This window comes from Lactuca saligna, chromosome 8, assembly GCF_052625555.1.
Source record: "Lactuca saligna cultivar CGN05327 chromosome 8, ASM5262555v1, whole genome shotgun sequence".
NCBI lineage: Eukaryota > Viridiplantae > Streptophyta > Magnoliopsida > Asterales > Asteraceae > Lactuca > Lactuca saligna.
The window spans coordinates 251,185,851-251,330,029 of record NC_136424.1 but is presented as its reverse complement, the minus strand read 5'-3'; the positions used below and the strand labels follow the sequence as shown (position 1 = coordinate 251,330,029).

General features: G+C 34.9%; 2 protein-coding genes, 1 long non-coding RNA gene, 1 other non-coding gene and 1 pseudogene across 6 annotated transcripts; 3 read left to right on the top strand and 2 right to left on the bottom strand.

Annotated features, from left to right (window-relative positions):
- The first annotated feature begins 22,859 nt into the window (after nt 1–22,859).
- Nucleotides 22,860–25,153, top strand: LOC145012346 (uncharacterized). 2 transcript variants are annotated; one of them, XR_013664452.1, is made up of 3 exons: nt 22,878–22,991; nt 24,172–24,228; nt 24,822–25,153. It is a non-coding gene; the product is annotated as an uncharacterized LOC145012346 (long non-coding RNA). The 2 variants fall into 2 exon arrangements; XR_013664453.1 differs by lacking the exon at nt 24,172–24,228 and having other exon boundaries at nt 22,860–22,991.
- LOC145013693 (small nucleolar RNA snoR137) lies at nt 23,246–23,389 on the top strand. The gene has a single exon (XR_013665240.1). It is a non-coding gene; the product is annotated as a small nucleolar RNA snoR137 (small nucleolar RNA).
- Nucleotides 25,154–81,654: 56,501 nt separating the features above from the next.
- Nucleotides 81,655–122,999, top strand: LOC145010862 (serine carboxypeptidase-like 13). Of its 2 annotated transcripts, XM_078969421.1 has the most exons (14): nt 81,655–81,902; nt 82,723–82,868; nt 98,014–98,090; nt 98,405–98,527; nt 110,710–110,812; nt 118,183–118,220; nt 118,396–118,497; nt 118,627–118,713; nt 118,800–118,955; nt 121,818–121,898; nt 121,975–122,126; nt 122,321–122,434; nt 122,538–122,592; nt 122,774–122,999. In XM_078969421.1, exons 1-14 carry the CDS (start codon nt 81,727–81,729, stop codon nt 122,855–122,857), a joined length of 1,494 nt encoding a protein of 497 aa, XP_078825547.1. In that variant the 5' UTR covers nt 81,655–81,726; the 3' UTR covers nt 122,858–122,999. The 2 variants fall into 2 exon arrangements, with proteins under 2 accessions (XP_078825547.1, XP_078825548.1); XM_078969422.1 differs by lacking the exons at nt 81,655–81,902; nt 82,723–82,868 and adding an exon at nt 98,175–98,273 and having other exon boundaries at nt 98,032–98,090.
- Nucleotides 123,000–132,038: 9,039 nt separating this feature from the next.
- LOC145010599 (cytochrome P450 704C1 pseudogene) lies at nt 132,039–132,896 on the bottom strand (annotated as a pseudogene).
- A 4,662-nt stretch (nt 132,897–137,558) lies between these two features.
- LOC145010598 (uncharacterized) lies at nt 137,559–138,194 on the bottom strand. The gene has a single exon (XM_078969121.1). The coding sequence runs from the start codon at nt 138,192–138,194 to the stop codon at nt 137,559–137,561; it is 636 nt and encodes a 211-aa protein (XP_078825247.1).
- Between the last annotated feature and the right edge of the window lie 5,985 nt (nt 138,195–144,179).

Genomic DNA, 144,179 nt, shown 5'->3' with positions numbered 1-144,179 from the left:
TTTCCAATCATTCTCATTTCACAACTCCAAATCCTTTTTCATAAGTGAAAGAATATCAAATTCTTGCTACTTATAGAATATGCTAGATTCTAACATCCTATGCAATGATTCCTTCGTAATGTCACTGCACCAAAGTCACAAAGACTTTTGCCAATGATACTACAAAGTCCTTTATCGGAGATTGTTACAAGACAATTCCTTAGATATGATGTATCTCACTTAAAGTACATTCATTGAACATCCTTTTGCATAAAAGTTTCTAATCTAGTCATAGATTTTCAATATTCAATTCCTAATATGGACACGCTTCCATATTTTTTTTATGACAACTCATTCTTAATAGAATCTTATCTATTCATAATAATGTCAATATGGTCCATCCAATACCATGCTTCCAACTACTCACAAGCAATCAATCCTCGTCAAACTTTGGATTGTCCTTTGATAGTTGTTTAATTATTCTGGTCAAAACCAATTCTAGTCCCTTTTCCCTCTAAATGTCCTAGACATTTGGAAAATTTTAGAATGGTCAAACATTAAAGCATTTGCAATCAATCCTATACCCGAAGCGTATGGGACACTATGCACAATGTTTTATTTGCTATGTTCTCAAAATTCGAATTGTGAAAAGGAATTCCGTAATCATAATCGAAATTTTAAGAACACACTATGCACCTTTGACTAAATTTATTAACATTTCTCAACCTAAGCCTTTAGATTTGAAATGAAGCATAATATTCTCTCCCTTAATTATAGCAAAACAACTATACTAACCCTTACAATTTTGCAAGGTATAACTCTTGTTTTCTATAATTAATATTGCCAACTTGCAAAACTTTCCATAATAATCATACAATCATAACTTTTATGCTCCCACTATCATGATGATTACTATAGAACATAACACTTATGCTCCCACTAGCTTCGACATGTATTCATAAACATCTTAACTTTCAGAAAGACAATACCTATTGAATTTCTTAAGTCCATGTTTCTAATACTTAGTGCTTTGATAATCTTTTATCAAGGCTTCTTGAACTTATACACCTTTGCCTTAGATAGTTCATCTGTGTGTCTTAACAATTAAGACTAATTGCCAAACCTTACAATTCAAATTATGGAAAGGGATATCGTAACCATGATCAAATTCGAGAATGCAATTTTACAATCAATATCTTTTTAAAATCTTTCTTAGTGAAAGCATTTCCTCACAATCATTTTCATGAAGGAGGAAATCTTATGAAACTTAGATTTAAATGGTGTATTTGTTCCTATCCATGTGAATTTGTTAAAACCAAAGTTTACAACAAATTCAAACTCATATGGACTGAACTTTCTTAATCTTGATTTCTTGCCTTATGGTAGCACAGCTGCCCACCACGTCTTCCAAGTAGTTAAGCATCTCACCTTTTTCCTATCAATGGACCTTTCATTGATCAAGGTGTTTTACCTTTTATGCGTTCAAAATGAGAACTCATAGAACTCACATACATAATTAACTCAATTTGAATGGCATAGAAACAAAATAACGTCAACACGATAGGTTGTAAACCTCAACTCGTGTGCTAGTGATGATCGATAAGGTTTATTTGATTTGTTCTTGAAACTTTTTGAGACCATTAAGACTCCCACTGACTCCTTTACATATAAGATTCTTTTGTCAATAAACATTTCTTGACAAACAAATTTTCAAGAGTTAGTGTAGCTTGTATCAAAACATTTCATAAATTGGTCCTAGTTGGTCTTTGTCTTATCCAAGTCATCACAACTTTCCACATTTGATGAATGTTATAAACCTTTAATACTTTTCACTCATTGTCACAATCTTAACTTTTAAGACTTGTTATTGGAACGAAGTATGATAGACTTCTTGATTTAACCATTTCTTCAATCCTTGATTCCTCTTGTTAAACATACAATTGTACTAAGACTTACTTAGAGGATCAATTGAGATATAGTTCTTAATCATTAAGATCTATCATAAAGCATAAAAGCTACTCTCCCTTCTTCTTAGAATGGAGAAACTTTAATCTTTCTGCCTACTTGATTCTTCTTATTCGTTCTACTATTGATCTAAACCCTTTAATCAATTCAGAATTACACTTAATCTTGTAAGTGTAATCATATTTACTAAGCCTTTAGTAAATCATGACGAATATCTTTGTTACTCTTATGGTGAACTTGATCAACACACAACTTTGTGTACTCGATCTCCTAGTCCTTCGTTGACACTTTGTCAACGAATTTGTCTAATTTCCAAATATGAAATTTCTCATTCATCATGCAACCAAGTTGCGTGATTCCAAATTTCAGTCCAATTGAAATTTGGGCGATGAGAAACTCTCCCTATTTGGTAAATTCTTGACATTTCCATAAATAACATAACTAAGAATCATATCCATTCATTGTAGAAATATGCAAACATCAATTTTCATTATGATTTCATTTCAAGGAGGTAAACAAATAAATAAATAAGTCAAACAAAATTTATTTTATTTATAAAAGCAGCGGAAAAACATTTGTCCTTACAATGCAAAATCTATTGAAAACTATGTAAAAGGAAAATTTCTAACAACTCTATCATAACTATCTAAGCACAAAATCCAATCTTCAAGTCCATGCGATCGAGATCCATATCTTGTGATTAGATTCATCTTGCTCTCTTATCAAGCTTCCTTTCTTCTCACTGATCCTACAAAACATTCAAATGCAATCTTATCACATCATGTATTAAGAATCAATGAATAGGAACTTAACGGAGTTAGATAGTGGATTTTACCTGAAGCGTAGTCATACTTTTGACTCTCCCAATCTCTTAGATCTCTTAGGTAAATAGGACAACTTCGTCTCCAATGCCCCTTCTCTTGGCAATAAAAGCAAATTGACTCTTTTGGAACAACACATGGAACTACTTCAGACATCGACTTTCTCTTATGATCAAACTTTTCGATCATTGCATGTCTTTCATTGCCATTGTCTATATCCATAGAGGTCTTGAAGGCAGATTGACCAATCAACTTTGCTTTTCTATTGCGCCAAACCACTACAGATTCAGCAGCAATAAGCATATAGGTGAGATCCATAAGGGTCACATCGTGGTTCATCATATAGTACTCTCTTACGAACTCACTATACGAGTTAGGAAGTGACTAAAGAACCCAATCAACATCCATCTCTTCACCAACAACGGATCCCATCATTCTTAACCTATCAATGTGTGACTTCATCCCTAAGACGTGTGCACACACCGACTTTCCTTCTTTATGTTTACTTGCCAAAAGGGCTTGAGTGATATTGAACCTTTCAATTTTACAATCTTGTGGGTTAGGGAGAATAATTGGAGGAGGAGGAGGAAGTGAAGCATGATTTCTTCTTCCTCGATCGAATCGTGGAATATCATCTTCATGTGGAATGCTTGTTCCACGGGATTTGGGAAGATCATAGTTGTCGAACTTTGACATCTACAAAACGGGAGAAAACAAATTCAAGTTAGTTGATCGATTGAGTCCTTAGTAAATCACCCAAATGAGATACCAAGGCTACAACCCAACACAATACGCTACAACCTAGAAGAGGGATGCCATAATCTAGTTGCAAAATATTTGAAGGTAAGTGAATGATGAATCACTAATTTCCACCATGAAAAATGAAAAAGAAATTTAAGTTTTAAATCTATGAAAACTCCTAGATCCTTTGAGATTCATTGAACATTTCAATGGCATGTTTAAATCTCGATATGCCCCTCTTGTTTGTGACTGGTATGTCGAGGATCACAAAGCGGGTGTGAATAACCATGCAAACTTACATGGTGCCCTCACATGTTACAATCATCTATTCGATGTGCCGGTAAACCACACACGCTCCACCGAACTATGACAAACATTGAGTCACCCTTTGCTACCTTTGCTTAGAACCATTTAGTGTGCCGGTAAACCACACACGCTCCACTAACATCTTTGCAAGGGCACAAAGTGTAATTTCATGGAATTGCATCAATTCACTTTGCCTAAGTAACTAATATTGGGAATTTGTAAAACATTTAGATACTTTGTATTTCATTATACTTATAATGGAAGGTTTCGTCCTATCCTACCCGTTCGGCTAACGACCCTCCACTAGTCAAGAGTGCGGTGGGTAAGAGTGGATACCCATTCAATCGCCATATTATAGACAATTTCCTTAAACACCCCTTATAGACAAGCTTCGTGAATGAGGCCTACTAACGGTAAGACTGACTTTTACTCATACATATATATATGTTAGACCTTTAATGTTATATATATAGTATAGGGTGTATTTTACACTTTTAAAATACTAGGTGGTCTAATTCAACAATTATACTTTTAATTCAATTAAATTGTAAACCTAAACTTTTATGGATTTATTAAACCTCCTTTAATTATACACCCTAATTAATTAATAAAACCATAAGGGTGTAAATTGAACTTTTCAAAACATTACTAGGGTTTTAGAATTTAACATTCCTAATTAAACTCTTAATCAACTTTTAAATTCCAAAACTTGAGAGCAAGTTTTGAACATTTCAAAACATTAGGGTTAGAATTTAAATATACATCAAAATTAAACTTTTTAATCAAAATTTAAATTCCAAAACTTGAGGGCAAGTTTTGAAACCTTTTTCAGAACATTAGGGTTTTAACTATTTAAATTTTAAAACAACAAAACTTTTGGGTTCAAATTTAAACTATAAAACCTAAAGGGGAAAAATTAAAACTTTTTCACAAGATAATTCAAATCTAAATTACAAATAATCAAACTTTATCTAATAAAACAAGTGATTATCTAAATTTTAACAATTATCTTCTATTTAGGTAAGGATAATCACCTAATATTGAAAAAATTCGGATTTTATCACAAAAACATATTTATGGTAATTATCCAAAGCCAAAACAGGAAGAAAATCGTGAATCTGAGCTGTCAGACCCTTTGACTCGTCGAGTCTGGACCTAGACTCGTCGAGTACAGCTGACTCGGCGAGTCAAACACTCAGAAGCACAAAAAATCGATTTTTAGTGCTTATTTCGATCAAATATGCATCAATACAATAGAAACCAATCAAGGCTCTGATACCACTGATGGGTTTTGGTCATAAGACATCCTATGTGCTCATACAAACCCTAAAGCTTGGATCTAGGTTTCTCTATTGTACATGCTTTGAATCCAAGACTATAAACCCTAATTCTAGCATATGAAAATTGATATTAACATATAATTAGGTTTAAGATATTACCTTGATTGTTATGTAGCAATAACAATCCTAATTCCTCCTTGAATTGACTTTGGAATGCTTAGAGTCACAAGTGTCACTCCTCTAATGGCTTACAAACACCAAGAGCAAGAGGATGAAGAGGAGAGAGGTTGGAGGCTACCAAAAACGTGTAGAAACCCTAACAAGAAGCTTAGCCACGTTTTTTAGCCTTAAGGGGTCTTTATATAGTTGGGCTATTAGGGTTATCTAATAAGGAAACCCTAATTTGGATGCTTAAGCCCTAAGCAACCCATAGACTCCTTTTAATCAAGCCCTTGGACGATTTCCTTATGGGCTTCCCCATAGAATTCATCCAACCCTTGATACAAGGCAATCCATGGCCCAAATTGCAATTATCTTATAATTACAATTCCAGTCCCTTAAGTTTAATTTATCTATTTTAGTCACAAAACTAATTACCAATTAATTATTGACTAATATTAATTAAACAATATGATTTCTCCTTTAATATATTATTCCCATAATATATTAATAAATCATATTTAGTCCTTTCTCTCCATAATTCATCCTATCAAGTTGCTTTGGTGAAGGCAACCCAAAAGGACCATGCACCATCAGGTCAAGTACATACCAAAATAGTTATGGACTTAGACACTAATCCAACAAATCACCTAATCAAACATCTCCTACTGGTGGGTTGGCATTGTGGCCTTAGACCCACCACTATTGGAAGGTAACTCACCTCGTAGCTGCTGATCTGTGTGGGAATAGTCTGACTGCTGCTGCTGCTGCTCCGGAAATCCTCCGACTGTAATTCCCACCAAACACTTAGTCAAAAACTGCTAACCGCTCTTTAGGGAAAATGACCACTTTACCCCTGATCATGCCCTAAGTCAAAGTTAGAGTCAACTTCCAGTTGACCCGACTCGCCGAGTTGGACCGCCAACTCGTCGAGTCCCTGACCCAACGACTGTCCTGAATTCTATTTCTACTCGTCGAGTTAGGCGTCGACTCGACAAGTTCTCCTTCCAAACTGATGTTTAAGTCCTCCATCCTACTCACTGAGTTGTATGAACAACTCGCCGAGTTCATCTTCATCTGATGAACAAGTTATATTGTGACTCGCCGAGTTGTATGAACAACTCGCCGAGTCTGATCTTAATCTAAGGAGATTGCCTTGAACTCGCCGAGTTCCACTATGGGTGAGTTTTGGCTTCCAACTCACCGACTCCATCCTGGACTCACCACACAACTCGACAAAGCTAAAAGGGGACAGACTCGGAGACTCGCGACTAGACTCGCCGAGTCCGCTCCATGCAAGAGCCACAAATGCGATTTTGCTTGAATCCAGTCCATGCCGATCTGGGCTCCTAGAGCATGAATAACATGTAAAGTTTCCAACTTTACGTGTAAATATCCATCTATGGGGTTTTTAGGGTTCAAAATGCACCAAAAGAGAAGATTTAAGGTTTATATGCAATATAGGTTCATAAAGGTAGTAGATCTGAGCTCCTGGAGCTCAACCATGCTTAGATCTAGAGTCCAATCAACTCATTTCGAAATATGATGCACATACAAGCTTGGAAATGAGTCATGAAGGACTTTAATGGGGCTATAAGCATGGAGACAAGGGGGAAAATGAGCCAAACCTTGGATATCACTCTGAAATTGCTCACAAGTGCTTGACCTCCTCTTCTTTTTCTTGATCTCCTTCCCTACTCACTCCAATCTTCAAGAGGACACACCAAATGGCTTCAAATCCACAAAACAAGGATTAGAACAAGGTATATGGCTCTTAGGGTGAATGGGGGATGGCTTGGGGCGGAAAGGGGGATTAAATAGGGTGCAAACCCCTTAAACTTAGGGTTTCATCCAACAGCGGTGACTCGCCGAGTCGCCAACTTAAACGTGTCCCGGGTCCCGTCCCTACTCGGCGAGTCAGACCTATGACTCGCCGAGTCCAAGACTTAAAAAGCAAAATACTCAATTAAGATTTACATACCAGGAACCAGGTGCTACAGAAGCCTTACAGAGACCAGATCTTAATTTTCCCAATCCAACGGGTGGTTAGTATTTTTTTTTTTGGAACATAAGTTTTATGTTATTACTACTTGTTTGAAACGAATAATAAATGTTTGTTTTATTTACAGATAAATATTACGTTGTTGATACTAGATATCCAAATACGAGAGGGTATCTTGCTCCATACAAAGGGACAAATATTCGTTATCATTTACCAGATTTTTGACGTGGACACACGGCTGCTATTTGTGAACATCATGGACCGAAATCTACTCATCATTGCAAAATATCATTGAACGAACTTTTGGAGTGTGGAAAGCCAAGTGGGTGTTATTAAGAGACATGCATGTTAATTACAAGTACAAGAACCAAGTGAGAACTGTGATAGCATCCATGGCGATCCATAACTACATTAGAAAGGTTGGTAGGTCAGATGAAACATTTAATAAGGCACAACAAGAATCCTATAATCTCGTACGAGGTGATACCGGTAGTGATGTTTACGAAGAAAGTCTAAGTACACATCGCACGAGCAATGATGATTTATATATGGCAGCGGTACGAGATATTATTGCACAAGATATAATCTCACTGCGAAGATGAATGTAATATTATCTATGATATTTTTTATGAATTATTTACAATTTGTATAAACGTAATTTTAATAATGTCATGGTCTAATCCAAAAAATTAGAAGTATTTTAATTTGTATGAATGTAATTTATATTTTATATTTGTATGTACGTAATTTTAACATTGTCATGGTCTAATACAAAAAGTCCTCGTATGAATTATTTATAATTTATATAAACGTAGTAATTTTAATATTGTCATGGTCTAATCCAAAAACTTAAAAATATTTTAAAAGAAATTTATATTCTATATATTCTAATAAAATGTTTACAAAATTATAATATGTGTTTAAAAGAAATAAGTATAAAATAATACATGTAAAGTAGTAAATCAAAGTAAATATGTAAACATGTCCTTTTTAGTCATTTTGCATGTAAAAGTTAAACCAAACACTTTAATTTTTGACTTTTTCCTTTTAAAAATTAATCCAAACACATTTTAAAAAAACAACTTTTGTAAAAAGTCCTTTTACAAAAAGCACTTTTGCCCCACAAAAGCTAAACCAAACACCCTCTAAAACTTTTGTAAAAACTAGTTGGGGTGCCTCGCTCCGCGGGGCTCGGTTTTGATCGGAGTTTTGTTTTTTTTTTTTTGTTTTTCAGTGTGTATTATGGCTGTTTTTGCTTTTGTTGGGGACTATATGAAAGCCATAAAAAGTTAGATATAGGGGAAAAAAATCATCTTCTTGTGTCCACTGGTAGCAAATCCTCTTTTATCAAATATCAAAAACAAACAAAAGGAAAGTCAAAATAAAAACTTAAATAAAAAAATATGCTCTAAAATGATTCCTAATACAGTTAAAACTTGCAGCAATTGCCACAAACTCTTCTATAAGCTTTTCTAAATGTCGCAGAGGCTATTTACAACACCAAATCAACAAACATTATTAAATCAACAAAGCAAAAGTATATTTTAATGTCATGAAATTTACCCATTGTGTTGGAGCATCAACCGGAGCATTAAGTAGATAATTATGCACCCGATTTTACAAATATGCCTTAGAAACCCGTAAACGATATGTAACAGCCCGAAATCCAGGTATTCTTCTATTTTGGATTAAATTGTTAGTTTAGGGCTTTCATGGTAGGTGAGTACGCTGGGCGTACAAGGTGTACGCTGCGCGTACTCGCGCGCCTCATTTGGATGCGTTCACCCTCAGGTACGCGGGGCGTACCCAAGGTTATGCCCGACGTAACTTATTCAGATCCAAACCCTAATTTCCTTTGGAGGGGCTATAAAAGGAATGTGTGGCTAGACTTCTCAGCCACCATCCCTCATAGTGAAACCCTAAAAAGAGTGTGCCTTCGTTCTTTAGCTATTGTGGGTGTATTCTAAGCTTGGTGGTGCCATTCCAAGGTTGCAAAGGAGAAGAAGAGCTTGTTGGAGAGGCTAGAAGTGGTGCTCAAGTGTAGATCTGAGCTTTGCAAGGGTTAAAGCTTCTTTTTCAAGTAAAAAGTTCGGATCTTGTCACTTGGTTCATGTTATATGCTTAAGGTGTCATTTTCTAGGGTTTAAGTCCCAAAGGTGGAGACTTTTTGTGCAAATGGCCTCCATAAGCTTAGATACTTCATGTTCCTGATCTATTGGAGTTATAGACTCATAAAAACGTCATCTTGGACGTGGGTATTGTTGGTTTATGAGCTTTCTAACACTCCTAAGTGTACATGCAACCCTAAATACCTTGGATCTATGTTTTCTCTATTATACATGCAAATATGAACATCCAAGGTATTATCCTAATCTAGCATACAAAACTATCAATATAACAAGATAGAATACATACCTCTTTGATAGTGTTTGCCTTCATGAAGCTTGAGTGCCTAGTGCCCCAAGTGTGACACCTCAAATGGTTCACACAACACCATAAGCACTTGGAATAACTTAGAGAGAATTCTACACTTCATGAAATCGGCTAGCCCTTTCTTACTCTTTCTAGTGGCCGATTTTTCCCAAGAATGTGATCTTTATATAGTGTTACAATTAGGGTAAACCCTTATTTGTCATGGCTTTCCATTTCCTTGGATCCATGGGTTCAAATACACCATGGACCATCCATGGACCATCCTATGGGTTTTAGCCCAACTTGATTATCCATGGAGCATTAGCCCACTATACAAGTATGGATGATTTACACAATCAACCCATATATTCAATTAGTCTTCTTTTGATCACTTAATTAATCCTAGATTAATTCTTGATCAATACTAATTAAATAATCTCATTATTCTTATTATTAATATACTAGAACTTATAATATATTAATAACCATAAGTGTCTTATTTCTCTCATTTAGTCTATCCAAGTGCATGATGCCATGCAACCCAAATGGACCATGTCGGGTCGGGTCAAGTCTTACCAATTATAGTTATGGACTTAGACATTAATTCAACAGTCTCCCACTTGGATAAGTCTAAAACTATTATTGTGTATGACTTCAGGAACCAACTGGCAATCGTAGCTCTCAAAAGCTTCTTTCGAACTCTGACCTTGTCGATAAACTCTTACCTTTGTCAATGACTTGTCCATTAGATAAGGGATCATATATTCTTCCATTCTAGATATCATATGGACTGAGACCTGGATTATAATCATTCTCTCTGTCCATTTTTGTTTCCTGATTTCCGATTTATGACGACTGACTAATTGAACAAATCAAATCAGTCCTGGCCTGGCCGAGCACTTCCATTTGTCATCATCAAATCATCGAGGGGCCCACGGATATCGCTTTTATCCCGAAGGTAAAAGGAATGGATAAACTTCGACTAATATGGCTTGTTCTACTACTTGTTGAATCATACACAAAGACACGTTTTATAACATTGAGTTACCAATTCGTTTTCGTGCAATCAATGTACTATCAACTCATAGTAACAACTCATATCTCTAGGTTTGAAGAATATAAGATATTATCGTCTCATGATCACTCGTGATAAAATCCATGAAGTGATTCCAATGAGCGCGGGTTGAATCCAATACTCAGAACTTATGAGCACTCATGAGTGTTGTAGCCCTTTGTCCAACACCTTAGACCTCTACAAGCCAACCCATGACAGTCTTAATTCATATCTACTTCCAACATATGACCGACTGTGGATGGTTTGAATAACTTAGTCATTCCGGAAGAATAACCTAGTTTATTTGGGAAGTCAAAACATGCAAAGTGAAACACAATAATAATTTAATCCAATATGGTATCAAAACCTATGAACATAAATAAAACACCTTTTATTTATCACCATATGATTACACATTATTCATTGTATACTGTTTCAGCTATCAACTTTATTCTTGAATTTAAAACAATAGTTGTCCCATACTCCAAGCATGTACACTATGTTTTCTAAACACTAGTCATGCCATACACCAAGTATGCATACTATGTTTGTCTATGATCTTTACTTTGTGAACTAGATCAATTGAACATAACTTCAATGATTCTCTTTTTACACTCCCAAATCCTTACTGTAAATACAAGAATTCCAAATTCATGTCATTTACTGAAATATGTTAGATTCTAAACTTATATGCATTGATCCTCTTGTAATGGTTATGCACAAAGTCATAAAGTCTTGACAACAACCATTACAGAGCATTCCAAAGGAGATCAGCTCCTTGGAAACATCCTTCTTGCATTAAGTTTCCTTAATCTTACACAGATTGAAAATTCTAACTTTGAAACATTTCCAGATTCCATTTTGACTATCACTTCTGAACAAGAGTTGCCTCCTTACAGATTATGTCAATATGGTCCTTCCAGAATTATCACTATACTTCCAACTGTCCTTGAGCAACCAATCTTTGGTAACCCTTAGATTTTCCTCGACAATTGTTTAATCCTTTTAGTCATATCCAGTTCTAAACCTTTTCCCTTCTTAATGCCCCAAGCATTTGGAAACTTTTAGAACGGATAACTATAGCACATGTAATTGATCCTATATCCGAAGCATATGGGACACGATTCATGATGTCTCACATAAAGACTAAACCAGTCTTTTGCTATAACATTTCCATTTCTATTTGCCAAGTTCTCATAATTCAGATTATGAAAAGGAATGCCGTAATCATAATCGAATTTTAGAACGCAAATATTGGAACCATATACAGAATTTCCTTATGTTGAGCCATTCCAACATGAAATTCATATATATCCTTGACTAAATGATTAAAACCTCACGATCTAAGCTTATAGATTTGAGAGGAAGTATAATTTCCTCTCCCTTAATTATAGCAAAACAACTTTTTCCCAATTGAAACCTTTTGTTTTCTATAATTAACATTGCTAACTTGCAATCTTTATCATAATTATCATGCTCCCACTAACATGATGATTATTAGCATAACACTTATGCTCCCACTAGCTTTGACATATACTCAGATATCAGCTGGACTTCTAGAAATCAATACTTTATTGACTTTCTTACCAAAGTTCATATTTCTGATACTGGATTGTTTTGATAAAACTTTATCAAAAACATACACCTTCCCTTAGATAGCACACTTGTGTGTCTAAACAATTATGAAGAGGGATGCCGTAATCATAATGGTTAGACCTTTTTGCCACTTCTCACAAGTCCAGGTTAGTGTGCCAGTAAACCACACTACTCCACTAACGACTTTGAGAATGCAAATATCACAATTGCTATCTAGCTAAAATCTACTTAGTGAAAGTGTTTCCTCACCATCATTTTCATGAATCGGAGAGAAACCTTATGACACTTAGATTTAATGGTGTATGTGTTCTTATCCATGTGAATTGTCAAAACCATAGTCACACGACTAGGATAATGACAAATCCAAACTCATATGGACTGAACTCAATCTTAACTTCTTGCCACCTGGCAGCTCAAGGGCCTGCCATTGCTTCCAAGTTGTTGTGCAACACATTGAGAACTCTAAGAACTCATATGCAAAGCCAACTTTAACTGGAATGGGCACAGAATATGTCAACACGATAGGCTATAACCCTTAAGTCGTGTGCTAGTAAAGAACTTCAGGTTTCATTCTTGATTAGTTCTTGAGACTTTCAAGACCTTTAAGACTCCCACTGTCCTCTTGACCTATAAGACTCCCTTGTCAAACATCCAAGAGATAGTGTGGATTCTAATCAAGACAAACACTTCACACAATTGGCCTTAGTTGGTCTTTGTTTTATCCAAAACATCACAACTTACCAATTTCAAATGTACAAGAGTAGAAAACTTTTACTCTTACATTTGACAAGTGTTTTAAACCTTCTTAAAGACATGCCACTCAAATTATAATCTTGGAGTATGACTCTAAGACTTGTATTGGAACGAAGTATGACTCATCTTCTTGATTTAACCATTTCAACAATTCAAGATCCCTTCTTTTTAGTCATAAGAATGCACTAAGACTTCCTTAGAGAACTAATTTTGATATGGTTTCTTAATCATTAAGATGATCACAAAACTGATACTAAAGTACTCTCCCATCTTTTCAGATTTGAGAAACTTTTATCCTTCTGCCTAATTTGATTCTTCTTATTCGCTCTGCCTTACATTGGAACATTTTCCAATATCTCAGAATTACACTTAAGCTTGTAAGTATAACCATATTTTACTGAACTTTAGTAAACTATGAAGAATAGCCTTATCAATCTTTTGTGGTGGACTTAATCAGTGCACATGACTGTGTACTCGATCCCTTAGTCCATTACTTGACTCACACATCCATGTGAACAAGTAATTAGTCTTAATTTTTCCAATACTTGAAAGTTCTCATTCATCATGCTATACAACTTGCATGATTCCAAGTTTCGGTCCAATTGAGACTTGGTGATGAGAATCTTTCCATATTTGGTAAATTTAGACATTACCACAAATGAAGGAATCAATTTCATATTTCCACTCTTGCTATTAATGGAATCATATAAGCAACAATTTTTCCTCAAATGCCATTGTAAGGATATTTTTTAAAATAAATAAAATCAAAATTTTCTTTTATTTTAAAACTATGCGGAAAAACTTATCCTTACAATCCATGTGAAAACTTGTTGTTATCTATTCCTTAGCAATATCTCATAACTCCTAAGAAGTAGCTCAAGAATCCGATTTTCAAACTACGCGATAGAAATCCATCTATGCGATCAGATTCAGCATATTCTTTCTTGAGTTCCTTTACTTTTCTTTGATTCTTAAAACATTACCATGTGACCTAGTCACATCATGCATCAAGAATCTCAGAATAGAAACTTAACAGAGTTAGATAGTGGACTTTACCTGAAGTAGAGTCAAACTTATTGACTTTAACATCCTTAGGTAAATTTGGCAGCTTCGCAACTAATAACCCTTCCTTTGGCAATATAAACATATGGACCCTTTGATAATGGTACACGGGACTATTACAGACTTAGCCTTTTCTCTTTACCATTTGGTCAACCTAGTTGACTATGGTCAATCCCTTTTCTTGGGACGAGAATGCTTTCTCTGTATTTGCTGTGTCACTATTGTCAATGTCCATCAAGTTTTGAGGAAGTTGATCTTGACAAATAAATAAGATCATTAAGGGTCTTGTCATAGTCTGTTTCATAGGTGTTCCAAAAGAACTCACTATGTGACTTAGAAAGTGATTGAACCACCAACTTTCTCAAGACTTTGACACCCAACTCTCCCGGCTTGTCAATATGTGACTACATCTCCATGATGTGACCACACCAAGACCTTTACTTGCCAATAGGGCTCGAGTGACCTTAAACTTTTCAAGAACTTGTGGGGTAGGGAGAATAATTGGAGGAGGAGAAAGAAGTATGATATCCATGGGACATCATCTTCATTTAGGAAAGCTTGTTTCAAGAGATTTGGGAAGATCATAAATGTCTAAACCAGACATGTTTTGGGAGATATTCAAGATAGTTGATCTTAAAGTCCTTAATATGACACCCAATATGAAATATTAAGGCTAGGACCCAACAAACTATTTTATAACTTAGAAGAGGTATGCTGTAATCCAAGCTATAAAACAATTTGAAGGTAGGTGAATGACGATTCACCAATTTCCACCAAGATAAACGAAATGTATTATTAGGTTTTAATTGGTTTTGAAACTCCTAGATCTTTTGAGATTCATTGAACTGTTCAATGGCATGTTTCAATCTCGAGTGTGCCCTTCAGGTTTTGTGATTGGGATGCCGAGGATCACAAAACAAGGTGTGAAGTAACCATGCAAATTACTTGGTACCCTTAATAAATTACCCCTCAATCGATGTGCCGGTTAACCACACACGCTCCATCGATACTATGATAAATATTAAGTCACCCTTTACCTACCTTGTTAAGTCCAAGTTAGTGTGTCGGTTAACCACACACGCTCCACTAACGACTTAAACAAAGTGTAAAGTGTAATTTCATGGATTAGGACCTCATTCACATTTTCCTAAGTAACTAAGATTGGGTATTATTAAGAGTTTAGTTACTTAGTATTTATCATTAATACTTTTAATGAAGGGAGAATTATAGTCCTGTCAAACCCGTTCGGCTAACGACCCTCCACCAGTCAAGCAAGCGGTAGGTGAGAGTGGACACCCATTAAGTTGCCATTTTATAGGCAACAACCTTATACCCACCTTATAGACCGGCTTCGTGAATGAGGCGTACTAGCGGTGAGACCGAATTTACTCTTATACATATATATATATATATATATATATATATATATATATATATATATATATATATATATATATATATATATATATATATTATTAACTTATAATATTATAAAGTATAAGGGTTGAATTTTAACTTTTAAAATTCTAAGGGCTAACTTGGAATTAAAGTATTCATAAGAGAAAACTTTACAAATTCCAAAACTTGAGGGCAAGTTTTGAAACTATTCAAAACTAATTAATTCCATAACTTATGTGTTTAAAGTAGTTTTAATCCAAAAACTCTTCAAGTTCCATAACTCGAGGACAAGTTATGGAAGACTTTAAACTAATAAAAGAATTAACTTTTTCTTTATTTTATAACTTATGGAATTAATTAAGGTTACATTATTTTTTTATTTTTTTTTATTTAATGAAGAGACTCTTGGTCCTCCATAACTTGAGGACAAATTTTGGAGTCATAACTCCAATTAATTAGAACTAGACTCTTCATTTTTGTAACCTTTGCCAACTTTTATGAGTTTTATGAAACTTAAATGTGACTTTTCATATAACTTGAGGACAAGTTACAAAAACACATTTTAGGATCAACTCTTAGATTAATTTGGATTGAAAACAACTTTTTTCTCTCAACTTTTCTATTAATCTAAGCAACTCATAAGAACAAGATAATTCAAATCAAACTTTTTTATGTAATTAGTCTAACCTTTAAACTAATACAAAACATGAATCTATTGACAATTATCTTTGAAATTGGATTAGCATGAACATTACCACATCAAAAACAAGTTTATAAGTTCAAAAACCTCTTAGGGTAATGTTCCTAGTCCAATTCCAGCCAAAAGGATCGAATTTATGCTGTCTGGGGGTCCAACTCGTCGAGTGCACTAACCAACTCGGCGAGTTGGATGCTTTTTGCCTTGGACTCGTCGAGTCCCTTCATGGACTCGGCGAGTCTGCTGGGTAGACAGCAACAAAACTCGATTTTTCAGCTTCTATTGCAAGTATAACAAGAAAACAAGCCTAGGCTCTGATACCACTGTTGGGTTATGAGCATTCTAACACTCCTAAGTGTACATGCAGCCCTAAATACCTTGGATCTATGTTTTCTCTATTATACATGCAAATATGAACATCCAAGGTATTATCCTAATCTAGCATACAAAACTATCAATATAACAAGATAGAATACATACCTCTTTGATAGTGCTTGCCTTCATGAAGCTTGACTGCCTAGTGCCCCAAGTGTGACACCTCAAATGGTTCACACAGCACCATAAGCACTTGGAATAACTTAGAGAGAATTCTACACTTCATGAAATCGGCTAGCCCTTCCTTACTCTTTCTAGTGGTCGATTTTTCCCAAGAATGTGATCTTTATATAGTGTTACAATTAGGGTAAACCCTTAATCGTCATGGCTTTCCATTTCCTTGGATCCATGGGTTCAAATACACCATGGAGCATCCATGGACCATCCTATGGGTTTTAGCCCAACTTGATTATCCATGGAGCGTCAGCGCACTATACAAGTATGGATGATTTACACAACCAACCCATATATTCAATTAGTCTTCTTTTGATCACTTAATTAATCCTAGATTAATTCTTGATCAATACTAATTAAATAATCTCATTATTCTTATTATTAATATACTAGAACTTATAATATATTAATAACCATAAGTGTCTTATTTCTCTCATTTAGTCTATCCAAGTGCATGATGCCATGCAACCCAAATGGACCATGCCGAGTCGGGTCAAGTCTTACCAATTATAGTTATGGACTTAGACATTAATCCAACAGGTATTGCACCATGCATGAGATCTAGGTCCTTGAGTTTGAATAGAATGTTGTTGTTGGAGCCTTTACAGCCATGCCAAGGCTTAAAGGTCTTGACTTTATGGGTTTAGACACACTAAATGAGTCGGATCTAGAAGTTGGAGTAATGGCTTAACCGATTAAGACCAGAAATGAAGAGTGGTTGATTCTGATGGTTACGTTGGGCGTAACTTCCAGTACGCGCAGCATACTGGGTGGAGACCCCGATCCAGGGGATTGGCGATGTACGCCCCGCGTACATCTAGTAGTACGCCCCGCGTACTCTCAAGGTTGACTTTTGTTGACTTTAGGGTTTTGGTCAACATGAGGACTTTAGGTCAAGGAAGGGTAAAATGGTCTTTTACCCTCTGAGAAATGATGATAAGAGGTAAAGTTTTAGTGGTGGAAGTCTTTGTGTATTACATGATATTTTTATGTTTAGGCGAGGTAGAGTCGTCGTTTGGATTCGGTGATAGCGAGGACGTGAGATCTTAGACTTTCCACGAGGTGAGTTTTCTCATTATATTGTACCCGGAAGGGTTTGACTGTGTGACCGGAAGGTCGGATATGCTATGAGATATATGTGTTATGTGTGATAAGTTATTCGTTATATGTGCTATGTATGATATGCTTGATATGGGCCGGAAGGCATTATAATATGGGCCGGAAGGCGAATATGTTATGGGTCGGAAGGCGTTGTGATGTGGACCGTAAGGTTGACGTGGGTAGGACCGGAAGGTTTACCTAGTCGGGATGGAAGTCCCCTGAGACACATGGACCGGAAGGTCAGGGCCTGGAAAGGCATATGTGCGTAGGTTGTTTTTTGGGGAACTCACTAAGCATTTATGCTTACAGTTGTTATGTGATGTGTTTCAGGTACTAGCGAGGACTGTGGGAAGGCACCGGCGTGATCGTACACATTGTCGGGGGAAAACTATTTTATGATCTTTGGGATGTATTTCGTTGTGACAATATTGTTTACGTTTGAATTTGAAATGTTAATCGATGTCTTGATGTTTACAAAAATGAAAAATTGGTTTTAAAATTTTACGTCGTTACACTGTAGATCATGAATGCTATTTAAAAACTATATAGTCTTATTTCATACCTCCATAAAAAGCCCATCTACTCCCACCGCGACAGCTGTCCTTGCAACACAAGGTATCGGTTCTAGGAGACCTCCACTACCAACACCAGCACCTTCCAACTTTTTCCCAAGAGGTTTCTACAATGCATGTGTCACATCTGCTACCTAAAAAGATATCAAAATAGCATCCTACTTTGGTACAAGTATTTATAGTATCAAATTTTATCTTTTTATTAATGTTATTGCCATAGACTTATACTTACAACAGGACAATTAGCTTCTCGAAGCCTCTCAAAGTTGCGTGGATCAACGATTAAATCATCTACAAATGATTGTCAAATTGCCAGGTAACAAAATTTAAAATGAAAAAGAAAAAAGATAAGAAGTAGGCTGAGATTTACTATAACCAAACATGGTTCCTCTCTCACAAACCATAACATTTTGATTTCCAGCCAATCTGACCTTTTCTGCTTAGTTGATCATCACCTAAAAAGTCAACGGATTAGAAACTTATCATTGACCAATGGTCAATGAAGGTGAAATGACCATTTTACCCTTCACTTTAGAATTGCACAACATCAAATCATGTTCTTAGAATTGTTACCTGCCATGTTCTTTCCCAGTCAAGGGGCATAGGCCATGCCCCAAACCAAGCTCCAATTACTGCACCATGTGCAGGTAAACAGATCATATAAACAATAATTCCAATTAGCCTGTAAATTTTTTAAAAATATGGAAATTGAACAACTTATATTATTATTAATCAATAATCACTTACTTTGTATGGATAAATGTTTATTGCCAATCAACCCATGAAGAACCATACACACAACCTGCAGGAACAAACTGCAAATAAAAATATATATGCAACTATGAATTATGAACATTTTCATATTGTTTTTAAAATCAGAAAATAATTTTTTTTATTGATTCACACTCACTGTAAATGCAGAAATTAGAAGAGACTAGTTGAGGGTTCTTTGAAAGTACCTGCATTTAGAAAGAAAATATAGGTGAAAAATTAGGCTTTTAAAATTTATAAAATTTTAAGGATTAAATCGCATACTAAGTCCCAATAGGTGCTCCTAAAGCAATAGCTCCAATTTGTTGAAAACCGTTAAAATAAAAAAAAAAATAAAAAAAAACGGTATGCAAAGGCTGTTTCATCCAAAATTGTTAAATTCAAATTATTTTAAGTATAAAAACATTATGCAGGGGCATTTTCATCCAAAACTGTTAAAATAAAATTTGTTTTAACTATAAAATTAGTATGCAGGGGCAGTTTGGTCCAAAGCTGTTAAAATATTTTTTTTTAAGTTTAAAAACAGTGTGCAGGGAGCACTTTGGTCTAAAAATCTTAAAATCAAAGTTTTTAACTATAGAAACAGTATGTAGGGGCAGTTTGGTCCAAAAATATTAGAATAAAAAATTTGTAACCATAAAAATAGTATGTAAGGACAATTTACAAATATATTTTGGTAAACAGTTCTGTAACTACAAAAACAATATGTAACATATAAAATGTATATGTTAAAGATAATTAGAACAAAAGTAAAATGCTATAGTGCTCCCTAACTCATGTATCTGACCATTTTTGGAGTCAAGCCCTCGATTCCATTCCATCATTTTCAGAAAAAAAAAAAAACAAATTTATTTTATATTATTACTTATATCGACTCTATTGTCTTTCAACCCCAGTAACAATAATAGTGGAAGACGTCTTCATTTCTTATTTTTCACTTTGGATGGAATTGGAATGATCTCTTCCTTAAATCTTTCAGCAGGAGTTGCAGTAGCAGCCTTTCTATTGGACTCGACCTATTCATTATCAAATAAATAAAAAAATATTTTATTAAAATAAAATTTTATTTAAAAGAAAAAAAACATAATAAATTAACTTAAGTCACTGCAGCGTGATCTTGTTCCCGTCTTGTTACTTTGAAGCGTTGGGCGACACTTTCTGATGTGATTCTCATTGGAAGAAGACAATCTTGGACTTGTACCATGCTTTTCACCTCATGCAAATAAAGCATGAGAGATATTGAACAATCTTTATCATTATTACTAACAAAGAGGGAGAAAAATATTATACTTTTGGGTTATCCCAAGCCATAGGACTAGTAATCATAGATTCAAGCCCAACACTAATACCTATTTATATATAAAATTCATTCATAAACAAACCATAAATTTGTCGTAATAAAAATTAAATGAAAAAAATATATTCACCGATCTCATAGAATCCGACTTTAATAGTTGCAGCTACATCACCTACTGAGTCAAGACCTGAGGAACACTGACTGTTGACGGTCCTAATTTGCACAGTTTCTCAAAATAAAAAACAGGTAAGTCATTATATTTATTGGACAATCATGTAAAAGGAATTATTAGATTATGAGGGTATTTTGGTTTTTTAATAAAGATAAATGGAATTGGATTCCTTTTATTATGAAACATGGAGTTAAAAAGAACATGACAAAATTGAATTCTCTCTGTTTGGAAACTAAACATGGAATGGGATCCTAAATTCCATTCATACCAAGAAAGTCGGCATAGAAAGAAGTTATCCTGTATTCAGTTGCTCTCTGGGAGTCTGGTCATAATACTGATCCAACAACAGTGTCTCCAACTTCAGGGGGATTAATATTTGTTTTTTCTATCAATGCCTGAGAAATTACAACAAAACAATGTAAAAGTTGTACAAGATTTTTCAAACGAACTATAAAACACAAGTTAAAAGCATTTACCTTCAAAACTAGGCCAAGTATATCATCAGGATAAGTATCCTTGAGGCCACCGATCTTTGTTTTGCAAAGGGGAGATCGGTAGGCATTGTATATATGATAAAAATAAGGAAAAAGGAAAAGAATATTATCTAAAGATGCATCTTGAAATTAGCTACAACTGTGGTGAAACTCTAAGCTAACTGTAAGCCCAAACCTTTGAAATAAACATTAAACCCTAATGTGTAAATAAAGGCAAAATCTTTAACAAATCTATGAAAAAACTCAACCAATCCTTATAAAAGCATTTTGGGCATAATGTGAGTCCCATTTATGCACCTGAACTTGAAATGTATAAACTGAAAGACCAACATATGCAGATGGTATGGAAAATCTCTAAATCACATAAAAACACATACACAAATAGAAACATCTATATATAAAGATACACACATATATACACTATGACACAAATACATATATAGAAACACATAGAGATACATAGACCTACATACTGTCATACGGACGGTTACACATAAGACATAAATACTCATGCCAAACACGTACATAGAAAAATACACACCTAAACTTACTTATGTATGATATTTTTTTCTGCCTTGACCTCGAGCTTTATGAAGCTTCCAATTTGAAGGTTCATCCACGATTAGATGATGTTTAGACCTAATCAAAAGAATAAAAGAAACGATTAATATGAAGTTATGTAGGTAAGAAGTCGTAACAATCTGAAAATGACAAAATGCATCTTAATCACACATTACGAAGAACTCCAAGGGGAGACATCGAGCAGCAGATCAAATCCATGAGGCAGCAAAAATATGAAAGAAAAGGAATCAGATGGAAATTGGAGGTTAGAAAGGAAGAATGTAGTCTAATCGATGTACCTATAAAGTGGAACAAATAGAAGAGAAAACGAGACAGTGGAAATGGCGTGGGCAAGCTGACAACGAAACTACCTCTGTCGCACACCCGGAACACCATAACAGGCAGCGAATTGATTCTCGGTATCACACTGGCCATCGATGGTAGCAGTAAACCACCCTTCACCAAGGATGCACCTGAATGAATTTGCCCTACAAATCCATCGGGAGCCAGGCATCAAGCCTAAGCGAATAGATAAGTGGTCGATTTGGTACCAAGATGACGATGGGGATTTCATTATGAAGCGGCTACGTCAGGTTTCCGACTCAGTCATATCGTCGTCGATCGAATGTTTTGTGTTTAGAAGTGTCTTTTCATAAATGGAGGGATTTAGAAAAAAATTTGTAGGAAGCACAGGAACCGAGGCAGAACCGGTGGGGGGAGACGTGAGAATGACACGTATCAGCAGCCATCATTATCCTTACACAAATGTTAATAATTTAAGGGACTAAATTGCCAATATTACAAAGTTTAGTGCCAAAAAATTCAAACTACTAAAAATATAAAAACTTATGGATCAATTTTGCCAATCCTTTGACAATTACCGTTCATCTTTTAACACAACTTTAATATATATATATATATATATATATATATATATATATATATATATATATATATATATATATATATATATATATATATATATATATATATATATATATATATATATAAATTAAAATTGGATTATGCATCGGCCCAAATATGTTGTTTTTTATTTGTTAGCCTTGAAATTTAACCCAAAAGATAACATCGTGATCGTGAGGTTACATGTAAAGGCCCAAATAGCAACTGTTTCTCTTTCTTTTAGGTCATTTATCGTGTGCGCGTCTATAAAACCCTAGACCTGGACTAATCCCTTCCATCGCTCTCCAACGGTTTACAGGCCGCCTTCCGCCTCCACAGTTCTCTGGTAATTTAAAATCTCTGTTTATTTCCTTTGTATTCCGATGTGCGTTTGTCGTTGCTTTTGATAGGCGTTACGTTTGCCGGCTCCCGGCGGACGTGTCAACGAAAGCATAAATTAAACCTCCAACACCCACCGGATTTATCCGTTTTTTATAAAGTCTACAATGCTTAACCTGTAGTCTGATCATTTGTGGTTTTGGAACATCTGTATTCTTTATATCGACATCACATTCGTTTACTTGATTTAGTTTTTGTTTTGTTGCTTCATTATGGTGAACTCTCTCACATTTAAATGAGAGAAATTCAAGTTTCCGGAGCATAAATTAAGTATTTTTATCGCCAGTATTTAACAGCTCGATGTGTCTACCATTGCATCGATGTTACCTGTCTCCTGGTATATTTGATTTTACTGAAATTACATCCCTATAACCCCTTGAAATCGACCTTTTTATTTGATTTTAAATAACGAGTCTCTTAAACGACAATATAAATGCAATTACATTTATGTGAAACTGTTAATAGAGTATGTGTATTATGTTCATCTTCACAAATAATTATCACAAATAATTAATCCATAAGTAATACCCTTACATTGTATTTTTATTCGGTAAAAATTACCTCATCATCAGATTATTTATCACTCAAAGATCACCTTTTGTTTCACTTTTGAAAATTAACCACCAAAGGCACCAAAATTGCTAAATGTGATCCTGAATTTACAGACTCCTATATTTTTCTAACGCCAAACCAATGAAATTTATTAATATTCTTGAGCAGTTATTTATTTTACAAACGAGTATTAGCAACATTAACTGAGGGATGACTTCTAGCTATGTGACTCCTGTTTTTTAAATGAAAACTTCAAACCTTAAACCAATAAACAAAATTTGAATCATTTACGTCTAAATTACATTACTTATTAATAACAGTACTGTTGAGCTTGAATTTGAGGGTAGCTGGTCATTTAATTAATTTCCACCGAGTTTGTGTAGTCGAAAGAGTAATATTGCGTACATATAAGAACCTCAGTCTTAGTTTTTCAAAAATCCATATGTATATGAGGATTTTTATATGTAATAAATACATATTTTATACCTGTTAAATACAAATAAATATTTTTTTAATATATCAATCAATGTTATTAAGTTCGGAATTTTACCTAAGATTGATTTATGTTTTGCAAGATTGTTATTGGATTTGGAAAGACATTATTTTCAGCATGCCAGTATGAGAATCTATAGGTAATAGTTACTTCATTCTATATTCTAACAGTCAAATGTTTTTTATAATTTAGCGAAATTATAATGTACTTAAATTTCAATCTATAACTTGATTTACTTTTAAGATTTTCGAAATTTTACTATTATTTTCTTTTTACATTTCATTTTTTATTGAACACCTAATAGCCTATATATATTATAGTTGAAAATGAAAATTATGTAAAAGGAATATAAATGTGAGATTTATAAAAATCATGGAAATAAATTAAGTTAGAAGTTGAAAGCTGGACAAATGGATCAATCAATCATGTTGCTTAGGAGTGAGTATTTGGATCGGTGGACCGGACCACACTGGACCAGTTTTTTGAGGCCGGTTCTCGATTCTAAGATTTCATCAAAACTGGTTTGTTTTTTTTACCTGATTCGATCTAATTTTTACTGGGTTTAAAACCGGTTGGACTTGCTTTAAAAAATCAATTTATTAGGCTTTGCGAATTTGCTTTGAGTCTTCGACGGCTTACAATTTTATTCCCTACCCTTAACTACAACCACGTATTCGTAATTGTAAGATGTTAATACTGAAAGACATATCTTTGAATCTTCAATAATCCAAGTGTGGAGTAGTACTCGGATGTACCCCTTCTCCAAGTCTCAACAATCAACAGCGCTACTGGCAAGTCTCAACAAACGTTCCGTCCGTCTCTCAAGTGAAAATCGAATTCTTTGAATCTCAAACTACTCAAGTCTCGATTTTGAAGTAATGGAATCAAAAATTCGGAATGCTAATTGGGTTAGAGATGATGTTGATGAACCTCAAGGGTTATGATTTTTGTTTTTTTTTGTTAAATTTTGCTGAATTAACAAAGAATGTTGTTATATTTAGTTGAATCCTTGTAAAAAAAAATTATTGTTATTATATGTATACTAGGTTATGATTTTTTGCTGATTTTTGTTAAATTTTGGTGAATGTCATAAACCATGTTGTTATATTTTGGTCGTGAAAAAGTTGTTGGTGTGACTATATTTAAACTAGGGTTATGATTTTTTTGTTGATTTTGTTTATTTTTGTTGAATTTCATGAAGTTTGTTGTTATATTTAAGCTAATTTGTTGGCAAAAAGTTTTTTTTTTCTGCTTGTATGTAAACCAGCGTTATGATTTTTGGTTGAAAATTATAAAGTATGTTGAAAGTTAATTTTTGTTGAAAGTTATAAAGTATATTGCTATATTTTTTTGATTAATTGTGAAAAAGTTGTGACAATATGTAAACTAGGGTTACGATTTTTTGTTGATTTTTGTTAATTTTTGTTGAATATCATGAAGTATGTTGTCATATTTAAGTTATTTGTTGTCAAAAAGTTATTATTATTATTATTTTTTATATTTTATGATTGTATGTAAACTAGGGTTATGATTTTTGTTAATTTTTGTTGAAAGTTATAAAGTATGTTATCATATTTAGGTTTTTTGTTGAAAGTTATAAAGTATATTGTTATATTTTTTTGATTAATTGTGAAAAAGTTGTTGTGATAATATGTAAACTAGGGTTACGATTTTTTGTTGATTTTTGTTAATTTTTGTTGAATGCCATGAAGTATGTTGTCATATTTAGGTTATTTGTTGTCAAAAAGTTATTATTATTATCATTATAATAACTATTATTTTTTATATTTTATGATTGTATGTAAACTAGGGTTATGATTTTTGGTTGAATTTTGTTAATTTTTGTTGAAAGTTACAAAGTTTGTTGTTATATTTTGTTGATTAATTGTGAAAATATTTTTATTGTAACTATATGTAAACTAGGTTACGAATGTTGATGAAGAGGAATTTATTAAGAATACACCACAAATTAATTTAGTTGACGATTCGACAAAAGATGATCAGTCAAATTTGAACAAACGAAAATGAAAACAAATGGGAAAACGAAAACAAGTCACACACACAAAAAAAAAAAAAAAAAAAAAAAAAAAAAAAAAGTGGCAAAGAAACATCCTCTTGTTGGGACACATTTGATAAAGTTATGATAGAAGAGGATGATGGTATCAAAAAAAGATATGAAAAATGCCATTGATGTGAAAAACTACTAAAGGCGGATGTGGAAAGAAACGAGACTTCTAGTTTACTCAAACACGTGGGTAGGTGTCAAAAAAACCCAGATAAGCTGCAAGATCAAACACAAACCAAATTGAATCTAAAGGAGTCAAATGGGGAGACTAGTGTTAAAACATGGAAACACGACGACGCTAGGATCAAAAATGCATTACTAAACCTTTTTGTGGTAGGTGAACTACCTTTTAAGTTCGTTGAAATGAGGCTTTTATGGAATACACCAACACACTTAATGCTAATGTCGTGTTGTCATCTAGACATACAATATCCCAGAATGTTTCCAAGTTTTACATAGAAGAAAGAACCAAAATGCTTCAATTTTTAAGTAACCCAAACATCGCTATACATTTGACAATGAACACTTGGACATCTTCTTGTCAAAGGACTACTTACATGGTGGTTACGATTCACTTCATAGATGAGAATTGGATAATGTACAAGAGAATTATAAACTTTAAGGAGATAGATAGCAATAAGGGAGAGGATATGGGCCGAGAATTACTCGATTGTATTCGCGGATGGGGAATGAAAAATGGCATGACCATTACCTTGGATAACGCCGCTACAAACGACAAGGCAATTGATTTTTTGGTAAAAAGGTTGCCCCATCTTTACGATGGTGGAAAGCATTTCCGAGTTAGGTGTATGACCAACATTTTAAACCTTATCGTAAATGATGGACTAAAATACCAAAACTATCATGTTGAGTGTATCCAAAAGGCGGTACAGTATATTAGATTGTCACCACAAAGAATAAACAAGTTCAAGAAGGCAATGAAAGATTGTGGGTTACAAACGAAGAAGTTTCTATGTGGTGACACCCCTACCCGATGGAACTCGACTTTCGAGTTATTGAAGTCCGCATTACCAATTACGAGAGGCATTTATAGAATATGGCGTAAGAGGTAATATTTATTTTTTAGTTATATTTCAGCTTTTCAGCAACATTTTAAAAATTTTGTAATTTGTGAGATTTTTTAAACAACTATAACTCATTCGTTTTAACTCGGATTGACTTGCGGTTTTTTCCAACATTTAGTTTACAGTTTGTAGATGAATTTAGACTATAATTTTGTTGATCTGGTATTATACTCAATGAGTTACAGTCTTTCAAAGTTGAGCTATCAAAGCTGGAAAATTTCAACTTTTCAACAACATTTTTAAAATGTTGTAATCTGTGAAAAATTTTAAACAACCATAACTCATTCATTTTAAGTCGGATTGACCTGCGGTTTTTTTTTTTCCAAAATTTAGTTTACAGTTTGTAGATCAATTTAGACTATAATTTTGTTGATTTTGGTGTAACATTCCGAATTTCAGAAGTATGATTTAAGGGTTTAAAGTGTAATTTCGAAGAAGGGACTCGACAAGTAGGTACGCTTACTCGCCGAGTCGGAGCGGGTTTGGGTCACGGATTAAGTGACCAACTCACCGAGTCGGAAGCTGGACTTGACGAGTTGGTGCTGGAATGAGAAAACCCCAATCTTAGGGTTTGCACCCTATTTAAAGGACTTTATGTCTTTCTCCCAGCCTCTTATTCCCCTAGAGAGTTCAAGAAAACCCTAATTTCGTGTGAGGCTTTATTGTTGAGGAGATTAGAGCTTGGAAGAGGAATTTGGTGGAAGGAGCTTGAGAAATTAGAAGCTAGCATCAAGGGGATTGTATAGATATGGGATCTACATCAGTTTGGGTACATCTCAGAGGTAAGGAGCCATTGTCTTAAGCTATTTCCTTTTTGGTTCATCCTTGGTGGTTGTTTTGGGAGTTACTTAGCTTGTTTGAGATCTATTTCGGGTTTGTAGTTTAGATCTGAGGTTGCTACTCCAGATCTAGGCTTGTGATGGTCCATAATGCTTTAAAGTTTCTGTTTAAGAGTTGTTGGTGAAGCCCCTTAGTCCTTAAACCTAGCCATAGTGTGTTTTGAGCCTATATCTCCTTGGTCTCATGTAAAGTTTGCAACTTTATGTGATGATTGGGTTGTAGAAGAGTGGATCTATGGTTTGGAGCCCCTGCATGGCTCAAAAAGCCTATGAATAGATTGAGAACTGGAGAGACTCAGCGAGTCACATGAGTGTACTCGACGAGTTGTATGAACATGTGCATGGACTCGGCAAGTTGGAAGAACAACTCAACGAGTCTATTGAGGGTTGCCTTGGACTCGGCGAGTCTGTTCTTGGACTCGGCGAGTCAGGTCGCATAACCCCAACCTTTTTTGGTTAAAGCTATGGATTAGTGAGTCGATTGGCGACTCAATGAGTTGGACAGGAGGGAATTCCGAGATCGTTGAACTCGACGAGTCTTGGGGCGACTCGACGAGGTGAGTCGTGCTATGGGAGTTTCTGAGTATAAGAACTTGACGAGTCGACATGTGTACTCGGTGAGTAGAAGTCAACCAGGAAGGTTGACTTTGACTGAGGACTTTGAATTTGACCAAGAGTTTACTAGTTTTGACTTCCAAGGATATTTTGGTAATTTTGGTATTTATGGAATTGGTTCTTTGGTAGTGTTCTGTGGTGAAGATCGTGTCGGTGGTCGGAGCAACTTGGTCTTATCTTTTAAGTTCGACAGTTGCAAGGTGAGTTATCCTCACTATATCGACAGGGTCTAGGACACCAAGGCCGGCCCTTTATCGGATGGAAATCTGGGTATTGTTTGTTATGTTATTGCTTTGTTAGATCTGCATCTTGGTATTTAGAATGGGTTTATGTTAGTGACCTGGTTAAGGTCGGTACCCGGTATTTAGGGTAATGTTATGTTACTGACCTGGTTAAGGTCGGTACTCGGGATATAGGGTAATGTTATGTTAGTGACCGGTTAGGTCAGAATCATGGTTAGGATGTTGAGATGCTATGTGATCTGTTAGAATCATGGGTCCAAGACTTCTAATGCCTAATTAGGTTATATAACAACATTGAAACAGATCTAGAACCATACCTTTGAATTCCTTGTTGATCTTGTTGTCTTGGAGCTTCTAAAGTCACAAATGTCACTCCTCTAATGGCTAACAAACACCAATAGCAAGGAAGATGATTTAGGAGAGAGGAGAGGGGAGGAAATTGGCCAGAGTTCTCTTACTTTAGGTGAGATGCCGATTTCCCTTACCCATGGGGTCTATTTATACTTGTAGACTCCTTAAGGGTTACAGTCTAAACCCTAATTGGATAATCTTCTCTTAAGGCTATCCAAATCCATTCCTAGATAACATCATGGACGATTTTGAGCTATCCTTTAGCTCCTAGAATTCGTCCAATCCATATCTATATGGATTTACAGTCTCAAGTTTAACTATCAAACAATTGACAGTTTATACCCTCTTATTTAATTAATCTCTTTAAGTCACCAAATTAATTCCAATTAATTCTCTGACTTATATTAATCAAATAACTATATATTATTCTTTATAATATTTACTCTCTCTTAATAAATCATCCCATCAAGTTGCTATGGTGAAGGCAACCCAAAAGGACCATGCACAACCGGGTCAAATACTTGCCTAATATAGTTGCAGCCTTAGACACTATTCCAACAGTCTCCCACTTGGATAAGTCTAGTAACTATACAAATACAATCCGGTTTGCAATCGTAGCTCTCAAAGACGCTGTCAAACTCTGATCTAATCAATCTTGTCCTTTAGATAAGGGATCGTACAGTCCTCTGTTAGATATCATGCTGACAATCCTATGGAATGGTTAGTCAAACATTTAGGTTTCTCGATCTCCGATTTATTCGACATAGAACTTAATCGAACACATCAATTCAGTTCTGACCGGGCCCGGCACATAAGTCAAATCAAATCATCGAGCGGCCGAGATATCGCTTTTACCTTCTTTGATAAAAGTTACAGATAAACTTCGACTTATATGCATTTACTTATTCATTAACCGACTATACACAACAATGCGTTTTATAACATCGAGTTATTGATGCGTTTTCGCATTATCAATGTACAATCAATTAACAAATAATAAACCATATATCTAGGTTTTAAGACTATATGATATTATCGTCTTGCGATCACCTTTTATATCATACTCCATAAAGTGATTCCAGCAAGTGCGGGTTTGTTCCAATGCTCAAAACTAGTTCATAAGCACTCATGAACGTTGCAGCAACCCTTTGCTATGTCTAACACCATTTAGACAATCTACACACCAATTCATGACAATCTTCATTCATATCTACTTCCAACATATGAACGATTGTGGACAATTTGAACAATTCGATTATTCCTAATAAACTCAATTATTCTGGAAGTCAAAACATGCAAAGTGAAACAATAGTTAAACGATCAACATAAGACAATAACATTACTCATAAATAAAACTCCTTTATTTAATCGCCAAATGTTAATTACATTTATCTATTACACATTTCTAATACTATCTAATCTATGTTAATATCATCCTTCAGCCCAATACTCCTAGCATGCTGCAAGTGTTTAACCCTACTCAGTCCCTTCGTAAGCGGATCTGCTGGGTTATCTTCTGATGATATCCTCTTAACTATGAGTTGCCCTTCTTCTACACGATGTCTAATGAAGTGATATTTTCTGTCGATATGTCTTGATCTACCATGATCCCTCAGTTCCTTGGTCAAGGCAACCGCACCTTCGTTATCACAGAAAATCTCCATGGGCTCCTTTATGGCAGGTACAGCTCCAAGATCTCCAATGAAGTTCTTTAGCCATATTGCCTCCTTCGACGCTTCGCTCGCTGCGATGTACTCTGATTCGCACATTGAATCAACTACGGTTTCCTGCTTGGAACTCTTCCAAGTTACTGCTCCTCCATTCAGGGTAAAGACCCAACCCAACTGCGAACGGTAGTTGTCCCTGTCGGTCTGAAAACTGGCGTCACTATACCCTCGCACCTTCAAGTCATCACTCCCTCCAAGGACTAAGAACCATTCCTTTGTCCTCCGAAGGTACTTAAGGATTTTTTCACCGCAATCCAATGTGCTTTGCCAGGGTTCCCTTGATATCTGCTAACCATGCTCAAAGCGAAGGCTACATCAGGGCGAGTACAAGTCATAGCATACATGATTGAGCCAACTGCAGAAGCGTATGGTACTCGGCTCATTTCTGCTATTTCGGCTTCAGTACTCGGACTTTGAGTCTTACTCAACTTGGCATTACCTTGTATCGGTAGTTCTCCCTTCTTTGAGTTTTCCATACTAAAAAGTTTTAGTACCTTCTCTAAGTAAGTATTCTGACTAAGTCCAATTAGTCTCTTACTTCTTTCTCTTACTATCCTTATTCCTAAAATGTAAGAAGCCTCTCCGAGGTCCTTCATAGCGAAACACTTCCCGAGCCAGGACTTGAATTCCTGCAGAGTCATGATGTCATTTCCTATGAGTAATATGTCATCGACATATAGAACGAGGAAGCTTACTACACTCCCACTGGCTTTGACATATACACAAGATTCGTCTTCGCTTCGTACAAATCCAAACTCTTTGACTTTCTCATCGAAGCAAAGATTCCATCTGCGAGACGCTTGCTTAAGTCCATAAATGGACTTCTCAAGCTTACACACTCTATTTGGATGCTTCGGATCCACAAACCCATCTGGTTGAGCCATGTAAACATTCTCAGCCAACTTTCCGTTAAGGAAGGCGGTCTTGACATCCATTTGCCAAATTTCATAATCATGAAATGCGGCAATTGCTAGCATCACTCTAATAGATTTAATCTTCGCAACTAGTGAGAAGGTCTCATCATAGTCAACTCCTGGAGTTTGAGTAAAGCCCTTCGCAACCAATCGCGCTTTATATGTGTGCACGTTCCCATCCACGTTGGTCTTCTTCTTGAAGATCCATTTGCACCCAACGGTCTTACGTCCGGGCACATAATTAACCAAATTCCAAACTTGGTTATCATACATGGATTGGATCTTGCTATCCATTGCCTCTTTCCATTTCGCAGACTCCGGGCCTGACATGGCTTCCTTATAGCTATTAGGTTCATCAAGATTTACTAGTGTACCATCTAATATACGTGTCCCCTTCGGTAGTAATATGATAACCATAAAACTGGGGATGCACTCTAACTCTATCGGAACGTCTAAGAGGTAAGGACTCGTCAATTGGTTCAACCGGAGTTTCCTCCTCGGGTTGAGTGCCAGCGGTAGAGGTTCCTTCATCTATCGACTCTTGAATCTCTTCAAGTTCGATTTGCCTCCCACTATCTCCTTGGCTTATGAGTTCTCGCTCTCGGAAAACTCCTCTCCTCGCAACAAAGACAACGTTGTCCTTTGGTCTATAGAAGAGATATCCAAAGGATGTCTGCAGGTAGCCGATGAAAATACAACGCTCACTTAGAGGTTCAAGCTTGTCGTGAGTATCTCGTCTTACGAAAGCCTCGCAACCCCAAACCTTGATGTGTGCCAACGAGGGAGCTTTCCCTGTCCACATCTCGTGAGGTGTTTTGGCAACCTTCTTAGTAGGGACTCGGTTAAGGATATGGGCGGCAGTCTCTAAGGCATACCCCCAAAAGAAAATAGGTAGTGAAGCACGACTCATCATAGAGCGAACCATATCCAATAAGGTTCGATTACACCTTTCTGCCACACCATTCAACTGCGGTGTCCTAGGAGGTGTCAATTGTGAAACTAATCCACACTCCTTGAGATAATCGTGGAATTCAAGACTTAGGTACTCTCCTCCTCGATTGGATCGAAACATCTTGATTTTCCTGCCCAATTGATTCTCCACTTCATTCTTGAACTCTTTGAACTTTTCAAAGGTTTCTGACTTTTGCTTGATTAAATAGATATACCCATATCTACTATAATCATCAGTAAAAGTCACATAGAAGCGGTTCCCATCCTTCGTGGTTGATCTAAAGGGTCCACATACATCGGTATGTATTAGGTCCAATAGCCCCTCACCCCTTTCACAAGTACTTGTGAAGGGTGACTTAGTCATCTTTCCAAGTAAACAAGACTCGCATGTGTCATCTTCCCTAAGGTCGAATGACTCCAACACTCCATCCTTTTGGAGTTGGGCTATGCGTTTCTTGTTGACATGTCCAAGACGACAATGCCACAAGGATTATTTATCCATACTATTGGAAGAATCAATATTCAAAACATCATTTCCTGAGTTATCAACAATCATAACAGTTTCATATATTCCATTACATGGTATAGCTTCAAAGTAAAAGACACCATTTAGATAAGCCAAAATAGAACCATTCTCATTATTAAAAGAAAATCTAAATCCTTGTCTATATAAACCATGAAATGAAATGATGTTTCTATCCATTTCTAGCGAATAGCAACAATTGTTCAAATCTAAACATAAATTATTCCTAAGCACTAAAGAATACACTCCAATCTTGGTCACAGGCGACGATCTTCTGTTCCCCATGATTAGATTGATCCTTCCTTGCTCCACATCCCTACTTCTTCTTAGTCCCTACACATTAGAACAAATGTGATAACCACAAACGGTATCAAGAACCCAAGAAATAGCATGATTAGAATCATTAGATTTAATTGTGTATATACCTGCGAAAGATGGCTTGATCTTTCCTTCTTTGATTGCTTGCAAGTATTCTGGGCAGCTTCTCTTCCAATGTCCTATCTTGTGGCAGTGGTGGCATTCTACCTCCTTCGGGTTAGGACAAGGCTTAGTGGGATCAACTTTGGTCCCACTAGAAGAGGCACCATCTCGAGCTTTAACCTTGTGATAGTTCTTCGATGAAGCCTTCCTCTTCTTTCCCTTTACTTGACCAATTGCCAAGACAGGAGCAGCAGGCGGATTGGGAGTAGGTGCAACAGACTTGTCTTTGAAGTTGCTCTCAGCGACCCTCAAGAGACCTTGGAGTTTGCTTAGGGTGACCTCCTCTTTGTTCATGTGGTAGGTCATCCTAAATTGGTTGTACATCGGAGGCAAAGAGTGAAGCACCATGTCGGTCGCCAAGTCTTCCCCAAAGTCAACATTTAACTTGCGAAGGCGGTCGACATACCCTTGCATCTTTTGCAGGTGCACGGTAAGAGATTCTCCATGACCCATCTTAGCGGAAATCATGTTAGTGAAAATCTCATAACGCTCTTGTATCGCGTTTTGGTGGTATCTTTCCAATAAGTCTTGGTGCATCTCGTACGGGTACATGTCCTCGTAGGACTTTTGGAATTCGGAGTTCATGGTGGCAATCATGATGCAATGTACCTTCGTTGCATCTCGCTCATGAGTCTCAAAAGTGGTGATTTCAGCCGGAGTAGCGATTTCGGGGTTGATCTTCTCAAGCTTTTCATCGAGGACATACTCCTTATCCTCATAGAGATCAATGGTGCGAATGTATCTTATCCATTCGCTAAAGTTCATTCCATCGAAGGTGACCTTTTGGCAAAGGCTCATCAACGTGAAAGAACTAGCAGCAACGTTGTTTGCGTTCGACATCTATAGAAAGGACAAAGATAGATTAGAATAAGAATCCCTAATTATCACCAAATAAGAAAAATTAGGGTTAGGATCCAACAATAACATTTACATACTAGAAAAGGGATGCCGTAATCTAACATGAAAATAAATTGAAGGTAAGTGAATGACGATTCACTAATTCTCCATCACAAGACCTAAACTATTAGTCCTAAGTGTATTGAGAATTCCTAGGTTCGGATGAGATTCATGGAAACTATTCAATGGCATGTTTAAATCTCGATATGCCCCTCTTGTTTGTGACTGGGATACCGAGGATCACAAAGCGGGTGTGAATTACCATGCAAATTCACATGGTGCCTTCATTGTAACGATCACCTATTCGATGTGCCGGTAAACCACACATGCTCCATCGAACTATGATAAACAATGAATCACCCTTTGCCACCTTTGCTTAGAACCAATTAGTGTGCCGGTAAACCACACACGCTCCACTAACTTCTTAGCAAGGGTGCAAAGTGTAATTTCATAGGATTGCATCAATTCACTTTTCCTAAAGTAACTAAGATTGGGAAATTTTAAAAAACATGTAGTTACTTTGTATTACTTATTATACTTTTAATGAGAGGATGAGGTTGCCCTATCCTACCCGTTCGGCTAACGACCCTCCACCAATCAAGCAAGCAGTGGGTGTGAGTGTACACCCAATAAGCGCCATTTTATAGGCCGCAACCTTATACCCACCTTATAGATCGGCTTCGTGAATGAGGCCTACTAACGGTAAGACTAGCATTTAGTTATATATATATATATATATATATATATATTATTCTAGTAATATCATATTAGTATAGGGTTGTGTTTTAAACCTTTTAAAACGTAGGGTTTGAAATTTAAGTTGTCTAAATTAAAACTTTTAATCACAAATATAAATTTCAAAACGTGAGGGCAAGTTTTAAACATTTAAAACATGGAGGATCAAATAACAAATAATTCCAATTAACAATTAATATTCTAATTATCTATATTTGATTTATCCAAGATTTCTTTTAAGATAATTACCAAAATAATCAAAATAATTAATTAATTATCATATAAGGAAATTAAATATTTTATTAGATGATAAATATCTTTAATTAGATCAAGATTATAGTCATATATATCAAAAAATCGGATTAGGGTTGATCTAATGTGATTAAGGTAAGTTTCCATAAGATAAACATGAAAAAATCCCGGTTTTGGCTAATCCTGACGCTCGCACTCGCCGAGTACACAAAGGGACTCGCCGAGTCAGGCCTACTCGCCGAGTCTACTTTGGAACTCGCCGAGTCCATGACTCAGAACCCAAAAATTCGAATTTTGCAGGTTTGTTTCAGTTAATCAAGAAACAATTTAAAGAAAACCAAGCTAGGCTCTGATACCACTGATGGGTTTTAGCCATAAGAACTTTCCGATGTGCGCATGCAAAACCCTAATGCTCGGATCTAGGCTTTCTAATTAAACATGCTTTGAATCCAAGACTTCTAATGCCTAATTAGGTTAAATAACAACATTGAAACAGATCCAGAACCATACCTTTGAATTCCTTGTTGATCTTGTTGTCTTGGAGCTTCTAGAGTCACAAATGTCACTCCTCTAATGGCTTACAAACACCAATAGCAAGGAAGATGATTTAGGAGAGAGGAGAGGGGAGGAAACCGGCCAGAGTTCTCTTACTTTAGGTGAGATGCTGATTTCCCTTACCCATGGGGTCTATTTATACTTGTAGACTCCTTAAGGGTTACAGTCTAAACCCTAATTGGATAATCTTCTCTTAAGGCTATCCAAATCCATTCCTAGATAACATCATGGACGATTTTGAGCTATCCTTTAGCTCCTAGAATTCGTCCAATCCATATCTATATGGATTTACAGTCTCAAGTTTAAGTATCAAACAATTGACAGTTTATACCCTCTTATTTAATTAATCTCTTTAAGTCACCAAATTAATTCCAATTAATTCTATGACTTATATTAATCAAATAACTATATATTATTCTTTATAATATTTACTCTCTTTTAATAAATCATCCCATCAAGTTGCTATGGTGAAGGCAACCCAAAAGGATCATGCACAACCGGGTCAAATACTTGCCTAATATAGTTGCAGCCTTAGACACTATTCCACCCATTGCTCCAGGCCCCACCTGGCTTCGAGCCCCGCTCGGATACAAATCTGTTTTACTTAGGCCTCGCCTGTCACAGGGCCTCGCCCGCCAACAAATAATAACACATAAACATATCACAACACATAACTAAACACATGCAACTGGTTCTCTCCTAAGGCCTCGCCTATCCTGGGCCTCGCCCATAACCTGCTACTGATGAGTCATGGTACCCCGTCCACGCTCCTAATGGTAGTGAGATACTGGCCCAGCCCACTCTCACTCCTGTTCTAGTTTGGGTCTCGCCCCTGTTCTGCTTCTAATGAGATATGGAACCCCATCCACACTCTGCTATTGGTGAGATACGGGACCTCGCCCACACTCACCTCCCTACCAGGCACATACATGTATCACACAGACAATAAGTATAAACTATCATATAAACAAATCCTTGGGCACCACCCGCTATTACTGGACCTCATCCTGAATATCATACTAGCATAATGTGCCTAGGGCTAACGCCCGGGTCTTCTACTTGTTGTTTATATGATAGTTTTTGGTCTTAAATTTTGGGTCGTTACATGTTGGTATCAGAGCCGCAGTCGATGCGGGAAGTGTGGTAGGTCGCACTTGGGTGCGTGCAGGAGTGGTAGTGGTGGTGAATATATGGTTGGATTCAGGTTGATGGGTCGCCTGTAGGACTCGTGTGAGTCGGAATGGAGATCTTGAGGCCTTTAGGGCCGAGGTGAGTTTCCCTTTGTGTGAATGGGTCTAAGGCCACAATGCCGACCCGTTCAGTTAGCAGTAGTTTCCGGGCTTCGGCCCGATGCAGTAGTTAGTATGTTTGATGCCTTCATGGCTCAGACAGGATTTATGCGCTATGTGTTATGTGTTATGTGTTCCGGGCTACGACCCGATGCAGTATGCAATATATGTGTTTATGCTAGTTGATATGTTATGCTATGCTATGTTCAGTCAGTTTCCGGACTTCGGTCCGATGCAGGGGGCAAGGCCCCAGTTAGTCCGGACTTCGGTCCGATGCAGGGGACAAGGTCCCAGTCAGTTTCCGGACTTCGGTCCGATGCAGGGGGCAAGGCCCCAGTTAGTCCGGACTTTGTTCCGATGCAGGGGACAAGGTCCCAGTTAGTTTCCGGACTTCGGTCCGATGCAGGGGACAAGGTCCTAGTTAGTTTCCGGACTTCGGTCCGATGCAGGGGGAAAGGCCCCAGTTAGTTCGGACCTCGGTCCGATGCAGTGGGCAGGACCCAGTATGTGCTTTATATCTTATTGTATGGTATGTGGTAGTTTGGGGGAGCTCACTAAGCTTCGTGCATACAGTTTCAGTTTTTGGTTTCAGGTACTCAGTTTTCAAAGGAGGAGCTCGGGAAGATTGCAGTGCACACACCATAGTCAGCTAGCCTGGGATGTTTTACTCTAATAATAAGTTTGTATTTTGAATTAATGCTACAAAATTATGTTATGATTTATGATACGGTTTTTTATGAATATGGTTTTAGTAATGTCTTAAGAGAAAATTTTAGTCGTGATTTTTGGGATGTTACAGATTGACGATCTTAGTAGTTAGGGGTTGTAGTCGGTTAGCATCCAATAGGACAGGGGATCAGAAGATAGGATATATGACCTTGTTGCTAGGAATAGCAACTGCAATGCGAAAAGTGTTCAGTTGAGGTTCGAACTTCCTTGAAGTTCGGGATGTGCGATATCAGAGGAGTATTCTGTGAAGATTATCCAGAGGGATTTAGTCCGGGAGAAGAGGGGGAAACTCTATCAAGTAAGGTCGATCGAGGTATGTCAATTTTGTCAGCGGAAGTTACTAGTTGGGACACTAAGTGGGGAGAATTGGAAAATTCTCCGGTAAAGCAACAAGTATTCAAGGTTGGTTAGCTGTTTAGATTTATCAGCATTGTTAGTCGAGAGTGTGGCACGATTGGAGCAAGTGATAGTCTGGTGGGCAGGGAACAGACCATGGTTTCAGGAAAGGTAGTTGGTTGATGTGAGGCTTGGGTTAGGCCATGGAAAGGATTCCGGGAATGGAACTGGAGCTCGGAACCCCAAGAGGGCTAGAACAGATTGCATGGGAGAGATTACTGGGAAGGATGGTTCAGGGTGGCGTACGACAATTTTGAGCAGTCCAGATAGACTGAAGGCTGAAAGGCGTACCAGTCAGGCCGAAGGCTCGGGGAACGGTCCAGACAGGCTGAAGGCCCAGGAGGGCGGTCCAAACATGCTGAAGGTTCTGAGAATGGTCCAGATAGGCTGAAGGCCTGGAAAGGCGGTCCAGTCATGCTGAAGACTCTGTATGTGTTAGTGGATCGGTATGAGGAGAATAAGTGAATATGTCGCCATGAAATGGTAATCGATATGGTCTGTCCCCAAGTATTGATCATGATGATGGAGTTGGCTGGAGGCCGTGCATGGGCCTAGTTAGTATGTGATCGGATTCGGAGTATATGGGAGTTCGAGAATAGCAGTTGCTCTACATGGATAGTGTAGAGTGGAGTTTAGCACAGTGGCACTTGCAGGTGTGGCAAGGGTTGTTGAGTAGATTTCCAGGAAGGGAAAAGTATATAGCTCCAGAAGGAGTGTGGGTCCTGTTAAAGGAAAACAATAGTGTGAATGGATGATCGAAAGTACTTCAATTATTGATAGTAAGCACTGGGTTTGTACCAAATATATGGAAGCACTTACGGGTAGGATGCCCGTTAAGGTTGTAGCAATGTTGGATGATGCACAACCATGTTTTCAGTCTCCTTGGAAGAGGATGAGGATAATAGTTCCAGATTGGAGATTTGGATGAAGGAAGGTGAGACAACAGGTTAACAGACTCGGGAGTAGTCAAGATCTGTGACATCCCCAAAATCTCGGCCAGAAAAGACCGATTTTCATTTATGCTTTTAAAATAATTTCAGAGTAAATCCATTTGATTTGAAAGAATTGCGAAATTTGTTCCCAAAAACAAAACATGATAAAACAATGTTTACCAAAGCATTTCATAAAAGAAATGTATTTTTCATTATATAATCAAAACTCGGGGTGTCATGTTCCGATATAGATCAATAAGCATAAACGATAACATTACAAGTCATTCAACAAATATATACATATACAGACTTGTAAACAAAACAACTTGATGGTTCATCCATCTTATCCCTTGCGCCACTTCCTGTAATACAAATAAAACTGAGTGGGTCAGGCTTGGGAGCCTGGTGAGCATATAGGGTTTTCAACCCACAATAAATAATTAAATTAATTATTATCAACCAACAATAACCCAGTTACCCATTCCCGTTATTCTCACTTTATGTCCCTAAAATAACTAACACAAGGGACCTAATCTAAGAATATTTTCATCGGGGTGACAACACATGCTGCGGGGGTTCCTCAGCAATATAAGTCAAATAAGGCAACCATGAGGGGGATGGAATACAGCGAATGAACACCCAAGTTCATTAACACCTACAGGTTATGAGCCTGCTAGCGTTCCACTGGACTGTCTAGAAAAGTCCGTGGTCGTCATCTAAATTCCGCTAGATGACTGGATCAAAACAACAACGAGGCCTCTCATCTGTTTATTACACACCGACTATCTACCCATGTTCTACCCAACATATTAGTAGATAAAAACATACATTTTTATACATATTTTCAAAACCTGTATAGCATGCTTGATCAATACATTTTCCATATAACAGATGAGGCACACACACATAACACGTATTTCATATAGAAATAATCAGATCTGTAAAATAGAAGAAAGTGAATATACATTCACACACATAACAACAAAATATACGCATAACACGTATCTCGTATAAAATACTTCATAATTATACGTTAGGAGAAAGTAACAACGCACTCACACGTATAAACAACAATATACTTAATACACTCAAACCATACTTGTATTATTATTGAGTTTATGAAAGGTAGTATACACTCACTTGATCAGAAGATGATCAGACAACACTACGGCTTGCAAAAGTAGTAATCCGCAGCAGATCTGGAAGATCTCTACAAAAATCGAACTTCTCGCGGGCAGAGCTTCGGCTCGGAAACCGCACTTCTCGGGATCTTCGGGATCTCGGGACTCGGGAATATTACCGGGGCTTTGGGGTACTTCTGGCACGCAAATCAATGCAAAACGGGAGAGAGAAGAGAGAAAATAGCAACCCTAAATGGCTGGCCCTTCAAATCTATTTATAGGGCAATTTTGGCCCTTGCCACGTCGTGGCAACCTTTTTCCACGTCGTGGGCTTTCACCTACGACTTTATCATCAGAGGTTTAAAGAGGTAGTGATGGGCCTCCCGGAGGTGTCAGGACACTTGCCACGTCGTGGTCTCTGACAGTTTTGGGGTTTCGCGCCCCGAACTTCAGAAATTCATAACTTTCGCATACGAACTCCGTTTTCGACGTTCTTTATATCGCCGCGAAGGTGAGATCATGATCTACAACTCTAGTTTAGACTACATTGGCTAATTTTGAATTTATTTTTAATATATTATAAGTATATTACTTATATATTATTTTTAGTAGGTCAGGACAGGAAAACTCCGTTCGAAATTCATAACTCCTTCATCTGAACTCCAATTCCGTCCGTCTTTCCGTCGTTGCACTAATATCGATGAGATCTTCAATTATCATTTAGATCACTAAGGATAGATATCTATCTACCTTAAATTGACTATTTACATCGCGCTGGGCCGCGCTAGGTCGTGCCGGTTCTGTCGCGAAACTTCGACAGGTCATAACTTCTTCGTTATAACTCGGATTTCAGCATTCTTTATATCTTCGGAAACCTTGTTTCAACTACTACAACATTATCTAAAGATATCGAGTTTATTTTACACTTAAATTTTGACTCTTATTTTTATTCTTAATTAATCAAACCACATAATTAAGCAATTAAGCACAAAACACATAATACTCAAATAATACACTTCTATTATTTCAAAACGGGTTACAAAGGTTAACCTAGACCATTACATTGCTAAAAATGGAAAGCCCAGAAACACAGGCGTTACAATTCTCCCCACCTTAGAATGATTCCATCCCCGGAATCACACCTCAATAAACAAATGCGGATAGCGACCCGTCATGTCACTCTCCGTCTCCCGGGTGAGATTCGGCCCATTCGTGTGTTTCCATCGGACAAGCACTAACTCGACTATCTTGCGTCGCAACTTCTTAGTCTTTCGGTCAACAATTGCCTCTGGTTCTTCAATCAACCTTTTGTTCTCATCGATTCTCAACTCCGAAAGTGGAATCATGTCGGGAACTTCCCCCGTGAACTTTCGTAAATAACACACATGAAAAGTGTTATGAATTCCATTCAGTTCTTCTGGTAGTTCAAGCTTGTAAGCTTGGTTCCCAATCCTATGAAGAAATTTAAACGGTCCAATAAACCTTGGACTCAACTTTCCCCTTTTACCAAATCTTATAAGTCCCTTCCACAGCAAGACTTTAAGCAAAACCGAATCCCCAACTTCAAAAGTCATCGGTCTTCGCTTTTTGTCAGCATAGCTCTTTTGATGATCTTGAGCTGCCAACATTCTTTCCCTAATTATTTTCAACTTTTCAGCAGTTTGATGAACCAACTCCGGTCCCATAAACTACTTTTCCCCAGCCTCAAGCCAACAAGACGGCGTACGACACTTTTGTCCATACAAAGCTTGGTAAGGTGCCATCTTAATGCTCGAGTGAAAACTATTGTTATAGGAAAATTCTACCAATGGTAATTGTTCATCCCAATTACCTAGGAATTCCAAGGTACATGCTCTCAGCATATCTTCAAGTGTTTGTATCGTTCTTTCACTCTGACCATCAGTCTACGGATGGTAAGCTGTACTTAAACATAACTTGGTACCCATTTCTTCTTGTAGACATTTCCAAAACCTTGAGGTGAAACGACTATCACGATCTGACACAATTGTTAGCGGAACACCGTGAAGTCTCACAATTTCCTTCACATAAGAATTCGCAAGCTTTTCCATAGACCATTTCTCCCTGGCTGCTATGAAATGCGCACTCTTAGTGAATCGATCAACGACCACCCAAATCATGTCGTGACCATTCTTTGTTCTGGGTAGTTTAGTGACAACATCCATAGCAATGTCTTCCCACTTACCCATAGGCACAGGTAAAGGTTCTAAACTCCCATACGGTTTCTGGTGTTGTGTCTTGACTCTCGCACAAGTCACACACTCGGCCACATACTTTGCAACATCAAGCTTCATCGTCGGCCACCAGTAGTAGGGTTTCAGGTCCCTATACATTTTAGTGCTACCGGGATGAATCGAGTACAGGGTCTTGTGAGCTTCTTCCATCAGAAGATCTCTGACTCCTCCTGTCTTAGGTATCCAAATCCGATCTTGGAACACCTTCAATCCATGACCGTTTGTACCAAACACCAACGTTTTGCCCAAACGTTCCTCTTTCCGGTCATTCTTCTCAGAAGCTTCGCTTTGAGCTTTCTTTATATTTTCTAAAATAGTCGAGACAACTTCAATTCTCAATGCTCTTGGCCTTTTCCTTTCAAGATTGACTTTCCGACTGAGAGCATCAGCAACTACATTAGCTTTACCGGGATGGTAAAGTATCTCACAGTCGTAGTCCTTGAGTAATTCTAGCCAGCGTCGTTGCCTCATATTCAATTCCTTCTGATTAAAGAGGTATTGGAGACTCTTATGATCAGTGAAAAGTCTGCACTTCGTGCCATAGAGGTAATGCCTCCATATTTTCAGAGCAAAAACTACCGCTGCCAACTCCAAATCATGAGTTGGGTAATTCTTTTCATGCTCCTTAAGCTGTCGAGACGCATATGCTATCACTTTTTCTCTTTGGGTCAAAACACAACCCAATCCAACCCGAGATGCATCGCTATAAACAGCGAAATCTTCAACTCCATCGGGTAAAGAAAGTATCGGTGCCTCGCATAGCTTCTTCTTTAGCTTCTCGAATGCTTCTTTATGCTTCTCACTCCAAGCATAAGTAGCTCCTTTGTGGGTCAAAGTTGTCAATGGAGTAGCAATCGAAGAAAAGCCTTGGATAAACCTTCGGTAATATCCGGCTAATCCTAAAAAGCTTCGGATCTCCGTGGGACTTTTCGGTTGTTCCCACTTCATCACAGCTTCGATCTTCGCTGGATCAACCATTATCCCTTCTTGGTTGACCACGTGACCTAAGAATTGGACTTCACGAATCCAAAAATCACATTTGGAGAACTTAGCATATAGTTTCTCCTTCTTCAAGACTTCTAACACTTCTCGCAAGTGTCTGCCATGCTCCTCCTGGCTTTTTGAGTAAATCAAAATGTCATCTATGAACACTATCACGGATTTATCAAGGAACAGATTACAAACCCTATTCATTAAATCCATGAATGCTGCCGGAGCATTGGTTAGTCCAAACGACATAACCAAGAACTCGTAGTGTCCATATCTAGTTCTGAATGCGGTCTTCTCGATATCTTGCTCTCTTACTTTTAGTTGATGATATCCTGACCTTAGATCGATCTTCGAGAAATAGCTCGAACCTTGCAATTGATCAAATAGGTCATAAATCCTCGGCAACGGATATCTATTCTTTATTGTTGCCTTATTCAGCTCTCTGTAATCAATGCACATTCTCATACTTCCATCTTTCTTCTTCATGAATAACACTGGAGCTCCCCAGGGTGATGAACTAGGTCTAATGAAACCTTTGTCCAACAACTCCTGAAGTTGCATCATCAGCTCCTTCATCTCCGTCGGTGCTAATCGATAAGGTGTTTTTGCTATTGGCATGGTTCCTGGTAACAAGTCAATTCCAAACTCCACTTGTCTATCAGGCGGTAATCCAGGAAGATCTTCGGGAAATACTTCCGGATAATCACACACCACTGGAATACTCTACATCACCTTCTTTTCCTTCTTAGCATCAATCACGAATGCTAAATATGATGCACATCCCTTGGTCAAATACTTTCTGGCTTTCATTAGGGAAATGATTCCAGAATTCACTCTACGTTTGTCCCCATACACCATAAACGAATCTTTTCCAGGCGGGTTTACTTTAACTATCTTCTTCTTGCATAAAATTTCGGCATCATTGGCGCTGAGCCAATCCATTCCCAACACGATGTCGAAACCATTAAGTTCGATAGGCAATAATTCCTCGCGGAACTTATTCCCATTCAAGTCGATTAAGATGTTATTCATACAATGGCTAACAGGTACAAACTTGCCACTAGCAACTTCGACTAATAAAGCATTATCTAGTCTATCAACAGGCAAAGCTAGTTTTCTACCAAATTCATGCGATATAAAGGAGTAGTTGGCTCCAGAATCAAATAAAATTTGGGCAGGCAAATTGTTAACGAGAAAGGTACCTGAAGCGACATCAGCTTCATCCTTAGCAGCTTCCAGTGTCATCTAGAATGCTCTCGCCTTCGGCTTTGGTGGAATGTTGGGCTTAGCTGTCTCCTTCTTCTTCGGACAATCTTTCAAAATGTGCCCCTCTTCATTACCACCAAAACACATCCTTTTGTTGTTCGGACATTCATTGGCAAAATGTCCAACCCTCCCACACTTGTAGCAAGTTACATCCTCACTACATTTCCCAAAGTGCTTTTTCTTACACTTATCACACCACTTCGCTTCTCCTCCTTTTCCCCCACCAAAACTTTTCGAATCAGATTTCGAAAATTTACTTTTCTTACCGGAACCAGATGTTCCCTCAAACTTCCTCTTCTCACCAACCTCAACCTTGTTGGTGGTTCTCCCCTTTATCATGTTCTCAATAGACTTGGCAGCCCAGATAGCTGCCTCTAAAGTATGTGCCTGACGTACTGGCACCTCGTACTCCCATGGGAGTCCCTTCGCATACCGGTCCACCTTCGTCAGCTCGTCTGGAACGATACGCAAGGCAAACTCCATCTTATCAGTGAAGTTATTGGTGTATTCATCAACTGACATGCTGCCTTTCGTTAGTGTCAGAAACTTGTTCTCCAATTCCAACAGATTTTGAGCCGAGCAGAACTTGCGCTTGAAATGCACCAAGAATTCTGCCCATGACAATTGCAGTGGCTCACTTGGGCTTAAAGTCTTCCCTAGAGTGTTCCACCAACGAACGGCTCCACCTCGGAATTGACGCACTGCATAGATGGTCTGCAACATGCCTCTGCAGCCACAAGTCATGAAGGCCAATTCCATTTCTGAGATCCAATCCATAACTCCAATCGGATCCTCCTTTCCATTGAAGGTCGATGGTTTGCAAGTTAGAAAGTCCTTGTACTTGCATCCCATTCCATCATTCCTTCCATTATGGTTGTCTCGCCTAACTATCGGTGGGTTGGCTTGACCAACAGACCCACTGAAGTTTCCACCTTCCGAGTGCCCTTCATTTAATCCAGGCTCTTCCACACGAATTGACAGTTCTTCATGATTCTGTTGAAGCAACCATCTAGTTTCATCCATCTGACGATCCAACATTGTTTGAATCATCATTTGCACACTAGCCATTGTAATTGGCTCAGGTGCTGCCGCTAGAACAGGTCTTTGTTCAATCACTGGTGGTTGATTCCTGTTTTCATCAGCATTTCCAACTCCACTTCTTGTTCTCACCATTTTTGATCTACACACCGAATAAGGTGAAATTAGATCCTCATTCACGATAAATTTTCAAATCATCCTTATCACTCCGAAACGTTTACATGCTAGTTCTAATATTGTGGACGTACGCTTAGAATCCTACACACATAAAGTTTCTAGATCCGGTCGGCAACAGACCATAGATCCGAACAAATAATATCATATATGGCAACATATAACATTTAGCACATAAAGAATTTTAGGCAACTTTCCTAAAATAAACTAGTGCTCGTGTCTAAAATATAACAGGCACACATCTCAAAATTTCAATTAGCATTCTAAGTTTAAGTCTAGAAATCCTAAAAATTCCTAGTTCGCTTAAACCAATGCTCTGATAGCAACTGTGACATCCCCAAAATCTCGGCCAGAAAAGACCGATTTTCATTTATGCTTTTAAAATAATTTAAGAGTAAATCCATTTGATTTGAAAGAATTGCGAAACTTGTTCCCAAAAACAAAACATGATAAAACAATGTTTACCAAAGCATTTCATAAAAGAAATGTATTTTTCATTATATAATCAAAACTCGGGGTGTCATGTTCCGATATAGATCAATAAGCATAAACGATAACATTACAAGTCATTCAACAAATATATACATATACAGACTTGTAAACAAAACAACTTGATGGTTCATCCATCTTATGCCCTTGCGCCACTTCCTGTAATACAAATAAAACTGAGTGGGTCAGGCTTGGGAGCCTGGTGAGCATATAGGGTTTTCAACCCACAATAAATAATTAAATTAATTATTATCAACCAACAATAACCCAGTTACCCATTCCCATTATTCTCACTTTACGTCCCTAAAATAACTAACACAAGGGACCTAATCTAAGAATATTTTCATCGGGTGACAACACATGCTGCGGGGGTTCCTCAGCAATATAAGTCAAATAAGGCAACCATGAGGGGGATGGAATACAGCGAATGAACACCCAAGTTCATTAACACCTACAGGTTATGAGCCTGCTAGTGTTCCACTGGACTATCTAGAAAAGTCCGTGGTCGTCATCTAAATTCCGCTAGATGACTGGATCAAAACAACAACGAGGCCTCTCATCTGTTTATTACACACCGACTATCTACCCATGTTCTACCCAACATATTAGTAGATAAAAACATACATTTTTATACATATTTTCAAAACCTGTATAGCATGCTTGATCAATACATTTTCCATATAACAGATGAGGCACACACACATAACACGTATTTCATATAGAAATAATCAGATCTGTAAGATAGAAGAAAGTGAATATACATTCACACACATAAGAACAAAATATACACATAACACGTATCTCGTATAAAATACTTCATAATTATACGTTAGGAGAAAGTAACAACGCACTCACACGTATAAACAACAATATACTTAATACACTCAAACCATACTTGTATTATTATTACGTTTATGAAAGGTAGTATACACTCACTTGATCAGAAGATGATCGGACAGCACTACAACTTGCAAAAGTAGTAATCCGCAGCAGATCTGGAAGATCTCTACAAAAATCGAACTTCTCGCGGGCAGAGCTTCGGCTCGGAAACCGCACTTCTCGGGATCTTCGGGATCTCGGGACTCGGGAATATTACCGGGGCTTTGGGGTACTTCTGGCACGCAAATCGATGCAAAACGGGAGAGAGAAGAGAGAAAATAGCAACCCTAAATGGCTGGCCCTTCAAATCTATTTATAGGGCAATTTTGGCCCTTACCACGTCGTGGCAACCTTTTTCCACGTCGTGGGCTTGGTCCTCACTGCATGCGTCATCCCAAGTTGCATATGGGGGCCTCCCGGAGGTTTCAGGACACTTGCCACGTCGTGGCACTGCTTGCCACATCGTGGTCTCTGACAGTTTTGGGGTTTCGCGCCCCGAACTTCAGAAATTCATAACTTTCACATACGAACTCCGTTTTCGACGTTCTTTATATTTCCGCGAAGGTGAGATAATGATCTACAACTCTCGTTTAGACTCCATTGGCTAATTTTGACTTTATTTTTAATATATTATAAGTATATTACTTATATATTATTTTTAGTAGGCCAGGACAGGAAAACTCCGTTCGAAATTCATAACTCCTTCATCTGAACTCCGATTCCATCCGTCTTTCCGTCGTTGCACTAATATCGATGAGATATTCAATTCTCATTTAGATCACTAAGGATAGATATCTATCTACCTTAAATTCACTATTTACATCGCGCTGGGTCGCGCTGGGTCGTGCCGGTTCTGTCGCGAAACTTCGACAGGTCATAACTTCTTCGTTATAACTCGGATTTTGGCATTCTTTATATCTTCGGAAACCTTGTTTCAACTAATACAACATTATCTAAAGATATCGAGTTTATTTTACACTTAAATTTTGACTCTTATTTTTATTCTTAATTAATCAAACCACATAATTAAGCAATTAAGCACAAAACACATAATACTCAAATAATACACTTCTATTATTTCAAAACGGGTTACAAAGGTTAACCTAGACCATTACATTGCTAAAAATGGCAAGCCCAGAAACACAGGCGTTGCAAGATCGGTACTGAGGACTGTATGAGGATATTACAGTCGGAGGTCAAGGACCTAGAGGTCGTGATAGGGAGGTGTAAGTGGGTTGCACTCTGTTGTGTCGAACCAAAGGGTTCGAGGGTGACGCAAGGATAAGATCCTTGGTTTCGAGTATGGTTTGTCATGAGCTATGGATGTAGTGGTGTTCCATCCTAGGGATGGCTGGACCATCGTAAGCATGCCTGGTTTTCAAGCCCAATGCTGATTGGTCCAGGTACGATGTGTATGAACGTTATAGCTGGGTGTTCAGAAGGGTTGCTCGGGAGCTGAGAAATGTTCCATTATATCAGCACGGTAAGGGATTTGATCCAGGGAGGAAACGGGATGCATTTCCATCAGTGCGAGTTGAGAGAAGTGGCTCCAAATGGGCGAGAGATAGCGGGATAGTACTGCATCAAGACCCGGTGGTTTAGAATGGTATCCAGTTTTTGCATGTGGCGAATGAATGCGTAAAGCGGAAGTAAGGTAGTGTCTTCTGGTGGCACTTAGTTGATGAGTGTTGTTATCAGAGAAAGGAAGCCGGTGGCCGGCTTGAAGCGGTTATTAGGACCCTACAAGGGAAGAGATAGATTTTAGGGATTCGATAGCAGTGTTTGAAGGATTCTGGGTCGGTTGAGATCAGTGGATGCATTGTGGGAGTGTCATCCGGAAGTTTGTGTTGCCGCAGGCTTCGAGGACGAAGCCTAATTTAAGTGGGGGAGAATTGTAACATTCCGAATTTCAGAAGTATGATTTAAGGGTTTAAATTGTAATTTCAAAGAAGGGACTCGACGAGTAGGTATGCTTACTTGCCGAGTTGGAGCGGGTTTGGGTCGCGAATTAAGTGACCAACTTGCCGAGTCGGAAGCTCGACTCGACGAGTTGGTGCTGGAATGAGAAAACCCCAATCTTAGGGTTTGTACCCTATTTAAAGGACTTTATGTCCTTCTCCCAACCTCTTATTCCACCATAGAGTTCCAAAAAACCCTAATTTCGTGTGAGGCTTCATTATTGAGGATATTGGAGCTTGGAAGAGGAATTTGGTGGAAGGAGCTTGAGAAATTAGAAGCTAGCATCAAAGGGATTGTATAGATCTAGGATCTACATAAGTTTGGGCACGTCTCAGAGGTAAGGAGCCATTATCTTAAGCTATTTCCTTTTTGGTTCATCCATGGTGGTTGTCTTGGGAGTTCCTTAGCTTGTTTGAGATCTATTTCGGGTTTGTAGTTTAGATCTGAGGTTGCTAATCCAGATCTAGGCTTGCGATGGTCCATAATGTCTTAAATTTTCTGTTTAAGAGTTGTTGGTGAAGCCCCTTAGTCCTTAAACCTAGCCATAGTGTGTTTTGAGCCTATATCTCCTTGGTTTCATGTAAAGTTTGCAACTTTATGTGAGGATTAGGTTGTAGAAGATGGTTTAGAGCCCCTGCATGGCTCGAAAAGCCTCTGAATGGATTGAGAACCGGAGAGACTCGACAAGTCACATAAGTGTACTCGACGAGTTGTATGAACATGTGCATGGACTCGGCAAGTTGGAAGAACAACTCAACGAGTCTATTGAGGGTTGCCTTGGACTCGGCGAGTCTGTTCTTGGACTCGGCGAGTCAGGTCGCATAACCCCAACCTTTTTTGGTTAAAGCTATGGATTAGTGAGTCGATTGGCGACTCAATGAGTTGGACAGGAGGGAATTCCGAGATTGTTGAACTCGACGAGTCTTGGGGTGACTTGACGAGGTGAGTCGTGCTTTAGGAGTTTCTGAGTATAAGAACTCGACGAGTCGACAGGTGTACTCGGTGAGTAGAAGTCAACCAGGAAGGTTGACTTTGACTGAGGACTTTGAATTTGACCAAGAGTTGACCAGTTTTGACTTCCAAGGGTATTTTGGTAATTTTGGTATTTATGGAATTGGTTCTTTGGTAGTGTTCTGTGGTGAAGATCATGTCGGTGGTCGGAGCAACTTGGTCTTATGTTTTCAGTTCGACAGTTGCAAGGTGAGTTATCCTCACTATATCGATAGGGTCCAGGACACCAAGGCCGGCCCTTTATCGGATGGAAATCTGGGTATTGTTTGTTATGTTATTGCTTTGTTAGATCCGCATCTTGGTATTTAGGATGGGTTTATGTTAGTGACCTGGTTAAGGTCGATACCCGGTATTTAGGGTAATGCTATGTTACTGACCTGGTTAAGGTCGGTACTCGGGATATAGGGTAATGTTATGCTAGTAACCGGTTAGGTCAGAATCATGGTTAGGATGTTGAGATGCTATGTGATCTGTTAGACTGTTTGGCTAGTTAAGGATTTGTTATGTGATTAATTGTTTTATGTGCACATGGTTGTTTGATGGGGGTTGGGTTGAGGCTGGTCCTGTTTTATGATGTAGGCCAACATACCCAGGGCGGACCGGATATTCCGAAGGCCCAACGAGCAGTCCGGATAGACTGAAGGCCCTAAGAGGGTGGACCAGACGTGCTGAGGCTTGGAGAGTGGACCAAGCCGAATGAAGGCCCGGTGCGGGCGAACCAGTCATACTGTAGACTCAGAGAGTGGACCAGGTGGATTGAAGGCCCGGTGTGGGCGGACCAATCACACAGTAGACTCGATGCACATGGCTAGACTCGGAGGGTGGACCAGGTGGACTGAAGGCCAGGTGCGGGCGGACCAGTCACACAGTAGACCCGATGTGAATGGTTGTTCAATTTGTGATATGTTATGAGTATGTTTATGTGTGGTTGGTATTTTGGGGGTAACTCACTAAGCTTTTGGGCTTACAGTTCAGTGTTTTGTTTCAGGTACTTCAGGAGATCATGGCAAGGCGAAGGCGTGATCGTACCGCTCCTCATGTTTTATGATTTATGTAATATGGTTCTGGGGAAATACTCTGATGTTTAAAATATTTTGAAAACAAATGTATGAACTCAATGGTTTTTGAATGAATTAAAATGTTTTAATTTGGCTCGATTTTTACGGTCGTTACATTTGGTATTATATTCAGTGAGTTACAATCCTTCAAAGTTGAGCTATCAAAGCTGAAATATTTCAGCTTTTTAGATATTATTTTAGATTATAATTCTAAATTTTATGTATCTTTGACAGATAAATCATATGAAAGAGATCTTAGTAGAGTACCGGAAAATTATGACTTTGAAGGTGTAACCGAAATGGTGAAGTTCTTTGAAAAATTTAAGACAAAAACAAAGCTTGTTTCGACTACATCAAAACCTTTGGTAAATCTTTTTATCCAGGAAGTCTTAGATGTGGACATACATTTAAGAAACTGGTAAACCAAACCAATGTTTCTCGAAATGGTAAAAGACATGAAGACAAAATACGATAAGTATTGCGGTATATACAACAAGATGAACGATTTTATGTACCTTGCGGTTTTACTTGATCCTACCACCAAATCACCTTTTTTGTTACTTGCTTTTAAAAAAATGATCGGGTACATGGAAGTGATGGAACCACCATTGACCCCTGCGGACATAGACATAAAAGTACGTCAAATGGTCCGCAAGATTGAGAATAGGATGGAGAATTTATTTATGACCTACTTGAAATGATTTGACAACGGTGGATCATCTCAACAAGAAGTGAGTCAAAAAGTCATCAATGTTGATGATGATAACGATTCTTTCGGTGATTTTATTTGTACAGGAGGTAGCAACTCGAATCCAACAGATAATGAGTTTCGAACTTATTTGAAAGAGAATATAGTTAATTATATAAAAGATATTTTGTGACAACCTGAAATTTTTTTGCTTTAAAAGCTCAGTCAGTCAACTCAACTCAGTGTCAGACTCACTCCTACTATCATTTAGCACAAATTGGAGTCTATTTGAGTGTTCTGAGCCCAATGAATTCAAGGAAGGAGTGTTAGGAAGTACCTGCTAAAACCACGAAACAACAAATCAAACTTAACCTCACCAAAAAGGAGTTCACAGCCAAAACACAAGAGTTTACGGCCGTAAACTCAAGGCTAGCTGTAAACTCACCCTATAAGACTCATTCTCTTCAACTTTCATTCATTATCTCATTCCAACCTCAAGAACACTCCATTTCTCTTTCAACTATCATCCTGATCTTCATTCTACATCTTTAAAAGTTGTAAGTATTCTTCCTTTATTTGTTTATACATCTCATTATCTAGTATCATCCCATGATTCCATCCATGAAATCATTCCATTTGCTAGATTTTCAAGTTTCACCAAGAACACCAAGAACACACACTAGTGTTCTTGGCCGAAATCAACCCTTTCAAGCCTCTATATCGTAAGTATTCTCTCCTTAGCTTGTCATCCAGTTAGAACACCTGATTAGAGCCTTAAAACCATCAAGAATGCAAGAACAAAAGGAGTTTATGGCAAAGCAATCTCCCTTGGCCGTAAACCCCTATAAAGGTGCCATTTTGGCCATAAACCCTCGTAGATGCAAAGCTTGTGACCTAGAACACTTCCTTAATGCAAAATGGACCTTAAACCACTCTCAATTGCAAGATGTCCATGAGTTTAGGGCCGTAAACTCCTTGTTTGTCCGTAAACTAATCAAAATCCTTCCATTTAGTTGGTCTTTCTCATCCTTGTGTAGAGCAATGGTCCTAAAAGTTTCCCTAGCCTTCAAACACCCTCTTTGGCACATTTGACCTTGAGCTTACAGCCGTAAACTCCATTGGTCATAAACTCATGGCCGTAAACTCCAAGGGTGGCCGTGAACTCTCCCTTGATCAATCACACGTGATTCAACACTTCATTCGAAGTGTTTCCTTGCATTTGGTTGTCACAACTGGAAATTTTGTGTCTTGTAATCACTATACTTAAGTAAAACGTTGAACTAAAAACTTAAGAGTATGTGTAATGCCTTCAAAAACTTCAATAAAATACATCATACAAGTACTTCAAATAGTCAACAAACAATTGGAAACCCTAGAAGTTCTGGTTTAGGTCTATTTTGGACTAGGACTTCCTTATTGGGCCCAAATGGACCAATAAGCTTCCAATTTGACTATGATGGGCTTAGAACCCTTAAATGGGCTCTAATTTGACCCACATTCATTTATTTCAACATTTTGGGCCATATTGGGCCTAGAATGAAATAAATTAAAAGTTTTGCACCATGATTAACCTAAACTAGCCTAACATAGTGTGAAAATCATATTATATTTTTTTAGGTTAAAACTCATCCAACCTAACTTATACATGGGCTTGAGGGCATTAAAGCCCAAATTTTTCCTTTTCCTTCCAAATTCTCGGCCCAAGGCCCAAATCCAAGATGAAAGGAGGGGTTTGACTTTCGTTGCCACCTCTTTATTCTGTCATGGATCTCCATGCACAAACACATGTTTCCATGCACCTATCACTTCACCAACTTCTCTTTCCTCTCTTTCCTTTCCTTCGGCCGAGAGCCTCCCCAAACACACACATTCCACAACAAAAATCTCTCTAAATCACTCAAGACTTCTCTCTTCTTCCTCTCCATTCAAAATCTCAAAACTTTGCTTGTATTTCAAGAAGATTTCACAAGATAATCATCATCCTTTGGTAAGCTTTCCCATGTCTAAGTTACAAAACTCCCCTCTCATATAAGATCATTTATTCTAAACAAGTTTCTTTGGTGATCATACTCCTAGAAAACTCCATAAACTCGAGATCTTCATCAAAAGTTTCTTTGGTGATCATACTCCTAGAAAACTCCATAAACTCGAGATCTTCATCAAGCGGTGCTAGGACCAAAAATCACCAAACTTCCTTCCATCTTTTCTTCAAAAACCGAAACCACACCCTAAGGTGAGCTTCATACTCCCTATTTTTCTGTTTTATAAGTTTTGTGGGGGGGGGGGGATACAAGTGAAAGTGTAGATCTATACGTATTTGTATGCCTTGTATGATTTCTATGCTCATATGTGTGTTTATGTGTGATTATGATGTTGGATCTAGCCATAAACCCCTAAAAATCGAGATATACTTTATGTTAAATAAGACTAGCATAAATTAGATTACTACATACAAAGTATTCCAAGAAAAATAGCTAAGTGGCTTAATAACATCTTCTTTGGGCTAAAAACTCATTTTTGGACACAAAATGTTAAAAATATAAAGTTAAAGGGCCCAAAATGACATATTACGAATTCTGATGGGTGAGATGAGTCAAAACAGTTTCAATATTTTATTTTCTGGAAATATACTCTTTTGGAGGATTAAAAATATAAATTTCAAGCTTAATGGGCTAAAAATGACATTTTCGGCCCAATAGGGCCCAAAATGCGAAATTTCCTATTTTAAAGGGCTAAAACTGTATTTTTCTGTAAAACAGGGGACTACTAGTGTTTCAAATCCTTTTCTAAGGTTGAAAATGCTTTTCATAATCTAAAAGGACCAAAGTTGCAAAAAATTTCCAATTTGGGCCAAAAATGTAAAATTGCGAAAAAGAGGGGTTACAACCGAGAAAACTGTATTTTCAGGGATTAAAACTGTTTTCAACTATGAATATGCTGAAAAATGTCAATTGCAATAAGTTTTGGTGTTAAAATGCCAAGAAAAATAGTTTAAGGACTAAATCGGAAATTTATTTATTCTGAGGGTCGAAAAAGTAAATTTACAAAATAAAGAGGGACTGTAAACAGAAAAATTTCAATGCTAATTCAATACATCCATCATGATCAAATATTAGCACTGCGACTACCGACGAATTTCAATACACAACAACACCAAAAATCGTTGTCAAACGAATTGATTCGGTCTCGAATCAATAACAAACCCGAAACCACTAACACGACGATAACTCGATTCATACAAGTAGTATTTGGGAATTCAATACACACGTGAGAGTGCACAGACGTCGACGCACCATCTTTGGGCCCCAAAGTGTAAAATCTTGTTTGTTGGGCCTAGCTAGCCCAATGACCTGATCTTTAGGCCCGAAGACTTCAATCTTACGAGTTGTTGGGTCTTATATGATCCAACACAGCGTAAAAGGACTTTCAATGGCTTTTATACTATTGGTCCCCAAGGGTCCTTTGGTACGGCTAGTAAAGTCGGTTATTCACATGCGAGTCGGGCCAAGGGCCCTTCGCACTCATTTTATCCCCAACCGACTAATGGAGTTATCGAGGTCTTCGTGCTCTCTTTCTCTTCGGATGTGGGACTACAAGAAGTCAAGGAGGTTGGATTACGTGAATAGTACGGTCGACGTCTACGGGATCGTTAGTATAATTGTAAACTGGTCGTTTGTGTAACGCGTGTTTATAATAATTCACCATGCGCAATAATCCGACGTCGCCTGGAATCAATGACTTCACATGCCGCGATGGTACAACAACTACATGGAATTCAAAGTGTTAGGAAAACATCGGATTTTCCTAGGGTTATTTAATACACACATTTACGAGATGTACACCAAGTTTAATAAATTCTTTTTACAATTATAGAAACAAACAAGCATACCTATGGATCTTCACATACTTTTTCAGAAACTCTTTTCAGAAAATATCGGATTTTCTGGTGATTTTCAAAATAATACAAAACATTGCTTTTCAAATACCGCTTATGAACTCACCAACATTTCATATGTTGACGTTTTTCAAAATACTTGTATTCTCAAGTAACAAGTAAACCGAAGGAAACGTATTCAGTGATGGCTTGCAGTTTGAATATCTATGATCGAACAATTTTATTTTTGGGATTGTAATATTAAAACAAGTTACTCAGTGTAAACGCTATCAGTTGTACTATATTAATGCATGGTGATGAATGATGTTATGTTTCATATATATTCAATGTTATGGTATTCAATTAAGTCACGACAGCCTCGGACGTTTCCGTCGTCTGGTTCGGGGGTGTGACAGGTTGGTATCAGAGCTTTGTTTATAGTGAACTAGCATATCTAGCCACACATTGATATGCAACTATAAACCAAAAAGAGGGACTAACATAACTCTGAACAAAACAAGTAAATAAAACACCCTTGCTTGCATTAGGAATAGGAACATAACGCCGAACAAAACATGATAATACTAGTATCCCGGTTAATTCCTGACTGTTCTTAGTTGTATCAAGGGGTGGATGTAGCCTGATCAACTACATTCCCTCCAAGTTGTAACTAATGCATGTCTCGATGAAATCGTGATGTCTAGGGAACCTAAAACTATACCCCTATACCACCAAAAAGAGAACGCCTGTTTAGCTTATGTAATAGCGGTAGAGTTATAGGAAAGTGATAGCTTATTCGTATACCTTCTCCCAGTCTTCATTGAGGGAGAGCATTAGGGCATTCAGTTTCACCAAGCCCTAGTGGCACACGGGATACTCGAAGATGAACCAGAAGGGAATCAAGAGGGAGCCCACGACGTCGAACCTGATGAGTACATGGACACCGACTACGAGTTCGAGGAGACCGACGATGACATGGAGGAGGATCAGGCCCCGGACATGGATCACGTCGCATCTCCTGTTAGCGAAGTGCAACAGGATCACCACGCCCCACCAGTGAATCCCACGAGGGAGAATCGCTCCCCAGAATCCGAGATTGCCGACTTGCGGCAACAACTGTTCGCCATGGAAGCACGCGCAGTGCAAGCAGAGCATGAGAGGGATGAGGTCATTGTAGACATGACTGAGATGGCTCAGCTGTTGGCTCAGCACTTCGGCATATGATTTCACCGTTATATTAGGACGCAGCTCATCGCGGTTAGGGATAGACTTATCTTAGTAGATCGTTAGGAACTATGCTATGTACCCCGACTCTATGTTTAAGTGACTACACTACTCATAGAGCCGTTATGCTGTCGAACTAGTGTCACTCATGTATGCTCTTACGAGCAAAAATTTTCTTGTATCAAATGCGGATAATATTAATAAACTTTTACGATATTACAAATTGCTATGTGTTGAGAAATTATGATTGAGTGTTCAATGGTAGTAGTGTTTAAGTTTGTACCATGCACCTAGTCAGTAGAATCACGACCTCACGGAAACCACATACACTCAACATCTTTCCGTTTCGTGACAGAAAGATGCCTCTCCGACCTACTCGCGGAAACCCAGGACCAACTCCACCCGAAGTTGACTCAGCCGCGTTCCAGGCAGCTGTATCTGCTGCGGTCACTGCAGTAATGGCGCAAATTCCTCAAGGGAACAACGGAGGAGTCAATGGACAAGGAGCCGGAAGTTCGAACAACGGAATGAATCAAGGACCCACCAAAACATGTACCTACAAGGACTTCACAAACGCCAAACCACGAACTTTTAACAGCACTGGAGGAGTGATCACTCTGAAGCGATGGATCGAGAAGGTGGAATCGGTATTTGAGATATGCGATTGTCCTGAGCAGATGAAAGTGAAGTTCGCGACCTGCACTTTTGTCGATCAAGCGCTCACCTGGTGGAACGGACATGTGGAAGCCATGACACTCCCTGTAGCCAACTCTATGCTGTGGGCGGAGATGAAGGAAATGTTGATGGCTGAATACTGTCCACGCGGTGAGATACAGAAGATGGCGCAGGAGCTGTGGAACCTCACTGTGTAGAACGTGAAAATTGATGCCTACATATCGAGATTTAGTGAACTATCTCTGTTGTGCCCGGGTATGATCACCTCGGAAGGGAAGAAGATTGAGCGATTCATCTGGGGACTAACAGCACCAATTCAAGGGAATGTGATAGCTGCAAACCCTGAAACATTTGGCAGTGCGAAAAGATTGGCAAAGAAGCTGTATGACCACAACAACAAGAAGGGCGAGAAGCCAGTGGAGACTGAGAAAAAGAAGGAAGGTGATGGCAAGAAGGGAAAGAACAATAAGAAGAAGGGGCGCCAGGGCCCCGAGACCTCTAAAAAGCAGCAGACAGTGGCAGTTAACGCTGTCACCGCACCGACTCCAGCCGCACCACATGCTCCAGCCTCAGCGGCTACAAATGCTTCAAGACCTTATTCCGGTAATCTTCCCAGGTGCAATAAGTGCGGTCTCCACCATAATGGAGAATGCAAGGATTTTCAGTGCACCATTTGCAACCGAATGGGACACACTGCAAGGTACTGTAGGACTTACCCTCCCTAGAACCAAAATCAGGGAAACAACAACAACAACCATCACAACAACAACAACATCATCACCGGCGACAACAATGCAGGACCTAGCCACACCTGCTATGGGTGTGGAAGGACTGGGCATTTCCGTCGAGACTGCCCTAACAACAACAATTCAAGAAACGGAGGAACAGGAAGGATGCTAACCATGGGTCAGGGAGAGGCGATTCAGGACCCCTCAGTTGTTACCGGTACGTTTCCCCTAAACCACACTTATGAATGCATCTTATTTGACACCGGAGCAGAGCGGATTTTCGTAAGCGATAAGTTTAAACATTTATTAAAACAACAGCCCCAAAAACTAAATGAAACCTATACGGTGGAAATGGCCAATGGGAAAACCGAATCCACTGGGGAAATCTACATCGGATGTACCCTAACCCTTAATCAACATGTCTTTCGAATAGACCTAATGCCAGTATCAATTAGGAGTTTCGATGTGATCATCGGCATGGATTGGCTAAGCCCCCACCATGCTGAAATTATGTGCCACGAGAAGGCCGTTCGTCTTTGTCTTCCAAATCACGAAACCCTAGTAATTTACGGAGACAAACCTAGCATGAACCTTCGCCTCATCTCGTGCATCAAGGCACAAAAGCACCTACGAAAGAAGGATTCGGCATTTCTGGCTCACATAGTGGATAAAACCAAGGAAGAGACTAACATTCAAGATATTCCGGTAGCGTGCGAATTTACAGACGTGTTTCCTAAAGATCTTCCGGGAGTACCCCCAGAGAGACAGGTTGAGTTTCGAATCGACCTCGTTCCAGGAGCAACTCCTCTCGCTAAATCACCCTATCGGCTGGCTCCTGCTGAAATGCAGGAATTGTCTAGCCAACTCAGTGAACTTCTGGACAAGAGATTTATCCGACCTAGTTACTCGCCATGGGGAGCTCCAGTGCTCTTTGTCAAAAAGAAGGACGGATCCTTTAGGATGTGCATCGATTACAAAGAGTTAAATAAACTCACAGTCAAGAATCGCTACCCACTCCCAAGAATCGATGATCTATTCGACCAGCTCCAAGGAGCTAGTTATTTTTCTAAAATAGATCTACGGTCCGGATACCACCAACTCAAAGTCCGGGAAGAGGATATTCCAAAAACCGCTTTCCGAACCCGCTACGGAAATTATGAATTTGTTGTAATGCCCTTCGGTCTAACAAATGCACCTGTTGCATTTATGGATCTGATGAACCGGATCTGTCGACCATTCCTAGACAACTTCATCATTATCTTCATTGATGACATTCTTGTTTATTCTCGAAGCGAAAAAGAGCATGGCCAACATCTCCGACAAATCCTAGAAACGCTGCGATCGGAGAAGCTATACGCAAAACTCTCTAAGTGTGAGTTATGGCTCCGGAGTGTGAACTTCCTAGGTCACGTAGTTAGCCAAGATAGAATTCATGTGGATCCCTCTAAGGTCAAAGCTGTTGAAGGGTGGGCAATCCCGACAACGCCTACAGAAATTCGTCAATTCCTAGGTCTAGCAGGCTACTATAGGAGATTCATTCAAAACTTCTCTAAGATCGCCAAGCCACTTACCTCGCTTATGCAAAAGGGCATACCATTCAAATGGACAGACAAACAAGAGATTGCGTTTCAGGCCTTAAAGCAAGCTCTCTGTAGCGCTCCTGTACTATCTCTACCGGAAGGAACGGAAGATTTTGTAGTCTACGGTGACGCGTCAAATCAGGGCTTAGGTTGCATTCTCATGCAACGTGGGAGAGTGATAGCCTACGCATCCCGCCAACTAAAGACACACGAAGTAAACTATACGACCCATGACCTAGAATTGGGAGCTGTAGTCTTTGCCCTAAAGATTTGGAGGCATTACCTTTACGGTACGAAGTGCACCGTCTTCACGGATCACAAGAGTCTCCAACACATCTTGAACCAGAAGGAGCTGAACATGAGGCAACGAAGATGGGTTGAATTGCTAAACGATTATGAGTGTGAGATCAAGTACCACCTAGGCAAGGCCAACGTGGTAGCTGACGCATTAAGTCGGAAGGAGTACTCTAATCGTCGTGCGAAAACTCTCTTAATAACCATTCAATCTCACCTGGCCACTCAAATTGCAGTAGTCCAGTCGGAGGCCATGAAGACGGAAAATAGAGCAAGTGAAGCACTGCGCGGAATGGAGAAGAACCTAGAGGCAAAGGAGAATGGAGTATACTATTTCATGAACCGTATTTGGGTCCCTAAACTCAGAGGATTTAGAGAATTTGTTATGAAGGAAGCCCACAAGACACGATACTCCATTCATCCCGGTTCAGACAAGATGTATTTGGATATTAAACAACACTATTGGTGGCCTAACATGAAGGCGGAAATTGCGACCTATGTTAGTAAGTGCCTTACGTGCGCCAAGGTAAAGGTGGAGTACCAGAAACCCTCAGGATTATTATAGCAACCGGTAATCCCTGAGTGGAAATAGGAGGGGATTTCTATGGATTTCGTGACCAAGCTACCCAAGACGTCGGACGGACTGGACACCATATGGGTAATAGTCGACCGACTGACGAAGTCTGCCCATTTCCTGCCTATAAAGGAATCCTACAAGATGGAAAGATTGACACGTTTGTACATTCGAGAGATCGTGAGACTCCACGGAGTACTAGCGTCTATTATCTCGGATAGGGACAGTAGATTCACTTCGCGATTTTGGCAATCTCTCCATAAGGCACTAGGAACTCATCTCGACATGAGCACCGCGTATCATCCACAAACGGACGGTCAAAGCGAATGAACCATTCAAACGCTTGAAGACATGCTTCGCGCATGTGTGATAGACTTTGGGAAGTCATGGGATACCCATTTGCCTTTAGCCGAATTCTCGTATAACAACAGTTATCATTCAAGCATTAAGGTCGCTCCTTTCGAAGCACTGTACGGGCGTAAGTATAGATCACCGTTATGTTGGGCTGAAATAGGTGACACCCAGCTAGCAAAAGCATTCACGTCGGATCAGGCGCTAACGGGACCGGAGATCATTCGTGAAACCACAGAAAAGATCATTCAAATCAGAGCTCGATTTCAAGCCTCACGCGACCGACAAAAGAGCTATGCCGATAAACGGCGAAAGCCCTTAGAATTTCAAGTCGGAGATCGAGTACTGTTAAAAGTCTCACCCTGGAAAGGAGTTATTCGTTTTGGGAAGCGGGGAAAACTGAACCCACGATACATTGGACCTTTCGAAATCGTCGCCCGAATAGGTCCGGTAGCATACAGACTGTAACTACCCGCAGAGCTGAACAGTGTGCACCCCGTGTTCCATGTCTCTAATCTAAAGAAGTGTCTATCAGATGAAACACTCGTCATTCCCCTTGACGAGATCGAAATCAACGAGAATCTCCTGTTCGTTGAAGAACCAATTGAAATCATGGATAGGGAGGTGAAGCGTACTAAGCAAAGTCGCATCCCGATCGTGAAAGTACGGTGGAACGCAATGCGTGGGCCAGAATTCACGTGGGAACGCGAAGACCAAATGAAGCAAAAGTACCCTCACCTATTCTAGCATTCTCAAATCTAGCTTTCAAACAGAATTTTGGGACGAAATTCCCTCTAACGGGGGGATGATGTCACAACTGGAAATTTTGTGTCTTGTAATCACTATACTTAAGTAAAACGTTGAACTAAAAACTTAAGAGTATGTTTAATGCCTTCAAAAACTTCAATAAAATACATCATACAAGTACTTCAAATAGTCAACAAACAATTGAAATCCCTAGAAGCTCAGTCAGTCAACTCAACTCAGTGTAAGACTCACTCCTGTTATCATTTAGCACAACTTGGAGTCTTTTTGAGTGTTCTGAGCCCAATGCATTCAAGGAATGAGTGTTAGGAAGTTCCTGCTAAAACCATGTAACAACAAATCAAACTTAACCTCACCAAAAAGGAGTTCACGGCCAAAGCACAAGAGTTTACGACCGTAAACTCAAGGCTGGCCGTAAACTCCCCAATAAGACTCATTCTATTCAACTTTCATTCATTATCTCATTCCAACCTCAAGAACACTCCATTTCTCTCTCAACTATCATCCCGATCTTCATTCCAGATCTTCAAAAGTTGTAAGTATTCTTCCTTGATTTGTTGATACATCTCATTATCTAGTATCATTCCATGATTCCATCGATGAAATCATTCCATTTTCTAGATCTTCAAGTTTCACCAAGAACACCAAGAACACACACTAGTGTTCTTGGCCGAAATCAAACCTTTCAAGCCTCTATATCGTAAGTACTCTCTCCTTAGCTTGTTATCTAGTTGGAACACCTGATTAGAGCCTTGAAACCATCAAGAATGCAAGACCAAAAGGAGTTTACGGCCAAGCAATCTCCCTTGGCCGTAAACCCCTATAAAGGTGCCATTTTGGCCATAAACCCTCCTAGATGCAAAGCTTGTGACCTAGAACACTTCCTTAATGCAAAATGGACCTTAAACCACTCTTGATTGCAAGATGTCCATGAGTTTATAGCCGTAAACTCCTTGTTTGGCCATAAACTCATCAAAATCCTTCCATTTAGTTGGTCTTTCTCATCCTTGTGTAGAGCAATGGTCCTACAAGTTTCCCTAGCCTTCAAACACCCTCTTTGGCACATTTAACCTTGAGTTTACGACCATAAACTCCATTGGTCGTAAAATCATGGCCGTAATCTCCAAGGGTGGTCGTGAACTCTCCCTTGATCAATCACATGTGATTGAACACTTCATTCCAAGTGTTTCCTAGTCCCGTAAGGTGTTTCCTTGCTTTGGTTGCCCCTAAGCCCTATATTTATGCCAATATATGTCATTATATGTCATTTAGAACTTGTTAAGTCTCGGAAATCCATTCATGGAGCTTCTCATCCTTACACACACATTCGCTTGAATCACCCACATTTGGTGAGTTCATATCCCGTAATCAATCTTTTAAACCGTTTTAAATGCTTTTAAGTGTGTGTGGGGGGGGGGGGGGGATACAAGTTGAACACAATTGATAATTATGTAATTGTTTGTTAAAACATCTTTCCAAGGTTGCTTATGTCTTTAATAAGTGATCAAAACGTTTCTAAAACTCTTTTAAAGTTATGTTACTTTTTAGTTTAACAAAACTCCGTTTTTAAAGTACGAGCATAACTTAGTATTAAAATGAGTCTTTTCAATAACAGTTCAAGTAAAACATTAGTAAACTATAAGATACTAGATACAATACACGATAACATAAAAGAACACACAATAAAGAGAAATAGGGAGGAAGATACAATACACGATAACATAAGAGAACACACAATAAAGAGAAATAGGGAGGAAGATACAATATGCGATAACAGAAAAAACATACTAAGATACTATAACAGAACAAACATAATAAGGTGCTATAGCATGGGTTAACTACAGGATCTAATTATACCAATGAATCACTAACGCATTGTTCTAAACAAAAGGTGATAGTTATATTATTAGCTACTTATGTATTCTATATTTTGTGAACACACACTTTGTAAACACTTTCATTCTATTGAAATGGTTGTTTATTTACTTTGATTACTATGATGCATGTCTTGTGATACTAAACATGAAGTCCTCCACCCCCGAACATTTTCGCCGTTCCGGTTTTGGGGTGTGACAAATTGGTACCAGAGCATTGTTTATAGTGAACTAAGTATATCAATCGATATAAGATATACAACTATAAATACAATTGGGCGATAAGTTATAAAAATATTCCTACTTGCTTATACATGTAGACCAAGTATCACAAGAAGAACAGAACTAAAGTATTGAAAGGTTGAACACTGTCGTCAAACCTTAACAATCATGTAATCATAGCTAGGATCAATATTTCCTGATCAACTATATTCATTCGAGATGTGACCGACATGTGTTTGGGAGAGATGTGGTGTTGCAACAGTCTAAAAACTTACCTAAACACCAGTCAAGAGAATTCTAGATCAAGTACATAGAGTTAGAATACTATAGGAGTATTCTATGATATTATAACACGATAACAAGTTGGAAACATACTAAGTACATACATTAAAGTACTATAGGAGTATTTTAGGCATTACATAAACAACATACATGATAACTTAAAAGACCCTTACGGATAGGTCTATAATCTTACAGTGTATACTCCCAAGGTTTTATATAAATGAGATCTTATAGACTTAGAATTTGTGATCTACGTTTCACTACCCATTCCTTATTTGGTTGTGGTTTTGGAGTAGGATCATTTATTCGAAGGTCTATCTAATCTTGAATTATATACAACTTGTATACATTGTACAATTATAGCTGGACTCTGTAAGGATCACCCCATAAAGTTACCTTAAATCTCATAGATTCTTTAGACACTTCCATTCTCACACGACAAACCCAGATAGATGTAACTACTTCCTCATAATAGACAATGCAAGAGTTATTCCATCTCATCTTTGTATTCTGTTAGCAAAGATGCCTCATCGCAGATCGAACAGACGCACTATGTCGATAAATCCAACACAAACTCCACTACCTCTGCCACAATTCGATACTGCTGCCCTCCAAGTAGCGATATCCTTCGCAGTGGAAACTGCTCTAGCTCACCTCAGCGAAAGTGGTACCTTCGGATCTAGTAGCGGTACCCACTTAGCCAACCCCGGAGCTACTCCTAGACACCCAAGGGAGTGTTCATACAAGGATGTCAGGAAATGCAAACCCATCTCCTTTAATGGAAATGGTGGAGTCATCACTCTGATGCAATGGTTCGAAAAATTGATTTGGTCTTTGCAATCTGTTCGTCCCCAGAGGGGAGCAAAGTAAAGTTTGCTGCCCGCACCTTCTCCGATCGAGACCTAACATGGTGGAATAGCCATGTTAAGTCACTGACCCTATCAGTGGCTAACTCAATAGGTTGGGAAAACCTAAAAGAGTTGATGCTAGAAGAATACTGCCTGAGGGGCGATCTTCAAAAGCTGGAACAAGAACTATGGGAGCATGCCATGATCGGCTCAGACATAGTGACCTACATTGATAGGTTTTGTGACCTGGCATCACTATTCCCTGAGATGGTTACTCCAGAGAGTAAGAAGATAGAAAGGTACATCTGGGGTCTAACTGCCCCGATCCAAGGAGATGTATTGTCTTCTAACCCAGCCACATTCGACAATACCAAACGCCTGGCCCAATGACTCATTGACCATGGAGTCCGCCATGGTGTGGAAGTCCCGGTTCCCGAGCCATCAAAGGGAGAAAACTATGAACGAAAGTCGAGGAACGAGAGAAAGAAGAAGCAAACAACACAGGAACCCCCGCAAGAGAAATGAACGAGTACTATGTACGCCGCTACAACACCTGCTGCTCCAGCACCTGCCAGTCGATATGCTGGAACCCTTCTAAAGTGTGGAAAGTGCAACTATCACCACACTGGAGTATGCCAGGAAATGTAGTGTATGAATTGCCACAGAAAGGGACACACAATCTGTTTTTGCAGGGCACCAGCTCAAACGATCTCACAAGTCCTCGGAGTTGAAGAAAACCAAGCCTGCTATGGCTGTGGCAAGACTAGACACTACCAGAGGGATTGCCCGATAGAGAAGAACTCAGGCGCAGATGGACGCATTCTGATGATCACCGCAGGAGAATCAACCCCAGAGTCGCCAACGAGCAGCGGTACGTTTTCGAAATAGTAATTACTTTAAAATAAAATTAATTTATACTTATATAAGATTAAAACTTGGGGGAAAACACTTAAAAGCAATTTTAATAACTCACATATTGAAATAGATCACGGTATTCAAGAGAACTAAAAGATCCGTTTAGAGAAGTTATGATGGCTGAAGCATATACATCAGAGTTGTGCATAACTAAGATGTTGCAGACTTAGAGTGAGTGATTCCGCCTGAATTCCTGTTCCTTATTTGGTTGTGGAGTTGAGACAGAGTTACTCAGTCGACTGTCTTATTCATCTTAATTATTCATCACTTATATATAACAGGCGATCGTAGTGGTACCAAGGAGGATCATGATATAAAGTATCATCACCAGTTATCATGCACTTTCATTGTATATACTCACACATAGCGGTATGATATGTAGGAGTGTTAACATCAAATGGAAAACAGAAAGCACTAGAACATTCACAAAGAGTACATTGTCGAACACTCTAGGAGTACATTGTCGAACACACTAGGGGTACATCATCATATAACAAATGTTTCGTTCAAATCGGCCAAAACTTTGTTCAGTAAAGAGTCCGTTACTATCATTCATCATGAATTGGCGTAGTCCTCACCATACTAAATTCATATGTTTGTATTGCCTCGATCTTCAAATTCTCGAAACTTTCGTCATTCGTATCGACAGTTCGACCTAAACCTAGTTTATCTTTTGAAATTCTAAACCCCGAAGTACTCGTGCGAAGAGTACTTTGTCCTCCGAAGCTTCATCACCATATGTTCCACAGACCGTCACGAAATACCACTTGTCCAATAGACCAAGTTTGAGCACAGAGGCTAAGGACAAATACAGTGCACCTATCACTATCCAATGTATACGCTAGGGTGGTGTATGATTAGGATTATGCAGACCCAGAATGTGTGTTTCCGCCCTATCCCTTGTTCCTTGTTTGATTGTGGACCTGGGGCAGAGTCGAACATCCGACCGTCATAGTAATCCTAATTATATACAACTTGTACACACGAGGTAATGATAGATGGGCCAAGTACGAATCCTATCATGAACACTAGGGCAAACTTTCCAAGTCTACGAGTGGCTATTCTGCAAATCAGAGGAGCGCAACCCCAGTAGTACTGTAAGAAATCTAATTTCGGGATGAAATTCCATCTAAGGGGGGGATGATGTGACAACCCGAAAAAATTTTGCTTTAAAAGCTCAGTCAGTCAACTCAACTCAGTGTAAGACTCACTCCTGTTATCATTTAGCACAACTTGGAGTCTTTTTGAGTGTTCTGAGCCCAATGCATTCAAGGAATGAGTGTTAGGAAGTTCCTGCTAAAACCATGTAACAACAAATCAAACTTAACCTCACCAAAAAGGAGTTCACGGCCAAAGCACAAGAGTTTACGACCGTAAACTCAAGGCTGGCCGTAAACTCCCCAATAAGACTCATTCTATTCAACTTTCATTCATTATCTCATTCCAACCTCAAGAACACTCCATTTCTCTCTCAACTATCATCCCGATCTTCATTCCAGATCTTCAAAAGTTGTAAGTATTCTTCCTTGATTTGTTGATACATCTCATTATCTAGTATCATTCCATGATTCCATCGATGAAATCATTCCATTTTCTAGATCTTCAAGTTTCACCAAGAACACCAAGAACACACACTAGTGTTCTTGGCCGAAATCAAACCTTTCAAGCCTCTATATCGTAAGTACTCTCTCCTTAGCTTGTTATCTAGTTGGAACACCTGATTAGAGCCTTGAAACCATCAAGAATGCAAGACCAAAAGGAGTTTACGGCCAAGCAATCTCCCTTGGCCGTAAACCCCTATAAAGGTGCCATTTTGGCCATAAACCCTCCTAGATGCAAAGCTTGTGACCTAGAACACTTCCTTAATGCAAAATGGACCTTAAACCACTCTTGATTGCAAGATGTCCATGAGTTTATAGCCGTAAACTCCTTGTTTGGCCATAAACTCATCAAAATCCTTCCATTTAGTTGGTCTTTCTCATCCTTGTGTAGAGCAATTGTCCTACAAGTTTCCCTAGCCTTCAAACACCCTCTTTGGCACATTTAACCTTGTGTTTACGGCCATAAACTCCATTGGTCGTAAAATCATGGCCGTAATCTCCAAGGGTGGTCGTGAACTCTCCCTTGATCAATCACATGTGATTGAACACTTCATTCCAAGTGTTTCCTAGTCCCGTAAGGTGTTTCCTTGCTTTGGTTGCCCCTAAGCCCTATATTTATGCCAATATATGTCATTATATGTCATTTAGAACTTGTTAAGTCTCGGAAATCCATTCATGGAGCTTCTCATCCTTACACACACATTCGCTTGAATCACCCACATTTGGTGAGTTCATATCCCGTAATCAATCTTTTAAACCGTTTTAAATGCTTTTAAGTGTGTGGGGGGGGGGGGATACAAGTTGAACACAATTGATAATTATGTAATTGTTTGTTAAAACATCTTTCCAAGGTTGCTTATGTCTTTAATAAGTGATCAAAACGTTTCAAAAACTCTTTTAAAGTTATGTTACTTTTTAGTTTAACAAAACTCCGTTTTTAAAGTACGAGCATAACTTAGTATTAAAATGAGTCTTTTCAATAACAGTTCAAGTAAAACATTAGTAAACTATAAGGGGTATAGTTTAGATGTTCAGTTCATACTAGATACAATACACGATAACATAAAAGAACACACAATAAAGAGAAATAGGGAGGAAGATACAATACACGATAACATAAGAGAACACACAATAAAGAGAAATAGGGAGGAAGATACAATACGCGATAACAGAAACAACATACTAAGATACTATAACAGAACAGACATAATAAGATGCTATAACATGGGACAACCACATGATCTAATTATACCAATGAATCACTAACGCATTGTTCTAAACAAAAGGTGACAATTTTATTGGGTATACATGATCACATAACTTTAGTGTGAAGTTACACGGCCTAGCAACTCGTTTGTTGAAGTCGCGTTTGCTTCCCAAAATCTTTTGATAGGGAGAGCGTATAGTATCGGATCTAGCCTTTACATTATGACCTTAATAAAACAAATATATTATAAGGTAATTAGTATGTTAGTATGTTAATTCATAAGACAACTGAGTACTTATATTTTCCCATTACTTTCATAAAGTACAGTTCCACTTGAAAGTTAATGCAAACTATTTTCGAGTAAAGATAGTTATAAACTAGGGAAAAACTTACATCTTTTCAAAACAACAAACAGAACAGTTGGGTCTAGTACATTTAGTAGAAAGGGACCATAATGCTAACTTTATGATTCCTTAATGTATACATCAAAGGGTATATATATATATATATATATATATATATATATATATATATATATATATATATATATATATATGTATGTATATATATATTAATAGGATCCGGCAGGTAATAGGATGTGTGCTCTCCGCTTCATTTCTTGTTCCTTGTTTGGTTTTGGGCTTGAAACGGATTCACCCAGTCTATTATCTATTTGATTATATATATATATATATATATATATATATATATATATATATATATATATATATATATATATATATATATATGTTCAGTATACATTAAGTCATCCTAAGGATACCGGGTATGGGTCAAGTCATAGGACACAAAGTCAATGCACTCTTTTCTAGCACAAAACATACTTTTCCGAACAGAACTGTTAGTGTACAAAACTAGAAACTTACCAGTAAAGGGTTTAATCCATTTTATTAAACCAGTATAAACTTAAAGGACCTTAGGTGATTAACTCTATAATACCTTAATTTATACATCATGGTTATATATCATTAATACCCAATAGGTAGTTGGATGTGTGTTTTGTTCCTTACTTCCTGTTCCTTGTTTGGTTGTGGGCTTAGGGTAGATTCCCCTAATCAACTATCTATTCGATATTAGATCATATATAGCCAGTATAAACTAAGTGATTATAGAAGTAATCACCGTGGTCACCATGTTATTATAAGAAATAAGGGTTTTCTTAAAGAATCTTTTCATTGAATATAAAGGAACTATTACAATTAACTCCATGAGTAACAAGTGAATATGACAGGGTTGTATACAACAATGATCTAACAAACAATGGGATGTGTGCTATCCGCCTTACTTCCTGTGCCTCGTTTGGTTGTGGGTTTAGGGCAGATGTGCACAATCGATTATTTGTTTACTCTAGGTTTTATATAACTTGTACCCATTTAGTACTCATAGAAAGGATTGTAGAGTCATTTTACTAATCTTTCATCAAAGTAGGAAATATAGGATTTTCTAGAGGAACAGGTGAACTTTTCTAAACAAGAACTTACAACTTACTACATTTTACAACAACTTTCTACAACTTACTTACATCACTAAAATCTTATGATATCACCAACTTAATTGCTGATAAACTCTTTCAAATAACTTGTATTCTCAGGAAACTAGTAGACAGGTACTCGCGCTGGAAATTCAGAAGATGGAGCAATATAGCTTCAAGTCTCGTTTTGTTAACTGCTTATGTATTCTATGTTTTGTGAACACACACTTTGTAAACACTTTCTTTATAATGAAATGGTTGTTTATTTACTTTGATTACTATGATGCATGTCTTGTGATACTAAACATGACGTCCTCCACCCCGAACGTTTCCGCCGTTTTGGTTTTGGGGTGTTACATTTTTCAATTCTCGGGTGGTGGAGACTAAACGCGATTAGGTTCCCGACAGTTGCTCGGATGGCGAAAGGTGATTACTTTTTTTAGTCTTTCATAGTTTCTTTATAAATTAATGTTGTTACAATTTAATTCTTTTTTGTTAGACATATTGGTGATACAAATCTCAAGTGTGGCGTCTGAGTCCGTGTTTAGCACATGTGGTAGAGTTGTAACTGAGTATCGGACTAGTTTATCGACTTTGATAGTTGAAGCTTTGTTATGCACCCAAGATTGGGTGAGAAAGTCTACTAGTCCGATAATTGACAATGTTGATGACATCTTGAACGATGATGATATAGCTTTGGGTAAATAATTACAATCTTTGTTCCTTTTTTATACAATTATTACTTTTTATTAAATACTAACAATATTTTCATTTGTGTTTATGTAGAGATTTCACAAGCTTTGAACATGTTAGACATGGATAACAATGATATGGGGAAGAGGCCAATGCAAGATTAGATTATGAGTTTATGAAGTTTCTTAGTTTGATTTATTTTAAAGTTTAAACTATGATTTTTGGTGTTACAGTAATACTTTTGTATGTTTGTCTTATGATTGTTAACTTTTTATTGCTAAACTTGATTTATATGTTAGTTGCTTTTATTTGGAAAATTATTTTTGCAAGTTATGCATGAAACGGAAACGTAATCATTCTTACAAGTTGTATCGTATCAAACTCAACAACATATTTGTTTTAACGAGTTCTATGAAACCTAAAACCTTATTATAATGATTCGTACTCTACGCAATTAAAGTTGTACCGGTCCAAACAGGTCGAAGAAACGGAAAACCCGGACCTGGACCCGGACACGGACACGACTCATCCGGTCCGGTGCACGGTCCACAAAATTCTCCATAACTGGTCCGGTCCGGTTCGGTCCAAATGCTCACCCATAATGTTACTTTAGTCATATGCATCTGTGCTGAAAGCTGTTGGCACAAATGTCCACCGACTAATATACGGCCTATGCTCTATCAACAATGAGATCCACATTATGATGTGTTTCCAATCAATGAAATAAAGTTAATTGTTACTAAATTTATACTACGCAATGATCATATATTTATATAACTTACATCATATTCCAACCATCCCAAGTGACTGTCCCCATATAAGTGCGTCCAAAACTCAATCGTCAATATACCAATGATAAAATGGTGCGAAAATAATAGTTAAGCATCCTTTCGTTTATATAGAGTTTTAATGGTAGGATTTATAAAATTGTCCAACGGTGTTGCCTATTGGCGTGAAATACCTTTCTTCTTCATCTGTATCTATGAGGACTTAAACTATACGAATACATGTTTTGTCGATGAGAACACCTAAGATGTGCTGTAGATGTTTTGTATTCCCGGGGATCACTTTTATATCCGACAAGTCATTATATGTAGAGATATGCTCAGTTCCTTCATTCGACGACCGTACGTGTGTATCTAACCCACACCCATGGCCCCATAAGTTATTTTTTTGTGTAGTACCAATGTCATATATGATAAGTACATGTACGTATCCATAGTATTTAATTATAAACAATTCAATAACGGATATACCACAAAGTTAAATAAAAATGTATAAGAGTGAAATAATTAAGAATATACCTCCACCCCTTGTGATGTACCAACGTCATCTCCAACAACCTTATTATTAAGTTTTAGAAACTTGGCTATCATAGCTTCAAGTTCTACAGAACGCATCTTATGTGCCCTCAATTGCTTGCGACATTCATAAATCCCGTTTTTCAATTCAATAATAATTTGGTATAACAGTTGATGGTATAGTAGGTAGTGGTGGTGTGTCTGATGCATATGAACCTTTGTCACCATCTAGTTGTGCCTTCTTTTGTTGAGGCTCTTAGTTTGGAGAGTGTTGGGTGATGGTGTTAGAAGTCCACTATTCAACACGACTCTTATTTGCTATCGGCTCCAAGTTCTTTATAAGTCTATTGTCCTGCTAATAAAATTGTAATGTTATAAATATGCTGAAACTATAAATATATGTGAAAAGTATAAACTGTATAAGTAATAATATGTCGTAAATGATTATAAACTTCTTGCATTGATCCGCCTGCATCTTCTTCAATTTCAACCATCCAATAGCCCGAGGGATTAGATTCGGTTGTCAGGTACCAAACATACTGCTCGTAGGAATCTATCAAGAATCTATATCTGAAAGAATCATGTATCATAATATTACCAAACAATTTTTTAAATTGCTAATCATGTATTTTACCTTAAAAACGTGTAAAAATCCGCTTAGTTTGTACGTATTTTGTTGAGGTTATGTTTCTTTTTGTACCACTATGTTTCTCAAGCTTATCGAATACAATATATAACTAAGAGTATATCTGATTGCGAATTGTTCTCCTACATGGATATCTACGACATAAAAAAATCATGATTAAATCTGTAAAAAATATTGGTAACAATAATTATAAATTAATAACATGATACATTTTGAACTCATCAAGGTTGGATACAAAAGCAAAATACTAGTCTATCATAGGCTGATGAGGCAACCGCCCATTAAAACCTTTCTCTAATAGATATATAAGACATACACGGACCACATTCTCGTCCGATAAATCATTCAATGATCCTTCAAACACTTCAACCACCTGTTTTTAATTTCAGAGAGTCATTCTTATTAACCATAGGAAATACACGGGATCAAAAGGCAGCGCCGAAATCAGAGGCGACAAAATATTCACCAAACTGGAAGCCAACGACTCTTGCGATGTAGTCATATACCAGAGTATAAATAGCGAATAATGACTAATTTAAACAGTCTAGTGGAACACCGGCAAGTTCATAACTTGTAGGTGATGAATTACGAGTTTAGGCGATGTACGGACCGTGTATTCATGCGATGTACTTTATTGACATGTATTTTGGAGGAATCCCTGAAGTAGTACTGTCAATGCGATGATATGCGATAACCCACATGGGAAGCCCTTAGTGATGAAAAATATAAACTACGATGATAGGCGATAAACATTAGGAGAAGCCCCTAATGATGAAAATCTCAAATGTAATGTTAGGTGATAAATTCTAGGAGAAATTCTTAGCAATGATGATATAAGAAAACATGACGTAGGTGATGATCCTTTGGAGAGGCTCTTAGAAATGAATAAAGAAAAGAAAGCAAGGATGGGTAATCGGGTTAATTGTTTGATAATTAAACACATTAACTACATTATTGTAGGTTAATACCCTATGTAATCACCATGTTTCCCAACCTGACCCTCTCAGCTTCTCTATATCATAGGTAGTGGTACAAAGGTAGATGCATGATGAGAGATTCAAGGAGATGTAGACTGATAGTCTAAGATACTGTAAGTCTTGTTTATGCTTATGTTTTGTATCAATTATGACATCCCAAAGTTTTATAAATCAATGAAAAACATTTCTTTAAAAATACTTTTATGGGACCAAATTCCGCATTTACAAATAAACTCTATTTTAAATAAGCATATTTAAAATGACCGTGAAAATGGGCATGTCACATGTTGTAAGAAAACAATGAAAAATGAAGATAAGAATCCCAGATCCCACAAAAATCAATAATATAATCCCTAAACATATCTTCAAGTGTCTTAATAGTCATCTCACTATGACCGTCGGTCTAAGGATGACACACCGTACAAAAGCGAAGTTGTGTGCCTAGATCCTCGTGAATCCATTTCTAAAACTTGTACATAAACCTTACATATCTGTCAGAAACTATAGAAACTGGCACACCATAACAAGAAATGATCTCGTGAACATAGATAGTAGCCAACTTCTCCACTAAAGAACTCTCCTGAGTAGCAATGAAATGAGCACTCTTGGTTAACCGATTCACAATGACCCAAATAGTGTTAGAACCATGAGTAGTCTTGGGTAACTTGGTAACAAAATCCATGGTAATCTATTCCCACTTCCAAAACAAGATATCCAAAGTTTTCAACATGCCATGAGGGCTCTAACGCTCGTCCTTGACCTTCCTACAAGTCAAACATCTCTCTACGTACAAAGCCACATCTTGCTTCATGCATGGCCACCAATAATCGTGCCTTAAATCCATGTACATCTTCATTGCCCCCAAAATACCATATACAACACATAATATGGCCCCCACCCTGAATAATGGGCTACATTTGCATATTAGGCCCCACCTTGAACAATATGCCCCACCTAACAACATACAAACATACAAAAAAGAGTTACAACTATAATTACATATATTGACACCCCGTGTCCTATATAGTATAGTGAGAAAAGTCATCTAAATCACAAGTTGGATATCAACACTCTAAGTCTCATAACGATAGCCACGCAAATCACCTATACCAACTAGAGTTCACACCTCAGTCTAAAGCTCAAAACTTTCAAGTTTGACCAAAATTCAAACAGGTTAAAAGTCAACAATCAATGGTCAAGATCAAAGACCAACCATCATCAACTATCACTTCGTAAAAAACCTCATTGGTCGTGTCGTGGTCACTAAACAAAACAATCACAACTGGACCTCACGACCCGCACCGTGAACTATAAAGATTAGATATGATCGATTAATTCCATGCATGGATAAAGTTTCAAACTTTATCAATTTCTTAACCTCAAATAACCTAGATATAGAATCCTAATTCTCTAAGGAATCAAAGTGATTAGAAAAATACCATCAAGCTCTTAGATTTATGGGACCAAAAATTTCCAAAACTAAAATAATGTACTAGGAAATTCTGGAGTTCATCAAACTCCAAGAACACTAGAGTTTTGGGACCAAAATAACCATAAAGTCATACAACTTAGATCTAAAGAAAAATTAGCATAAAGGTGGAGACTTATACCTCTCCAAGGTCCAGAAAATGAAAAGAATGAAGGAACTTGGATGGATCTACTTTTTCTTGCACCAAAGGCCACCTTTTTGTTCAACAACACATCAAAAATACACACAATAATCTCATGAAGCACCAAGAGAGTTAGGGTTAGGGCTAGGATCATTTCATAGAGTGTAAACTGCCTTAGAGAGAAACCCTAGAGGGTTAGCAGCATTATACAGTGTCACACCCCCGGCCGCCGGCAAAAACGCCGAGGTGCACGACGTAAATCAGTGATCACAGTTAGTGAACATACATTGAACAATACAAATTATAATATTCTATTATTACCTAAATATAAATTATGTTGTTGAAGGCTGTTGCTAAATCATGACACGTGCCTAACAATTAAGCTTTAACTACAGTATAATAAAATAACGAAAGGTCTTCTTTGCAAACTCTTTTGACCTACAAATAAACCTGAGAATACATGATTTAAGATACGTCAACAAAATATTGTTGGCGAGTTCTATAGGTTTTGACACAAAATACTTTTATAACCAAAAATAATTTATAAAACTTTATCTAGTTGACCAGCTTTTATAAATACATAATGTTCCACCAATAGTACAAAATATATAATTTATAAAAGCAATTTTGGACTCATATAGAAATATTTTTTATTCCAATCCAAAAGTATAAAATTTGATAATTCTATATGTAAGTCAAAATTATATCAAATTTTATCGTCTCTACGACTAAAATGCATTTTATATAAAGATTCTACATATCAAATTATATAAAATAAAGGTATATCACACCTTGTGAAAATATAAAACAACCAAATCCACTCTTATACATAAATTTTGTGTTTATAAACCTTGTATGGTCGTGTCTTAGTATTTATTAACTGTTATCTTACTTAATTTGGGAACCGACACCTTATCAGTGGGGCAAACACCTCCCGCATAAAGGTTGTGTGTTTGTATCACATTAATTATTAAGTATCACTTTACTTAATGTGGAAAATGATATAAATTAGTGGGGCAAACTCGTCTCACCTAAACGTGATGTTTTCGTGAAAAAATGAATGGCTTATATTAATAACTTATTAAATGTAAGTTAATAAACCTTAAGTAGTAGTTGTGCCATGATATTAATTGAGTTTTATATAAATTAAGTTATAGTAACGAAACTTATAATTTTGAGTCCCAAACAATCCCAATACATACAGTCTCTTTAAACTAGTATAAGTTAACAAAAACCTCGTATAAATCCTATTTCAATTCAGTACAGTAGCTAAACGAATCTGGGATCTATAATGAGCTCATAAACGAATTGTGAAACGATCCCTCTGCACCGACACTAAAAGAGGGTGTGCTAAAAGTTCCACATCAACATTTTATCAACGTCGTGGAGTAAGTAAGGTAGAAACGTCAACACCTAATTTCGACTCGTCAGATGATGGTTGTAGCTAGCAACCATTGACGAGATGTCTACCCCTATAAATTAGTACCATCAATCTATACCTGACGTTCTATGTTCCATACAGAATAACGGTTATAATGCATAGGATTTTACTAAGATACATAGTCTTAGTGTAGACAACAACATAACACATATATCTTAGGAAATGATCCTAGCTCCTATGGCTTTTAGAAACAGACATATCTCATATAGAAAGTCCCATGTGTGTTGGATCCTAACAATGTGTCTAGGCATCCTAATCCTAAACTTTTCATTATAAGTTCATTGAACACCTATAATTCTTTTATGTTTAGGAATACATTTTGATTGAAGTCTTTTAGTATTTGAGATTCGTAAGACTTAACATATTTCCAAATTTTATTGTCTGTCATGAAGAAATTTGGGCAACATAACGATCGCTTTTATAACATTTTCCAGGTTTCAACCAGAGTGAAACCAACAATATCCATGAAACAAATAAGTTATATAATCCATATGATACATAATTTCATAATAAAATGATTCTTAAATACGTGAATCAATTATGCTATCATATATAACAAATTTCATAATTTAGCAAAAATGATTTATATTTTTATAATAATTAAAAAATATAATTCAAATTGCTTTTAAACTCATTTTTACATAACTTCATAGAAATATATATATATATATATATATATATATATATATATATATATATATATATATATATATTTGATTTTTTTTTTTATATTTCAACTAATAATCATATACTTGTTCAAACATTGCTTTTCAACCATTTTTGGTAATGTACTTTCTTTTTGTACATAAAAATGTTGAATAACTTTTTTTGTTATATCTAATGTCTTTTTATATATTCTCACCATATTCAAACTTATATATAGCTCATGTGAGTTTATAAACCTTGTATGGTCGCATTGTAGTATTTATTAATTGTTATTTTACATTTTTGGAATCAATAATAAAGAGGTACGAGCCTATAGAACAGATACTGTTCAAGCAAGGTGGTAATTGTTATTTCACTTAATTTGGGAACCGACACCTAATCAATGGGGAAAACTGCTCCCATATAAACGTTGTGTGTTCGTGTCACATTAATTATTAAGTATCATTTACTTAATTTGGAAAATGATATAAGCCACTGGGGAAAACTCCTCCCACCTAAACGTGGTGTTTCATGAAAATTGAAGGGTATATTAATAACTTATTAAATGTAAGTTAATAAACCTTGAGCAGTCGTGTCATGATATTAATTGAGTTTTATATAACTTAACTTTTCGTAATGACACTTATCATTTTGAGTCACTAACTATCCCACTACATAAAATCTCTTTCAACTAGTATAAGTTAACAAAAACCCTGTATAAATCCTATTTCAATTCAATACTGTAACAAAACGAACCTAGGATCTATAATGAGCTCATAACCGAACTACAACACGCGCCCTCTACACCAGCACTAAAAAAGGGTTTGCTAAAAGTTACACATCAACATTTTATCAACTTTGTGGAGTAAGTAGTGTAGAAACGCCAACACCCAGTTTCGAGTCGTTAGGCGATGGTTGTAGCTAGCAACCGTTGGCGGGATGTCTACCCGTATAAATCAGTATAATTGATCTATACTTGATGCTCTACGTTACATATGGATTAACGGTTATAACGCATAGGATTTTACTAAGATATACAGTCTTAGTGTAGACAACAACATAGCATATATATCTTAAGAAATAATCCTAACTCCCATGGCTTTTAGAAACAAACATATCTCATATAGAAAATCCTGTGTGTGTTGTGTGTTGGATCCTAACAATGTGTCTAGGCATCATAATCCTAAACTTTTCATTATAAGTTCATTGAACACCTATAATTCTTTGATGTTTAGGAATAATTATTGATTGAAGTCTTTTAGTATTTGAGATTCATAAGACTTAACATATTTCCACATTTTATTGTCTGTTATGTAGAAATTTGGGCATTATAATAGCTGCTTTTATAATATTTTCTAGGTTTCAACCAACGTGAAACCAACAATTTCCATGAAATCAATAAGTTATTTAATCCATATGATACATAATTTCATAACAAAATAATTCTTAAATACAGGAATCAATTATGCTATCATATATAACAAATTTCATAATTTAGTAAAAATGATATATGTTTTTATAGTAATTATATAAATATAATAAAAATCGCTTTTAAGCTCATTTTTACATAACTTTATATATATATATATATATATATATATATATATATATATATATATATATGTATATATATATATATATATATATATATATATGTATATATAGGGTTTAGGTTATTTTTGGTCACTTAACTTTTGGTTTTTTTTCTCATTTGGTCACTTAACTATTTTTAAGTTTTAAAAGGTTATCAAACTTTTGATTTTGTACTCATTTAATCACTTCACTTTTGATTTGGTCACATTTAGTCACCCAACTTTTACATTTGAGTTCATTTAGTCACTTAACTTTTAAAATTGTGCTCATTTAGTCATTAAACTTTTAAAAAAGTTTAAAAGTTTAGTGACTAAATGAACACAATTTTAAAAGTTTGGTGACTAGATGTGACCAAAACAAAAGTTAAGTGACTAAATGAGCACGAAGCCAAAAGTTTGATGACATTTTAAAACTTAAAAAGAGTTAAGTGACCAAATGAGCACAAAACCAAAAGTTAAGTGACCAAAAATGAACTAAACCTATATATATATATATATATATATATATATATATATATATATATATATATATATATATATATATATATATATATAATAAACCTTATAAATTTGTATTTTTATATTCATATGTATACAATATATTTTTATATGAAATAAATATATATTTATACTTACTAAATACAAATAAATACATTTTTAATTTAGAAATACGTTTTGAAAGGAATACATAGGCTTTCGAATGTATAAATACTAAATACAAATATATATATATATATATATATATATATATATATATATATATATATATATATATATATATATATATTAAAAATATTTTTATAATAATAAAAATATTTTTATACATTTAAAAATGTATGTATAAAATATTTGTATACATTTAAAAATATATAATAATAATAATAATAATAATAATAATAATAATAATAATAATAATAATAATAATAAAAACAATCAAAGTAAGGGTAAATCCAAACATTTTTGAAACTTAAGGGTAAATCCAAATATTTTTTAAAACTCAAAGGCTTTACTGGAATCAGGTAACCGGTAGGTTACCTTGAATACCGGTTACATGGAAAGCGGCTGAAAGGGTATAGATGAACAAATTAAATAAAACATCCGGTTTACTGGACCTAAAATACATCTAATGGTAAAATCGATATTTTTGTGAAACTTAAAGGCTTTTATGTCATTTGCTCATTCCTAAACAACCATGAACTAAAGCAACATGATCCGATATACTACAATAAAAGCACGAACATATGTTTCAAAATTTGGTTTTATTGTTTACACATTTTTAGCAATTGTATTAACATCAACTTATTTTGAAATTTATTCTCTATCTATATAATGACGATGGGGAGGTAGATTATCACCACTATAAAACTAATTACACACAAGTTCTTAACCTTGTTGTCTAAAGTGAATTTTATGTACACATTTTTAACTTTTGTATAAACATCAACTTGTTTGAAATTTTATGTACATATTTTTAGATTTTGTAGGAAAAACAATTTATAGATAGAACATAAAAAGTGTGAACATATCTTGCAAAAAAAAACATGTTACATGTTTTACACATTTTTTGCCTTTGTACAAAAAACAACTTACTTGGAATTTCATTAAATATCTATATAATGGTAATGGGGACGAAGATTATAACCACCGATAGAGCTAGTAAATTCACGAGTTCTTAACATTGTTGTGTGAAGTGAACAGTGTATGTACAACTAATACTTAAAATCATCATGAAATTCGTTGCTCGATATCTTCAACAATCTTGCAACCTATTCAACAAGTTGAGCACGTCCATGTTGTTTGTGATGTTTCTTCTCAAAGTTTTCTCCAATGTATCCGGGTCTAGGTTCCTTGTTAAGACACTACCAGGTTTCGATGGTGATCTTCCTTTAACACTTGAAACTGGGTAAGAGTGTGCTCTTTGTAATATAATTGGGTTGACTCAATATGTTGTTTCTAGTTTATTATGTTTTCCTCGTAATATAATTGAGTTTATTCAATTTGTGGTTGCTTGTTTATTATTATAGAAATCTTGAAAAAAGTCATTATATTTTCGGGTTATTAATGATTAAGACATGACTTTAGTTTTTAACATAAAAGTAGAAAAAACTTGTAATTGTTTACAAATTTGATACTTTAGTCGTTAAACAAGTCACCTACGGTAAAACCAAAGTTTACTTGTTTTTCCAAAAATATGCTCAAAATTCAAGGGTTTTTTTTAGAAGTAAGTATTTTATAATGTTATATTAATCTTATTTTGTTATTTTACTATAATACAATATTCTTTAAATAAACAAAAAATATTACTATAATCTTATTGTAATCCTTATGTATATGATATTATCGATCTGTAATTTTATTTTATTTTTTTCTCTCTTTATCTCTATGTGAGAGGTGATATTATTCTTTATTTTGTATCTTTCTGATCAATATTTTTTTAATTAACTACTTTTTTCTTAGTTTATAACAAGATATTGTTTAAAAAAACTTTGTAACTTTATTATTAGTATATTATTATTATTATTAATTTCAATTTTATAGTTAGGTAATAATTTATGTCAGTACAATTACAATAAAATAATATCCTTTGTTACAATAAGATTATTGCAAAACAAGATTTTTCGGATATAGAGATTACAATAATATTATAGTAAGATAGTAGATATACTAATTATTGTAAGATAATAGATATACTAACTCTTTTCTACATGTGATTATGCCTTAAGTTACATTGGGGTAGGAGCATCTGATGCCGTGCAACTATTTTATTACTTTGTTGAGTCTCAAGGGGACCCACATAGCGACCCAATCATGCTTATGCCCACAGGAGGGCCTGGTTGCTCCGGTCTAGTTAACCTTATGTCTAAATCAGGTACGTCAATTATTTACAACTTTTTTTTGTCTTTTTTTTTTTTTTAAATGTGGATCATTGAAGTACTCCTCCAATAGTATATGGTTTTTCATAATTTGGACTGTTGGCATATCATTTTTCTTTTCAAATTACTACAACAGAAAATTCTTAAAATTTCATATGTTAAGGGGGTGTTTCTTTTATCTTTTAAAACATCTTTTAATCTTTTAGCTTTTAGGAAAAGATAAAAAGGTAAAAGATATTTGCTAATCTTGTAAAAACTACTTTTTTTATATAAGGAAAAATGAATTTTTTGGAAAAGTTAGAAAAATTTAACTTTTTGTAACTTTTCCTAAAAGGAATTTTGCCATTTAAAAGCTTAGCCAAACACCCCCTAAAGACAAGGTTAGCATCAACTATCAACTAAAAATTCCATCATTTGATCTCATTCATCAAATCAGGCTAATGCTTTGCTTATTGATTGATCCATGAATTATGAAGGAATGGTATTCTTCTTAAAACACCTTGCTTTGAATGTTCAACTATCACCATCATTCTTGCATGAACATTTTATGGGATAATAGATTTGAGAGCTAATAATCATATATGCTCTAACAACTTGTTTTTTTTCACTAATTAAACTTCTCAACCTCATCTCAGGCTTCCTAATTGTCACACTACTATTGTTTCTTTCATTAGTGATATTTAACTACATGACTCCATTATACTATGTTGAGTGTTCTCAATTCCTTATTTCAAGTATAACTTGCTATCTCATGCTAAACTCACAAACCAACTTTGAACTTATGTTATTTTCACTAATAAGGTTTGCATGACATAGAACCCTTCATTGAAGCATAATCTAGCATTTGGAAATCTTGGAATAAGAATCAGTTATTAGTATTTTCAGATCATAGATCAATAAAGTCAAATTTGTCCTTTAGTTGTTCTCTATTCAAGTCTCAAACAGAAGTTAATTATATTATATTTTATCAATTTTACGTACACTCTTATGCCATCGTCATCTTGGACATATTCCATTGAATAAACTACAACTCTTTATGTTATTCCTTAAAATTACCATGATAGTTCTAATGATCATCGTGTGTGTTTTCTCAAGCTAAAAAACATAATTACCTTTTCAAAAAGTCTTTCGTATTTAAAGAAATTTTCATCACACATAAATACTTTTATGACACTCATGCAAATTCATTATAAGCAATTTGTCAAAACATTAAGGGCAGATAAGGCTTATGATTTGGGAGTTTCGTATTGGAAAAATGTATAAAGATTGTTGTTCATTTCATAAATCGATAACTAAGAATATTCGAAATTAAACCCATACGAACTTTTGTTCAAATAAAAGATAGATTTGACTTATTTAAAGTATTTTGGTTGCCTTTGTTTTTAGAACACATCTAATGTTGGAAACCTTCATGACTCAATCATATCCTTTCATTCTTCTATGATATTCTTATGGTCAAAAGATATATATATATATTCTTCAGCTTGATTACATGTCGGATTCTTATTATATAGGATGTAAACCTTTTCGAAGAAATATTCCCAATCCATTCTCTAAAGATCAAACCTTTCAAGATTAGTTCATCCTTTATATATATATATATATATATATATATATATATATATATATATATATATATATATATATATATATATATATATATATATATATATATAGGGAAAAGTGAATAAACCCTTAAGGTATATAAACTTATGTACCCAAACACACCATAATATATTGTTTTGTTTAATATATTCGTTATAATGTTTTTAAACTTCAACTCTTAGCTTGATTTGTTTTCAAATTTTTTGAAATTTCACTATTATCTTTCTCTTACATCACATGTTTTTTTCCCAACACCTATTAGGCTATATATATTATAATTGAAAATAAAAATTATGTAACAGGAAGATAAATGTGTAATTTATAAAAATCATGGAAGTAATTAAGTTAGAAGTTAAATTATAAGAACATTGGACAATTAGAATGTATTATATGATACAAAACGACGTAGTATAGTGAGTTTCGGTACGTAAACTTATATACCCTGAAGGGTATATTCACATTTCCCATATATATATATATATATATATATATATATATATATATATATATATATATATATATATATATATATATATATATATATATAAGTTAGGTTATTATGAATAAACTATCTATTGTGTGCATGTAGGATTGAGTGTGGACCAATCATTTTAGTTATTTTAAGAAAGTAATTAATGCATATTACATGTTGAAGATATAATAAGTATTAATTAACGTTTAATATGCATTAATTACTTTTTTTAAATAATTAAAATAATTAGTCCACAATCAATTTTATATGCACACAATAGATAATAGAAACAGTTGAACCTAACTCTCTTTCTCTCTCTTTATATATATATATATATATATATATATATATATATATATATATATATATATATATATATATATATATATATATATATATATATATATATATATATATATATATATATATATATGGAAAAAGTGAATATACCCTTAAGGGTATATAAGCTTAGGTACTCAAACACATCATAATACATCGTTTTGTTTGATATATTCATTATAATGTTCTTTAACTTCAACCCACAACGTTATTTACTTTCAATATTTTCAAATTTTCACTATTATCTTTCTTTTTTATCACATCTTTTTTTCGAACACCTACTAGGCTTTATATATTGTCGTTGAAAATAAAAATTATTTAATAGAAAGATAAATGTGTAATTTATAAAAATCTTGGAAATAAATCAAGTTAGAAGTTAAATTACATGAACATTGTACAATTAAATGTATTATATGATATAAAACAATATAGTATGGTGAGTTTGGGTACCTAAGCTTATATACCCTTAAGGATATATTCACTTTTCCCTATATATATATATATATATATATATATATATATATATATATATATATATATATATATATATATATATATATATATATATATATATATATATATATATATATCAATGTAACAAAAATCGGTCTATGCGGCGGATTAAACGGGGATTATTATGAAGCGCCCTAGATCTCATTAAGGTTAGGTCTAGTTGGCTGACTAAATCTGTGAGAGCCAAAGACGGTCAAAATCGAAGCTAGGTGGTCCAAATTGATCCTAGGCGACATAATCGGTCAGATTTTAAAATTTTCAAAATATTTTAATTTTCCACACTAAATAAAAATTTTAAATTTTTAAAATTCTAATTTTTGAAAATTTCAAGTATTATACTAGAATTTTCAAATTTTCAAACTTTAAAGTTTTCAAAATTTCAAATATTATACCAAAATTTTCAAGATTTTCAAATAGAATCTAACTTAGAAAATAACTACGTCAAAGGAACTCGAGGCTTTAAATGAAAATGAAACATTGGACATTAGCAAATTTTTTTTTTTTTTTGGAAAGGGAACTTCCCTAACGAGGGTTTTCGGGCCAGCTTTCGCGCACCGACTAATCCCCCGCTGCAAACATAAAGCTTTGCTTCATGCCCTGGAGTCACTGCAGGCGAACCTCCATGGCCACAAGGGCTGAGTGGTGCTAGGATTTGAACATGGGTCAATAGGTTATCCACCATATCTTCCACATGCCTTACCAAATCACCACAACCCAAGTGGTTTGGACATTAGCAAATTAGTCAAAGTCAAGTAGTCAATCTCATGTCGGGTTTATAAGATTAATTTTCGGGCTCATGGATATATTGAACATAATAAAGCACATTTAGGCTCAACGGTGTCGTTGAAATACTACCATCGGTAAGCTTAGGTGATAGCTTTTTATTACCGCCCCTCAACCAAATTTATTACCGGTGGTAAGTTTTATTGGTAAACTGTCACCGATCTCTCTCTTTTTTCTTACTTTTGGAAATAATTTGTATATATATTAGGCAGCTGCATTAATATGTTGTACATTCATGCATTAGGAAACTACATAAAAGTAGCAGTTTTTAATAGCCAATAAGAAATAGACAAGTAAACATAATATTTTTATGTAACACCCTTTTTTTAATTTTTTAGACAAGGTTTACCAATGGCAAAAAAAACTACCACACCCCACTCATAGGCAAATTATGGTAAAAATGATAAAAGCCACCTATATGACATACTTTTATCATTTGTAAAATCATCACCACACCCTTTAACCTTAGTGGCAAGGGTTTCACATTCAAAAAGCAACTAATTACCATGAAAAATTCTCTCATATAGTTAAATTCAATAAAGTGCATTGCATGATTTCTTTGGTAGTTAAACATGGCTTGAAAAATCAACAAATGGATGTTAATAATGCTTCTACATGAAAAAGTATATTTGAATTTCAACTTGTTTTTGAACTTGAATCACTATCTTTTGTTTTTAAGCTAAATAAATCATTATGTGGATTAAATCAAGCTTCTTGTTAATGGTATATTAAACTTTTTCTTAAGAAAACTATTACCTCCATTGGTATTTTAAACTTTTTCTTAAGAAAACTATTACCTCCATTGTAATCATTGTTATTTATGTAGATGATACACTGGTTACTAGTTACAATCTTCAAGAAATTCCAAGTATTAAGCATTATTTGAATGAATATATACAGATTAAGGATTTTAGTTCTATTCAATATTTTCTTAGACTTGAGTTCAAAATGGTTTCACATGGAATCGTTGTCCATCAAGAAAAGTTGATAAAAAAATTATTATCACTATATTCAATTGTAGATTCTTCTAGTGCTTCTACGTCTCTCTGTACAAATACATAACTTTTGTTTACAACAATTGATCTAATGAGACATCCTACCATCTATTGACAACTTAAAGGAAAATTGAAATTTCTTTTGCATACTCGACTTGATCTTTCATATATTGTTCATTTATTAAGCTAGTATAATAAAAAAAAACATGTACATGCCATGATCTTTACGATGCAGCCTTAAATGTTCTCGGATATCTTAAAAAACACTTAACCATGGTTTATTTTTTGATAGCGAACCCATACTTCTAGTCAACGCATTTTGTAAAAGCGATTAGGTTGCATGTCCTCTTACATGAAGATCTATGAGTAGCTAATTCATTATATTTGGAGATACTTCCATTTCTTGGAAGTCCTGACATGTATTTGCCTCTCTTTCATCATTTGAGGCTGGATACATGAGGATGCATCATGTAGGTGTTGAATTATCATGATTAAGTTGCTTACTTTATTAAATTGCAAGTTCCTAATATTACTCCAATTCCTCTAAAGTATGATAGTCGAGCTTTAGTCCACATTACCAAGAAACTAGTCTTCCATGAATGCATAAAACATATCAAATTATACTGTTATTTCATACGAAAGAAACTACACAGTGGCTTGATTTCATTATCCCATGTGTCTACCAAGAAATTTTTTCCAATGTATTTAGTAAACCTTTATATGGGTCTCAACATCATGAAGCTATATTCAATATGGGTCTTCTGATATATCCTCTAGTTTGAAGGAGAGGGGTTTTAGCTTCACTTTCACATTGGTAATTTAGCATGACAATGGCAATTTAGTAATTTAATTATTTAATTATATTAGAAACCATTAATGAGTTTGTTATTTTTCCTGCTTGGCTTTAGGTCTCTTTGTACATTTAGCCAGTTTGGTCATGTAATTCAGTTAAAGAGATAACAAAATGAAATAGAATATTCTCTCTCAAACTCTCTTTCTATGTATTCAACCTTCAATTGTAACAACATATCACATAATGAAGCTTTTTATCTTACTATACACCTATTGAGTTTAAAGATATATCCACTAATGAACCCCATATCATGATCCTTGAGCAAAATCTAGATCAACATGCCCTAAAATTACATATTCTTCGTAGAAATTTTGATTGTTTATTCTGCCCAAATCAGTTGTACGATCAAGATACATCAACATCCACTTCACAACATCTTGTTATTATTCTTATGGATTTTCTAGATACTTTCTTACTACATCACTACATAGGTATATACCATGATATTGTACCCTATAGATGTTTTCATTTACCTTGAACATCAAGTTACGCCAAAGTAAACTTTGGTTTTAGGCTTTCCATCTAGATACCAAGAATTATTCTTGTACATTAAAACAATTTCTTTTTCCATGTATGTTACAAATTTCTCTTTCTTGCATAATTAATTGCTCCCCTATAGAAAAAGGCGTATAATAGTCATCTGATTTAGTTGGTTCATAAGAATATGTTTATATATCTTCATGCCCACATGGTATTAGAGATCTTATTAGCCTTGTTCACTTATCCCTTAGAAGTTGAGGTTTTAAGTTATGCTTATATGTTGGTTTATTGAGGTTTCAGGTTGATCTCCTCATTCCCCAACCAAATTGCTACTTACTACATTTAACTCAACCATAATTTGAACACCATGATCATCACTCCTATTACGTACTAGTAGGTATGAGCATAGGTTGGTTTGGGTCGAGTTTGACCTAAAACTGAACCCAAATCGACAAGCTTCGTTTTCAAAAAATTTAATCCAAATCGAAACCAATGGGTTTAGTTTCTTGGTTTTTGTTTTTGCTCGGTTCAGTTTCGGGTTTAAACCCATTCTAACCGATTTATGGGTTTTAGGCTTTTTTACAATTAAAAACCTTAAGCCACTATATAGAGAGTAGGTAACTAAGTGTTTAGATATCTCTATCGGGACTCTCAAGGACGAGCTAATAAGTAATATGTTTACTTGTTATTTTAGTGTGAAAAGTAATGAATTTTGATGTTCCAACGATACGGGACAAGTTCAAACTTGGAAAGCAAAATAAATTTAAAAATGCCTTGGCCAAGACTCAAACAAGGGACGTCCCCAACGTCCACTACCCAAATTGATTAATCATATATGTTTATGGTGGTTGGTAGCAAAGGAGGTGGTGGTGGCATAGGTGGCGGTGGTATAAATGATTTATGTGGTAGTGGTGGGGTTGGTTGGTGACAGAGGTGGTGTTAGTAGTGGTGACGATGGTGGTTGTGGTGTTGGGGAAGGTGGTGGAGGAAAATGGAATAGATGACGCTGAATAATCATTTATAATTATAAATCACCCCTCGTGCCGGTATGCCAAAATGCTATAACTACAAATGAGAAATATGTGACTGGGGTTGAATCTGATGATTTTTATTTTTTTCTGAATCTCAGTAGAACCTCTCTCTCTCTCTCTCTCTCTCTCTCTCTATATATATATATATATATATATATATATATATATATATATATATATATATATATATATATATATATATATATATATAATTCATGTATTTTGTGTTGATAAGTTCCATTGTCGTGTTTATAAGTATATATAATTCACATAATTAGGGATGAGCAAAAGGACCGAACCGGCCGGAACCGGCCCAAACCGGACCGGAACCAGGAACCGGCTTCGGCCAAAATCAAGAACCGAACCGGCCCGGCGGTTCCACCGGTTCCCGGTTCCTACCGGTTCTTGTCGTGTCTTCAAATGTTGGAACCGGCCTTCGAAAAATAGCATCATACGGTTTCGGTTCCTACCGATTCCAAAAATCAACAAAAATAATGTCCCGGTCCCGGCCCGACCGGTTCCATCGGGTTTCGGTTCCGGTGCCGGTTCCGGTTCCGGTACCGGTTCCCCGGTCCATATGCTCATCCCTACACATAATACTATAAATCTATAATATATAGAAATTGCCTCGATTAGGTTTCATTCGGTTGTTACATTCCTAAAAACAGAAACCGAACCTAAGTTTTCGGCGTTTTAAAAATTCAAACCCTAATCATCGGTTTTGTTTTGGTTTCATTTTTATCGGTTTTCAATTTTTGGTTCTTCAGTTTTCGATTTTGACTTTGCTAACCCTAGATACTAGTGTGTCTTTGTACAATACACTCACGAAGACTACCCCCATTGCGGTTTCTTTTAAGCTGCTCATAGAGAAAAAAAATATTAAAATAATAATAATGGGACGATCTTTGATGAACCAGCTCGAGCCCGCAACCTTAGCTCATATTAGATTGGATTAAAAGTTCATAGCCACGTGTACAAATTGGTTAGAGAAACCAATTAATTTTTATACCAAAAGTTGTTTTGTGTTTATAAGTAAACTTTATATTTAATAAAAACTAAAATAAAATAAATCAAAATACATAATTTATTTTTCTCTACAAAATAAGACCAATATTGATATAGTTTTATAAATATAAAATCATTATCATATGATACATACTTTAAAACTAGCATTTTATCTTGATTCTCATGCATTTGAAACCCTCATTCTTTTTTCCTTTCACCACATTCATTTGAAATTCCCATGACTTTTCAATTTCCTTATAATAATAATAATAATTTGGTAATTAGGTTAAATAAATATCAAATCTAAAGTGTATTCATATATAAACTAAATTTCAATATTAAAATAATATCTTTAATTTTACTTATAAAATTATGTTTTTTAACTTTTAACATATTATACTTAATTTATTAGTTTTAATATATTGTTGGATATAAACCATTATCATTTTAAAGGTATAATTTTTGAATAATTTTTATAAAATACTTAAATTATTAGTTAAAATATAACATTATAGGCTCAACTTAAATATAAATTTTATTTAACTTAAACAACCCAAAGATTATTTTATAAATAGTTAAAAGTGATAAATTGTAGTGTCTTTCTTATAATGATTGTAAGTTGGTTAATAAGGTTAAATAAATATCAAACCTAAAGTGTAATCATAAATAGACTAAATTTCAATTTTAAAATAATATATTTACTTCTATTTATAAAGTTATGTCTTTAAATTTTAACATATTATACTTAATTTATTAGATTTAAAATGTTGTTGCATGTAAACCATTATCAATTTAAAGCTATAATTTTTTAACAGTTTTGACAAAATACTTAAATTGTTAATTTAAATATAACATTACAGTGTCAACTTAAATATAAATTTCAGTTCCACTAAAAAACCAAATAATATTTTCTAATAGTTAAGAGTGATAAATTATAGTGATAAATGCAAAAACTAAATTGTAATATCAGTTTAACTAAAATATTGCCTAAATATATTTATATAATCGTTAAAAATTTTCAAATAAGTAGCTTAAAATAACTTACAATAACAATAGTTAAAAATAACTCTATATAAATGATTTATTGTTACCTTTTAAAAAAATAATGTTTGATGTTTTAAATAATTATAATGATAGAAATTAAAACATTAAGCAAATAAAATTTAAAAAATTAGTTAAAAATAACAACTATAAATAATATTAAACCATATATAATATTTAATTTTATTGATGCGTCGCGAGTAGAAATCATTCAAATGATTGAGATTATGACGTTATAATAGATTTATATCTTATCATATAATTAAAAATAATCAATATATTATATCAAATTAATATACAAATTATAATATCAAATTTAACAACAACATTAGTGTTATATTTTAAAAAATATATATTTGTAAAAACTTCAACTATATAGGTGTTTCTGCGCATTACAATGTCAACTAAAATATAAATTTTAGTTTAATTTAAAAAAACTAAAGAATATTTTGTAAATAGTTAAAAGTGATAAATTGTAGTGATAAAAGCAAACACTAAATTGTAATTTCAGTTTAACTAAAATATTTCTTGAATATATTTTTATAATCGTTAAAAGTTTTCAAATAAGTAGCTTAAAATAACTTACAATAACAATAGTTAAAAACAAATTTATATAAATGATTATATTGTTAGCTTTAAAATAAAAAACAATGTATGATGTTTTAAATAATTATAATGATAGAAATTAAAACATTAAACAAATAAATTAAAAAAAATTAATTAACAATAAAAACAACTATATATAACATTAAATCATATATTATATTTAACTTTATTCATGTGTAACTCGCGGGTAGAAGTTATTCAAACGATTGAGATTATGAAGTTATAATAAATATATAGATTATCATATAATTCAAAATAATCAATATATTATATCAATTTAGTACATACAAATTATTATATCAAATTTAATAACAACGTTATTGTTATATTTAAAAAAATCATATATTTGTAAAGACTTCAACTATATAGGTGTTTCAGCGTAACGTGCTGGCATTCACCTAGTATATACTTATAAAGGAAACATTTTTCCTTTTACCATATTCATTTGAAGCTCCTATTCATTTTTTCTTTCACCACATTCATTTGAAACTTCCATGACTTTTCAATTTCTTTCTAATAATGATTATAAGTTGGTTAATAAGGTTAAATAAATATAAAATCAAAAGTGTAATAATATATAAACTAAATTTCAATATTAAAAGAATATATATTTTTTTTCTACTTATAAAGTTATGTTTTTAACTTTAACATATTATAATTAATTTTTTAGGTCTAATATGTTGTTGTATGTAAACCATTATCATTTTAAAGCTACAACTTTTGAACAATTTGTATAAAATACTTAAATTGTTAATTTAAATATAACCTTATAGGACAACTAAAATATAAATTTTAGTTCAACTTAAATAACCTAAATAATATTTTGTAAATAGTTAAAAGTGATAAATTATAGTGTCTTTCTAATAATGATTATAAGTTGGTTAATAATGTTAAATAAATATTAAACCTAAAGTGTAATCATAAATAAATTAAATTTCAATATTAAAATAATATTTTTACTTCTACTTATAAAGTTATGACTTTAACTTTTAACATATTAGACTTAATTTATTATATTTAATATGTTGTTGTATGTAAACCATTATCAGTTTAAAGCTATAACTTTTGAACAGTTTGGACAAAATACTTAAATAGTTAATTTAAATATAACATTACAGACTCAACTTCAATATAAATTTTAGTTCCACTTAAAAAACTCAAAAAAATATTTTCTAAATAGTTAAAAATGATAAATTGTAGTGTTAAATGCAAAAGCTAAATTGTAATATCAACTTACCTAAAGTATTTTTCGTAAAGTTGTTTTTATAATCGTTAAAAGTTTTCAAATAAGTAACTTAAAATAACTTACAATAATAATAGTTAAAAATAACTTTATATAAACAATTATATTGTTACCTTTAAAATAAAAAATAATTCTTTGATGTTTTAAATAATTACAATGATAGAGATTAAAATGTTAAGCAAATAAATTTTAAAATTTAATTAACAATAATAACAACTATAAATAACATTAAACCATATATTATATTAAATTTTATTCATGAGTAACCTGCGGGTAGAGGTCATTCAAAAGATTAAGATTATACAGTTTTAATAGATATACATACATACATACATACATATATATATATATATATATATATATATATATATATATATATATATATATATATATATATATATATTATCATATAATTCAAAATAATCAATATATTATATCAACTTAGCATACGAATTATTACAACAAATTTAACAATATTATTGTTGTATTAAAAAAACCTATATTTCTAAAGATTTCAGCTATATATATGCTTCCGCGCAACACGCGGGCATTCGCCTAGTGTTAATATAAAATAGGTTGGGTTGGATTGCTAATGAATGTAAATAATTGGATTGGATTGGACTGTATATGGAAGGAGAAATAAATTGATTTTTTATAAAAAAAAATTAGGTTGAATTGGATTGTTAACGGGAATAGCCTATGGAAAAAACATCTTTAACATCATCTGGGTTTCCTAAACTACATCCTTCCACCGTAGAAGGATAACTAATAAATATAAAATTTTATGTCATAGGCTCTAAATTTCCGTAACAAGTGTGACATTTGCAAGACATCCAAACACCTTAAGGTGTGCATAATCCTTATGGTTGCTAGCACATATCCCTATATGATTATTCATCTAAATCAAAAAGAGGGAGCCATACTTCTTGATCAAGTATGTTACACTTTTGGTAGTTTTTGCTAAAGTGACTTTGGCAATGCTAAGTTGGATGGCATACACCTCACTTTATGGGTTCTTCTTTGTTCCGAAAAAGAGTGTGTTTCCTTATTCTTTTCAGCTTTGAGCTTGGTTCAGATTGGACACGTCCTCACTCGTTCTTTTTTTTTTTTTTTTCAAGATCTTTGAGCCTCATAAAGATTCTTCTAACTGGCCTGTCCCGGTGCTAATAGACCCACTCCAATCTCGGGAACCTTTCCTGAGCTACTAAAATCTTGGAAATCAACTGGCCTTACTTCTTTCGGGGCTATATCCCTCTTGACTATATAGGTAGGGGCTTATCTGCTCCTAATCAGATAAAAGTTTTGAAGTGGTGTTATATTTATTCAATCTAGTTCCATTTTTTTCTTAATTAAGGAGTTCATATTATAGTATGATTCCTCGAAATATCATCTTCTATTTTAAAACTTATCAAATTGTTAAATGTGAAAATCCGACGCACTATTAGTTCTCAACTTTTTGAATCTTTTATTTAGTTTCCACAAAAACCCTTCATTAGTTGAATTTATTAAAAACATCGTTTTAGTATATACATAATCACATCCTACTAGATTGATCATTTATTATAGAGATGAAATACATAATCACATCTTGTAGTTCCCTACACATGTCAGTGTAAATACCTGGTACATAAGACCAAGATGTATGGTTACAAGATGTTTAAAAGTGATGTCACATATGTGTCAAATCACCACCATTATATGTTAACTAGTCATTGGAAATGATTATCATTTCATATTATTTATCTTTTTTTGACATTATATTAAATAAAAACACAATTATTAAACATACATCAATAATTTTTTAAATAAAAACATTAACTTAAATAAAAGTAATATTTTTAAAATTCAACATACATTTTACTAATAAAAAAAATAATAAGATATTGAAATAAAAAAAAATACTACTTGTCGTCATCATTGTCCTCACCGTCGGCCTCGTTCTCGTCGTCCGTATCCTCATCCTCCTCGTCGTTGTTGTGCTCTTCGAATTTTCGTTGCCATATGTGCTCAGTCAAATCTTGGCGTAGATTGTGAAATGTTTCACTGTTTTGTATTTCCAAAAGCCTTATAAAGTATGTTGGGTTGCCGACTTGTATTACTGCAGGTGGATTAAGTATATCGTTCGCAATATATGTACATATAGTCATCATACCCTCTTCTTCTATTATCATGTTATGTAAAATAACACACGCTTTCATCACCTTCATCAACTTTTTCCTATCCCATGCTCGTGCTAGATGTTTGATTATGTGTCACTTCTGTTTGAGGACTCCGAATGTCCGATCCACATCCTTCCTTGCAGATTCTTGTGCTAACTTGAACAATTTTTGTTTTTTTATCGGTCGGATATGTTTATGATTTGACAAATGTAGCGTACTCTGGATATATCTCATCACTAAGGTAATATCAATAATTGTATTCATGTCCATTTACAACGTATGACATGTTTGGTGCTTTACCCTGCAAAATGTCGTTAAATAACAGAGATACTCCAAGCACATTCAGGTCGTTGTTTGACCGTGTCATACCAAAAATGCATGTCAAAACCGGAGGTCATGTGAAACAACTGCTTCTAGTATAACAGTAGGCACACCATGATCACCTCATGTGAATTGCCCTCACCATGCATTGGGACAATTTTTCCACACCCAATGTGTACAATCAATGTTAGCTAGTATTCCTGGAAATCCATGTTAAGTCTGATGTGCAGCATACAACTGTTCGACATTACTTATAGTCGGATTTCACAAATATATGTCACCGTAAAGCTCTATAACATACTCATAGAAAAGATATGTGCATTCTCGACCGGTCCTCGCAGACATTTTCAAATATTCATCTGAAGCGTCTGCGGTTATGCCATACGCCAATTGTTTAAAAGCTGTTGTGCATTTTTGTAATGTAGTAAAACCACATTTACCTGTAGCATCTCATCTCAATTGAAAAAACTCATAATTATTTTCCAAATTTCTAGCTATACGTAGGAATAAATTTCTACTAATACGAAAACGATCTTCAAACTTCGATAGGTCGTATAAACTATTCAGGGCTAAAGTAATCACGTACCAAAAGTTATTTCACCGCGATACGATCCCGGTTGATTGGCTTTCTTGGTTTCTTCTCGACATTTGAACTTTCGCCTCCCTAACGTACAAAGTGGTGTGCCACAGACAACAACGTGTACAAAATCAACTCATCAGCGGAATCATCATAAGATGAGGAAGAAATGACACCCAAAAAATTATTCATATTGTTATTTTTTAGTGTATTTGACTATTTGTTGTAAGATATTTTATGTGTATTGTGTTTGTATATATAGTTGAGGTTTTAATTTTAAAAGAAAAGTTTTTATTTTTAATAAATGTTAACGGTCAAAAAAGAATGGAAATAAACGATCAAAAACAAACAAGCAATCACATTGCTCGTAAGCGTCCGTGACAAGCATCACTCTGCATTACATTCACCCTAGCTGGGGCGGTGTTCACGCATGAGCACCCGTGCCAACTCAGCTTCACGCGTTAAAATCTCCTTCCATACCCTTCAACCTAAGTTGTGTTCGGATGCAATTTTGGAACCACACACTTCGTGCTTTGTCGTAAATTTATGAAAAAAAACCTACGTTGTCTATTCTGAACCTGCCAAACACCCCTTTCTTGTCGATCATATTAAATTTGTATAGCTCACACCCATATATAAATTTTTATTAGCTCTAACTTCCAAATCACTAATTTTAGTGGCTAGACCTTTATTAGTAAATGACCCCATCTCCGTTGTTGTGACAAGAACTACTCACCTGCCAAGCGAACTATCGAACTTGAATCAATAGCTCCATCAATAGATAACTACACATAAATAGCTAACTCTATCCACTGATCCTTTATACACACCAACTCTTTAACCTTTAGACAACTCGATAACAATATGACACAAATAACACTACAAGAAATAACGTTGTTATAATAGTCCTTTAGTTGGAAAATATATTAGTCTAGATTGATACATTTCCAACAGAGGTTTGTTAATATAATTCATAACTTTGTTTTTATTAGTGAAAATTTGCTCATCATTGCATTGAAGACTCAAGTTTAATAGAATTATGCTATTTTTTCTAAATAAAAAAATGTGTACTTAATAGAATACAGACATATTTAATGCCTTAGTGGTTGTGTATACAGGTCCATTAAACATCAACTATTTAAATTCCACTTGGGAGAAGCAAATGCTCGAGATAAATTCTGACAGTTGGACAAAGGTGTTTACTTGTAACCATGTAATTTACTTGTTGTACATGCAATTATTCACTATAAAATAAAATAAATGTTCACTTTTCTAATAGAGGAACATATGCTTAGAGAGAGGATTGGTTTGAATATTAGCTAGCGGAATTTGAGTTGATATAGAAGAGGAACATATGCTTAGAAATGCTTATTTTTTGGTACATGGTCATAATCTTTTTTTATTAATTCATATGTTTACATGTGTTTCATGTTAAAATTTACAATATGTACAAGTAATAATCCAAATAGTACAACTGACATATGTAATGAAATTATTATTCCATTTTAGGTGGCCAGCATAATATATCTTGATTTACCTGCTGGGTGTGGATTCTCTTATGCAAAAACTCCTGAAGCTTACATAACAAATGATATTTTTTCAGCGACACACGCATACCAATTTCTGAGGAAGGTAACTTATGAGCCGAATTATTTAATTTTCCAGTTTTTAGTTATATAACACATCATGAGTAATAAGTAATAAAACCATTTAGCTACCACGTATGCGATATGATCCTTTTTTCATTGAAAACGAGTTGGCTACTAATTCTATAGCTGAGTTCATTGATAAATTTAATTATTACTATAATTAGTAATTGTTGTATATGATATGGAGTAGGTCCACTGTCATTTTTGTATATTTTACCAGTTGACACATCTCATATTGCCTTTATTTTGAAATTAATGGAATATGAATCGCATATATTCATTTGAATTACACATAAACACCTTGGTGGTTCACTGTGCAACACTTGGGAACCCCATAGAAAGGTCTTATAAGGGTTTCAATCAAAGGTTGGCCATATTGAGGAGCCACACTGGGTGGTGGGGAGCCTAGTTTTTTCGCCTAAATGTCTTTCATCTTTTCTCACCATTTTGAAATGCCTCCCTCTCCCTTTGTCGTATGTGGCTTCCTCTACTGAAAAACCTTTAGGGATAACAAACATCAAAGCCTTCATCTTTTTGACTTTGACAAACTCAAGTACAATACATGGACATTTTGAAACTCACTACATGTGTTTTGGAGTTCTTGGCCATCTTGATAGCTCCTCAAAACCAAACATTGCTGATGATAATGACGAGAATAAACATGACTCACTCGTCAAGTTATGGGCTTATGGCACCATCTCCAAAACCTATCATTTAGATAATATTTTAGAAATGAGTTTCTATTAATTCAGTTTGGGGCAACCTGACAAGGAATGTTAGGTGTTGCTTTTCCTATTTGAGGTTGAGGGTTCAAGTCCTGTTGTGGATATAGGTGGAATTAGGAGTCTTAGGTTAGGAGTAGATTAGATTTGCTGGAAAAAATATGTGATTTTCCGAGGATGCACTATGATCTTGCCTCATCTCCTACAATCTTATATGTAGGTAACCAAACCACGAACTTTAACATGTTCGAAAATCAGTCCAACCAACACTACTACCATTCAAACAATCATTAAAATTTTAACAAAAACAATCAATCTTGTCTAAATAATGGCAACCGTAGGGCCCTCACGGCGTTTATAGCGTACATGCCTATATTTGCAGTTGCATCAGTTATGGCCTTCCTGGTCCATGCCAAATGTCACAATCCAATAACATCCAATGATACTCTCAACTCTACCTATGGCATCGATAAATCACTATATGATCACCTCTTGTATGCCTATTACTATAACCCTCTTTGGCTATGGTTCCCTCTAGTTTCTGGAAGTTAACTACATTTATTTTTTAACTGTTTCAGTCCCTTTGGTTAAAGAATCAGTCGATAATGGGTTGTATGTGGATATGGGAGCCACCTTACACTTACTATCATACAAATGCATGAATATTACCATTTTTAATAATTATAATGCATATTTTATAATGATTAGTAATGTATTAACAATCCTTGTTATCAAAGTTAGTTCATTATTTTTTTGGTGACCATGGCAAGATGGATAATAGTGCCCCTATGTTTGTACTATTCAATGTGCTGAAAACGTATAACAAAGAAAATATATTGATGTAAACAAAGACTTGCAAAAATTACCTAAGTAGGTGCTTGGAATTACTTACTTAAAACAACTCATGTTTTGCACAGAATGTATTGTTACCATATATATGTTTATTATAAGCCCATTTGTTTTGGGCTCCTTTTGTCTTTAGCCTATTAGGGTTAGGGTTAGCTTAGCTTGCCTTTAGATTCCCCATCTTGTTGCTCTTTGTTTTTAAGCTTTTCAAGAACATTGTAATCTCTCTCTTTCATTAATCACTTGACTCTACTATCATGGTATCAGAGCAGAGGTTTGATACGTTGTTAGGAGGTTTTATAGCAGCCATATGTGACGCGTTAGGGGGTTACCGAAGCTGATTCATTTTATGTTCGTGTTCTGTTGATTTTCGTTTGCTTGTTAGTGTTCATTTGTTGTTGTTGTTAGTTTGTTGCTGTTGTTCGGATTCTAGAGTTTGCTGTTCGATTTCATGCTACTCGATTAGTTGTTTACGCTGGTTTGTTGTTCTTGTTCTCTGATTGCTTTTCCATTATTGTGGTTATTTTTCTGTTACCATCATGATTGGAAAGGACGATTCTCTTTAGTCAATTAGTACTCTATTGGATGGGAAGAATTACACTTATTAGATCTATATTATGAAGAAATTCCTTCGTAGGAAGAATACGTGGGGCTATCTCACTCGGACTAAAGCTAAACCTTCAGTGCCTCAAGCTAAAAATTTCGATTTGTTGGTTGATACTTGTGAGACTGATAATTCCAAGATCATTACTTGGATTAACATTTTTGTTACTTAGTCTATTGGTATGCAATTGGCTAAGAACAAGTATCCAAAAGACTTATGTCAGCAAGAAATGAAAATACACCTCTCACTTTTATGTCATAGCTTATCATGAGTCTCTCGTCTAACAAAAGCTTCACAGCCCCAAACCTTGATGTGGCCTAGCAAGGGAACTCCCTCTCTCCACACTCGTAAAATGTTTTGGCAACCTTTTCAGTAGGGACAAGATTAAGAATATCGGTGACTATCTCTAAGTTATACCCCCAGAAAGAAATAGGAAGCAAAGTTCGACTCATCATAGAACGAACCATGTATAACAAAGTTCAATTTCTCCTCTCAGCCACACCATTAAGTTGTGGTGTCCTAGGAGGATTCAGTTATGAAACTATTCCATATTCCATGATATAGTCGTGGAATTCGATACTAAGATACTCCCCACCTCTATCAGGTCGAAGCATATTTATCTTCCCGCCCAGTTGATTGTCTACCTTGTGTTTAAACTCTTTGAACTTTTCAACGTTTTTGATTTATGTTTGATTAACTTGATATCCATATCTGCTATAATCATCTGTAAATGTCACATAGAATCGATTGCCATCCCTTGTGGTTGATTTGAAGGGCACACACACACATGTGTGTACGAGATCCAACAAACTGTCACCTCTTTCACAAGATGTAGTGAAAGGTACGAGACTCGCATTCATCATTCAACCTTAAGTCAAATGATTCCAAAAATCCATCCTTTTGGAGTTGGGCGATGTGTTTCTTGTTAATGTGTCCAAGACGATAATGCCACAATCATGTTTTCTCTACACCATTAGACGAATCAATATTCAATACACTATTGCCTAAGCTATCAACACAAATCACAGTTTCATGCACACCATTACAAGGTAAAGCTTCAAACAAAAAGCACAATTTTTATAAGCTAAAATCGAACCATTTATATCATTAAAAGAATATGGAAATCCTTTTCTAAACAATGCATGAAAAGTAATAATGTTTCGTGTCATTTCTGACGAATAACAACAATTAATTAAATCTATCCTACTGTCACTACTAAGCATAAGACCATAAGTTCCGATCTTGGTAATAGGAGAAGATCTCCTATTTCCCATGATCATATTTATTCTTCCATGATACAAATCTTCACTTTCTCTTAGCCCCTACAAATCAAAACAAATGTGAAATCCACCTCCTGTATCAAGGACCCAAGAACGAGTAAGTTGTGAGTTATTAACTTGAATAGTGTATATACCTGCCAACGATGGCTTGACCTTGCCATACTTGATGTCTTGCAAGTATTTAGGGGAACTTCTTTTCCAATGGCCCTTTTCAGTACAGTAGTAGAAAATGGCTTCTTTGGGGTCACTAACAACAGGAATGTCTTAAATGGGCTTTATCTTTGACCCACTGCTAGAGGATCCAGCTTGGGCCTTACCCTTCCAGTTCGATTGAGATTTAGCCTTCCTCTTCTTTCCTTCTATTTTTCCTAATGGAAAGGACGGGAGCACTTGTAGCAGAAGGGACTTGATTATTTTTCATCCTTGATTCAGCTGTCTGCAACAAGTTATGGAGTTGGGTCAATGTGGTCTTTGTGATGTTCAAATGATAAGTCAAGATGAACTGATCGTAACAATATGACAAGGAGTTAAGGACTATGTCAATAGTCAATGCCTCGTTAAAGTTCACATTGATCCTTTCAAGACGCTACACATATCTCTGCATTCTATGCACATGATTGCAAACAGACTCTTCCTACTTTAACTTGCAGGCCATTAATGCTTTTATGACCTCATACTTTTCTTGACGTGCTTTCTTCTGGAACTTTTCTGTAAGATCCAAGCCCTTCTTGTATGACTAGTCGTCTTTATAGAACTTTTGCAACTTAGGTACCATGGTATCAACCATGATGAAAGCGACCTTCATTGCATACTCATAGTGTTTCTTGTAGAAATCAATCTCTTTTGGAGTAGCAACTGACTCATCGATTTCAGAAACAACTTTATCGAGGACATATTCTTTGTCCTCGTATCGAAGAGTCATCTTGACATTCCGCATCTAATCCATGTAGTTTGTACCAAGTAGTTTCTTTAGAGAGGATCGATAGTAGAGTGAAGTTGTTTTATGGCTAATAGTACTCATAGAACTTTTGCAACTCATATACCATGGTTGCAACCATGATGCAAGCAACCTTTGTTGCATCGTCATAGTGTTTCTTGTAGGCAACAATTTTTCTGGAATAGCAATTGACTAATCGATTTCGACAAGATATTTTTTGAGGAAATATTATTTTCCCTCGTATCGAAGAGTCATATTGGGATTTCACATCCATTCCATGTAGTTTGGACTAACTAGTTTCTCTTTAGAGAGGATCGATAATAGAGTGAAGTTTTTGTTGGTGGATGATTAAGTAGCAGTAGCATCTCATGTAGTAGACATCTATATGAAAGAAGTAGTTCTAGTTAGTTGATATGAATCCTTAATATTTTAAACAATAATTAATATTCAAGGCTAGGATCCAATATAACAATTCATAATTAAGAAGACAGATCTCCTAATATTGCGAATTTATGAAGGTAGGTAAGAACAATTCACTAATTTCGAACTATGAAACTCATAGATCTTTTGAGATTCATTGAATCTTATCAATGACATGTTTAATATCATATTATGCTCTTCTATTTGTGATTGGGATACCGAGGATCACAAAAAAGATGTGAATAACCATGCAAATATGTTTGGCACCCGCAATATCATTTATCATCTCCAATTAATGTGCCAGTTAACCAAACACGCTCCATTAACAATGGTAATTTTCAAGATGCCCATCATTTCTCTTTAATGTCCCTATTAGTGTGTCGAATAAACACATGCGCTCCACTAACGACATATTAAAGTATGATGTGTGTTTTCATGGATTAGCATACTTTTCACATTTTTCCTAAACTAGAGTGGGATTTTTAAATAGTTTCATTACTTTATGTCATTATACTTTTAATGAGATTATGTCCTATCAAACTCATTAGGCTAACGGCCTTCCACCACACTGGAGAGCTGTGGGTGAGAGTTGATACCCATTCAACGACTATTTTGTAGGCCACTTTCTTATACCCTCTTTATGACATGGTTTCGTGAATGAGGTCTACTATTGATTTGACCGGATTTTCTTATACATATAGTAATTAAGATTTTAATATATATATATATAAAGTGTATTTAAAACGTTTCAAAATACAATTAATTATTAAATTAAATATTTTAATCAATTAATATTAACCAATTATGATTTATCTTTATTCTTTAATTCAACAATTAATTAAATTAACTAAATCATTTAGAGATTAAATAATTATTAAAATGAAATCTTTTAATAAAATAATTCAAATTTAATCTTAGTCTAAAACCCCATAATTTTTGAAAATAGATATAAAATTTATTAGGTTTTAGTTATTCAAATTTTCAGGCTTTTAAAATAATAATAAAGGAAAGTAGATAAACACTATCTAACTCTAACTATTTTCGAAAACTAAGGTTGGAGGCTAGGGTTTCATGTACCCTAGCAAATTTAAAAAAAATCCTCCCTTAGGGTTTAATTTCTATAAACCCTAATTTTGATCTATTTAACATTGTGCAAGATCAATTGAAAACTATGGCTCTGGTACCACTTATAGGTTTTATAAGGTACAAAACTATTTTTTTTCTTTTGTGGTGGAAAAACTTAACCCTAAGTTCACATGCAACTCATTGAATCTAAGTTTTATCTATTGATTGCAACAAACAATTGAACATCAAAGAACCCTAGGAATACCCTATAATTATCGAAATTCATAAAGGTTTAGGGTTTACATACCTCTTTGATTATTGTAGTAAATAATCAATAATTCCTTCTTGAATAAGCTTCAGAAAGCTAGAACCAGAAATCTCGTACCTCAAATGGTTTGTACCCAAACCCAAATAGTAGAGGACTTGAGAGGAAAGAAGAGGGAGGATGGAATTTTTGGATGTGCTTCTTGTGAAAGGAGTGGCCGAAAATTGAAGGTTTAAGGCTCTTTATAGTACAATTATTTCAAATTAGGTAATTATCCATATTCCTAATTATCCTTAACGATTAATCTAGAAACCCTAAAGAGGCTCCTTATTTTCATTAACCCTAAGAAGGATCCAGAATCCTTCTCTTGTTCAACTATGAACACTTACAGTTTATGTTCTAGCACTTTTAATTAATCCAATTAATCCCAAAATTAATTCTAATTAATTATTAATTAAATAATACTATTTCTAGTTAATATATTAATCTCATAATATATTAATAAATCATTTATTACTATTTAATAATCTTATAATAAACAAATAAATCAACCTCTCTCTTCAAAAAATCATATTATCAATTACTAGTTTTGCGCGCAACCCAAAATGATTTTGCTTTCAATTCAAGTATATCCGAGTTTAGTTATTGGCTTAGACACCTAATCCAATCTAAGCATCTATACAAATCTGGAAATTCTAGCATGCATTTCTTGAACATATCTTTAGCCTCTACTCTAGAGTGCATAACAATCTATATGACCGAGCACATATCTCTGATCCGACGATTTTATTAAGTTTCTTTGAATAAAAATATTCATTTCCACAACTTATTTTAGAAAATCTCTTAGTCCTCAGTTTAAGTCCAAACGCACTTTAGAGCGTGCTCAAATCCCTAAAACTAAGGCTCTGATACCAACTTGTAACATCCCAATTACAAGCCAAAAAATTTCATCTGAAATAGGTTAACAATTAAAATCCTTTTTCCTTCTAATCATGGTATAATATCCATTTGTTTGAAAACCATAAGATTAACATAGTTTAATTATAAAGCTACGGAAACCAATGTCTTCGATGCGAGTGTACGGTCCCGCCGAGCTCTTCCCACGAACATCCTGGAAACATTTAATCCACAACTATAAGCATAAAGTTTAGTGAGTTCCTCAACATACCATATATTTGAATATACATACAATGCATACAAGCAAAGTCCTCGACTCTAGCCTTGATCTACCAACTCTCCTATCAACATACATATAATAATTATTCATATCATCCCCCGACACTCTGCTTCCATACAATTATTGGCTCTCAGTCGTCAACCTCTATCGACTCTCAATCACCATGCAATCATCGACTCATATTCGTACTATATTTATCGGGGCCCATGCTAATACTAAAGACTGCCTTGTGAATACATATACATATATAGATGGGAATAAGATAGACAATCGAACAAATGATCCCACCTGAGAACCATAAAACAAACAAGAACCATGCAATATGATTTCAAACTAAGAGTTCTCAGGTTATCTAATCCAAGGTACATATAACCCCTAGGGAAACCCCTCAAAAATCAACCTATACTATAATTACCCTAGCCAAACATGCCACCAAATAGTAACATACAATCCACAAGTAAGACCCTAGTGATATAGCATACCATTACACAAAGTGTCCTATACTACACATACATAACAAGGAGTTATCCTAGTCAACTACCATATGTGTAGTCTAACAACACTTGTATCCTGCAATACAAAGGATATATAATGTTATATGTGTTATTGTGAAGAAACTCACTTGAATCGCAAAACCGGAGAAGCACTCCTACACTCTCAACTCCTTGCATCGATCAGACCCACGAATCGACTCAAATAACTCAGAAATCCCAAGTAGATTATGGATCTATGCTAGCTCTTTGCCTCCTTGCACCAAGAGGGGGTTCCTTCTTCCTCAAGCTTCACAAAAACAAGAGAACAAGCTCAACATCAAACATGGAGCCTAGGGTTCTAAATTGGGAGGATGGGGGCTAAAGAAAATGACCTAAACCTGGAGTTAATTCCTTTCAAAACGGAAGAAACCCTAAACTTCATGGGCTTGGGCTGCAGCGTCCCATGTGTCGTGGTGACTACCTTTTTCACGTTGTGGTCACCAATCAGACGCGTCCCTCTTTTAAGTGATGTGGCCACATCGCGGTCAACAACCCACAGGTTTGTGGCATAAATATTTCCCAAAACCTTATCTTCGAAACCCTCGGGTCTTTAATTGATCAAATCGAAAAAATGGGTGTTACAATATATATATATATATATATATATATATATATATATATATATATATATATATATATATTTGCATGAGAACCTAAGAGCTCCCAATCTGGTATCCATTTCTTGAAATCAACACCCATATTGGACTCCTGAAGTTGGTCTAAGCCAGAGTTGGGCTCAAAAAAAGATTTAACAAACTTTTTGTTAAATGTACATATATGCACATCTAAATATTCATATAGGCATATTCTGTTTATTTTTCAAAATTTTTCAAATCAATACAACCATAGGACACTAAGGCCTATGTTTAAAAGAATCACAACTTGAAAACTTCAAAAGAGAAAATGAAAATTATGAATGTGTATATATGTATATTTGGTGAATATTGATATGTACAAGTATGCACATTTAACAAAAAAATCGTCAAATCTTTTTTTATCCCATATCTGGTGCGGAGGTCGCTTTTGGAGTCCAATGGTGGTGTGGGTTTCCAAAAATGTTAGCCGAATTAGGGGTACGATAACTTTCTTATATATATATATATATATATATATATATATATATATATATATATATATATATATATATATATATATATATATATATATATATATATTGGACGACTCACTTTAGATTCAGAAAAAATAGAGATCTTGAGATTCAACCTCAGCTACATATTTATGATTTGTCGTTGTAGCGCTCCAACATACCGGCAATAACAATGTATGCCTAATCATAAATGATTATATGGCAGAGAGGTATAGTCATATATGATTATACATGTTTATACATATATTCCTAATCATAAAAGATTATAAATATATCTATGTTCTTATATTGAGTAATCATATATGATTATGATGGTTGATGCCAGAGGTGTTAGTAGTATAGGCGACTGAGTTGGCAACGTTGGGGTCGGTTGGTGGCAGAGGTGGTGGTAGTGGCGGCGGTGGTGGTGTTGGCGGTTATAGTGGTGGGGAAGGTGGATGTAGAAAAAAGAATGGACAATGCTGAATAATCACATATGGTTATAACTATATCGTCGTGTCGGTTCGTCGGAGCGCTAGAGCGGCAAATGATAAATATGTGGATGATGTTAAATCGTAAGATCTCTATTTTTTTGGAATCTCTACGGAACCTATATATATATATATATATATATATATATATATATATATATATATATATATATATATATATATATATATATATATATAAGTTCAACAAGGAACCATTTTAAATCTTAAACCAAAGAACCATTATATTTTCAAGTTTTAGAGCATATTCTTTATCGGAAAAAAAAAATCTAAAAATATTGAATTCATAACATTTTATCCTCTTTCCATGGATATCAAATTCAATATAATCTTTTTTTTTTACTTTTTGATCTGTTCAAATTCACAAATCTGCATTGCGATTCTACAAATATTCATAGTGTGAATCTGTATAGTGAATCTAGACATATTAATGTATAGATTCACAGTGTGAATGTGCACAGATTCACAGTGTTATCTGAGCAGATTAAAAAAGTTTTTTTAAAAAAGTTATATCGAATTTGATATCAATGGAAAGAGGATAAAAAGTTACGAATTTTTCTATATTTTTAATTTTTCTAAAAAGTTGTGAATGTGTACTGATTCACAGTTATAACCCCTACCGTATATCGACACAAAGTGGTTCTTTGTGAAGCTTAGGTCATTTGGGTTCCATATTGCTTGTAGCACGCTGATATTTTTAGCAATGGCCTTCCTTTCCAAGTATTTTCTGATTTTTTTGTCTAGTGATCATATGTTCAGTCTTTGGCATATTTCAAACAATAGGGAAATATTAGAATACTTTGTTATTATTTTATTGTATATATTGGTTGATGGATATTTTTTAATACCCTGGCCCCATTTTTTTCTTCTCATACTATATTAATTCTTTAATTAAGGGAAAACAAATTAAAATAATTTATTGAACTAAATGAATGTCATGAAGCATCAAGAGCACATTACACTCAATCTTTTTAGGGAAATTTCCTGAAAAATCCCAAAGTTTTGGCCAATTTATGATCTAGTCCTAAATTAAGTTTCATTAATGAACAAGAACAGGAAACCGGCTGTTGTAATCACATTAACCCTTTTCACCTTTTGCAATAGGTTACATACTGAAGTGACATACCACATGAACAGTTTGGCTAAGGTGACAGTTGATGTGGCATGCCTTTTCTTTATAACGTAAAAAAAACTTATTTTTTAGAGAAAAATGGGAGGACTCAAACCGTGACCTTTCACTTCCAAACCATACACCTTACCATGTGAGCTAGAAGCATTTATTGCTATCACTTCTTCAAATGTATTCATAAAGTCTTTATAATTTACCCTTACACTAGTTATATTGCGAATCTGTACGTATTATCCCAATGATCTCTATTAGCTTACACTTAGCTTACACTGTAAATAGCAATGTAAAGAAATGATCTGAAAATGTGACATGTACAAGCTGATTTCCATGGTCGTTGAGTTTAATTTCACGAGTGTTCTGAAATAGATTTAAGAAACCAATCCTTAGACTTCGTATTTGATTCTTCTTTCTGTTCTTTTGGTACAAAATAGGAAAACGTAATGATTCGAATCAGTAAGATGCACTGACTGATACCATATGATATCCTGAGAACTTGAAGAATCGTCTCCAAATTTAGATCTTATTTGGGAACGGATTGGGAGAATCCATATTCAGGGGCTATAGGCTTCAGGATCACCCAATACTTTCTCCTCCATTAGTTAATGTCTCGTAATTCAGACAGTCCAGTTCAAACCCAAAATGACAATCGTTGTTTTCATCAGTTCTTTAGGGAGAGAATACCATGGAACCAGTAAAATGGAAGGGATGAAGCATTTCACAGGAAGAAGACGAGTCTTTGTTCAAACTGAATCCGGTTGTGTCTTAAGAATTGTGCTAGATCGAAGTGATAATGCTCATACAGTCAAAAGAAGGTTACAAATAGCTTTAAGTCTCCCAATCGAAGAAAGCTTTCTAAATTTTGGAGACATGGTTTTAAACAAAGACCTCAGTGCCATTCGTGACCATTCTCCTATTCTCTTAACAAGAAACATCTTACACAGAAGCTCTTCAACTCCATGTTTCTTCCCAACTGGTAGAGACATCCGCCAAAAAGACTAAAGTGCCCCCGTTGAAATCCTAGGGCATTCTCGTAATTTTGACCAAACAAAACCACTCGTTGACGAGGTTGTGAACGCGATAATCTCCGGGATTGACCAGATCCTGTCAACTATGGTCTTGGAGGTGCTTATTATTTCAAAAACTGTCAAGGTGAAAGTGTCGCTATTGTAAAACCAATAGATGAAGAGCCATTCGCAACTAATAATCCAAAAGGGTTTAATGGGAAAACCCTTGGTCAACTAGGATTAAAACGGTCAGTTTGTGTTGGTGAAACCGGTTTCAAAGAAGTAGCAGCTTATCTTCTTGATTATGGAAGGAGATGAGAGAATCGAAGTAAGAAGAAAGATATGGGGAAGAAGAAGGGTTAGAGAGAGAAAGATGCGAATTTTCAGATGGTAATTAATGGTAACTTATAAACACATTATAAATACATTTGAAGAAGTAATACGGTAAGGTGTATTGTTTGGGAGTGGAATGTCACGGGTTCGAGTTCCCTCTCATTTGGCCCAAAACTTTGGTACTTTTCTGAAGATTGCCCATTTTTTTAATATAAAAACTAATATCAATGCTTTTTCTATGTATATTTAAACAGTGGCTTGTGGATCATCCAAAATTTCTCAACAATCCATTGTATGTTGCTTCAAGTTCCTATGGTGGTATATCGGTGCCAATAATTGTTCACGAAATATATAAAGGTATACAAACACACACACATATATATATATATATATATATATATATATATATATATATATATATATATATATATATATATATATATATATATATATATAATGTAAACTAATATTTTCTCGCGAACAACTTTTAAAATGCGAACTATTTTTCCCATAATTTTTTTGTCTAAAAAACATGTTTTACTACTTTAAGTCCAACATATTTAAGCATTTTGGTAAACAAATTACAGAAAACGTGTTTATATGAAAAGTACGTATGTGCATAAATGGCAAAATGGCCCATATTCGTAAAAAGTGCGCATATCCACTATTTGTATGTGTACGTTTCACTTATGATTTACTAGTTTATAACCCTTGAAAAACACATTTATAAAATTAATTAAATTTTCATATTAAAAAATAAAAATTATTAAACAATTATTCTAAATAAATTATTATTTAAGGTACATTTTTTTAGTTATATAAAATTATAATCGTTGATTTAAATAAATACGTGAAAGTATATCACATTATAATCTGTATTAATTTTTTTTAATCAAATGTTATTAATGTAATATAATTAGAGTGAAAAAAATTAAAATTTAAAATGGAGAATCAATTATTAATTTAATGTAATTAGAGTGAGAAATTTAAAATTTGAATTTGAAATTAATAATTAATAGGTTGACAAGTGGCATGATAGGTGACATATAATATTAGTGAGGAGTTATTATAGTATGACACTTGTCAATAGGAGAATAAACCTATTCATTTATTAGAATAGAGAGAAGTGAGATTTGTACGTCATTTAAAAAAAATCATACGAAAGAGTTCCAATTTTAAAAGTAGTTTATTAAAAATAGTATTCACACAAGATCATGAATATATATATATATATATATATATATATATATATATATATATATATATATATATATATATATATTAGTTTATAACCCGTGAGAAACACGGTTATAAAATTAATTAAACTTTTATAGTAAAAACTCAATATTATTAATCAATTATTTCAAATAAATTATTTTAAATAAATTATTAATTAAGAGATATTTTTTTTAGTTATATAAAATTATAATCATTGATTTAAATAAATACATGAAATTATATGACCTTATAATATATATTTATTTTATTTTATTTTTTATTCTAATGTTATTAATTTAATGTAATTAGAGTGTGAAATTTAAAATTTGAAATTTGAAATGAAGAATCAATTATTAATTAATGTAATTAGTGAGAATTTTAAAATTTTAAATTTTAAATAGAGAATTAATAGGTTGACATGTGACATGATATGTGACATATAATATTAATGAGGATTTATTATATTATGACATATGTCAATAGGAGAATAAACTTATTTATTTATTAAAATAGGGATATATATATATATATATATATATATATATATATATATATATATATATATATATATATATATATATATATATATATATATTGAAAGAACCTATTGTTCATGATCAATTCTCTCATTATGTGAATGGTATAAATAATACATATAATGGTTTATGAAAGGAAACTATAATCAGACTAGGAATCTAAATACTAGCTGTCATGTGCATATCTTTTATCACATACTTATCATAATAATAGTATATCTAATATATAATTGTCCTCTGCAGTCGCAACGGGAGGTTGACGAATGTTGAGATTGTATCGAAAATCATCAAACAAAACATGTGGTAGTCCTTTAGTAAAAACATCAGCTAGCTTGTAATGTGACAGAACATGCAAAACTCAAACCTCACCTTTAGCGACCTTTTCCCGAACAAAGTGAATATCCATTTCAATATGTAATGTGCGTTGATGCCAAAGGGTTATCAGATAAGTATATGACACTAACATTATCACGATAGACGATAGTTGCCTTAGAAAGGGGACAATGTAACTCGAGGAGGAGATTACGTAACCAACAAGTTTCAGAGACAACATTAGCAATGCTGTGATATTCCGCCTTAGCACTCAATCTAGATAAAGTCGGTTGACGTTTGGAGGTCCAGGAGATGAAGTTGTCACCTAGGAAAACACAGTAGAGGTAGAACGTCTTGTTGTGGGACAGCCTCCCCAATCTGCATCAGTATAGGAAAAGAGTTGGGTAGCGGCAGATTAGTAAGATGTAAAACGTTATGTAAAGTCCCTTGGACATAACAAATGATGCAATTTAGATCATGCGTGTGAGCGGTATTCTGCCTCAACACTCAATCTGGATAGAGTTGGTTGACGTTTGGAGGACTAGGAGATCAAGTTGTCTCCTAGGAAAACACAGTAACCGGAGGTAAAACCTCTTGTTGTGGGACAGCCTCCCCAATCTGCATCAGTATAGGAAAAGAGTTGGGTAGCGGCAGATTTAGTAAGATGTAAACCGTTATGTAAAGTCCCTTGGACATAACTAATGATGCATTTTAGAGCATGCATGTGAGCGGTATATGGTGCATGCATATGAAGACATATTTGTTGTACAACGTATGAAATATCTAGCCGCGTAAAATTAGATATTTTAAGGCACCGACTAAACTCCAATAATAAGTTGGATCGGGAAAGGGATCACCGTTTTCCGCATCAAGTTTTGAGTTAGTGTTAACCGAAGTGGTGGCCGGTTTACAACTCGACATGCCAACACGATCAATGATCTGTTTGGCATATTTAGTTTGACTTAAAAATAGACCTTGAGAATGACGTTGAACGATGATGCCAAGAAAATAACTTAGAAAAACAAGATCCTTCATCGCAAATTCGCGTGCTAGAAGCTCCGTAAGAGTATGTCAAAGATTATGAGAAGAAGTGGTAAGGATAATACCATCGACGTAGAGGAGTAAGTATGTAACATCATTACCTTTTCGATAAATAAATAACGAGTGATCCGACACACTGTGCTTGAAACCGATAGTCCCGATAAAATCGGCAAGCCGTTGGTACCATGCCCGAGGGGATTGCTTAAGACCGTATAGTGAATTTTTAAGGAGACAAACGTGGTCGGGATGATTATTGTCGCGAAATCCCAGTGGTTGATGCATATAAACTGTTTCGGAAAGGTTGCCATGTAAGAATACATTTTTTTACGTCGAGTTGATGTATTGACCATGATATAGAAATGGAAAGACTCAAGACAGTGCGTATAGTAGCTGGTTTAACTACCAGGCTAAAAGTCCCGTGACAGTCAACTCCAACTTGTTGTGAATGACCGTCTCCCACCAGTCGTACTTTATAACGGTCAAAGGAACCACCAAATTTAAATTTATGTTAAAAAATCCACATAGATCGAATAATATGCATATCGGGTGTTTTTGGTTGTAAAACCCAAGTCTTATTCTCAATTAGTGCATTAAACTCATCGGTTATAACTTGTTTCCAATTTGGATCAGATAACGCATCCTTCGGATTGCATGGAAGTGGAAAAATAGTAGCAAGAGAAGAAATGTTGAAGATATATTTAGGTTTAGAGGTACCAGACATGCTTCGTGTATGTATGGTCCGAGATGGTTGTGTCACAAGGGGAGTGGAGGGAGGTTGGGATGAATTCATGCTAGAAGGATTGTTGGAGCCTATAGTGGTAGACATAGGGTTGGATCGATCGGGAAAAGGGGAAGCCGAGGCAGAAGAGCATGGTGTTGTGGTGGGATTTTGTTTAAAAGAGAAAATATCTTCATTAAATAAGACATGACGAGACAGGATGGTCTTGTTGTTTTGGATGTCAAAGCATTTATATCCGCAGTGGTGAGCAGGGTAGCCGAGGAATACACAGGGAGTGGAGTGAGGTTGTAATTTGATGATGGTGGTAGATGGAAACAATTGGTAACACAAACAACCAAAAATATGTAGATGTTTGTAAGAGGGAGCTCGTTTGTATAGTAGATGGGTAGGGGTGTGGTTGTTAAGTGTTTCTGTTGGAATGATATTTGAGAGGTAAGTTGCCATTTCAAGAGCATGGTGCCAAAACGAGGCTTGGACATTGGCGTGGGAGAGAATTGTTCGAATTATATTATTAATTTCTCATATTTTACGCTTGGCTTTCCCGTTTTGATATGAGGTGTGAGGACAAGAGAAACAAAAAACTATTTCATTTGAGGAACAAAAGTTGTGAAAAGATTTGTTATTGTATTCTGTGCCATTATCACATTGAAAAGATTTGTTATTTGCGTAAAAATGAGTTTTAACAAAGCTACTAAAAGAGAGGAAAGTAAGAAAAACTTGAGACTTATTTCCTAAGGGAAAAGTCCATAAGAAATTGGAGTGATCGTCAAGAATGAGAACGTAATAATAGTGTCCCCCGAAACCCAAAACCGGTGACGTCCAAACGTCACTATGAATAATATCAAAAGGTGTAAAAGTAGTAGTCATAGAATTAATAAATGGTAATTTAGTTTGTTTACCAAATACACATGATTGACAAAGAAAAAGAGATTTAGTAAGATTACAAGAGATAGACCTATTTTTTATAAGTAAACTTAAAATAACTGCGGTAGGATGTCCTAAGCGATGATGCCAAATGTTTTGAGAAACTGTGGAAAGAGTTTGAGGTTGTAGTTTTTTGATAACTGAGGATGATAGTGGATATAAATCACTCTAGCTATTGCATCTCATGAGTCAGATCCCCATTTGGTAATCCTTCACAGTAAAACCGAAAGGGTCAAATTTGATAGCTAAATTATTGTCAATAGATTAACGGCGACATAAATAAAATTTTTAATGAGAAAAGGGGTATGGAGAACGTTTTTAGGCAGATTGGAAGGTGAGGGTGAGAAGAATGTGTGTCTGTATCCATATATTGGAATTTTGTGACCATTACCGATAGTTATATTTTTATTTAATGCACGTAAATTTAAATAAGACTTGAGCGTACCTTGGGAACCTGTCATGTGAGATGTAGCATCGTTGTCAAAATACCAATTATCATAAGGTTGTTGTAGTGAAAGAGCATGCATGGCTTAAGCGAGATCGGTGGTGAATATGTTGGGTAAGCTTGCTATGGATGTGGGCCGAGAACACTAGGTTGTTGATGTTGTGATGGTGTATTCCAGGAAGAGGTTGGGTAAGGACATGGATGCATGGCCCAAGGAGGCATGGCCCATGCCCATTGAGAATATTGGGCCCAAGGGGGTAGTCGCTTATTTGGTTGTTGAGAACCCTCTAAAGTACCAGATTGGCTGACACACCCTCTTCGACTACCCCTATTGGGGTTTCTTGCGAGTTGCTCATTTAGAAAAAATATTAAAATAATAACAATGGGTCAATCTTTGGTGAACCAGCTCATTTCCACAACCTTAGCTCATCTTAGATTGGATTGAAAATCCATGGGCACGTGTCCAGTTTGGTTAGAGAAGCCAATTAATTTTTATACCAAAAGCTATTTTTTGTTTATAATTAAACTTTATATTTAATAAAAAATTAAATAAAATATATCAAAATATCTATTTTATTTTTCTCTACAAAATAAGACCAATACTGATATAATTTTATAAATATAAAATTTTAATATAAAATAGGTTGGGTTGGATTGCAAATGAGTGTAAATAATTGGATTGGATTGAGTTGTATAGGTAAGGATAAATAAATTTGTTTTATATAGAAAAATTAGGTTGGGTTGGATTGTTAATGGGGATAGCCTTCCTCCCCCTCTAATTTCCACGACCCCCCCCCCCTCGGTCCACGATAGGAGGTGTTGTCGGAATGGTTGTCAGTAGTAGTGGTGCTATTGACCGACGGTGGTGTAGTTGTGTTAGCGATAGCTGAGGATGACCACAAAGGGTTCAATTTAACATCAGTGTTGGTGGTGGAAAGAAGATCAGTGGATGATTGATGTGCTTTGCGGCTTTCTTCAAGTATCAGTTTGACCTAGCCTTATAAAATGGTGGCAGGGGATTGCTTTGTTGTATTATCGTTGCTACATTATTGTAATTAGAATTCAATCCTGATATGAGTTGTAGAACAAGAAGGTTTTCGGAGACTGGAGATCCGACATTCAACAGTTGATCAACAATGTTTTTAAGTTCTTGGAAGTAAGCTAAAACGTTGGTGAAGTTGTCAAGTTTAAGGTTGGTGAATTGATGTTCCAGGCAGAGATCTCTAGAGTTCTTGTTGTCCTGGAAGATGTTTGCAAGAGTGTCTTAGGCCTCTTGTGCAGTTGCTTCTGGTTGAAGAATAGTGTGAAGCAAATCATAAGAGATAGTGCTATAGATCCACTGTAAAACAATGGCATCGAGACAGGACCATTGCGCTGTGGCGGCGGCGGGATTAGTCGGTGGATGTGTTGCTGCAGTTGGTTTTTCTGGTATGATGTGATCAATGACCTGGTAAGCTCTGCAATGTATTTTAAAACGAGTTTCCCAGGAGGTGTAATGTCCTTTTTCCATCTCTTAGGTAATGAAAATTACATTTTTGATATTGGAAATAGTAAGGGTTGGATGAATTTTCGATTCAATAGCCATGGTAGAAGGATTGAGACGAGAAAAAGAAAAAAAAAGTGGACGATCGAGGAGAAAAGAAACAGATAAGAAATGGATGGTAGAGTAATCAAGAACCAAATTTCTCTGATACCATGAAAGAAACTACTGTTCATGATCAATTCTCTCGTTATGTGAATGGTATAAATAATATAAATAACGGTTTATGAAAGGAAACTATAATCAGACTAGGATTCTAATCAACTAGCTGTCATGTGCATATCTTTTATCATATGCTTATCATGATAATATTACATATACATACATACATATATATATATATACACACACACACAACAAATGTTAGATTATCTTGAAAAATAATCAAAAGACATGTTTTGAAATTAAATTATTATAACAATATTTAAAAAGAATATCAAATTGAAAATTGTACATAATTTTATTCACTCACAACTTGGTGATAGAAATCGTTGAGAATTTTCTATTCAAAATAAATATTTATTTTAAGTCATATTAATCTAAAATTTAGTTTATGAATCTAAATAGGTCATCATAACTAATAAAAACTGCTGAAAGTTGAAACATTTATATGTATTTATTGTCATATGGTTCATGATCATACTAATGTTTATCAAAATTTTAATTTAGTATAAAAAGTTATTTCATAATCCATCAGAATGACCAAGTTATTTTCATATTATTCTATATTTTAACAAAATAATTTTATTTGTATGCAACGTGTGGGCATTTGCTTGGTTCTTAAAGTTCTTTGTATTGAGCTAGTTCTAAAAAAAGAAGTCTGATTTGTAAAATTTTATAATTATTATTTTACTGTGCTTTCAAAATACATAAAAATCGACTAAAGATTTTGTTGACTAAATTATTTATTTCTTCCGAGGGAGATTATTTGGAGATACTTAGGTGTTTAGCTTCTTATTGCACACTTTGTAGGTAATGAAGTTGGAGAAATGCCAAAAATTAATATCAAGGTACAATTTGACCAATCATTTTAATGAGTCTGATTTCTTGTTAACTTGTTTATTTATTGTTTACAGTTATGTCATGAACAAATGTTGAACTTGATTACACCACATTTGATCATCCATATGTAATCCTTTCTCATTTTCATGGATAACTAAAGTTGCTAAATGGTTTCCAACTTAGGGATATTTGCTTGGTAATCCTCTAACAGACATAAATGGTGACTACAATTCAAAAATCCCATATGCTTATCGAATGGCACTCTTATCAGATGCAATCTACAAGGTGAATAAGTTCAATTATGTTATCCGCTCATACATTATATCCTTTTCTTACACCTTCCTAGTTGCTATAATTGCTTGCACAAAATGAAATTCCAATATGTCTAGGACTTAAGTTGCATACTTTTTGTAGTCAACTCAAGAAAATTGCCACGGGGAGTACTTTAATGTAGATCCCAACAGCACTCTATGTATGCATTATCTTCAAGTGGTACATAAGGTACATAAACTAGACTTCACTTTGTATTATCAACTAAAAATGTCATCATGGGAATATGTATTCAATTTAATCCTTTTTTTTCATAGTGTCTCGAGAGAATTAACATTCAACATATTTTGGAACCTCAATGTGACATTGCAAATACCTTAAATTCCAATCTCTATAAGAGGGGTTTAAGATCTTCTGAGAAAAGCTATAAAGATATTTGGACGTTACCTCAAGCTCATATACAACCATGCGAGGTATTACTCTATCTGTCTATTATATGCTTATGTATTATCCCGCCCCCATATTTCCTTTATTTAAGAAAAAATAAGTAATTAAAGATAATATTTATAATTGTTTAAATCCAAACAACATGTGAATATTGTTACCGATATCTTGCAAAACTTTTATTATATTTCCTTAAATGAAAGGTCATAGAGTTTGTGTCCATCATAATATATAGGCAGTTGGTTTAAAAAAAGAAAACAATACTTTTAAGGATATTTCAAACTTATAATTAAAATACATATGGGTCGGGGCATATTCCTTTTTTTGCACGGAAAATATTATATATTGTTGCCCTTAGGAAAAATATATTTCATCTTTGTTTTAAAAAATAATTCAATTTATGTTGAATTATGGAATCTATTATGCATGGGGGTATATGTAATTTTAGATTCAAAGTTGAATAATTGGTACTTCTAAGATCAAACCAAATACCCAAAGTCGTATTTAGGACAACATCGCAAAAACCCATGATATTTAGGCTTTTGTTGTTTGCTAGCGAAACATTCCTATTATAGTGCCTAAAATTATGCATTACACTTATGGAATGACTAACATGAAACTACATACCTAAATCCAGTATCCAAGATTTTATTAAGTTTTCAACATAAAAAATAAGAGCATGATCATCAAAGTTTTTTTCCACATTAATCTCCATCTTGGCTTTGTTTGTGGAGGGTTTTAGGCACTACTTTATGACAACTATTATCCTTGCAATCAGGGCCGGTCCAGACAGTGGGCAACTCGGGCGACCATCCAGGACCCACGTCTCTAGGGGGCCCTAAATTTATGGGGCTATGTAGTGTGTGTGTGTGTGTGTGTGTGTGTGTGTGTGTATATATATATATATATATATATATATAAATCGTTAACTAAATGATTTTTTGGGTGTAAAGTTGGTTTAAACTCAAATTAGCTCAAAAGATAAACAATTTGGTTTGTTTGTTATTGCTAATTAAACACATCTATATCAAAGAATAAATAATATATATTTTTAATCTTTATTATATTTGTCTTTGAGAGGCCTTTTTTTTTTCTTTTCGCCCCCGGCCCCATATATGTTTGGACTGGTCCTGCTTGCAATTCGTACATGTGATATATTTCTTGTTCTTCTAATGACCTCTCTTCCTTGATTTTGATATTCCTCTGCTACTACCTTCTATATTGGTCTTTCTTCCTCTTTTTTCATAACTTAGAAGAGTACACGAAGATTCACTAGCACTTTGTATTATTACCAAGAGTTAAATCGAATGCCTTCAAATATTAGCCTAGTTCCGTCACTATACCGTACCAACTATCAAGAAATAATTATCATCTTAGCATTTCCTAGACATTATCCTCAAATCCAATATAAAACAAAATCAACCTTGAGATTCTTAAATTGAACTCATTAACATGATCAGTCACGGAGCTACCCTCCTTAATCTTTAGATTCACCTACTACCAGATCAAGAACACCTTTTTTGTTGCTGAGGATTTTTCATACATATTGGATGACAATCTAATTAGACTGTATGTAGTTTTCTCATTGAAAATATTGTAAGTTATGTTCTTTGCTAATGATAATATTAACTAGATCAAGAGCCTGCCAATATAGTAAATTCCAGTCCTCCTACATCACTTCTAGTTCTTTTCAGCTAAGGGTTTATGTAAAATCTTCCGATAGAGGTAATCAATATGTGTTCACCAATACTCAAACTCATGACCTTCAAATTTGTCGATCTTAACCTCCCCGTCTTGATATGTAGATTTGATACAAATTGTTAGTAGCTTTGATACAAGTTGTTAGGGTTTAGGCACTTCAAGAAACGATAGACAGTTTCCCATAAAGTAATGATACCAAACAAAAACAAAGAAACAATCAATTTATGTGGTTCACACAATCAAAATGATCGACTATGTCCATGATGAACAAGAGAGAGAGAGAGAGAGAGAGAGAGAGAGAGAGCTTTTGTTATTTCTTTTAAATGCCTTTTGAATACTACCTTAAGTTGTATAAATTTAAGGGATATAAATACTAGTTGTTCGACATAAAATTGTTAATAAGTCTAAACCAAAACTCTGACAAAATACTAGTCCGTGACATATTAAAGGTGAATCTGATATATATGAACTAGCCGCTATATGTTCAAATGGTGAATCAATCTTCGCAAATTAACAACCTCAAGATACAAAATAGACCGAACCAACATGAAAATATTAAAAAGCTTGAACTAATCAATTCTAAAGTAGATCTTCGATCGTACACCTAAGCCAGTTGGTCGCCTTTGGGCCTTCCTAATATACTTGATAGCCATAAAGCCTTTATAGTTAGCCTGTTAATGTAAAATGATTATCCTAATCATGTGAACCATGTAAACTTTTTGTCATCTTTATTTTTTGTTCACATATTTAATTAGGTATTTGTTGTTCTAGAACCTAACATTTTAAAATATATGGAAATAACCCATATTACACTTGCAATTGAAATTTGTGTTAGCTAGTGATGGATAAAGACAAATAATTTTTAGTTAACTAATCAAATGGATAATTATCTACAATTTAAATTTCAAAAAAAGTTTTTGGACAATCATTTAAAGTTTGATTATGTTTTTATTTGTTTTTCATGAACGTTGAGAGTATATGATAACGGTATGTTGATATTAAGTTCAGATTAAATATACAATCATTTATATAATCATATTATCTTGTTCTGTATTAGGAGAAATTGATTTTATTTTAGAACAAAGATATATATTGTCATGTCTTATAGGTTGTCATCCGACATTTTTACAAGAATTAATCAATCATTCTTAAAATTTTATGATTCGTATATTTTTATATTTTGTCAATAGTTGGCCCAGGAAAACATCAGACGTTACATTCCTGCATGGGCTAATCGCAATGACGTTCGAAAGGCTCTTCATGTCTCTGAGGTTTGGAGTTCATGTGTAGTTATGTTCATGTTTGTTTTGATTACAATATAGGATATTAATGACCTCATGACCACAGGAACTTGATGATATAGAATGGGTGCAATGTAATGAAAGAATGAAATTTGACTTTCATAAAACGGAAGACATACCTTATAATCACAATGTCCAAAGTAGTGTTGCCTATCATAGACTCCTTACTACCAGAAATTGCCGCGCTCTTGTATATAGGTATTACCCTCTTTTAGTTATGCCTCTTAACTTTTCATTAATAGTTCCTATTAGTATCTTATATTTACACTTATGGTCATGAAACTAGATTGAGTTTTAGTGATCCTATTAATGCATTCTTGTTGTATTAAGAAAATTTAAAAGAAAAAAAACATCCATTTCATTTTGACTTGTTTATGTCATTGTTTGATCAGTGGGGATCATGACTTGCTTGTTCCATATTTGGGGACACTGAAGTGGATTGAATCACTAAATTTGTTAGTCACAGATGATTGGAGACCATGGCTTTTTGACGAGCAAATAGTCGGGTTAGTTGTGTTTTTCATTAGGAGCAACATAATTTGTAATCATGAAATATATGTGAAAATAGTAACATTTCAATGTTGTACTGCTATCTTACCTTTTTTGCAGATACACCATGACATACTCAATCCACGACTACAACTTGACGTTTACTACTATAAAGGTGAGATATCTTCCTCAAATTCTTCTTCTCTTCTCATGAAGATTGTAGTATTTGAGTTTGTAAAGAGGTTAACTATTTTTTTAAACCATTAATTTAGTTTGCTATTTTTATAAGGTAAAAGAAGCATTTTTCTTGTTATCATCATCTTGTATTAAAAGTTAAACTTTTATGGTGTTCAAAGGGAGAAGGTCACACACCTCAAGAGTACAAGCCGAAAGAACACCTAAGCATGATTAGGAAATGGCTTGCTAATGATGTCCTCTAAGAAACATTTACTGTGTTTCATGTTTCTTTCTTATCTTATATGCATCATAGCTTTTATGTTTCTACTATATATAAGTCAATTTCAACTAATAATGTAATGTTTTTATACTTTAAATAATGCATCACAGTCTATATGGTTGACCTTTTGTGTTGACATTAAACCATTCTTCAAAAACTGTTGAAGAAACTTGAAAAATTTGATAATATGGTGTGTGTGTGTATATATATATATATCCGGTAAGAATTTTTTTTCGTAGGAAGGTAAGAAATTTTTATTCGACTTATTTTTTGGGCGAAAAAAATAAATGAATCACCAAATGAAACAATAATAACATGATTCACCAAAAAAAATCCCACAAAAACATTTCGATGATTCATTTTTATGATGATTTTGATGATATTCACTAAAATTGTCATAAAAGTGAATTTTTTTTCTTGATTTACCTAAAAATGAATCATGAAAGTATTTTTTTCAAATTTTTTTCTTGTGAATCATCTTACTTTTGAATCATCTAATGATTCATTTCATTTTTTTTGCTAAGAAAAGATGCATATAAAAAAATTTCTTACCTTCCTACCAAAAATTTTCTTCTTATTTAATCTTGACTCTCTCTCTCTCTCTCTCTATGTATATATATATATATATATACACACACACACACTAGACGAATGCCCGCGCGTTGCGTAGAAACACTTATATAGTTGAAGTCTTTACAAATATATGATTTTTTTTGAATATAACAATAACGTTGTTGTTAAATTTGATATAATAATTTGTATATACTAAATTCATATAATATATTGATTATTTTGAATTATATGATAATATATATATATATATATATATATATATATATATATATATATATATATATATATATATATATATATATATATTATAACTTCATAATCTCAATCGTTTGAATGACTTCTACCCACGAGTTACACATGAATAAAATTAAATATAATATATGATTTGATGTTATTTATAATTGTTTTTATTGTTAATTAATTTTTTAAAATTTATTTGCTTAATATTTTAATTTGTATCATTATAACTATTTAAAACATAAAACATTGTTTTTTTATTTTAAAGCTAACAATATAATCATTTATATAGAGCTGTTTTTAACTATTGTTATTGTAAGTTATTTTAAGCTATTTATTTGAAAACTTTTAACGATTATAAAAATATATTTAAGAAATATTTTAGTTAAATTGAAATTACAATTTTGTTTTTGCTTTTATCACTACAATTTATCACTTTTAACTATTTACAAAATATTCTTTAGTTTTTTTAAATGGAACTGAAATTTATATTTGAGTTGACATTGTAATGCGTAAAAACACATATATAGTTGAAATCTTTACAAATATATATTTTTTAAAATATAACACTAACGTTGTTGTTAAATTTGATATAATAATTCGTATATTAAATTAATATAATATATTGACTATTTTGAATTATATGATAATATATAAATTTATTATAATATCATAATCTCAATTGTTTGAATGACTTCTACTCGCAAGTTACATATCAATAAAATTAAATATTATATATGGTTTAATATTATTTATAGTTGTTATTTTTAACAAATTTTTTAAAATATATTTGCTTAATGTTTTAATTTCTATCATTATAATTATTTAAAACATCAAACATTTGATTTTAAATGTAACAATATAATCATTTATATAGAGTTATTTTTAACAATTGTTATTATAAGTTATTTTAAGCTACTTATTTGAAATTTTTTAATGATTATATAAATATATTTTGGAAATATTTTAGTTAAACTGATATTACAATTTAGTTTTTTGTGTTTATCACTATAATTTATCACTTTTAACTATTTACAAAATATTATTTGTTTTTTTTAGTGGAACTGAAATTTATATTTAAGTTGACACTGTAATGTTATATTTAAATTAACAATTGAAGTATTTTGTCCAAATTGTTCAAAAATTGTATGTTTAAACTGATAATGGTTTATATGCAACAACATTTTAAATCTAATAAATTGAGTATAATATGTTAAAATTTAAAGACATAACTTTATAAATAAAAGTAAAGATATTATTTTAAAATTGAAATTTAGTCTATTTATGATTACACTTTAGGTTTGATATTTATTTAACCTTATTAACTAACGAACAATCATTATTAGAAATACACTACAACTTATCACTTTTAACTATTTATAAAATAATTTTTGGGTTGTTTAAGTTAAATAAAACTTATATTTAAGTTGATCCTATAATGTTATGTTTTAATTAATAATTTAAGTATTTTATACAAATTGTTCAAAAATATACCTTTAAAATGATAATAGTTACATCCAACAATATATTAAAACTAATAAATTAAGTATAATATGTTAAAAGTTAAAAAACATAATTTTATAAGTAGAATTAAATATATTATTTTAATATTAAAATTTAGTTTATATATGAATACACTTTAGATTTGATATTTATTTAACCTAACTACCAAATTATAATTATTATTATAAAGAAATTGAAAAGTCATGGGAGTTTCAAATGAATGTGGTGAAATGAAAAAAGAATGGAGGTTTCAAATGCATGAGATTCAAGAAAATATGCTAGCTTTATAAGTATGTATGATATATATATATATATATATATATATATATATATATATATATATATATATATATATATATATATATATATATATACATACTATCTTATTATACAAACCTTACTATTTCTAAAAATAGATTTAAGACGTCCAAACCTTTCAGCTGAATGTACAAACATTTATCAACAAATTACAAAATACAATGCATTAAGTACAAATGTAAAATTAATATTGAAACATTCAAACCTACATCCTTATCTTACCCAATATAGATGATTTAAATTTTTAAAAAAAATCATATTCTTTGACTAGAATGAGTCAACATGGTACAATCTTTAAAACATAATATACAACAAATTTATGCAATCAGATCTTATCCGTGAATCAGTCAACAAATGTTAAACCAACCTTTTCTCAATTTCAGCTTTTAAATTGGTCAAAATCAAATGAATCGGTTAGATCAAATCTGACTTCTTGAATGAGATGAATTGGGCATTATTGTTTCAAATGAATCTTATCGCCCTTATTATTAAGGTGTTATTGTTTTGACCTGACTCATTCATTATCTCGCTGTTTCCCCATATCTCGGCAAATTATCTTCATTGTTCATATAAAATTGAAGACACATCCAAATCGGTGCCTCTCCATCTGTGATTATCACCTAAACCTCCACCGTCCAACAATAAGAAGTCATTTTTGCGTTTGGTTCATCAGGTCTATTTATCTACCGATTTTGTATTTTTTTTGTTTAGAGCAAACTAATATCTGAAAGAAAGTTAATCGCACCCGTCGCTTGGCGCGGGTAAACGGTTAGTATATATATATATATATATATATATATATATATATATATATATATATATATATATATATATATATATATATATATATATATATACTATGGCAACACTTACGACATTAGTTAAGAATTTGATTTGCGATCCCTTAACATAATTTTCATATTAGTAAAAGCTCCACAACATGGAATTAAAATGATTTGTACAATATTATGTTAATCTGATGTTTTGTACAGAGAGAATTGCAAATGATATCTCCACATTATTTTTAAGAGTATGTATAAATGGCCGCATAGTTGGTTATTGCAAGAATTGTTGCCTATAAGTCGTAACTTTCAATATATTAGTAGAATAGATAATTTTTTGTTTATCCAAAAAGCTTATCCTGTGATTTTAGGGATCATAAATATACTTGTATATCTGTGTGTTATTATTTATTGAGAATGCAAGGGAATATTTGACGGTATCAAAGCTATAATTTTCAAAAAATAAACCTATCTCTTCTCATCTTTCTTTCTTAACGGTTTTCATCCTCCCTAAAACCCCTTTTATATCTAACTAGATTATGACCTCCGTTAAATACGGAAGAATATAAAAAAATGTTATATTGATAGCCAGCATTGTATTTGGTGGAATTTTAATAAAAAGAAAATCTTAATTAGATTCATTTTTAAAGTTTTTAAACCAAACTTACTACTTAAAAATATTTAATCTTTATATTAGAGCAATTTGTTTTTTTTTCGAATACTAATATTTAACATAAATGATCCACATGATCTTTGTTCTTTGTTTTATCACAACTTGATGTGACTCATTGATTAAAGCATGCTATGCAGTAGTTTTATGAATCGACTTTGTTTCAAGTAACAAACGCCTATTGACGGAACGTATTTTGTCTGTTGGATCTAGTAAGATGTACAGGCATATAATGAATGGAAAAGCTAGATTTTTAGTGACAATCTTCTAATGCGTGACTGAATTATCACAAAACTGATAAGAATAAATGAAATATAAGTTAATTTGATTAAACCCCATATGATACATCCAACATCATAGATAAATCTTCGAATTTTGTGATATATGTCTCGGAATTGACAATTCCTCTATTTAACATTATAGAAGAATTTTCATCTACTTACATGGATAACCACGACAAAACAAAGATCATTATTTATGATGAGTTTGGAAAATTGAAATATAAAGAATCAATTTATTTGTGTGATGAGGTAAAATCGGGATATATGTATATAACTATAAGAGTTTGGGCACCAAACCAAATGAAAGCCATAGAGCTAAAAAAAAAAAAATCATGAATTTGTTTATTACCTGTGCAGATTTGATGGGTTGTTCAGAGCTATAAATCCTCTTATAATGATCCTTCACAAACCTCTAGGAATAATACTCTTGGATCTTCTTGCATGCCATTTCTATTTATCAAAAAGCTTTGTTTCGGTTTTGTCAGTAGGTTGACTGAATTCGGGGAAATGCTAACATCCATTGGGATATGATGGAACGATTTGAGGTCAAAACGGGGATATCTCTAGTTGTGAAACCCGTATACTATACAGATTGATTTAAAAAAGCTAAATATAATGATCTAAACATTAAGTATTTTTTTTTTATTTATAATACTTTGTAAACATTAAAGAGGACAATCATATAAATTTATATAATTGTTAGATTATAAGTTTGATTAAAATACATTATGTGATATATGCACATATATTACATTTTTTATTTTTTTGTGGACGTTAAGGAAAAATAAGTATAGCAAAACATACAAATGACTATTTATTCTTATGTATTAATGGATGTTAAATACATGTCATATTTCAAAATAAAAAACACTTAATGCATCGTAAATGTATCATTTACCATTAAAACATGTCATTTATGTAAGTTGACATTTTGGGTTAAGAATATAAGTATGTTGACACATTTGGTTAGAAGTATAAGTGAGTTGTTATTTGGGTTAAACTTTTAGCATAACATCAAAACATAAAATAAAGCTTAGAATTATACTATCAATTTTTAATATAGAACATAGATAGTTTTTAATATTGAACATAGATGGTTTTTATTCCATTCAAAACTTTGTTTTACGATTATAATTATACTTTTGTTAGACGGAGCGGGGCAAAAGGTCAAGAATTGATAATTTTAAATTAAATTAAACACATGAAATTTTGGGAATTGGTAACATAATATTATTAGCAAATACGAGATATATTTATAAACATTGAGTTTACCGTTTTGAATAAGTTTAAATCGGTAAAAATCTTTTCTTTTTTATACGTAAAAAACTTACGTCCTTTTGAAAGAGTTGTGTTAATAATGTAAGTAAAAAGTGAAATTAACAACTAATATGACATCATTTTTATAACTTTTTTTTTAATGGAAATTAATGGCTAATATGACATCATTTTTATAACTTTTTATTATTATGATAAGTATTATGTTGTTTTATGTACACTTCTTAGTTAATAAGAAATAAGACTAATGATTATTATTATTAAACAAAACCTAAAAATAACCAAAATCATAGATGATATTACATATAAGAAAAATGATTATAGTTTGAAAATGGAATATTTGTTGTTGCTCAATACACGAGACAATACTACCTCATAAAACCAAAGCATGGTACTAATATAGTGGGGAACCCAAGTTTTCAAAGTTTAAAAGGATGCTTCTTCAAAGAAACACCCATGATACACTCCATAGCTGTTTACACTTTATAATAGACAACTTAATAAAAACTTATTTCCACCACCTATATCAATCTTTATTCCAAAAAAAAAATTGACCAGAAAAGAATAGGCCTGATGAGTTTTCTATAAAACATATAATTTTTTAGTAGGACTTTAAAGTATTATAAAATAGTTCAAAAATTAAAAACATTTATATAGTTACCAGTTTTAGGTTCTTTAAATGTTTTATCTTTCCAACATGTATGGTAAAAAAAGAATATATTTTATATTATTAAAAACTCAAAATATTGATCCATTAATTTTATGAAGGTTACAACAAATACACTAATTGCATCTTTCATTATTTGGTTTGATAAATAAACCAATGTAAGTGTGTCATTATTTTTATTAGCATAAATGCTAAACATAGCTACATACTTTCAAATATTTGTCTTATCAAAACATTACATACAAAGAGAGAAACATACACAAAACCATACACATTACTTTTACAAGCTATCTAATATGTATTATCGTTTCCCCCAATCATTGTAACACCCCATACTTCATACCATTTCAAAATAATAATCTTTTGTATTTTATTTTCAAAACATTTGATTTTGCTGAAATTTGGTTCCAATTAAAACTTTTTACAAAATATTGGGAACACATTATATGGGGGATACCAATGCACTCAGCCATAAGAAAGCATAAACATACAACTAACTATTACAATACATGAAAAAAGTATAAATTATGATTTCAAAATTCAACGTCTATATGAGAAGTCTCATATATCCCAAAACCCATTGCTAGTGAACTAAGTCACTATATCCCATCTTCGATATATGGGATACATGTTATTTAAAAAAACGTAAGACATAAAGTCTTGTAAGCTATATAGGGGTTGACACAAAAGTCTTATATTTTGATAACCTTTCTTTTCCAAATCACTTTCAAATTCCAAACATATATTTTCCTAATTATAAGTATATACATACTTTTCTTTCTAAAAGGTAGGTTAAAATACATTTATTTCCAAAATGCAAGTTGTAACATCCATAAAATTTCAATAAAATTTAAACTTTCCAAAACAATCCTTTTTCTACAGAAGTGTTTACAAAACCATTGTTTCCAAAACATTTATTTAAAACCGGAATCATTTACGCATAGTTTTCAAAACATTGACATTACCAGAGTTTCCCGGAAACCATAAGTCCAAAACGTGAGTATGTGTACGGTCACGCCTTTGCCTTGCCAAAACATCTGAAGCACCTGAAACAATAAACTGAAACCGTAAGCACAAAGCTTAGTGAGTTCCCCTAAAGTACCAACACACAAACAGTAACACACATACAAATAACAACATGCATATAGAGTCTACAGTATGACAGGACCGCCCTCACCGAGCCTTTAGTCTATCTGGCCCATTCTAAGAACCTTCAGCATGTCTGGTTCGCCCTACCGGGCCTTTAGCCTGTCTGGACTGTTCTCCGGATATAGAGTCTTCAGTATGACTGGACCGCCCTCACCAGGCTTTCAGTCTATCTGGCCCACTCTCAGAACCTTCTACATGTTTGGTCCGCCCTTACCGGGCCTTCAGCATGTCTGGACCGTTCTCCGGGCCTTCGGCCTGATTGGTACGCCCTGTTGGTGTCACACCTCCGAACCAGGACGACAAAAGGGGGGGGGGGATGACGTCAGTATATAGTATCACAACCATTGAATATGAATGAAACATAGCAACCAAACAACATACATTAAAAGATATCAACATACATTGTTTACATATTGTATTTGTTCAAGAAATTACACAAAAGTGACATAAATTATGAAATTCCAAAATGTAGCAAAATCCGGTTCTTAGGTACCTGCTTACTGGTTCCATGAGAATACAAGTCATTTTGAAAATCGTCAACATTGAATGTTGGTGAGTTCATAAGCATATTTATATGAAAAGATTTGTAAAATCCTTGTTTGTAATAGTTTGTATGACTCCAGAAAATCCGATATTTTCTATGAAAAGGGTTTGTAAGTCTCGTTCCAAAACTGTGAATATATGCATGCATATCATTTTTTTTCTTTTATTTGTAACTGTAAAGAGTATGTTCCCAGAAATCCAATATTTTCTTATAAGTAAACGGTAGTCTTAACCCTAAGACCAGAAGTGTAAGTGACTGTGTACTGAAAAATGATATGCAACTTTATATTTTTAATAAAACCGGTGAAGTGTAAGCTTCCTGTAAACCAAATTAGTATTGGTAATCCCTAAGTGAGTTCTTATAACCATGCTTGATATGACTGCTATGCCTGAACGATGTTCTTCAGACGTCGGAATTTGTAGACTTTTGTCACCCTAGACTTGCCAGTGTAACTGTAGTGAACAGTTGAGGTGTGAGGTTGTCAATCTCGTATAGATCTATACACAATGATCTCGCTCTCCCTCCAGGAGACTATGGTTATAAAGGATTTAAAGTGTACGCTAGGTAGGTATGGTGAAGATGGTGTCTCGCTAGAGCCTTAACGGATTTACACGAACTTTAACTTCCATTATTGAATAATGAAAATGATATTATTTGTGTAAATTTACGAGTGAAGTTTTATGACACGCGCTTTTAAGCTTTTATGGCATACAACTTACTACTCATGCTTTAAAAACTTTATAATATGTAGATTATGACACACATAATTTTCTGTCATAAATTCTGTTTTATATACTATTTTGGACTAAATTCTTTATAGACAAAACTTCAAAAATGGTCCCTATGGTTTTCGAATATCAAGTTTAGTCCCTAAGTTCAAAAAACCTCACAGATGGTCCTTGTGGTTTCAAAACTTTTAACATTTGGTCCTTTTCGCTAACTCCGTTAGCTTTTGGCCGTTAAGTGAAGGGCAATTCTGTCATTTCACTTCCACAGGGACCATTTATGAAGTTTTACCTTATTTTTTTAAAAAAAGAAAAAAAATTTATAATTATTTAATATTAGAGGGTCCCACCCTTCTCTCTCTCTCGGTAAAAAAGAAAGCCAAACCCACATCTCCCTTCTCCGTTCTCTCTGTTTTCAGTTGGGTAAACAAATTCCTTCTTTAAATACAAGAGCAACAACAATTTAGATGGTGTTTTTGTGTTTGTAGTTGTTCTCGTCTTCTACTGATCAACTTGAGAACGAAATCATTGATCAATTTAATGTTCTTCTTAAGAGAAGCTTCACACCCGATATTAAGAAAATGCTTAAGTTTCCACAAGGGATCTATATAACGCCAGTAAGTCAAAGCATTTGAATCATCAAACGCATCGATAAATGAGTTCCCTTCTTCATTAGATCCTTCTAGGCAATCCAGATCCACTGCGAACCCAACTTTGAAAATTGAATCCAAGCCACTTCTCATCAGCAAATTCTACAAAAAAAAGTTCAACATTTCAAGAAACCAACTTCATTTTCTAAAGTTATATTCAAGAATCGGATTTTCTAGTTGACTTACGTGTATATCAAAGACTTCATTGACCACGACAAACTGAGAAACAATCCTGACTAGTTTTGCTGCGTTGGTTCTGAAAACGGCACAACTGAAGTCTCTTAAAACCCTAGTCGAGAACTCGAAACTTGCAAGCTTCCTCTGCTGCTTCCACTTAACGCCATCAATAGCGAAGATCCCGTGGCCAAAGAAGTCTGTAATTATGTCCTTATTATACTGTCCTTTCGTGTAGTTGTCGAAATTGGTTTTAAGTATGTATTCGATGTTTCTAACGTCGGTTGTGTATAACTCGCTTTGATCAGGGGCAAGAAGCCAGAAAGTATGGTGTTTCCGGGCAATATCAGCTAGGTAGTCATGGAGGCTGTTGAAGTAGAAGAGTTGACCAAATAGAGTTCCGACAACCGGAGAGTATTTTGGGTTTCTGATTGACTTTCCAATGAAGATTTTGAGGATAAGGTAAAACTTCATAAATGGTCCCTGTGGAAGTGAAATGACAGAATTTCCCTTCACTTAACGGCCAAAAGATAACGGAGTTAGCGAAAAGGACCAAATGTTAAAAGTTTTGAACCCATAAGGACCATCTGTGAGGTTTTTTGAACTTAGGGACTAAACTTGATATTTTCGAAAACCATAGGGACCATTTTTGAAGTTTTGTCTTCTTTATATTATTTTTTATAAATAATCGCTAGTGAACATGTATAATTGTAACATATGATGTGAAAATAGCCCAATATCTTTGTAAGCCCCTAATTTGCCTGTGTATCAATTAAATTCGTTTGATGGTGCGGAATCCTAATCAAACGGATGATGTCATATCAAATAGAAGAGAAGGAGAAGAAGAATAATATGAATCTCTATACGAATTGATTAGAATTAATGTTCTAGATACAAAAGATTCACACACAAAATGCTCTCTAATTTCTCTCTTTTCTCTGGCCGTAAACTCTCTTCGTGTTCATCAATCTATACTCCTCACCCTAACACCTATATATATACATGGAGAAAATGGGCCGTATAACATGGGCTGTAAATGGGTTTACGGCCGTAAACACAGTCGTAAACACAGTCGTAAACACCTTACGACCGTAAACACCAAGTTGTTTACGTTCCAAGACACAAAAATACATTTTTCAAGAAAAGTAAAGTATAAACCATATTTTTGACCCAACAATCTCCCCCTTGGTTTATAATTTTCTTTTATTAATTGACCAAACAAGCTCCCCCTAAAAAGAAGTAGAAGGATCCCCCTCAGGTGTAGCAGAAGACTCCCCCTCAGATGAAACCGAAGACTTCCCTGTAAATGAAGAACGAGATTCAGAAGGAGATCTGTAAACAACTTCTTCGTCTTCGTCTGCAGAACACTTCTTCAAACCAGAAACTGATCTAGATGAGCCACTTAAGGACACATCTATTGATTTGAACAAGGATGTGTAGTCAAAAAGCCAATCCAGACCTACTCTCACATCCGTTTCGTTTTCTTCCAACCAACGCACGTCATATGACTCCACAATTTGTTTTGTCTTCTTGTTGTAGACTCTATAGGTCGTGCGAGCATCATACCCTACGAAATAACAATCATCGGCTTTGGCATTGAACTTCGGGTTGGCATCTAAGTGAAGGAAGGTGCAAGGACAACCAAATACACGGAAGTGACTGACTGATGGCTTGTGACCATAAAGAATTTTGTACGGAGTTTTCATCTGAGCTTTGTTGATTAACACTCGATTCTGAACGTAACAAGCAGTGCTAATCGCCTCGGTCCAAAAGAAAACTGGCAGTTTTGAATCACAAAGCATCGTTCTTGCAGCGTCTTTTAACGTTCAGTTCCTTCTCTCTGCAACTCCATTTTGTTGGGGTGTATGAGTAGAACTAAATTGATGTAGTATACCCTTTTCTGTGCAAAAATGATCGAGAACATAATTCTTAAACTCCATTCCGTTGTCAGTACGAAGCGCCTTCACCCGTCTGTTAGTTTCGTTTTCAACCAATACAATGAACTTCTTGATCAAGTCAACAACTCCAACTTTGTTGGGTAGAAAGAAAACCCACATAAACCGAGAGAAGTCATCAATCACAACCAGACAATAAGAATTTCTGTTGATGCTGAGGACGTTTACTGGACCAAACAAATCCATATGTGGCAATTGAAGCACCTGGCTAATTGAGTTGACTTGTTTTGGTAGATGCAACTTTCTATGATGCTTTCCTTGAGCACATGACACACATTTTTCAAACTTAATGAAGTCCTTGACAGGAAATCCACGGACCATCTCATTCTTTGCAAGACGATTCAAGTTCTTTGCGTTAGCATGACCTAATCTTATGTGCCACAACATTGTAGATTGTTCGGAGATCTTTGAGAAAAGACACGTAACTTTTTCGGGAAGATTGCTATTCATGTCAATGATATAGGCATTCCCATCCATTTTAGATTTTACAAGGATCCAATCGTCTGGGATGAAAAAACCTGGCTTGAGAATCATGCATTCCTTGTCAGCAAAATGCGTAGAATAGCCCTTGTCACAAATCTGAGAGACACTTAACAGACTATGTTTCAACTCGGAAGAAAAATTAACATTTTTGAAACTTAAAACTCCATTTGAGACAGTTTCTCTTTGAGTGATTTTACCGCCTTCTCCACCTGCAAAAGAGATATATCCCCCATTAAATGATTGAATGTTGCGCAGTTGGGCGATATCTCCTGTCATATGCCGGGAACAGCTGCTGTCGACGAACCAGGGTCTGACGACATTTCCCCACAACTGTCCCTACAAAATGTGCGGGTTTAATTAGATTTGGGTACCCAGGTCATGACCTTCCTGGGTGATCCCGATGCCTTTTCAGATTTATCGCATTTAGATTTTTCCGAGGACACAAATGATGTATTAGGAGCAGGTTTGGGCAAGCATTTATAATTAGGTTTTCTAAACATCCTGGTTGATTTAGAAATAGAATGTTTATCAGTCTGCTTAAAGCCTGTGTGACTTCTACCAGAGTTGGTTGAAGAGCCACTGTGGCTTTGTGACGAGTTTGACCTTGGCTTGGCTGTGCTCGGTTTTGGCAAACTGCCTGGGACTTGGTGATGAAAAACCTTTTTATGTCTTTGAAATACAACCCATTTTCTATTCCATTCATCTGCCCAATCATCATTTCGAGAACGACTTCTAGAGGACTTTGTATTTAAAGACCTTCCTCTGAACTCGTTCTCTCCTCTTGGGAGTTTGAAATGTACAAACATACGATTTTGGCAGTTTCTTGCTAAATGACCACCAACACCACAATTAAAACAAATATGTTTGTTACTATTATAACTTGTGCTACATTGATCAGATTTGTTTTCCATACTATCACCCCTGCTTCTCTCACAAGAACATGAACATGAATTTGGTTGTGAGGTAGGCGAGGGTACATTAGATGGAAAAGATTGTGATGTTGATGGTTTATCAAAAGTATTATCACACACATTCAAATTATCAACCAGATTGTTCAAACCAAACTTTTTCAAAACATTCAAACTAGTATCAGAAGTCATAAAAACACCATCACAAAAAACATTGTCTTTAGAAATATCAGAAAACGTATTGTCTTTATTAAAAACTAAAGCTTCAGGTTTAGACTAGATTTTATTTTCAGAAACACATCCTCCAACTTCGTGCTTTGACTGATTCAAGGATTGATCTATAGGAGAAGTAGAAATGTTAGTACTTTCAACATTAATAAATCCTCCCGAAATAAAACCGGAGGGCTTGCCATAAACTATAAATGATTCATTGGAAATCTCTTCTTTGGACAAAGGCTTGGGCACATATGAATGATTGAAGGGAGGGGGTACATGGTTATACCCTAGACCTTTTGATTGATTCCTTTTAAACTGCATGCTTTGGTCTATCATATTTGCAACCACCTCACTTGAGAAGTCATATTTTCTAACATCAAGTTTGGCGGTTTCAAACTTTCCTTTCAAAGATTCAACTTCAGCCACTAGCTCAGCGTTTTGTTTGACTACATAATCATAGTTTTCACATTTATTACTGTAGTCTTCCTGGAGTCTCCTAAAGTCCTTAATTTTCGATTCCAATTGATCTTTGAGTGGTTTTTGTCCCATTCTAAGTTGGTACCCTTCATATCTAAGGTCTTCTACGTCTCTTATCAAAATTTCATTAAGTTCACGAAGAATCCTAAGATTTTCTACTTCACTGCCTAATGTCTCAATTTTGTCATGTAAAGTTTTAACATAGTCAATACAGGCTTGAGAGCATGATGGAAGACTTACCTTGGCTAAATTAGGTTTTTGAGAAGAGGATACCATCAATGCAAACTGCAGCTCTTTCATCTCACTTTCGGCTGCCACAATCTCTTCTGGTGCATCATCACAAACTTGTGCCAGGTGGGCAGCTTCATGTCCAGACAGGTTCAACGCTTGCATCTAATCCTCCTAATCAAATGACTGAGCGACCATAGCTTTCTCGTTGTTTATTTGACTGCCACTATGATTGTTGCCAACTGTAACCACTGTCCTATCATTATTGAGTCTCTTGTTTGGCTGCGGACAATCACGAGCAAAATGCCCTGGCTCGTGGCAGTTGAAGCATTGTAGCTTGCCTTTGCTAAACCCAACCTTCTTGTCAGCATTCATTCCCCAATTATTCTTCCCAGTTTTCTTGGCAAATTGCTTCGCCCTAAAGACTGCCATGGCAATTTTCCAAGTGATGTCCATCTCCTCAACATCTTCAGGGTGAATTTGATCAAGATCAGAAAATGATAGTTGAGGTGGAAGATCCCGGGATACAAGCGCATTGTAGCAATTGACTAATCCCGAAGCGAGAGCAAAATTCTCATCACCCTCCTTTCCTCTTGAAGAGGAGGCTCCAGTTGAGGATGAAGCAGCTTGAGCGTCCACAAATGATGGATTCTATGAGAGGGGAATGGCCGTGGCAGAGGAAGACGATGGAGTTTGAGTCTGAGCTTGCGAGGGAGGTAGATTAAAAGATGAACCTACAATGGGATGAGAGACAGAAAAGGATGAAAGAGCATTGTTAGAGGAAATGCCAAGATTTGCAGCTGAATACGAGTTCACATGGTTCATTTCCCGCTGCTTGTCATCAATATCACATGACTTGATGACATCCATCACTTCAGCGAGAGAGAGAGGCGGTTGAGATCTTTAGTTTTCTTAATGACAACTACATTCATGTCCCAAGATTTTGGGAGAGCATTCAGTAGCTTCTTGTTCACTTCAAACTTTGTGTAGAAGATTCCAGCCACAGTCATTTCTGTATTGAGAGTTGTGAACCGCTGCAGCTGTGATTCAAGTGTCTCTCCAGGGATATAATTAAACATATTAAAACGTTGTCGCAACATATCCTGGCGACTCTCTCGCATATCTTCATTTCCTTCATACACCTCGATCAGGGCTTCCCACAAAGCTTTAGCCATGGTATACTCTTTGAACCCTTGAGCAATGTCTGGTGACAAGGCTATGGTCAAGATGGCCAAAGCCTTTTCCTGATCCTCCTCACTTTCAAAATCCTCATCTGTATAATTTTCAATTTTCTTATCAACCACTTGCCCCGCAACTGTAGTGGTTATTCTGACTGGAGTCTTGATGACACATTTCCACAACTTGAAATCTTTCATTTTTATGTACTTTTCTATTCTATATTTCCACTCGGGAAACCCATTAGCAGACATGAGCCTTGGAATCCGCGTGGTGGTGCCCATGACAGCATCAAGCTCTTGAAAGTGGTTTTGATTTTGAGATTCCATATTTTTAAATTAATTAAAAATTAATTAAGATTTAAAAGTGAAATAAAATAATTAACTACCAAAAAAAATGTCTTTACTGTCGGAAATTGTTTGCGGCCGTAAACTTGAGGATTTTTCAGTTCAAAAATTTTAACAGAAGTTCAAGAGATTAGGTTATTTTACGGTCCAAGGTTCAACATGGTTTAGAATAGGTCTTCAAGATTAACAGACTTGCACCAAAAATCGGTTTACTATCAAAGAACTAAGGTTCACGGTTTAAGAACTTGAAGGGATTGCGGTCGTGAACTCGATGTTTACGGCCGTAAGCTCGGACCGAAAACACGGATTCTTCAGATTCCAAATGAAACAATAAACCCTTTTTTTCTAGGAAGTATGAACTAGCACTAATCACGACTATAGAATGCCTTTGATGCTGGTCTCGCTCTGATACCAATTGTAAGTCCCTAATTTGCCTGTGTATCAATCAAATCCGTTTGATGGTGCGGAATCCCAATCAAACAGATGATGTCAGATCAAATAGAAGAGAAGGAGAAGAAGAATAATATGAATCTCTGTACGAATTGATTAGAATTAAAGTTCCAAATACAAAAGTTTCACACACAAAATGCTCTCTAGTTTCTCTCTTCTCTCTGGCCGTAAACTCTCTTCGTGTTCATCAATCATACTCCTCACCCTAACACCTATATATACATGGAGAAAATGGGCTGTATAACATGGGCCGTAAATGGGTTTACGGCCGTAAACTTGTTTACGACCGTAAACACAGCCATAAACACCAAGTTGTTTACGGTCCAAGACACAAAAATACATTTTTCAAGAAAAGTAAAGTATAAACCATATTTTTGACTCAACAATCTTAAGTTTTTAGCCATCAAAATAGTGACAACTTAGTTATGATTATTTTAGTAATAACTTAATTTTAGCAAAATATCAAGCTTTGTAGCTTACTTGGTACACCAAAATGGGTTTTGAAAGTTTTGTACATAAAATATTCTACTTTTGGTTGTGACTCTAGCAAGTCACGATTTTTACAAAAACCATATGGTAACTTTGAGATCTATTATCTTCAAATACTTATGTAAAATATAAGAGTTAAAATACATGTTTCTAAGAGTTAAATATGTTTGGGGCATAACACCCATATTTTTGCCATTTTGAGTGAGAAATCATGGCCACAAAACTTTTTTAACACAAAGTAGTCATCAACATTTACTTTATGATTTTATCACATGTTAAGCACCTTTTTGATCAACAACTTGTTTCATTTTCAAACCATAACCATGAAGCATGCAATTATTCCAAATATTAACAACATTTTACTTGTATTCCCCTTAAAAAGTATGACAAACACAAAAAGATAGGGGTATGAAGCTCACCTTGATTTCATGTGGTAGGAAGAAGAAGAAGAAGAAGTTGTTGAGCCTAGTCTTGAGCTTGGAGAGATTCCAAAATTTGCAAGTGTTTCTAAGAATTTAACACACAACAAAAGTGAGTAAACAAGAATTTTGTAGCATAAATATGTTTGGAATTACAAGGGTTACATGAAATTCGTACCAAATGACTAAGATTTTCTTGAAGTGAAACTCCTTCCTTGAAGGTGGAACTTGAAAATATGAGAGAACTTGAGAGTGAGTTGGAAAAATGTTTGATGTGTGTGTGGTTGTGGTGTTTGGGTCCAAACATAGGGGGGGGGGGAAAGAAGAGAGTTAACTTTGTTGATGTTTGATGTGATACATGATCGGAAGTATGGTGGTTAAAGGCTTTGTTATTTGAGGGATAAAAATGAGGTGGCATGGCATTTTGGTTTTCTTTTTTTCTTTTTTTTGTTTTGTCTAATACCAACCAAAACCATAGGGTTTTCGGCCCCTTATGGCTCTACAAAGGGGCTTTAAGTTTTAGGGTGGCCAAAAAAACCCCAACCCCATAAAGAGTTTGCTGTTTTGAAGAATGTATGGAATTTTCTAGTTTAATTGGGCCTAATGAGAGGGTTTTCGGCCCAATAGGGCCCAAGGAAGAGTTTTCGGCCCAATAGGGTGTTAGGCCGAGAATTCTTGGACTAAGGCCCAAAATTGATTGGGATTAGCTATTGGATCAAGTTTTTGGGCTTGCAAGAGGCTATTCCAACTTGGTTCATAATATATGCTCGTATGTATTCTAATAACATTGTAGTTTAAATTTCACTAATTTGATGTTATAAAGTTACATAGAGGAAATTTTAGTACAGTGAGGAAAACTCACCTCGCGTTGCTGAAACACGCAGACAAGCCCTGACCGCTGACTACCCGATCCCAAACCCTATTCATCAAGACATCACCCTAACAAATCTGATTCCATGAATAATCTCTGACTGAGTATTTGCGACCACACACGTGCTAACAGATTCCAAAAGAACAATCCATCAATATCTAGTTTGTTAGAACTTAGTTCAATCAGGATCGTTAGATTCTATGCATGCAAACAATTAAGAACGTAAATATAAACACGAATATGGCTTTGAATATGTCGTATGATTAATGCTTCAACTCCTCAGAAGAGCTCGACTAAGAACTTCGACTGTAGAGGCGTTTAGGGTTACAGAGAATAAACATAATAAAATTCGTAAAAACTATAATGCATACATGTATGCATATTTATAGTATAACCCTACTAGATAATCACAGATGGACATGCCCAATCCGGATACAAAACAAAAAGCCCATGACGCAACACAATTAAGCTCTATAATCTCCCCCTTTGCGTCAATGGAACCGAAAGTTCACTTCGGTTGAGCAACAGAAGACTTATTTACAGTTTTGAACAACTTCGGAATGATAACCACAAGATGATGATGGAATGTTATGTACCACCGAAGCATGTCTGTGAAGTTCTTCTTGTCTGCTTCTGAGTTCTGCTTGCAGTGATGAATAATGTTGATTATGTGCTCCAAGCAGTCTGTTGAAAATAAATGTTTATCGACAAGAGCGAACAAAAATCTATGACCTTTGCCTTTAGTAAACATCACAGTGAGATGTTTGTTGTCTTTTGAGCATTCTAACACTCCTATGGTGTACATGCAACCCTATAAACCTTGGATCTATGTTTTCTCTATTATACATGCAAATAAAAACTATCCAAGGCTTTAATCCTAACTAGCATATTATGAAGCTCTTATACTACAAAGTACTAGTTAGATGACATACCTTTTAGATATAGATTGATGTCTTCAAGCTTTAAGAGATTAGCCCCAATAGTGTGGAAGCCTCAAGTGGAATCACAAATCACCAAAACACCTTGGAAGACTTTAGAGAATATGGATACTTGGTTCTCTATAGTGAAATCGGCTAGCCCTTCTTAGTATAACCACACTAGTGCCCATTTCACCAACCAAGGACATCTTTATATGGTATGGAGATTAGGGTAAAACCCATGACCTTTCATTTCATATGATCCATGGGTTAAACACTCCATGGACTATCCATGAAAGCTTAACCCAACCTAACTAAACTTGGCCCATTCCATATATATAAGAGTCCATATTTAATTAGTTCATTTTGATCACTTAATTAATTCTAAATTAATTCTTGATCAATACTAATTAAATAATATGATTCCATATTAATATATTAGAACTTATAATATATTAATATTAATCATAAATATACTATTCTTAAAAGATTATCCATATAAATTGTGTCGGTGAAGTGCAACCCAAATGGACCATGCCGGGTTGGATCAAGTAAATACCAAATATAGTTATGGACTTAGACATTAATCCAACAGTCTCCCACTTGGATAAGTCTAAAACTATTATTGAGTATGAATTCAAAACCTAACTGACAATCGTAGCTCTTAAAAGCTTCTGTCGAACTCTAACCTTGTTGATAACTTGTCCATTAGATAAGGGATCATATATTCCTCCATTATAGATATCATATGGACTGAGACATGGATTATAATCATTCTTTCTGTCCATTTGTTGTTTCCCGAATTCTGATTTATGACGACTGACTAATTGAACAAATCAAATCAGTCCTGGCCCGGCCGAGCACTTCCATTTGTCATCATCAAATCATTGAGGGGCCCACATATATCGCTTTTATCCCGAAGGTAAAAGGAATGGATAAACTTCGAATCATATGGCTTATTCTACTACTTGTTGAATCATACACAAAGGCACGTTTTATAACACCGAGTTACCGAATGCGTTTTCGTGCAATCAATGTACAATCAACTCATAGTAACAACTCATATCTCTAGGTTTGAAGAATATAAGATATTATCATCTCATGATCACTCATGATTAAAATCCATGAAGTGATTCCAATGAGCGCGGGTTGAATCCAATACTAAGAATTTATGAGCACTCATGAGCATTGTAGCCCTTTGTCCAACACCTTAGTGTTGGGTTTTGAGCAATCTAACACTCCTAAGTGTACATGCAACCCTAAATACCTTGGATCTATGTTTTCTTTATTATACATGCAAATGTCAACTTTCCAAGGTATTGTTCTATTCTAGCATACAAAACTTTGAGTAACACAAGTTAGTATAACATACCTTTTGTTGGTGCTTGTCTTCATGAAGCTTGAGTGCCTAGTGCCCCAAGTGTGACACCTCAAATGGTTCACACAACATCAAGTACACTTGGAATAACTTGAGAGAAACTTGAACACTCCATGAAATCGTTTAGCCCTCACACACACACACATAGTCCCCGATTTCTTGAGCCATGGGTTTCTTTTATATGGTGGCTATTAGGGTTACACCATGTAACTCATGACTTTACCCATTCCTTATGCTCCATGGATGTTAACCTCCATGGAGTATCCATGGGTCACCCCCATGGACTTAGTCCAACATAAGGAATCTTGGATCACAAGCCCATATATATAAGAATGAATGATTTACACAATCAACCCACATATTTAATTAGTCTCCTTTTGATCACTTAATTAATTCCAAATTAATTCTTGATCAATACTAATTAAATAACCTTATTAATATATTAGAACTTATAATATATTAATAAACCTTAAGTGTTATTTCTCTCATTTTAGTCTATCCAAGTGCATGATGCCATGCAACCCAAATGGACCATGCGGGGTCGGGTCAAGTCTTACCAATTATAGTTATGGACTTAGACATTAATCTAACAGTCTCCCACTTGGATAAGTCTAAAACTATTATTGCAAGTATGACTTCAAAACCCGACTAGCAATCGTAGCTCTCAAAAAGCTTCTGTCGGACTCTGACCTTGTAGATGAACTCTGACCTTTGTCAATGACTTGTCCATTAGATAAGTGATCATATATTCCTCCATTCTAGATATCATATGGACTGAGACATGGATTATAATAATTCTCTCTGTCCATTTGTTGTTTCCCGATTTTTGATTTATGACGACTGACTAGTTGAACAAATCAAATCAGTCCAGGCCCGACCGAGCACTTACTTTTGTCATCACTAAATCATCGAGGGGCCCACAGATATGGCTCTTATCCCGAAGGTAAAAGGAATGGATAAACTTTGACTCATATTCTTGTACTAACTATTTGTTGAATCATACACAAAGGCACGTTTTATAACATCGAGTTACCAATGCATTTACGTGCAATCAATGTATAACCAACTCATAGTCAACAACTCATATCTCTAGGTTTGAAGAATATAAGATATTATCGTCTCATGATTCACTCGTGATAAAATCCATGAAGTGAATCCAAATGAGCGTGGGTTGAATCCAATACTCAGCCCTTATGAGTACTCATGAACGTTGTAGCAACTATTGCATTGTCTAAAGCACTTTAGACAAATCATACAAGCTAAATTCATGACAGTCTTGATTCATATCTACTTCCAACATATGACCGACTGTGGATGGTTTGAATGACTTGGTCATTCGAGAGAATGACCTAGTTATTCTGGAAGTCAAAACATGCAAAGTGAAACACAAAATAATACTAGTCCTATATGGCCTCAACACATTGAGCATAAATAAAACACCTT

Coding starts and splice junctions, on each gene's coding strand:
- LOC145010598 (XM_078969121.1), bottom strand. CDS start 138,194: ATGGAATCTCAAAATCAAAACCACTTTCAAGAGCTTGATGCTGTCATG.
- LOC145010862 (XM_078969421.1), top strand. CDS start 81,727: ATGAAATTCGTTGCTCGATATCTTCAACAATCTTGCAACCTATTCAAC. Junction 118,956..121,817: donor CTCATATACAACCATGCGAG/GTATTACTCTAT, acceptor TTTTGTCAATAG/TTGGCCCAGGAAAACATCAG. Junction 122,435..122,537: donor TTTGACGAGCAAATAGTCGG/GTTAGTTGTGTT, acceptor CCTTTTTTGCAG/ATACACCATGACATACTCAA.